Genomic DNA, 144179 nt, shown 5'->3' with positions numbered 1-144179 from the left:
AAGAGGGCGTTTCGAACGCTACTGAAGAGGGCGTTTAATAAGTGGTGGACTGGAACAAAACTAGCAACCAACCGGTTGCTCGCCAGGACTGATAATGTATAGGGAGACATACCGTACGCTTCCAGTGCTTGAGCCATTGGCAAGTGATCTGGCTTTCTTGGAAACCTTTAGAAGAAAGTCATTGTATTACATTGTATATATTTAAGGAGAAATGCCTGCTCTGTTCCCAATCACACATTGGCCTAATGCCATGCAAATAAAGTGGGATCTAAACTTTACCTACCTCAGCACCAGAGCTAACTTCCACAATATTGTGAAAGATCTGAGACAAGGCGGCAATGGCCTTCTACACCATCAAAAGGAACATACAATTCAACATCCCAATTACAAAAAGATACTTGAATCAGTTATAGAACCTATTGCCCTTTATGGTTGTAAGGTCTGGGATCCACTCACCAACAAATACAAATTGGACAAACACCAATTTGAGACTCTGCAAAAACATGGGTGAAAAACAAAATGCATGCAGAGCAGAATTAGGCCAATACCCATTACATTTTATAACTGCCTTAAAATAAGCAATTCACAAACCTTACATACAGCCATCACCTACAGAGAGATTAACCTAAAGAGTCCTTAAGAAAGCTGGTCCAGGGGCTCTGGTCATAAACAGACCCCAAAGAGCCTCAGGACAGCCACACGATTAGACCCAACCAAATCATGAGAAAACAAAAAAGATTACTTGACATATTGGAAAGACTACCAAAAAAAAAAACAGCGCAAACTGGAATGCTATTTGAACCTAACCAGGTAGTACACCGTGGTAGACTATTGCATCGTTATAACACTGTACATAGCCATGTGACATTTGAAATGTATTCATTTGAAAATTGTGAGTAATGCTTACTGTTCATTTTTGCTTGTTTATTTAACAGTTTATTATTCCTGTCACGTGCTTTGCCAATGTAAATATACTGTAACGACCCTGTGTTTATAAGCGCGGACATCGACTCTGAGGCAGTCGATTGCGCGCTGGACTTCGGTCTAGAAGGTCGAGGGTTCGAGACCTGCTCCCTGCTATTTCATTACAATACGTTTCCCATGATATTAAAGCCATTTAAATTGAATTGCTAGCTACCTTTGATGGTTCTTTTGTAGTCTTCCTTTTATGAGCTGATGCACCTTCACTTACTTTGACTACAGAAATACGAAGTGTATCGTTAATGGCAAGTTCACGCATTTAAGTTAACTAATGGAGGAAATAAACCATTACCTTTACTGACCTTCCTTGTGAGAGGCTGGTGAATCTCGGGTGATTCGGTCTGTAAAAAACGTTATGTTCTGACATTTCTGTAGTATGCCACAAGGAGGCAGCCAGTTACAGCCTGTCTGATAATAAGCAAGTCCTACCTTTATGGCGATGGTGACTTCACCTGCCGAATTGCCATCCGCTAGGAAAGAAAAGTGGGAAACGACCTAAATAAAGTCAACATGCATGCCTTCCAAATAGCATTGAAAATAGATTTAATAAATGGTGCGGTTTTCAAATGTATCACGTTTTTTTGAAGCGCAGGTGGCATTTTCATCAATTCCACTTTGAAAACCCGATCTACTGTTGCAAGAGTCTGCTCCAATTTTTCCTCCATCTCGTTTATACGTTATTGTGCAGTAAAGGGAGAACATAGTGAATTCATTTAATTTGAGGAACATGGAAAACTGACGGTAGAGATAGACCTACTTAAAATGAACAACCTTTCTCGAACTGTTGAATACAAAGCGTCCGTTGCTTTTGGCGTATCTCCTTGCTAATTTGACCATCTGCGTGTCCTTCTGTCTGATTGCTGCTGCTTCTCCTTCTCCTTCTCCTTCTCCTTCTCCTTCTCCTTCTCCTTCTCCTTCTCCTTCTCCTTCTCCTTCTCCTTCTCCTTCTCCTTCTCCGTGCTATGGTTTCAACCGTGTGCCTTCTTCCCCTGCCGCCACACCTCCTGAACGCTGATTTATAACCTTCAGGACGGACACCAGGTGTTCCTGACCAGTCAATTGACTTCAAATTGACCCTAGAATCCACCACTAATAACTCAAGTCACTAACCATTAGTGCTGGGCTAGGAGAAAACTGCACCCTTGTCCTGTGAGTCAATCTAATATTACTTTAAAAAACGGCCAAGTTTAAGATTTATGAACATTTCAGCACTCAGGTGGAAGTGTGATATGCAGTTATTCAATGACTGGTGGAGAGCAAATTGTCCTGTATTAGAGGATAGACCATTTATTGTTGAACTGTGTCATTGTAGTTTCTTATGTTTGGTTAAATGGCTAAATATTAGATTCAGTAGTTTCCCCAAGTACAATCATTCAGTTCATATTGCATGAAACTGAATCTGTGGATATTTCTTCAGAGACCATTTATGCGTTTACACAGGCAGCCCAATTCTGATCTTTTTTCCCCCACTAATTGGTATTTTGACCAATCACATTAGATCTTTTTCATAGCTGATCTGATCAGTGTCTTAACAGCACGATTTGCCAAAGGCAGGATACTCTGAGCACAGCCCAATCCAGAAATCTGGCAGTGACTTCTGATTCAATTCTATTTTCACAGAACCGCTTGTTGCAAATTCGATGTGACTCTCATTCAGATATCAGTAAGTGGACTGGAGGCAGGGCATGAAAGGGATAACAAATCCAATTGTTTGTGTCAATGAAACAAATATCAGTATTGAGCTGCCTGTGTAAATGCAGCCTTAGTTTGAGACAAAAAAAGATTTGAATCATCTCTCAAAATGGATCTCAAAAGTATTTATTGTACAAAACAACAGAAATAACAAAATAAGAAATCCAAATCTGGGAAAACATTTTTATTAATATCCAAAACATAAACATGACAAGATAAAACTAGGGTTAAGTCTTATTTCAGTTAGAAATTTGATATTTATAAGCACATCGATGTTGAACCCAAAACCTTTTCCAGTTAACTTTCAGCTCATGAAGAATGTTGAAAAGAAAGCAGGCACAAAAATTTAGCAGAAAATTTGCATTTTTAAAAATGTCATAGTATTAATAAAAAAATATTAATTTGTTGACATTCTCAAAAGTCACTCAATGTAAATTACAGCTCATTGCCATTGAAGGCACCCCATTGCAGTCAAATGGTTAAAAACAATTCATGTTGAGGTCAGTCAAGAGTTTCATACATTGAATGGCTCCCCAGGTTACATTAATGCGTCAACACTTCATTCAGCATTAAACTGCATACGAAAATAGAGATGAGATGATACGGTATCAGAGAACCACAGTTCATCGGCTGGCTCAATTCATTGGACTGAAGCTTTAAGACTGCCTTGTGTGGGTCACTATGCTCATCTCCAACCTAAAAAAAGGAAATTGTAAAGTGTTTCACTGTAAATGCTGTATAAATGCTGTGTTTCACTTTACATTTACCCCCGCTTGCAGTGTGCAGAAAGAGACACAGGCGGAAGGATTCCAAAAACATTTAACAAACAAAAACACTGAAGTGCATTCAACCCACCATCTCCATTGTCTGAGATGTCACCGTACTCCCTTTCTCATTCTCGGGTGTGATACAAATGTGAATGAAAGACATAAAGCCACTGTCAGTAAAAGAATGTGTAAACTATCTATGCAATAAATAGCCTAATAAGGGCACATGTCGATATACAGTATTATCAGAACCTACATTTCCCTTGGTTTGACCTTTAAGCTCATTTCAAAGTAGCACACAAACAACTGCATTTATTTCCATAACAAGCACATAATACTGCAACTAGGCAGAGAGTACGGGACACACAAACACACCTTGAAAAAAAAACTCTCCAAGTGCATCTGATACCTCAGATCAGTGTCATGCTAGACAGGTACTATATGGGTAAGCATGTGCCCAACAGGGAGCTATGCAGACTCAAAGCTGTATGACTTGGAGAGACAGGATGTTGTTATAAATGGTGAGGAGAATCCCTCCCTGCTGTTTTTCGGACCAGAAAGAGCTGATGTAGCAGTACTCATTGTCCGGAGTCCATGACCTACAGAAACAACCTCTGTTCCCCAGTTCCATTTGGCACATGGAAATGTACAGCTGGTTCTAAGATAATATTTGCACTTACAGTGCCCCACAGTGTAGAGCACTAACACAAAATGCCTCTAAGGAGACAGAAAAGCCTCAAGACAGGTAGAAAATACAAAAGTGTAAATAACTTCCCGGGCACAAAAACAACAAAATGGAGTGCTAGAAAATAATTCCCCAGTGCATCCTCTATAGTGGAGCACCTTTGCGTACATCACAATGTACATTGCTTTAGTGTTAAAGGGGCAATCAGCAGTAGTTACAATAAAACGTCCTCACTGCCAGTTTCAATAAAAATCTGAGGGATGGGACTGGAGAATTGTAACCAAATTCATAGCTAGAGCAATGGATGCAAAGACTGATCATCCATGAAATCAATATTACAGTTTTAACCATGTTAAGGCTATATAGTTTGTTTACATTTACAAAGCTTATATTTGTGTTCTGATGGGGTACGACAGCTTATGAAGCATTTATAAGTTGTATTCTTCAAGAATCAATTTGTACATTGAACTGCAATTTAATTGACAAGTCCTAAAATGTATGTAGCAACTGCAGATTGCCCCTTTAACATCTCTGTACAGACAGCATAGTTTCTCCCCACACTTTTACCTCGTCTGACAAAGGCACAAATGTCTCTCAAACAAGTACTGTTCCTAAAATCAGATAAAACTTCGACAAAAAGTCGACACAGCTGTAAATGCTGGTTTTGTTTGTGTGTTAAACATTCTCAAACTGGAACTATCTGAACTGTTTCAGTGCGTCCTGTCTGTCATCCTCTGTGCTCTCATCTCTTTGGTTCCTCCAACGACGCGTACTCCTTCAGAAACTTGATGTGGAAATCCCGGAGCTTCTCCAGGAGCACCTTCAGCTTCTCTGCCGTGGGCAGAATGGTCATTCTAGGGGGAAATCATATGTAAGACAACGAGGCAGGTCATCTCAGATACCCAGAAGTTAAATTCTCGCGAATGTTGTTACACGTAAATCTCTCCACGAGAGATTACTTAACGGGCAAAAGACAGACAGGGAGGAAGAGATCAATGCAAAGTAAACACAGCATCTGAAAGATATAAAAATAGAGCTGGAATGAAAGGAGGCCAGCTATTCAGTTAGCTCCTATCCGGCTAGTGTAATATTTGCCATTTCCAGCTCAGTTAAATCTTTTTAGTTTACTTATGCAAGCGAGATGTCAGTGCCTGACCAATTTGAGCCTGGTAAACGTGGCACTGTAATGATAAGGTTACAATGCGTCAATGTACAGTTTAAGTCGGAAGTTTACGTACACCTTAGCCAAATACATTTAAACTCAGTATTTCACCATTTTTTACATTTAATCCTAGTAAAAATTCCCTGTCTTAGGTCAGTTAGGATCACGACTTTATTTTAAGAATGTGACATGTCAGAATAATAGTTGACAGAATGATTTATTTCAGCTTTTATTTCTTTCATCACATTCCCAGTAGGTCAGAAGTTTACATGCTACAAAATACTAATTGAGTGTATTGCCCTTAAACTTGAGTCAAACGTGTCGGGTAGCCTTCCACAGGCTTCCCACAATAAGTTGGGTGAATTTTGGCCCATTCCTCCTAACAGAGCGGGCGTAACTGAGTCAGGTTTCTAGGCCTCCTTGCTCGCACACGCTTTTCTAGTTCTGCCCACAATTTTTTTTATAGGATTGAGGTCAGGGCTTTGCGATGGCCACTCCATTACCTTGACTTTGATGTCCTTAAGCCATTTTGCACAACTTTGGAAGTATGCTTGGGGTCATTGTCCATTTGGAAGACCCATTTGCGACCAAGCTTTTACTTCCTGACTGATGTCTTGAGATGTTGCTTCAATATATCCACATCATTTTCCCTCCTCATGACGCCATCTATTTTGTGAAGTGCACCAGTGGCGCCACCCTCATGCTTCACAGTTGGGTTGGTGTTCTTCAACTTGCAAGCCCCCCCCCCCCTCCCCCCCTTTTGTTCCTCTGAACATAATTATTGTCATTATGGCCAAACTGTTCTATTTTTGTTTCATCAGAACAGAGGACATTTCCCCAAAAAGTACAATATTTGTCCCCATGTGCAGTTGAAAACCGTAGTCTGGCTTTTTCATGGCGGTTTTGGAGCAGTGGCTTCTTCCTTGCTGAGCGGCCTTTCAGGTTATGTCGATATAGGACTCGTTTTACTGAGGATATAGATACTTTCGTACCTGTTTCCTCCAGCATCTTCACAAGGTCCTTTGCTGTTGTTCTGGGATTGATTTGCACTTTTCTCACCAAAGTACATTCATCTCTAGGAGAGAGAACGCATCTCCTTCCTGAGCGGTATGATGGCTGCGTGGTCCCATGGTGTTCATACTTGCGTGCTATTGTTTGTACAGATCAATGTGGTACCTTCAGGCGTTTGGAAATTGCTCCCAAGGATTAACCAGACTTGTGGAGGTCTACAATTTATTTTCTGAGGTCTTGACTGATTTCTTTTGATTTTCCCATGATATAAAGCAAAGAGGCACTGAGTTTGAAGGTAGGGCTTGAAATGCATCCACAGGCACACCTCCAATTGACTCAAATGATGTCAATTAGTCTATCAGAAGCTTCTAAAGCCATGACACCATTTTCTGGAATTTTCCAAGCTGTTTAAAGGCACAGTCAACTTAGTGTATGTAAACTTCTGGAATTGTGATACAGTGAATTATAAGTGAAATAATCCTAACCGACTTGCCAAAACTATAGTTTGTTAACAAGAAGTTTGTGGAGTGGTTGGAAAACAAGTTTTAATGACTCCAACCTAAGTGTATGTAAACTACCGACTACAACTATAGATCACTAGCTACTGTCACATTCTGATTTAAATCCAACTGGTGAATCAGGACAAACAAAACACTGTCGTCACAGACATCTTTCTGAAAGGCTTCTCTAAATGATTGTCTTTGTAAATGTATGACGCAATGTTTCCACTATTTGAACAGTTACCTGAAGTGATACGTCCCTTCCCTCTGGCCGAAGCCACTGCCTGGAACGAGGCAGATGCCAGTCTCCTCAAGCAGTCTCAGACAGTACATCATGTCAGGAGATATTCCCAGGGACTGCAGAAGAGAGACACACTTAAAAAACAGTTTTTCTAGTTTTGGGTGTGGAGGCATATAATTATATGCCAATTTTTTGTCAGCTGCACAGTACCTACACCATGCAAGTTTTATGCGTGAGTTGAGAAGTGACAAATTCACTAATGGGTGTAGAAAGGAATCACATTTCAGCGGTAGGTTTCTAGATGGGTGTTAGGTGAACAGACCATGGCCTCCTCCACAGCTCGTGGGGGGATGAAAATGCGTGGGAAGGCGTACATGGCTCCCTGCACAGGGTTACATTTTATCCCAGGCACCGTGTTGAGGATCTGCTCAGTCATCTGGGCCTTCTCAGCCAGAGCTCCAAGCACAGCACTTTTCTCCTGGAAGACAACACGCATACACAACACAGAGGTCAGACATCGGTCATGGATGGCAATCAAAACTGAATACTAACAAATGAATCCCCCACCACCACATTGAATGACAGACCTTGTGGAACTGGAGATAGGAGGGTTCGTGTGGCAGAGGAGGGTTGACGATGACATCCATGGCAGCCTGTCCAGAGACAGGGGGACACAGTCGAACAGAAAGCAGCTTCATCAGCTGGGCCTTGACCTCCAGGTCGAGGTTGAGAACCTCCATATAGCCCCCTCTAAACCCACACCTGTAGGGGAGGAGGACAGAGGAGAGGGGAGCGTTAGTGTTGGGTTCACAGTCACACGCAATAGAACCAAATTGGACTTTATCCCAGATCAAATCAACCATGGCAAGGATAATCCCATGAGCCAGTCAGTCTGCATTCCAAGGGCATAATTGTTTTTGGGGGAGGGGGGCCTGGTAGCCTTGTGATTTTAGCCAACCCGTCTGACATTTATACAAGCATGACAACGCAAATCAGAGTTGGCTAAAGCACAGCATGGACCCGTTTCCCAGGGCAACATGGCTTACTAACACAAAGGCTAACATTTTATAGTGTTCTTGTAGATCAAATACATGAGACTAAGGCGCTATACGAACTGGACAGCCTGTTACGGATACATAGGAGAGTGTAATGTACGTCAGTGACTACTTATGGGGGTCAGACAGAGAATTCAGAGTGAGCACAGACAACGTGTGGTGTTTTAAGGGTACTTTGGGGGAAATAGTGACCCCGTGCGAGGGGCACGTGGATGTGAATACTCACTCTCCTGAGTAGCCTTTGGAGGTGGAGTGAAATGAGGCCAGCTCGACAGTGTTGAAGTACTCAGGGCCCATCTCATAGAGCACCTTCTTAAAGGAGTGGAACTGACAGTCTGGGGAGTACACGTTGTCCTGATACACCTGGACACACACATAGGTGGATTACATCAATGGAGAATTGATACTTCTCATAGGACTGGAAAAGGAGAGAAATAGCCCGCGTCCATTCAGTTCAATACACCATGGTAGTTGGAAACAGCAAACAATCACCTCATCGGACATAACAAACAGATTCTCCTCATAGGCAAAGTGGAGGACTTCCTCGATGCACTTCTTACTCTGCACTTGACCTGGATATTGCCAGAGAGAAAGAAAGGAGAGGGGAGGGAGAGTGGTCACCACAGGTGCTGAAAATGAGAACATGGGAAACTCTACATGGGCCTTCCATCTGTACAGGGGACGCCATGACTACAAAGACCTGCATTATGGAGGCAGCTGGAAACCAGAGGACCACAGTATTGCTTCACGGGCGGTTACTAGCCTGCCGGATGCGATTCACGTGGTACACAGTGAGGGAGAACTGTGACACACTGGTCTGGACAGGAGCCCGTTCTTAGTGCACATAAGTTGGCTTGAGCTTTGATTGTGTGGCTGTTAATGTTGGTGTTTGAGTGAGAAAGAGGCGAACCAATCACACACACACAAAAAGCACAGCCCCCTTCATTATCAACACATCTGGCCTACAACCTTATGGAGCCTTTCCAGACTCTGAAGTCAGGAAGACTTAAAGTTAGGTGTCAGACAGACTATTAAGTTACAGCTATTGTAAAAGGGAGTCCAATTCCTTTACCCTAACGTCAACTTGTGAAGACAGATCCCGTTTCCTATTCAGGCTATCAACACCCATCAGCTACCCTACATGACACAGAAGAGTAGAGGGGGTTCCACATATAATATCTTACACAACCTGACATCATGACCCTTGGCCTGCTTGTTTCAATGGTGGTACAGTATTAACATAAGCTGCCTCTTAAAGTTAACCATCATGCTTATTAGCCTTATGGGACATGGTAAACATTTGCAACATATAGATTTGAGATGATCATGCTTGGATATGGTGGACACTGGTCTTTAGTGTGGTGGACACTGGTCTTTGGTGTGGTGGACACTGGTCTTTGGTGTGGTGGACACTGGTCTTTGGTGTGGTGGACACTGGTCTTTGGTGTGGTGGACACTGGTCTTTGGTGTGGTGGACACTGGTCTTTGGTGTGGTGGACACTGGACTTGGATGTGGTGGACACTGGACTTGAATGTGGTGGACACTGGACTTGAATGTGGTGGACACTGGACTTGAATGTGGTGGACACTGGACTTGAATGTGGTGGACACTGGACTTGAATGTGGTGGACACTGGACTTGAATGTGGTGGACACTGGACTTGAATGTGGTGGACACTGGACTTGAGTGTGGTGGACACTGGACTTGAGTGTGGTGGACACTGGACTTGAGTGTGGTGGACACTGGACTTGAGTGTGGTGGACACTGGTCTTGGGTGTGTGTGATACTGGTCTTGGGTGTGTGTGATACTGGTCTTGGGTGTGTGTGATACTGGTCTTTAATGTGTTGAACAGTCACATTACATAAGTAACCTAATCTCATTGTTCTGGCTGGCAAGACCCACCGGTAGGGTTGCCTGGATTGATGATGCAGATGACTCTGGGGTGACAGTGCTCCTTGGCAGCCTGGTAGGCTCTGTGTAGCTCGTTGATATCCATGGCCCAGCAGTTGTCCTCGTCCAGGTAGTAGTTGATCTGAACGGCCTCCAACTCAGAGATGGCTGCAGAGTACAGGGGGTACTGAGGGATGGGGATCATCACACCACTCCTGGACCGGCCCTGGCCCGACACCAGCATCTTCAAGATGCTCTACAGTCAGATGAGAATATCGTTGCACAACATCAACAACGAGTAGGAAAGCATCCCAAATGAAAACGATAATGATTATAAGAGGGGAAAAAAACATGAAAATACCTAATAAATCCAATTAACTTTCAGTGACAGCTCAGACTAAACAAAGACCAACCAACTCTCTTTTGTTTGTTAGAAGATTATTCGAAAGGGTCAAGAACTAAAGACTTACCACGATGCCATCACTAGCTCCGGTGGTGAGGTAAATATTGTCCCAGTCGGCAGGCACACTCTTATCCCGTTGCTCGATGTAGACAGCAATGTCCTGCCGAATACAGTCCACTCCCTGGCTGGCACTGTACGACCCTGGAGTTAAAACACACACAATATGGTATAAACTCTGGATTTGTTTTTTATGTTCCGTTTCAGGAAATAAATGAGAGCTTAGATAACTTCAACTTGCATACACTTTCTAGCTCCGCTGTACCATGCAGTTTTAAATGAACTATTAGGCATATCTTGCAGCAACAGTAGATCACAGAAATAATGTTTCAAATGCATATTGTTGTCACCAAAACAATGCTAAGGTTCTGCATTTTTCAGGCCACAATGTCATTTGAGCTTAACTTAGCATCCTGTTCTTTGTCAGTGAGACAATTCTGAACGCAACCATGCACAGGAGGCCAAAGCTCCTACTTGGTCAGCTTTTAAACCTATATTATTAGGCTATTTCAACACAGGAATGTGAGTACAGTGCACTCAGACAGACAGGCACACAGTACACACCCAAGCTCTGTCCCCCACAGCCCTGTAGAATGCGACGGGCACGTTGTTTGGCATCCTCCGGGAAACTAGAGCTGTCCAACAGCTCTGGGAATGAGCAGAGAGCCACCACCTGAACATAAAGACAGGAGGTGTTAATGTGAACGTCAAGACACACAGACACTTTCACAATTTAATATGCCAATTTATTTGACATATTATGTAAATAGCTTTACATAAGCATCCCAGGGGAACCAGCAGGAGGAAAGTGACGAAAGTTTATCCTTCCATACAATCATGTTGACAGTTCTAAAGGAATTTATGATTCCTGTATGTAGCCTTTGTTGCATGTAAGGACTGGTATGTGAGGAGGAGGAAAATACATGGTGTTACATACATGGTGTTACATACATGGTGTTACATACATGGTTTACACAATGACAGCCATAAAATAAGCGACTTAAAAATGGTCTTCTGGGGCCTCCCGGGTGGCGCAGTGGTTAAGGGCGCTGTACTGCTGCGCCAGCTGTGCCATCAGAGACTTCGCGCCCAGGCTCTGTCGTAACCAGCTGCGACCGGGGGGCGGTGCACAATTGGCCTAGCGTCGTTCGGGTTAGGGAGGGTCATCACGCACCAGCGACTCCTGTGGCCGGCCGGGCGCAGTGCACCGTGTTTCCTCCGACACATTGGTGCTTCCGGGTTGGATGCGCGCTGTGTGGCTTGGTTGGGTTGTGTATCGGAGGACGTGTGACTTTCAACCTTCGTCTCTCCTGAGCCCGTACGAGAGTTGTAGCGATGAGACAAGATAGTAGCTACTAAAACAATTGGATACCACGAAATTCAAATTCAGTTGGTTGTTTTGTAACAAAACCGATGCATATGCAACTATGGTGCAAAACAGACGGGGTTGACTTAGATTGTGGACAACATGTAAACTATATACTATATGTCTCCAATGTTTATTAAACTATATTTAGTCTCCAATGTTTATTGAAAACAAATGAATTTGCACAATGAGCACTTGTCCCAAATATATCGTTACAGTTGTTGGATAGCTAGCTAGCGAATTTTTGCCATATTAGCATCAACATGAAATAAGTCAAAACAAGATATCAAGAGCAAGATCAAATTTGCTGAAACATGCCTCCTACAATTCCCCACGTGGCAGCTTCTTGCCATCTGACTGTTCAGAATCATAACTCACAGCTTCCGGATCAATTAATGCGCGCGCATCATTTTCTTGACGTTGGCCAATCCGTCAATAGAAGGCAAGTGTAGCCTGGCCACAAGTAATTTACACAATCTGTTCTGTGTTTATTTGTTCTCAGTGTAGTTGCTAGGTGGTGTAGAGTATGTTTGCAGATGAGATTTAGACCAGAACCTTTGACCACAGTAAAATAGGCAGCATGACATTAGCACACAGGTTCTATGGTTCCAGAGGAGGAAATACTGGGGAGTGGGGCCAGGGACACAAGTCACCTTGGACAGTGACATAGCAGTGGCATTGACTGGCATCAACAAAGCTTGCTGCCTTCCAAGCTGTAACTGACAGTTAGACTTACAGGTTATGTCGTTGTCTTTTGTTTGAATTGTTTATGTGTCCGCTGTGGGGAAATGATAATACAAGCGGAACTACGTAGCTAATACTGTTGTAACGGGGATCCTTATTGTAGCAACACACCTTTGGAGGGAAGGCAATCCTGCGCTGCGTTAGCTAAGTTTTCATGTCATCGGGTGTAGTTCATAATGGTTGAAGAGTGTATGTTAGGATGAAGTGTGAATTCATGCCAGGAATAATAAGTGTGAAGTTTAATTTCCTCCCTTCTGTAATAAGCAGCCAATGAGGTATTTGTTCCTTTATTCATGTGTTAATCTGAACCTGTTATAACGCCGGTTAAACTGTTATGTATGTAAGCACTTCAGAGTTATACCAAGCTAATAAGTCACTCGTAAGATAAGGTCGTAAGAGTGTGCTTAACTGTATTTTTCATTTACTTTATAGTTCTCACGGAAGGTGATAATTCTGACTAAAACTACAGAATAAAGCCGCCAGTTAAAATCAAGGAACGGTTGTGCTCGTGGTTACTGAAGGGAGCTACAGTGAGAACTCAATGCTCTTCACGAGCAAGAGAGAAAGAAGAATCTCATCCAGCTGTAAAACATCTACAAGATTCCCAAATCCTGGTAGACCTTGTCATCTGCCAGATAAGAGTTTTGCACCTACCTGCAAACTAAGAAGAAAATCTCCACATAAGGAAGCATCGTGAGGCAACATAAGGTCAAGACTAACAGGAAAGTCAGACACGCAAGTACAAGTCAAGGTGTTTGAAGGTGGTCCTAGCCTTCTGAACAGCTAATAAGAGACTTTAAGATCACAATTGTAAGGACTGGAGATAGTTGTCTATTTCATAAAGACTCTGGTATTATGCATTTGCTCTTTCTATCTTAATGTATCGCTGGTATGTGTATTACTGAAAAATATTATTTGATACTTACTAAATATATATATATATAGTCACAAACATTAAGGGTCAGCGTACACCTATTAATTCTATTTTCACCTGTAAGTTAATAGTGTAATTGTTTGGTAAGGTGTTTGTTCAAGCCTTTGTTTCAAGCATTATACATGTTTATACCACGTACTGAGGTATAAATTACAGTGAATTAGAGTATAAATTACCTACTCACTTATCCAAACCTTAGCTAGAATTGATTTGACTTGATTTAGAATGTCAGAAAGAGGTAGTTTCACTAAAGGTGATAGAGATGGGGTGGGTCAAGTTGAGCAGCTGCAGCAACACCTCGCAAACTTCGAGCCTTCATCAGAACAAACAGAGCAGCAGGAAGAGGTAGCACAACAAGAGCCACGAAAAGGTGAGAGGGTCCGCAGGTTAACTGAAAAGGGCAGAGAACTGCGCGACGAAAGGTGGAGACAGCTCGAACAACGTTTCAGGGTCAGCTATGAGAAGTGGAAGGCTCTGGTAAAGGAAGCAAAACTGTCACTGACAGGTTGTTGCTCTGAAGACCTACTAGAAGACCTCTTAAACAAGATTAGCCATACCTCTACAGAGCTAAACCGTGTCTATGTAAATTTGCGTCAAATCGACATTCCCGACAACGATATACGACAGAGTTGATACTTGTGAAGCAGTTACAATGTCTATTATCAAGACTGTAAGGTGTCATTTAAAAGGCAGGGAAGAAGGTCAAAGTAACCAGATAGAGTTGCACTGGAAGGATAGCAATTCCTTGTGCATGTCCGAACTCTCACATAAGTCAAGTCCCAACTATCAGCCCTCAAGTGCTTCCTCCCAGTCTCAAAACAACTCAAAGGTCAACTCCAGATGCTCAAGCGTGTCATCTGTCAAGAGACAAGAGGCTGCGGCGGAAGTTGCTGCTAACCAAGCAGCTTTAGAAGTAATGGTTAAGCAAGAACGCCAACTAGAAGAGCTTCAGCGACTCGAAGATGAAGATAAGAAGAGGACAGCGGAGCAGAAGCTGAGGCTGTGAAACGCAGCTTAGAAGAAGCTAGGCTGCGAGTCAAGTTAGAGGTAGAAAATGCTGCCAGACGAAGGACACTAGAAGACAAGCGTAGAGAGTTAGAGCACCTAGAAGTGCTCAGGAAACTAAATGCTGCCAAGGCGCGAATGCAAGTGTATGAGCAAGATGAAAACTCAGAGGACGAGAAGAGAGAACTACTCTCTAACTGCAAGTATGTGAAAGAAGTCATGCACAGAAGTGGCTCATTTCACAGTCTCTCACCACAACATGTTGTGACAAGCACACAGCGAAGAAGATGGCACCAAGACCATGTTCAGGTTACTAGCGGAAGCAATCAGTGAAAGCCGCCTCCCCATACCAGAACCAGTAACATTCAATGGAGAGCCTCTCTCGTACACTGACTGGAAGGTCTCTTTTCAGACTCTGATAGACAGGAAGAACATACCAACAACTGAGAAGATATATTACTTAAGAAAATATGTCGGTGGGCCTGCCAAGAAAGCCATCGAAAGTTACTTTATGTTAGGAACAGAATCAGCCTACCATGCTGCTTGGACCATTCTTGAAGAAAGGTACGGAAACAAATTCTTCATCGCCAAGTCTTTCAGAGATAAGCTCAATGCATGGCCTACGATAGGATCCAAGGACAGTCTTGAACTTAGAGTCCTTGTAGACTTTCTTCGCAGCTGTGAAGCTGCTATGTCTCAGAATAAGGGCCTGGAGGTGCTTAATGACTGTAATGAAAACCAAAAGATCCTCGCTAAACTTCCAGATTGGCTAACTTCAAGATGGAATAGAAAGGTCACAGACATCTTAGAAGAAACTGAGATCTTTCCTAGCTTCAGTCAGTTTGTGAAGTTTCTCACGAGAGAAGCCAAGATTGCTTGCAATCCTGTAACATCCCTTCATGCTTTGAAACCAAGTGAAGATGGGAAACTTAAGACGCCAGGATTCAAAACCCCGGAGCAAGGGTATTAGCAACTAACTCTGATGAGAAAGATACTGTTACTAGTTGTGTCTTCTGTGAGAAGTCAGGTCACAGTCTCCACAAATGCTGGAAGTTCATGGATAAGCCCACCGCAGAGCGACAGAAGTTTGTTCAAGAGAATAAATTGTGCTTTGGCTGTTTAAGGCCTGGCCATCGATCGAAAGATTGTGATAACAGGAACACCTGCGACACGTGTCAGAGGAGGCATCCATCCTGCCTGCACGAAGATCGTACTAAAGAAAGGTTAAGGGATAGGAAGACCTCACAAGATAAGGGGACAAGAGCGTCAAGTGAGGCCATATCTAACAGAGTCGTAAGGGACATTAACACTCACACCTCCACAATCATTCCAGTATGGGTGTCAACCACAAGTGAGCCAGATCGTGAAGTTCTTGTGTATGCACTTCTTGACACCCAGAGCGACACCACTTTTATCCTTGAAGAGACAACAAAGGCTCTCAATACAAGGAAGGAGCCAGTCCAACTGAAACTCTCTACAATGGCTTCAAGAAATACCACTGTGCCCTGCCAGAAGCTGTCTGGTTTGCAGGTTAGAGGGTTTTACTTGGAGAAGAAAATCCCTCTGCCAACGACCTACTCGAGAGAGTTTATTCCTGCAAACAGAGATCATATTCCTACTCCAGAGACTGCAAGAGCATGGTCTCATCTTGAACACATTGCAGAGGAGATTGCTCCTCAACAGAGCTGTGATGTCGGTCTCTTAATTGGCTACAACTGCTCCCAGGCTCTCCTTCCAAGAGAAATTGTGTCTGGTAAGGGAAATCAGCCTTTTGCTCAGAGAACAGATCTTGGCTGGAGCATAGTCGGCTATGGAAATCCATGTATCGACTATGGCGACCCTATTGGAGTGAGTCATCGGGTTATCGTTAGACAGGTGATGCCAAGCCTTCAATCTTCTTCCAACCTCACAAATCAAGTACACTATGTTTGTAGAACACATGCAAGAGAGGTAATCACAACACTGGACATTATCAAGACGCTTGAATCTGACTTCAACGAGAGACCTGCAGAAGAGGACCTCATATCTCAAGAGGATATCCGGTTCCTGAAGAAAATGAAAGAGGGCATCAGACGTAAGGACAATGGACATTATGAGATGCCGCTGCCGTTTAAGGAAGAAAGACCCAATCTGCCGAACAATAAAACATGTGCAGTTCACCGACTCAAGTGCCTGGAAAGGAGCCTAAGGAGAGACAAGCAGTACTACAAGGACTACACAGCATTCATGGAAGAGACTATAGCTTGTGGAGATGCTGAGAAGGTCTCTAAAGAGGAAATTAACAAGCATCCAGCATGGTATATCCCGCACCATGGAGTTTATCACCCACAAAAGCCTGGGAAGATACGAGTCGTCTTTGACTGCTCAGCTAAGTTTCGAGAGACGTCCTTGAATGATCATCTCCTTACCGGTCCAGAGTTGACAAACACATTGCTGGGCATCCTTTGTCGTTTTCGTAAGGGTCCAGTTGCAATCATGTGTGACGTAGAGTGCATGTTCCACCAGTTTCATGTGAAAGCAGAAGACCAAGATTATCTACGGTTCCTTTGGTGGGAGAACGGAGATCTAGAGTCTCAACCCTCAGCGTATCGTATGAAGGTCCACTTGTTCGGCGCAGCTTCATCTCCTGGTTGCGCCAACTATGGTCTCAAACATCTTGCTGCCGAAGGACGAGGAAGCTTCAGCGAGAAGTCTATCCAGTTCATAGAAAGGAACTTTTATGTTGACGATGAGCGTATCATCTGAAGCTGAAGCGGCCCAGCTGGGGAAAGAAGCAAGAGAGCTTTGCAGCATCGGCAAACTTCGGTTGCACAAGTTTATCTCTAACAGCAAGGAAGTTATAGCCACAATTCCCAAGGAAGAACGTGCCAAGGGTGCCAAAGACCTGGATATGGCTCTGGGTGAACCACACATGGAGAGAGCGCTTGGTGTACTGTGGTGTGTCGCATCAGACGAGTTCCAGTTTAGAGTAGTTGTCAAGGAACGCCCACTCACAAGAAGAGGAGTGTTGTCTACAGTAGCCTCTGTATATGATCCGCTTGGGTTTGTGGCACCCTTGTCCTGGTGGGGAAGCAGATCTTGCAGCGGATGTGTCGTGACAGAATCGACTGGGATGACCCCCTTCCAGATGAACGTTCCCAGTGGGAATTCTGGCTCCAAGGTCTACAAAACTTGTCTGAAGTAAGGATCCAACGAAGCTACTTGCCATCAAGTTTCAAGGAGGTGCAGAGTTATGAGCTCCATCACTTCTCCGACGCTAGTACCTCAGGTTATGGAGAGTGCTCATACCTCAGAACAATCAGCACCGCAGGAGAAGTTCATTGCTCCCTAGTTATGGCAAAGTCGAGAGTCGCCCCTTCCAAGGTTACGACCATACCACGACTGGAACTTTCAGCAGCGGTGGTAGCTGTTCGAACAAGTGACATGCTCAAAAAGGAGTTAGAGATACAAGGTCTACAGGAATACTTCTGGACAGAGTCGAAGGTAGTTCTTGGCTACATCAACAATGAAGCCAGAAGATTCCACGTCTTTGTAGCTAACCGTATTCAACGCATTAAACCTCCAACACAGACAGAAATGGAGTAAAGACTGAAGGCAAGGATTAATGACATTGTCATTTTGCAAGATGATACTGCACCACGCAACCAGTGGAAATTGGCAAAGGTTACAGAAGTGTACCCGGGACAGGATGGCCGGGTGAGAAGATTCAAGTTACTGATCAGCGACTCAACCGAAGATGAGAGAGGTAAACGCATCACCAAACCCACCTGTCTGGAGAGGCCCATCCATAAGACAGTCACCCTCCTGGAAGCCGATCAAGAAACCTGCAGACCCCTTTCACAGAAATCACTGGTGATTGGTGGGAGTGTAACTGACAGTTAGACTTACAGGTTATGTCGTTGTCTTTTGTTTGAATTGTTTATGTGTCCGCTGTCGGGGGAAATGATAATACAAGCGGAACTACGTAGCTAATACTGTTGTAACGGGATCCTTATTGTAGCAACACACCTTTGGAGGGAAGGCAATCCTGCGCTGCGTTAGCTAAGTTTTCATGTCATCGGGTGTAGTTCATAATGGTTGAAGAGTGTATGTTAGGATGAAGTGTGAATTCATGCCAGGAATAATAAGTGTGAAGTTTAATTTCCTCCCTTCTGTAATAAGCAGCCAATGAGGTATTTGTTCCTTTATTCATGTGTTAATCTGAACCTGTTATAACGCCGGTTAAACTGTTATGTATGTAAGCACTTCAGAGTTATACCAAGCTAATAAGTCACTCGTAAGATAAGGTCGTAAGAGTGTGCTTAACTGTATTTTCATTTACTTTATAGTTCTCACGGAAGGTGATAATTCTGACTAAAACTACAGAATAAAGCCGCCAGTTAAAATGCGGTTGTGCTCGTGGTTACTGAAGGGAGCTACACAAGCTACTGAATCACATGGAAAGTTTTACGACAGTTCCATGGACACACTGGTCTGCACACAATGTCATTGGCAACTGACAGATTTACTTTCAAGCCACCTGACAACGCAAGTTTATTAGAGACAAAGTAAGATGGGCGGTGCAGAGTTAGGCTTTATAGAACTACTCAAATTAGGCAAAATAGACTTCACATAATGGTACTTCAACAATATAACATTTAAAAAACAGGCCTCCTGGTACAGCTAGCCGAATAGTTCAAGTTCAAGCACTGGGGCTATTATTTTAATAATAATGGAAGATCTGGAGTGAGCTGCCCTGAGGGCGAATGTAGCCCTGGGCGATATGGCCTAAACTTATGGACGATTCACGAGATATATACACAATGCATTCGGGAAAGTATTCAGACCCTGTGACTTTTACCACATTTTGTTACGTTACAGTCTTATTCTAAAACTGATATACCCCCCCCCCTCCCCCCAATCAATGTACCCACAATACCCCATAATGGAAAAGCAAAAACAAATGTAAAAATGCAAAAAGCAAATGTATTACAAATAAAAAACTGATATCACATTTACATAAGTATTCAGACACTTTACTCAGTACTTGGTTGAAGCACCTTTGGCAGCGATCACACCCTCGAGTCTTAATAGGTATGACGCTACAAGCTTGGCACACCTGTATTCCGGGAGTTTCTCCCATTATTCTCTGCAGATCCTCTCAGGCTTTGTCAAGTTGGATGGGGAGCGTCGCTGCACAGCTATTTTCAGGTCTCTCCGGAGATGTTGGATCAGGTTAAAGTTCTGGTTCTGACTGGGCCACTCAAGGACATTCAGAGACTTGTCCCGAAGCCACTCCGGCGTTGTCTTGGCTATGTGCTTAGGGTCGTTGTCCAGCTTGGAAGGTGAACCTTCGCCCCAGTCTAAGGTCCTGAGTGCACTGGAGCAGGTTTTCATCAAGGATCTCTCTGTACTTTGCTCCATCTTTCCCTTGATTCTGACTAGTTTCCCACTCCGTGCCGCTGAAAAACATCCCCACAGCATGACGCTGCCACCACTAAGCTTCACCGTAGGGATGGTGCCAGGTTTCCTCCAGACGTGACACTTGGCATTCAGGCCAAAGAGTTCAATCTTGGTTTCATCAGACCAGAGAATCGTGTTTCTCAATCTTTACATTTCAAGTTTAGCCAACTTCGATCTATTTGTTTGCTAACAAGGTAGAACAGTTGAAGCGTTATGAACACACCATTCTGTCTGTCTTCGACTGTTTTGAATTCTCAGAATGAGAATGAGTTGCCAATTCCATATATAATTAGTGTTTTATGCTGATTGCACAGTTATAAAAACACATACTAGACAGCTAGTATAACAGTCTTTGGCTAAAATACTTATAGCGGTACATGGTACTGCAATGTCGCGCGCAACAAATTGAGCATACATTTTCCAGAATCAATGTTCAGTGATACTCTTGTTTTAGTAGGGTCTGCTCTGCACACAATTTGAAGAGTTGAGACAGGTTATCGTTAGAAAGGTTAACTTCTCTAGTACAGTAAAATAATGTCTCAATGCGTTTCGGTGTCCATTTTTCCTTCAGTATCCTTACTTAAAAAAATACAAAATAAAAAAACTCTACATAGTTGAGAAACGGCGCCTAAGTAAGAATTTCACAGCAAGGTTCAATCCTGTTGTATTTGGCGGATGTGACAAATAAAAATTGTTTTGACCAATTCTGTTGAACCAAACCTCAAATAGCGAGTTGAATCTGCTTGTCAGAGAGGAAGAAGTGATCTCTCATCTTTGTTGACGTGAGTGGCGGGGGGGGCAGGGGGGGCTTGGTGTGTTTGTGTATATTGGAAGGTGCACAGCTTACAAGTCATTGCACACAGCAAAGAAGGAGCAAATGAGACGAGACCAAAAAGAAAACGTTAGAATAAGCAGACATAAACTCTCATTAAAAAAAATATATATAAACTTGATTCTTGAGATATAGGCATTTGGAAGATCATACATAAATTATAAATAATTCAATATAGCCCAGCCCTAGTCGATTGCTATAACAATGTGGAGCACAAGACTGGACATAGTGTAGCCCCTTCTCTGGAATGTGCACTTTCACGAGAAGAGACCATACTCTGTGCTCATACCGATAGCCTATCCAACACAAATTTGCTGGGTGGAATCCAACAGTAAGTCGAGTAAGAATATGCTTAATGTTTTTTTAGATGCTTTTCTTCTAGAACACCAGATAGAGATAGGTAACACATTTTGTGCTGCTGTTAAGAAATGACTGTATTATTAAGTAGTAATGTAGTAATTAAGTAGTAATGAATGTGATCCCATTTCCAACCGTTCCTCTAAATGTTTCAGAGTGCAAATAGTAGCCTAAACAAAACAGTAGATGTGCACCCTCATCAGCCAAACTGATGCCCAGCCAAGGATGACTGATTTAGTCATTTGGAATAAACAGATAGCCATACTGACAGAATATTTCCTTAGCAAGATCACCGAATCAACAGTCCAGTTAGAGAGGGTGATAATGGAATTAGAAGTCTATTTGACCTTATGGTGGTAGGACAGGTGATGTAAATATGACTTTTCAAGACAACACTTTTCCTGACCCATCCCTGCCCCTCACCTGACGGAGAAAGGTGATTGGCTTCTGCCCCATGGCATGCGAATCTCCAATGTTGGCTTTGATGACCTCAGTGAAGGGGTGTTTCTGACCCTGGAGAGAAAAAAAGTACAATTTAGATTCATTCACGTTGAGAGAAAATGAGAACTTTGTAAATACCTCTGCACATATGAATAAATAAATAAATAGTTCAATACAAATACATATGAAAAACTATACTCAACAAAAATATAAAATGCAACAATGTCAAAGATTTTGCTTAGTTGCAGTTCATATAAGGAAATCAACCTTAATCTATGGATTTCACATGACTGGGCATGGGCGCAGCCATGGGTGGGCATAGGCCCACCTACTTGGGAGCCAGGACGATCCACTAGGGAGCCAGGCCCAGACAATCAGACTGGTGTCTGGTCTCAGACAATCCCAAAGGTGAAGAAGCCGGATGTGGAGGTCCTGGGCTGGCATGGTTACACGTGATATGCGGTTGTGAGGCCGGTTTTACATACTGACAAATTCTCTAAAATGACATTGGAGGCGGCTTATGGTAGAGAAATTAACATTAAATGCTCTGGCAACAGCTCTGATGGTCATTCCTGCAGTCTGCATTCCAAATGCATGCTCCCTCAACTTGAGACATCTGTGGCATTGTGTTGTGTGACAAAACTGCATTTTAGAATGGCCTTTTATTGTCCCCATCACAAGGTGCAGCTGTGTAATGATCATGTTGTTTAATCAGCTTCTTGTCAGGTGGATGGATTATCTTGACGACGGATGAAATGCTCACTACCAGGGATTTAAACTAATTTGTGCACACGGTTTGAGAGAAATTAGCTTTTTGTGCAAATGGAACATTTCTGGTTTCATTATTTCAGCTCATGAAACATGGGACCAGCACTTTAAACATTGCGTTTATATTTTGTTCAGTGTGGTGCTGATCTAAGTAGGCTATTCTTTCTATCAGCGTAACTGTTGAGGCAGATTTAGGCCTACAAGACAGAAAAATATATTAGATGAGTTGTCACAGCAAGTGATGGATCAAATAATTACTCCTGTCAAGGTTGTGGTCTAAGAGCAAATACATTGCATGATTATGCAAACTGGGGGTATATTGACACTAGAGGTCGACGGATTAATCGGAATGGCCGATTAATTAGGGCCAATTTCAAGTTTTCATAACAATCAGAAATCTGTATTTTGGGGTGCCGATTTATTTTAATATATACCTTTATTTAACTAGGCAAGTCAGTTAAGAACACATTCTTATTTTCAATGACGGCCTAGGAACGGTGGGTTAACTGCCTCGTTCAGGGGCAGAACGACAGATTATCACCATGTCAGCTCGGGGGGATTTGATCTTGCAACCTTACAGTTAACTAGTCCAACGCAATAACAACCTGCCTCACTCTCGTTGCACTCCACAAGGAGACTGCCTGTTAGGCGAATGCAGTAAGCCAAGGTAAGTTGCTAGCTAGCATTACATTTATCTTATAAAAAACAATCAACCATAATCACTAGTTAACTACACATGGTTGATGATATTGCTAGATATTATCTAGCGTGTCCTGCGTTGCATATAATCTGACTGAGCATATGTGAAATGACTAGCTAGTTAGCGGTGGTCCGCGCTAGTGGCGTTTCAATCGCGCCCAGGTCGGGGCAAGGGGACGGACGTAAAGTCTATACTGTTACATTGGTGCCGTAACCCGGATCACTGGTTGCTGTGGAAAGAGGAGGTCAAAAGGGGGGTGAGTGTAGCCGATGTGAAATGGCTAGCTAGTTAGCGGTGGTGCGCGCTAGTGGTGTTTCAATCGGTGACGTCACTTGCTCTGAGACCTTGAAGTAGTGGTTCCCCTTGCTCTGCAATGGCCATGGCTTTTGTGGAGCGATGGGTAACGATGCTTCGAGGGTGACTGTTGATGTGTGCAGAGCGTCCCTGGTTCGCGCCCAGGTCGGGGCGAGGGGACGGACGTAAAGTCTATACTGTTACACATACAAGCATACAAGTATCTAAGTATCTGACTGAGCGGTGGTAGGCAGAAGCAGGCGCATAAACATTAATTCAAAACTATGCGTTTTGCCAGCAGCTCTTCATTGTGCGTCAAGCATTGCGCTGTTTATGACTTCAAGCCTATCAACTCCCGAGATTAGGCTGGTGTAACCGAAGTGAAATGGCTAGCTAGTTAGCACGGGCTAATAGTGTTTCAAACGTCACTTGCTCTGAGCCTTGCAGTGGTTGTTTCCCTTGCTCTGCATGGGTAACGCTGCTTCGAGGGTGGCTGTTGTCGATGTGTTCCTGGTTCGAGCCCAGGGAGGAGCGAGGAGAGGGACGGAAGCTATACTGTTACACTGGCTATACTAAAGTGCCTATAAGAACATCCAATAGTCAAAGGTTAATGAAATACAAATGATATAGAGAGAAATAGTCCTATAATTCCTATTATAACTACAACCTAAAACTTCTTACCTGGGAATATTGAAGACTCATGTTAAAAGGAACCACCAACTTTCATATGTTCTGAGCAAAGAACTGAAACGTTAGCTTTCTTACATAGCACATATTGCACTTTTACTCTCTTCTCCAACACTTTGTTTTTGCATTATTTAAACCAAATTGAACATGTTTAATTATTTACTTGAGGCTAAATTGATTGTATTGATGTATTATATTAACTTAAAATAAGTGTTCATTCAGTATTGTTGTAATTGTCATTATTACAAATAAATAAATAAAAAAATAAAACATTTGGCCGATTAATCGGTATCGGCTTTTTTGGTCCTCCAATAATCGGTATCGGCGTTGAAAAATCATAATTGGTCGACCTTGCACAGTTGAACTACACCATTCTTTACATGATGTATTAGCCTAACCTAAGTGCTGTAGTCCTAAAATGTCATTTTAATGGCCCTGCGGTGGCCCAGTATCTAAATCATATTTTGACAAGAGTATGCAGGGGACATAACAAAGCGACTCACCCTAGTGTGGTCTTGTATATGTCAGGGTGGTACACGGATCATGTGCTCCTACCAGCCCCTAGGAAGGCACCTGTTTCAGGGCTATTATTAGTTTAACTACCTTTGCCCAAGGCACACATCAATCAACTTTATACAACATGACAGAGAAACAAGCGAGTGTAAGACTCAAGTGAAAGAAGAGTAGTGGGAGTAGATTTTGAGTAGTGGGAGTAGACTTTGAAGACTGGCTTTCATTCAACTGGAGTGTGGGCTATAGGTCAGTCACAGCATCAGTCTGAATGAATGAATTCCAGTTCACTGATCTTGTAGGTCATATAATTACATGTAAATAAAAGGATCTCTGTGTTGTAGCTCATAGTCATCATTAAAGTAAACTAGCCTAAACAACCCCACACAACAGTCTGGATCACAAGTGGTCCTTGCCTGATATTATTGTAAAGGCATCACTAAACAGCACAACGTGTACATGAAAAACAGTTGAGCTAAAGGTTAGTTACTAGTGACTTTGGTTGAGCTTTCACTGGCAAAGTTCGTCATTGCCTGGGAATCAGATGGCGCCTTCTTGCATTTTTCTGTGTTTGATTCTGAATCCAAAAAGGTACTTGCACAGTTGAACTATCTCTGTTGCAGGTGCATGGTAACAATTAAATAACATGAAAGAAAATAGAAGCCACGATCACTGTTCTTTATTAAGCTTTACGTATCGGCCTCAAGGCATTTGTCAGAGCATTTTTTCCCAGAGTGTATGATTCTGGAAATGGACCTCTCAGGTCCTATTTAAGCCGAAATGTTGAATATAATAAAATGAGTTTACTCTACTGGTTGTCTGCGTCGTTGGTCCTTTTGCAGGTTGGAATTTGAGCCATATGAAAGTATTATTAGACCAACTTTTCAAAGCACCGAGTTGTGTTCACAATTATATCACTTGAAGCAGGTATAAAACCATGTAAACATGAGCACTGTACATGTTTGGCAAGTATGCATGCAAGTATTTACATAATGTGTTCATGCTTCAGGTGATAGTTATCTGAACGGACGACCAGTGCTTTGAAAAGTTGTGCTAAGACTTTCCTGTCGGTAGTCAAAGTCCTACCTGCAAAAGGACCAACTACGCAGATAAACGATAGAGTAACTTCAAATATAACTGTATTCAACATTCCGGTTTGCAGAGGACCGTTTCCAAATTCAAACAAAGAAAAATCCCGGACGGTAGATTGTCTAGTGGCCCCCAGTCAAAGCTCATCACTGCCACTGCCACGTCCACGAGGGGGTACCACAAAGGTTGAGCAAGGATTGCTGGCTCCTTATCACACACATACAAGCGGATGGATGCATCGCGACTCGAGGAGGATGATGCAACATTGTATCGGCACTGAGAGAAGACGCTACACACAATTCTATATAAACTAGCTAGTAAGCTAACGTTACTCCTCCATTTAACCAAATGTCGTCCACTATTCTAGTTGGTGATATAAAGCATGAGAGCACACATATCCATGACTAATCTTACCTAGTTTGTTTGCTGGGGGGTTGCCGACGTTACGGCTGTGTAAATAGCTAGTTGCCAGTAAATGCTGGTTGCATGAGCTCGTAGAAAGCTCAACTATTGTTTTTTTCCCCTCGGTAGTTAGAATGATAGGCAAATATGTTGTTGTCACCTGTTGCAAGCCTCTCTCGATGTCACCAGCCTTTGTGACAATGGGTCCTCTCACAGCGTACTCCACCGCTTTCACGTGCGGATTGAGGGTGTCCATGGTCAGACTCTTTTCTCGCATCTTGCCATTCTCTCTTAAAACCACGGTTGCCTCCGCTGTACTGAATCTCTTCTGTCCATACTGTTCAACGGGTCCTTGTGTTTTGAGTCGTATGGACTGCACTAAACATGAGGTTTCCCAAGCCTTTGTCCGCACAAGGGCTGGAGACTGGTTAAAAACACGTGCAATCAATGATCTATTCGCCAAGTGCTGAAGTCGATGCATGATCTCAGAAGGTTAGCTAGAAGAAGCACAGAAATTAATGACCGCTGAAAATGAAGAACGATGTGAGGAAGAGGCGGTGCTCGAGGGATAACCGAGGGATAACCGAGCGCGAAATCTGTATTCTCCAGCAGGAGAAAAAAAAACACTTTATACCAGAGTTGTTCCTGTTCTTCAGATACGTATCTTCCCTCTCATTGGTTAGAATGGTCTCACCTGATCTTGCCAGCGTTCCATTTTTTAAGACATGTATTTTCATTGTTAGAGACATGTATTTTCATTGTTAGAGTAGCCACTTGAGTATCTGGTAATATCACCCAATCAGGTTACATTTCTGTATGCGTAAAGTTATACCGTCCCCTCGCCCATACCCGGGCGCGAACCAGGGACCCTCTGCACACATCAACAACAGTCACGCTCGAAGCATTGTTACCCATCGCTCCACAAAAGCCGCGGCCCTTGCAGAGCAAGGGGAACTACTACTTCAAGGTCTCAGAGCAAGTGACGTAAACGATTGAAACGCTATTTAAGCGCACACCGCTAACTAAGCTAGCCGTTTCACATCCGTTACACAACGTTCTTGAAGGTTTGAATTTGCCCGAGTTAGGTTGAATTGCCATTTCCCACACCTTCAATACTGGACTGCTAAGACTGTACAGGACGGCAAATGGAACTAGACAACCACTGCAACACTGACTTTAAATGAATTGTTATGATCAAAAGTGAGGACTGCCTGCCAATATGATACCAAACCTGGGTCTGTGTCGTGTCAAAATGTGAATATATGTCAAAAAGTATTTGAGGTGGGTTTGTTTTTTATTTGGAGTTTGCACTTTTGGGACCATTCCATTGGTGCCAATTGTACCAGGCACACTACATCAAATGAAGCTAAAGTGTTTCTAAGTGGGGGTTTTTCTGACTGTTGATAATGGTGATAAATGATGCTGGCTCATCTAACCAGGCGGCGCTATCACCGGTCCTAGGTTGGTAACCGTTCTGTGAGCAAAATAGTTAGTTGAGTATTGGTCTTCATGAGTAAAGATTACATCCTGTAAAGTAAAGATTACATCCTGTGTCCTCCAATTATATGTTGGTCTATTCAAGATACTACACTGACCATACACACTTTTTCTCAAATAAAACGCACCACACTTATTCACTTGGCTCGTTACTCAATCAATCCAACCAAACTACACAGCGCATGGGATGAGAGGTTAGCTGATTGGTCAACAAGCAGATAGTGCCATCTACTGGATACATGGTTGCACTGTGTTCTTACTGTCCTAATAACCTCGGGCCCCATTCAATCAAATCTATTTTTACTTGTCACATGCGCCGAATACAGCAGCTGTAGACCTTACGGTGAAATGCTTACTTACAGGCCCTTAACCAACAATGCAGTTCAAGAAATAGAGTTAATAAAATATTTACCAAAGTCAAAAATAAAAAAAGGTACCACATACATTTACATAACAATAACGAGGCTATATACAGGGGGAACCGGTACAGAATCAATGTGCGGGTGGTACAGGTTCGTCGAGGTCATTTGTAAACGGGGGTCAATGTAAATAGTCCAGTTACTGGTATGGGGAAAAACAGTTACCTGTATGGGGATTCAGGGCTAAGTCAAAAACAGAATGGCTTTAGCTGGAAAATGCACAAGCAAATAATGTGAAGTAAAAGAGTGCCTCAATTAAAGGTAATTTTGCATCTCAATTAATTTCTTAAATTCTTCAAATAAAGGAAATACAATTCTCAAACTAAAGATACATGTTTTAGACAGCCATTATAATATAGTAATAATACTGTCAACTTTTCAGATACACTGCAGAAAAGGTTAAAGAATTCTTCTACATTTCTCATGAAATCAAATAAAATGTTTTTGGTCCCATACACGTGTTTAGCAGATGTTATTGCGGGTGTAGCGAAATGCTTGTGAATCATGAATCCATACTTTGCATATGAACCATGTACTGCAGTTTTCCTTGCCTAATAAATCTTACTTTGATACCAATTGTTGGTAAACAGTCTGAAACAAAGCACTGCAAAATCGTGGACATTTTCCTAACAAACCAGAATATTAAATAACATTTGAACTTAATCCACCGGTTGTCTGTGCCGTTGGTTCTTCAGCTGTTTGAAATTTGAGACAAAAAATATCCATAGGAACGTATTGTTTACCGAGCGCGGGTACTAAAGTTGAAATGTATATTACCTAGCACATGAGAAAAACCATGTAAACACCTGTTAGTATACTTCTGTCTTGTGGACGGGTCATGAGCAAACGCATCTTGATTCCCACACACATAGACCTGTGTTTTGGAGTCGGTTTAATAATACTTTCCTGCGGACAATTGGCAGAGTATGTTCAAGTATGATTTTATTCAACATTCGTGACAGACAAGGGACGTTTAGGCTTTTTTTTTATATGTAAATGTGTGTGGCGTTGCCTACGCAAATGAAGGCGTCGACCACGTTTAGTGACTACAGTTTCCTTTGCTATGCATGGAGGCCCATTGATCAGTCAGACTTCTTGGTTCTCATTGCCAGATTGCTGTCCTCAGTGTTTCTCAGGGCTGGATCAAATTGGAAGATTTTACTCTGAACGTTTACTCATAGGTGGTTCACCCTGGTGAGACATTTATGACGTGTTAAGTATACTGAACTCAAATCCAGGAAACATCAACTAGGCATTTTGTCAGAGAACATTTATACAACTTTAAGAATTTCAAGAATCTTAAAGACTGTATGTTGCTCTGTTATATATTCCTTTAGGCAGGGGCTGACTTAGTGATTTGGAGGCCCCAGGCAGAGGCCAATCTGAGCCCCCCCTGTGCACCCGCCAATTATCCTTCAATTTGCAATTGGTTGAAACCAAGTGCCGACACTTGTGGGGTTTGTAGTGCAAAGCAGAGAAAACCATCAGGTTCGTGAGAGTTTCATCTTTCCATAGAGGTGTGTAGCCCAAACTGTTCAGACGCTATAGATGTTTTCATGAGAAAGACTATTTTCAGGATGTCTTCTGTTCTGACAAACAGAGCTGTAGCTCTGCCACCTTCCACCGCAGATGGGAAGGCCGAAATTATTAAAATATTTGTTTTATTATTATTATGCCCAGCTCATGAGGCCCCTTGATGATGTGAGGCCTGAGGCATTTGCCTTTTCTTGCTAATGGTAAATCCGCCAGTGCTTTTATGGTAGCACTTTACAATAACTCATATTAAAGCATGTATAATGGTTTAGCCATTTTGCATGGCCTCATCTAAAGTGTGAACTATTTATAGTTAATAAATAGTTTATAAATGTTTTGAGTGACCTGTGTTATTTCTCACAAAAAAAGATGGACATGCCATTGGTAGACATTCCAGCAGTACCTGATGCGCCTTAAGGTCTCAAAATAGCCTAGAACATATCAATGGTAAAATAATAAGCACACAACAGAGGATGTTAAAGGACCTATATTAAACAGCTTATGAATGGTCGTATGAGTTGTTATAAGCTGTTTATAAATGTGTGAATAACTAAGTTACTAACATTTACAATTGTGGAAGTAATGATTAATAAATGACAAATAAACTATTTACTAATCCATTAGAAATGCTTTATTACGTGGAGTTATTATACATTTTCTCCATTTGGTACACAAATCACTATTTAACTCTGGTTTGGTTCCAAGTGTTTCAAGTTTGGTTTCAGCATCGGCACACTGGAAATTAAAGCACTGAGTGACATATTCGTCTTGCACTAATGATAGGGCTGTTCTTGTTGTAAAGGCCCTCTGAGTTGGCATTGGGTTGAACTGTGCAAGAATGAGCAATGTCAACAAAGGCATTACTGACTTCTCTATTTTAACACCACTTACAAAGCATTTTTAATCAACTAAATTTGACCAACTGTCCAATAATAGGTAGTTAACAATGAATGACTTTGTTATCAAACGTCTAGGGTGACGAGGTAACTTGTAAAATGACAACTGTTTCTTCACCTTTCCTGTCATGAATATTATTTGACAGGGCCTGATAAGGCAACAATAGCTGTGGGGTAGAGAACAGAGCCTGTTGCAGCACAAAGGATGTGAGAGTGAGGTCATCACCGGCCTACTAGCCGCCACCGATCCCTTTTTCATTTGTCTGTTTGTTTTGTCTTATTAGTTTCACCTGTGTCTTGTTGTATGTGCTTAATGAGCTTCCTTATTTAAAGTACGTGTACCCGCCCTTGTTTTGTGCGGGATTGTCTTTGTGTTACGTGTGTGCGTCTTTGTGTTACGTGTGTGCGTTTAGGTTGAGGCGTATAATATTTTCTGGACTTGGCACCCTGTGTTTTTGGGTAGTCACATTTACTGTGTTGTTGGGCTTGTCATTTTTTGTGCCATATTAAAAGAGCACTTTTTCCCAGTGGAACTCTCTGCGCCTGATTCCTTCCTCACCCACCTAGTCCCGCGTGACAGTCAGAGATGTGAGTACATGATACACAAATTCTAATCTGACACAAAACTCAAAAACTGTCAAAAAAGAGAGGAGAAATTCTCTCTCTCAGGCAGCAGTGGATCTAATGACTATTTCAAAGTCTATGTGAAGTTGAATTTGTATTTATTTCCTATGACATAAGAGCTTCCTGCAATATCTGAATATGATGAAGAGGAAATGGAAAGTGAAGAAAATTATATAGGAGACAGAATCTGGCATGCCTTCTTAGCTTGGTCACGCAAAAAAACTGTTGAGCTATAGCCTATCCCACAGGAATCTTACATTTGTTTCCAAGCAATATTAATGCTGTAATCGTACACCTTGTACACCATAACTCATCATGATCACTGTACACTGTGATACTTCAGTAGAATTGACTTCAAATCGAAAACATGTTTTGTCTTAGTCGCTATTATTACCACTGTATCTCACTGATCATAAAACAGAGCACACTTGATGGCAGCCTGTGGTACCTTGCATGGGGGATGGTAGCCACCATGTACACTAAGCCTCTTTGCTTTTCAGACAATGTTTTTATATTGCCATCTATCTTTAATGTACATCATACAGGCACATAGACATAATACATGCAATGTAGGCCTACCACAATAAGTACAACATTTTCTAAAACCTTGGATGTCTATTGTATCAATAAAATCACAGCCACTGAAAACAAATGGGTTTGATAGAATACAATGGGTGAGCATTTGTGCCCTAATCAAATACAAGTTGGCCTAGCATTCACAGTAATTTAATTTAAATTGGCTATAGTCATTTGATTTCTTTAATTAAACATGGTTTAACAAATAGTCCACGAACGTTCCAACCAACGATGTATATAAACCCTGGATTGCGCATGATATGTTTTGGCCGTTGAGAGTCATTGAAGCCACAGGTCGGCCATATTGGTACTCCCCAGTAGGAGCAGCCCTCCATAGGAATGAATGGAAATGTTTCAAGGACAAAATTAGATGTATTTAAGTATTCGTGTTGTTGTAGTGGGGAAAGTAACATTAGTCATCTAAATAATCTAACTGGAACATGCTTTTATATATTTGTTCATTTTTTAATGCTTAGCTCACATAATATAATTTAAAAGTATACATTAAGGTGTCTATAATAGAATAAATGTAGCAAAAACGAATGTAGGGATGAATAAATACATTTCTATAGCTCCCAATGTATTTGTACGGTGGGGGAGTGCCAAAATGGAGGCACAGTGGCTTCAACACAGCGCCCCCTTTCTGTCATCTAGTCACTTGTGTATATTTAAATAATTTGTTCCAGCTGAGCACTGTTTCCGACTTTGTGAGAGGTTAACGTATGCTCAGTGGATAGGATAAAAAATGCAAGCATTATGCAGAACATTTTCTAGTGTACTGTATGTAGCCAACTGTTTTTTAGGCTGAGTGGTGCGCATGCCCCATGTCATAGTAAAGGAAAAGCATAATGAATCCTCTCTCTCATTGACCACAGTGCGCATGGTCATTGCTTTTGTATCATTTATGTCCGTCTGAGCAAGATCAGCTGCACTTCATGTATTGCATAAATAAGTTTTACGGCGTTGAAGTAGGCTTTTTTCAAAGGAATCATCGGATAAGGAAACAGAATATGTCGGTAAACAAAGCTAAGAAAGTAAAAATGGCTACCAAATCATGCCCTGAGTGCGACCAACAGGTGAGAAAATGTATAGATATGGTTCATTTTGATATATTATGACTTAGTGATAATGTTGTTTTGCCTCCCAGGCATGGCATTTAAAGCCACTGTAGGCTGCTGAAATCCCATATGGTAACCTATGAATTCAAGATCTGGAGCAACATAGTCTAAACTAATGCAAATAATCAGGCTAATAATCTAAATTAGTATGTGCATTAGATCTCAAACACTATGTTACAATGTAGCTCAACTATAGTTAGTAAGTGCTTTCTTTCTATGACACGTTGATACGATTAGAGTCCGAATGTTATTGCTCGCCAAATGTGGCTCGACGTTTCCTTATTTTGATACACTCATACTGTAACCCAACTGAAACTGGTTAATCATCGTGATCTGACTTTGCAAATCATATGCTATATATAGCCTTAGAACAATCTCGCGCGTTGAAATGTCTTAAATGTAGCTGCATTGCTGACATTGACATATAGTAAAAATGAACATATCACACAAATCAATCGTAGTTTATACGGCGACATTTTGATTTAGCTTTTAGATCGTTTCTTGATATCATTTCTCTAAACTGCATCGATGAATTGATTTGTTTTCAAAAAAATAACGCGTCGACGAAATGTAGGCTACTAGTCTACATTCGATTTGAAAAGGCTTTATTCATTAGAACGTCTTAACGTCACCGCTGTTGTCGGCACGTGTCCAAAATATTTGGTGCGTTTCAGCTAGATTGCGCTAAGGACTTTATCATGAATTACAAAGGACAGTCCTCTAATATCTCAAAATTGTTGGGCAATATAGTTATCATGGGGGGTTAACACTGGCTACGCCCTTGTTTAACAAAAAATACTAAAGTTTATATAGCTTCTGGAATGTAGCCTATGCTTAATAGATGACTTCATCAACAAAGTTGCCTCAGTTTGGAGGAATATTTTTATATTAACCATGTTTTATCCTGTTTCGTTTTTAGATTCCAGTTGCTTGCAAGTCTTGTCCCTGTGGCTATGTATTCATTAGTCGCAAGCTTCTAAATGCCAAACTGAATGAGAGATCATCACCAGCAATAGGTAAATTAACATACTTCAGGAGCCTACAAATCATAGTTTCTTTGACATTCTCTTCACACACTCAATGCTTATTAACTTAGGTATTTTATTTTATTATGAGCCTGTAAAACATTCACCTGAGATCGAAGATAAAGTAGCCAGAATGTAATTGTATTAATACATGACTAAACTCAGCAAATGAGTTTTGTCAGTTGGATCAGAGTATAATTTTTGAGTGGTGCAGTGGTGGCTGGTTTAAATGGCTATTTGCTTGAGTGAGTAGCCTACTGCAAGAAGTGGGGGGATGGGATATTTTATTCCTGACTGAAAAGCTTGTTCCCTCAGTTCTCTCTTGTAGGCTTCTGCAGTAGCATAAGGCAGCCTATATCGCTGACTGTGAAAAGTTAGATCTTACATTTAGCTTGTAGAGTTGGATCATGTTGTCTTTCATGAAATTTGACATTTTCAGAATACAGATATCTAACCGGATTTGATTAAGCCATTTCCAAAAGGTGATTAGGAAAATAAATTAGAATACAGAATTGTTATATATGCCAGCTCATGCTGCTATGATCCTGTCAAATGTGGAAAGTGTAAGGATTAAATAGATATAGGGCACAGAAGCCTGCCTGTGTATCTGAGCATGTTTACAGAATACTAGTTCACTGTTTTATTCCAATGAGGGCTTTTCCCGTGTGCGTGTCATCAATGTGCTACTGTCTGCCCATAGCCTTGCATCTCCCTCCAAACAGACTGTTTAAAAATGCAGTAACATATAAGCAATTGTTTCAATCAGTTTTTTGAGGAATATGCCATAGAAATACCTTAAATGGCTTAGTACTACTTTATTACCTGATAATAAACACATTTCTGCAAATATATATATATACTTTCAACCTTAAAGGATGAGAACCAATACAATACTGCTGTTTAGATTTTAAAAGCTGGAGTGATTGGAATGCTAAATGTAGGCTAGTACTTAAAAAATAAATATCTGGGTAGGGGTGAAATCATTGTGTATAGGCTATCGCAGTGCCTGAAGTTATGAATGGAATGTTAACACATGCCTTTGAACTTTTCTGTATTAAACACTTAGTATTAGACAGTTTATGGAGTAGAATTACTCGCATCTTCTCTCGCTTTATGATACAATTACATTAGTTTCTTATGATACCGAATGAACTTTGAGGTATTGTAGTTAATAAGTATCTTGAAGGCAGAGAAGACTGGTTCCATTTGAAGAGGAAGGGGTCTTGAATTTTAGCTCTGTGATTTTTAATGATGGGTTTTGGCTTCCACCCCTCTCCTTAAATAGTTTATCATTTGCCTCTCCTCGCTGTCATTTCTGTAGACTGTCTCAGGTTTTCAGGTTAAAATTGTAGTACTTCCTTTGTAACTTTGAACAGACACTAATAAAACATTATTGTTGACTAGGAAGACGTAAGGTTGCTCTGAACCTTTTTTTCCTGGATAAAAGTGCTAGTAGTTGTATTTATTTTTTGCTCGCTCATGATTCCTTAGTGGAACATATTTATATAAGACCGTGTTATTTTCCGGTGGCCTTTTTAAAAATATCATCTGTTCCTGACTATGAGAATTTAGCCTTGGAAAAGGTGAAGTAGTAAGTTATGTATATGATGTTTATGTTATAGTATGGAGTGCAATAGTTTTCTCAGACTATTGATTATGTCACAATTTTATGACAATATTGTCAGTCTGAAGAGGAAGTGTGTTCTTGTTTGGGCAAGCTGTTGATAAGGCTAGAATTCCTGGGAGATTCTGAAGTTGTTTCTGCTATGCGAGAATACACACGTGGTTGATGTAGAAAATATATTTTCAGGCCTAGTCCAGACTTTGAAACAATCAATTGATCAATCAATCAATCAACAGAGTTACAAAAAAACGATGCAATAATATGTTAATACGATATTGTTAGTAGTGGGTTGCTACACAGTTATAAAGCATTACCCTTTTGGGCACCAAATATTTGTCCATTTGTATCACTATTTTATCTGGCCCTTTCAATCAGTCCTTGTTTTGAAACCTCAATACTCCCGGGTGCACACTCACTGCCTACACCACTCAGGAAGCAGCATATGTGGTAATTTAAATTTCTGAAGAGGAAGGCTTTTTAAAAGGCCACTAGACAGAAACTCCTAGTGAAATATAGGCCTACCTCCTGCTCTGGTAATAAGAACACTCCACTGATTCAATGACTTAAAGTGGTTTTGAGGCAACAGCACACCTAGGATGCTAGATATGCATTGGAATCACCGAAAAGGGAATGCAAGTGTCTTCCTTTTGTTGGAATCGTGTTAAATATGAGAGGAGCTATTCTGTTGTTATTTTAAGGCAGTATTGTTGGAAGAGGGGGGTTGGTAAGGAGAGAAAAATTGGAGGCTAAGATGTTTAATACCATATAGCCTTCCCACAAATTTTCCATAACATACATTTAAACTGGAGTCATTGGCATAAGACGATTTGTCCTTAGGATGTATGATGCATTTGATACTTTGACATATTTGAAGGCAATTCATTACTTTACATTAATCTTTCATTTCCATATGGCATATTTTTAGTGTTCATACAATTTTAAAACATTTTTTCTGGTCTATTTAGACAAGTTGGATGCAAAGAGGAGGAGAACTGAAAGAATTCGCAGAGAGAAGATCAACTCTCCATCAACCAATGACATGGAGAACAGAAGGCGATGCCGTTCCAACAGCCAATCGGATCAGATCCGGAGAGGGCGGGGCAGGCCAAAGACAGTTGGGCTGAAGAAGCAGGAGGAGGAGAAAGGTAAAACAATAATAAAAAGTGACACTCAATGACAATGGTGCAGTTATGATATACTAAGCGTTTCCAAGATACTTTCTAAGTTTTGTTATTTCTCATTGTTTTGTGTTGACTCTTTTAGTATTACTGTTTTAGTAATATTTCAGTATTTTCCAGTCACAGGAGATAAGGCTGGTGATTAGTGCAGTATTGGGACAGAGCTGGGGGATTTGTGTGGATGAATGATTTACAGAGAGGGTGGTGGTCCTTCTGTAGCTCAGTTGGTAGAGCATGGCGCTTGTAACGCCAGGGTAGTGGGTTCAATCCCCGGGACCACCCATACGTAGAATGTATGCACACATGACTGTAAGTCGCTTTGGATAAAAGCGTCTGCTAAATGGCATATATTATATTATATTATTATTATATTAGGGTTGCTCTCTCCTCTCACCCATGAATAAATCATGGTGTCCCTGACTCTGCCTGTGCTTTAGCGGCTGATCTATAAGGAGAAATATCATTATGCAGGTTCCTCCTGTGTGGAAGACAGAAATTATGTTAATATATTGCCCAAGGTTATTGTTGTCACATGCAAATTAAGTATGTTTCTCAATGGGTTTTCTCTATGAACCAGGGGATGTTGTTAATTCATTTTCTTTTGTGTTTTTTTTACCAGAAAAATTTGAGAAAGAAGTTGATATCTATGCCAACCTCTCAGATGAGAAAGCGTTTGTGTTTTCGGTGGCATTGGCCGAGATCAACCGAAAGATCCTGGGCCAAAGACTGATCTTATAGACAGACCAGATGGTTGCTTTGAGGGATTGACATGTGAAACCTAAGATTGTTACTGTGGAGAAACCCATGGATGACCACCACAGTGTGTCTAACAGGGTATGAACTCTGACCCATGAACTCCCTGCCGGATTGGTCAAAGCCTTGGGAAAATTGAGATGGTTGCTGGTTGGGAACATTGAGAAGCAGGCACCTGGTCTGCTCAAGAGGAAATGTTGGAACCAACTTTTATCTTTAGAGTAGCTTATGGAATTGGAGGGGGTAGGACATCTGAATATTTATCTTTTAATATATATATTAGATGATATGGTATAGGATTCATCACCTTGTCAACCAAGAAAGCTGTCGGAAGCAAAACATTTCTATTAAAAAAGGGCATAAATATGTTGAAGCATGGAGGGCCATCCTAGCATTGTAACTGGCTTCTATGTTGTTATTGGCTTGTAGTGCTAGTAAACATTGTTTAAGTCTAGATGCCATTGCAACATAATGTTCAATATATTTTGTATCATGCTTAAGACTTTGGGAGAAGGCCTCGCACATTTATATTTATAATGCTTGTGTACCATCTTAATTTAAATGCATATTGTTTTGTATTTTGTTTCATTATTGGTGACATTATATTAAATATGTCATATTTGCTTTGGGCACCTGTAATTTAAATGTCAACGGCAAATCCTCTTTAATGTGACTTATTTTGGTCATTAAAAGAGACGAATCACAACCACCACTGTCAGATGTTGGGCCTTAATGAGCAAATATACGTTTTTATTTAAGAATGTGTTGTACTTTGTTGATTTACTGCACAGACACAATTCACTGGTACTATAGTGTATTACCCACCCTCATGTCTATATGTTACCTTGCAGCAGGCAGAGGGATTGGCTTGGCCTCTGAGACCTGTTTGTAACCTGCCCACTTCTCCTGGAGACAGCTGCTGCTGCAGTTTCTCCAACTCTGCTCTACCTCCCTCCACAGAGGAAAGGCCCTGCCATTAAAGGCTCATCCGTCGGGAACACATCCCAGTTTCCATGGAACTCTCAACAGATCTCAACCTCACAGGATAATCCTATTGGAGACATTTTCAACTGCCTGGCCTCTTTGTTCACCAAACGGCATTGTACATGTATGAATGTACAGAAACATGCGTACATCATATCCTGGTTATTCATACAATGAGTGAAACCTAAAGAGTAAACACTGCTGGTATTTGAATATGCAAAGCAGGGCTCTTAATGATGAGACTTTTTCTTCTTTGTTAGGAAAAGGGTTCTGTGTGCTGTATTGACACCTCAGTCCTTGTGAGAAACTGTGGCCATTCTGTGAACCAGAAAGAGACCGTGTTCAGCATGCCCCTATGGGAAATACATGTGAGTAAAAACAAAAGACAGTGCTGTTCCTATAGGGGGGAAAGTAATGAATTATAATCTATGTGAAGTAATGAAAAGGTTATTTGAGAGTTGGATTAAAGAACTTTGACCCTTAAATTCACTGTGAAATTGATAGAACCCAGATGCAGTTTCATAAGAGTAGGGCATTGGCAGTATATGGCTATAAATTATCCTGGATTCATTTTGTTTTATGTCATGGGGATTATGTGGATTGGCTGCCCTAAGACATTGTATTAATTCCCCTCAAATAGTCAGAGGAGACTTGGACACAATGAAGAAGGGATTCAGGGTGAACCCAGGATTTTCCTTCTTCTCAAAGCCAACATTTACATAAGATACTTGAGGAAAGCCTGCCTGTTGCAATGCAAAATCACAGGAGACGGGTGTCAGCTTTCACATTGGGCCTCTGATTCGAATACATTCAAACATGAAATAATACACATCCATCCGCTATCTACAAGCACCATTTGAAAACGAAAGTCATGATATTAGTCAACCACTGCTCCAAATTCTGAAACTCACTCTTAATGACATTTTCTGAGAACATGACTATGTTCTGTGAAATGTAGAACATGGTTGAAATGAGAATCGGTTGTTAATGGAAATCACTCACGCAGTCAGACCTTATTTGGATTTCTTAAGGGTATAAGGATAAAGGACGCTACCTGATGAGCACATTTCAGAAATCATGTACTGTAATGTGAGAAAGTTCCATGATGACAATATCATTACTGCATATGGCTGGTAGTGGGGCTGAAATGAACACGCTGAAACCAGGCTGGGCAGGGCTGTTAATGATGAAATGCCTGGCCCCCCTGAATACCATTCCCTATTACCACATGCCCCCAGGAACACTGAGATCCCTGGCTTTCTATCTAACAGGAAATAGTGAAGTGAGAAATACTGAGCACCCATGCCCATAGACAGAAAGATGGAGAGAGAGAAGAGGGGTCTAGGGAGAGAGAGAGAGATACGTGTGCACACTAAAAGTCTATTGTTACTCAAACAAAATTGCCATTTGTTCCGTGTGGAGTGTTCCCCAAGTCACATGACTCACATATGCTCTCATTAACCAGCGAGAGAGTTCTTTGTTCAGATCTTGGCGCATGGAACCTGGCTACTTTCCAATGTAACATGAGATACTGTATATTATTCGCTTTATGGAATTTGAGGACAATTTTATTATTAAAAAAAAGATTAAACATACAGTAGCTAATACTCCTAACATTATTTTAAAATCTAATCTGTTCGGTTTATTATCTGCCCAATATGATAGTTTGCATATAATCTATGCTTGTAAGGAAGGTGTGCTTGAGGATGTTGCCTACTGGAAAACCAATGTCAAACTGTGAACCACCCTCATGTCCTAGAGACCAACATTTAAATGTTTTCACTTTCTCACCTATAGACCCTACTCCCTTTGTAACATGTGCAATTATTGCATGTAAATGTAAATAATTTAGTGCCTTGTCCTTTTCTTTGACATTGAAATGTTAATATGCTATGTAGTCTCTCTTTCAACCACTGGAGGGCAATCCAGTGACATAAGAATCCAGTGCTGAGTTCACATAATTAACAGTAAATGTTAATTTTTGTGAAATGGTGATCTCTCAGTCTGCTATGACATCATATGTGGCAGAAATAATTTAATTAAATGTCTTCAAATTAACAAACATCAAATGAAAAGTGGTTATTATAATTATAAGCCACTCTACTTCAAAGAACATTAGTCAGTCCAGCAATTTTTTATGAAATGGATTGATGGATGAGAGAATCTTTTGCCTTTGTTGCTTGTTTCCTCAGTGTTTTTCTCTGGCTCTGGATTTAGATGGAAAAGGTAAGGAAACCAGTGGAGGCTGCCGAGGGGAGGATGGCTCATAATAATGACTGGAACAGTGCGAATGGAATGGCATCAAACCATGTGTTTGATACCATTCCGCTCCAACCAGTATCACGAGCCCGTCCTCCCCAATTAGGTGCCACCAACCTCCTGTGGTAGAAACATCTCTTTCAATGAAATACTAGACAGTCATTCTGAGGTCTTAGCATCCAGGGGACCACTACAGAAAGAGATCAACAATGTGAACAACAAGTTGTTTCGGGAGATTTAAACGTCCCTATTAAGTCTTGTTCGGAAGCATCATCCAGCTTTTCATTTAACCAACAGTCATGTCAGTGTGCATGTGTATCTGTCTTGGAGGACCCAGTGGGCTGTTTTGACAAAAAAAATTGGTCGTAGAGAACAGGACATTGAGTACAATTTCCACGTTAAGTGAGTCAGAGACAAGTGCGACAGCATAGACAGACACACATGTCAGGCATCCAAGAAAGACAGATTGTGTAAAACTCTATACACACCAGCAATGACAACAGTTCGAATCATGCTGATTCCTTACCCACCAGCTGTCCTGTGATGTCTAAAGGCACAGTTAACTGAAGCATCATCCACATCAGAAGGAGGATTATGACATTGTGACAGTCCACCGGCACACCACCTACATGCTGTTCATAATAGATATGTCATATGTGTGGCTCAAGCACGTGTACATACACAGTGACACATTAACAGGTCAGCCCTAATGAAAATGTGCATCATCATCATCTCCTTAGGACCATTGGGACATCATCCCTCTGGCGTGCATACTTCTTCCTGCATCATAGAGCTGACACTTCCACTGCAGACACCAGAGCCTGTAGACAATATTCCAAAAATATCCTGCACTTCTAAACAAGGTGTTCTGAGGAGGAAAAAAACTGCAGTGGGATGCTTGCCAGGAGGTGAAGACTTTTCCATTCCACCTAAAACCTTGTTTGCTGCCAGGCTGAGAGGGGGCCTCTTTATCCCTGAGTGAAGACATGGGTGGTTTTGAGGTTAAGACCAGCAACACGATGCCACTGCATTTGAGTGTTGGTGACGCACCTTCTGTTGCCCCAAAGCAGAGTTGTGTGGGATCAGATCCCTAACAGGTTCACACACACACACGCACTCAAAAAACACACACACACACGGAGGGGTAAACAGGATGGAGTGCACTGGTATTAACCTCAGTGGGGTGCAGAGAGAGGGCATTCGTGAGAGATCTGAGAACGGGCTCTCTTCACCTCAGACTAGGAATCATCCTCTCAACATCACTGGGTGGGAGGAGGACCCCCACAGAGACCTTCCAAAACAAAAAGGCCAATCTGAACCCCTATTAATAAAGCAGGACACTCACATTTCGTGCATACCCTGCCTAATCTCAGGCAGCTGTTATCTCCCTGCAGGAAGTGCTCTTTGCTCTGGGCCGGCTGTGGTGCTGGAGCAGTGCTGATATCACTACGAGAGGGGACAGGATAGGGACCCTGCTACAGCACAGGACGAGGCACCGGACGATAAGATAGAGTTGTCTTTGTCAGTACCCATCTTTCTTTTCCACTATGTTTCAGTACCCAGAGGGCCCGGCTTCCCCATTCACCCTCTCCATAAGGCACAGAGACCCTGGTATGGAGAACCGTAGGTCCTAATCTTGGGCAGAGAGAAAGTGATGGGAACCTCCGTCTATAGAACTCTCCTTCTACGCACTGGAGGTTTCAGCGTATCTGACTACATTCAAAAGTTCACGGTAAGAGACTTGGCACTCATTGCTTTTGGGTTGAGGTTATACAAGCTAGTTTTAATTTTGTAATTTTATTTAATCAGGTTCATGGATGAAGTTAGATTCAAGACAGACCATTGGTCACACAAGGCTGCCTAATTTAATAATAGGCATCTAAAAAAGATGCTAGGCAAAATAAAATAAATTCCTTTCGAGACTCTAGAATATTTTTGTGTCATTCTAATATTCATAAGGGTTACATAATATTGAATCACAAATCATCATACACTCAAAGAAAACTGTGCATCAACATCATTGAACAGAAACAAACAAACAAACAGCCCTGTGTGCTCAAAATCACATTAGTGCTTGGTCAGTGAAGTGAGACCAAGTCACATTCACTGTACCATATCTAACTCCATTAGTTTTTTTTAATCATTGCCCATAACACAGCATGGGAGCATGGGGAATGTTATTTGGAGGTGGTCAGGTGGAAAATAACATTTGGGAGAAGAGTGAGTTATTACGGTGTTGTTTTTCTCAATTACCATTTAAGTCCTTGAATTAAGATTTTCTTATGAAGTAAAACTTATTTTATGTTATTAAATAATATATTAAGCATAGCCCTCAGGGTTAGATCATTTGTTCAACAAGCTTGCTGAAAACATGACTTCTTGCAGAAAAAAAGTTGTATTTTTGAAGGTCTGTATTTGTCTATCCATATCAAAAGACAGTTTGTATGTGTGTGTGTGTGTGTGTGTGTGTGTGTGTGTGTTCCTCTAAGGAGGAAGGGGAGGACCATCCTCCTAAGTGAATTTCATAAAATAAAAATAGTGAAACATTAAAAAAGTTGCCATTTTTAGATAAAACTAAACTAAATATATTCATGTCACCAAATAATTCAAATAAACTGTTTTGCAATGAAGGTCTACAGAAGCCTCAAAAGCACTCTGTAGAGTAGCACCATGGTGTAGCCGGAGGACAGCTAGTTTCCGTCCTCCTCTGGGTACATTGACTTCAATACAAAACCTAGGAGGCTTGAGGTTCTCACCCCCTTCCATAGACTTACACAGTAATTATGACAACTTCCGGAGGACTTCCTCCAACCTATAAGAGCTCTTGCAGCATGAACTGACATGTTGTCTGCCCAATCAAAGATCAGAGAATGAATCTTGTGGTGAACACGTAAGCTACAGCTAGCTATCACTTCAGTGCATACAATGTGGTGAGTCGTTGACTCAAAGAGAGAGAAAGACAATAGTTGAACAGTTGGCTATGCCTATCCAAAACTGGAACTCTCAAGTCAAGGTAAGATTTTGGTGTCATACATTTATTGCCATGGGGCCCGCCGGTGTAGCTGCTAAACTGCTTCCTGCTGACTGAACACTGCACTGCATGATTGTAGTGGATTTAATAATGTGTTAGTTTTAGTAGCTACAGTATGTTGACTATGACTTTAATATGGTGACAACGATGTAGGCTGTGTGGGATCATGGGGTGTATTCAATCTGCCAATTCTGTTGGAAAACGTTTCTTAAACGGAAGCAAACGGATCGAAACAAGGATAAAAATACCTGAATTTGTCTATTAGAAACTCTTGTTTTCAACTGTTGGACTAATGATTACACCCTAGATTAGCTAGATGCAGGAAAGAGTGTGCAAGGCGGTATTGAATGTGTCAATGTCTGTCACCTTGATTACTCAAATTTCTCTCAACCTGTGCACCTACAATGTAAATGTTAATTCATAGGCTAGGTTGTAGCAACCTCATCATTGGTATAGGGAAATTTGAGTAGCATGCACTATCCTAAGCCTATCGATGTTACAGTGAGCTAGGTGAATGGAATATTCATGACAGTCATTCAATATGCTGTAATAAAAATAAGGCCATGCTCATTAAAAAAAGATTGTCCTCTATCATCTTATTAAACGGTACAAACCACCACTGGTGTATTAGCATGCTATCTGTTTGTTATCCATAGATTTAACTCTGGCAGCTGGTTTAAGAACATACACAAATCCCTATTATCCTCCGGGAAGCTGTACTTAAGTGATTTTTTTAGCAACATTCCTGCAGTAGCCCTGAGACTGCCACGCAGCTCCCCTGGAATTCCACGCAGAAAACATATCAGCCAATGAAGAGAAGCACCACTCGAGATTGAATTTCAGTCAATTTTCAAGAGGAGTGGTCACCAACCTGTCCGATCTCCAAATAATTTCTAGTCGATAAAGGGCACTGCAGTCCCTGGTTCTAATCCAGGCTGCATCACATCCGGCCGTGATTGGGAGTCCCATAGGGCAGCGCACAATTGGCCCAGCGTCGTCTGGGTTTGGCCGTCATTGTAAATAAGATTTTTTTCTTAACTGACTTGCCTAGTTAAATAAAGTTTACATTTAACATTTTTAAAAATAAATTAATTGTAGGTGCAACCTATTCAGCTGCCTTGCACCCGGGTATGCGAACCGTTGCCATTTTTTTTTTACAAGTGAGTTCATGTTTAAATTCTTACTCAGCACTGTCAACACTTTGTAAACCATGAAATGGCTTTCTTCCTATTTCCATTTAGCACTAACGTAAACTCACCCCATTCCGTACAACCGCGACATTCAAACGAGGCTACAAAGAAAACTAATGGGACTGTAGCGACTGTGTTGACGTCAAAATCGGGGGTGTGAACTAGGTTTCTATTCAAGCGTTGATCGACATGGTAAATGGCTCTACAGTATTGGAGAAAAGTTGAAAAATCTGACCCTCCAGTTACATCTTGACGTGTCATGTCCTAACGTACAGCACACATTAAGCAACTATTTCTGTTTTACAATCTCTCTCCACCAGGTGTAACACTTCTATCATCCTCTAAAAACAAGAAATGGACAGTGACGGGGGTAAGGGGGGGATACCTAGTCATTTTTTTCATCATCATTGCATGCGATCATCATTCTCAAAGTCTCTGTTTTAAGATCACTTTAGCACCGCCCTAAAAAACCCATTCAAATTCGACACAAACCTTCAAATAGGTATGTAATGACACATTATATAAACTCTTTATAGTGTTTTATTTACATTTTAGAGGCGATAAGGTGATAAGTTGGACAGATCGAGTGAAAAAGGGAATTTTCCCACACAACATCCCTCCTTCTCACTATCACGCATTAGTTTCACTTCCCCATCCGCCATTTTTAAAAAGACCCGACGGGGCTCATTGCCTGCTTGAATTATGCAGAAACGGGCAGCGTTTAGGTCATGTAATTGATTCTGTTTGAAAGGGGAGAAATGGTGCTTTACAATGGTATTGACATTACAGTTGATCTGGAAGTATTACATTTTTGGGGTGCTAAAATAAGGGCAATTGTACAGACCAAGGCGATGTACGAGTTTACGTGAGTTTACGTTACAACAAGCATTACAGCAGTAATCAATGAGTAGGAAAGTGTATCGATAGGCATGCGTTGTTGTTATTATTAGCTGCTTGGGTCTTTTAATAGGAATTTTACACTTTTTCTGTTAATAGAAGTAACAACATGAGCCAGAAATAATGCGGTGCTACTCGAGTTTTGCCATCAACCGGAAGTGTGTCCCTTTTTGGTCAGTGTCAGTGGAGGAAAGAGAGAGCGGAGGGTGATGTTGAGAGGCGGATCATCAGTCTGCTGCTCTCTCTCTCTGCTGAGACTGACCATAGATGCAGGCACCGTCCAGCCCAGTAAAGTAAATATTACATCAACCTTTCACTAGGATATGCTGTGGTATTACTCCCACAGAACCACAGTGGTATTTTGAACTTGTGATTGACATGTATCATATTAAGACCTGCTTGTTTTTTCAAAAGTCTGTAGGCCTACATTGAACACTGCACATTTGCTGCTACTGCAGACTGTGTGAGAGAACAGCTATTTCCATGTTAAAATGTATGGGATGCATTTTCGTCATTGTTTTTGATGGTAGGCCACTCTGGTAGGCCTACATTATGATCAAATGCTTGGCCACTGTTAACTTTAACTGGGTACAGCCTCGGTGTTCACAGTAAACACTCGCTGGAAATTGCACAGAATTTTCACAATGTTCAAGTTTGTTTATGAGACGACCACCACTATGAGCATACAAACAAACAATGGGAACTTTGGGAAGTCTACAACCATTACTAGGCCTATTTCAACATTACTTTTGTTGAGATGTATTTTACATACGGTAAATATTACAAACTTTCTCTAAGATTTTACTCTACTGCTACTCTGTTCATCATATGTATAGTCACTTTAACCATATCTACATGTACAGTTGAAGTCTGAAGTTTACATACACCTTAGCCAAATACATTTAAACTCAGTTTCACAATTCCTGACATTAAATCCTAGTAAAAATTCCCTGTCTTAGGCCAGTTAGGATCACCACTTTATTTTAAGAATACATATCAGAATAAGAGTAGAGATAATGATTTATTTCAGCTTTTATTTCTTTCATCATGTTCCCAGTGGGTCAGAAGTTTACACACTCAATTAGTATTTGGTAGCATTGCCTTTAAGTTGTTTAATTTGGGTAAAATGTGTCATGCAGCCTTCCCGCAATAAGTTGGGTGAAATTTGGCCCGTTCCTCCTGACAGAGCTGGTGTAACGGAGTCAGGTTTGTAGGCCTCCTTGCTCGCACACGCTTTTTCAGTTCTGCCCACAAAATGTTCTATAGGATTGAGATCAGGGCTTTGTGATGGCCGCTCCAGTACCTTGACTTTGTGCCACAACTTAGGAAGTATGCTTGGGGACATTGTATATTTGGAAGACCCATTTGCAAACAAGCTTTCACTTCCTGACTGATGTCTTGTAATGTTGCTTCAAAATATCCACATAATTGTCCCTCCTCATGACGCCATCTATTTAGAAAGGTGCACAAGTCCCGGCTGCAGCAAAGCACCCCCACCTCACAATGCTGCCACCCTCGTGCTTCACAGTTGGGTTGGTGTTCTTCAGCTTGCAAACCTCCCCCTTTCCTCCAAACATAATGATGGTCATTATGGCCAAACAGTTCTATTTTTGTTTCATCAGACCAGAGGACATTTCTCCAAAAAGTACAATATTTGTCCCCATGTGCAGTTGCAAACCATAGTCTGGGTTTTTTATGGCGGTTTTGGAGCTGTGGCTTCTTCCTTGCTGAGCGGCCTTTCAGGTTATGTCGATATAGGACTCGTTTTACAGTGGATATAAATACTTTTGTACCTGTTTCCTCCAGCATCTTCACACGGTCCTTTGCTGTTGTTCTGGGATTGATTTTCACTTTTCGCACCAAAGTACATTCATCTCTAGGAGACAGAACGCATCTCCCTCCTGAGCAGTATGACGGCTGTGTGGTCCCATGGTGTTGGTAGTCCTTGAAATACAATCACATGCACACCTCCAATCGACTCAAATGATGTCAATTAGCCTATCAGAAGCTTCTAAAGCCATGACATAATTTTCTGGATTAAAGCTGATTAAAGGCACAGTCAACTTAGTGTATGTAAACTTCTGACCCACTGGAATTGTGATACAGTGAATTATAAGTGAAATAATCCGTCTGTAAACAATTGTTGGAAAAATGACTTGTGTCATGCACAAAGTAGATGTCCTGACCGACTTGCCAAAACTACACTAGTTTTAATGAATCCAACCTAAGTGTATGTAAACTTCCGACTTCAAATGTACATACTACCTCAATCAGCTCGACTAATCAGAGCCTGTATGTAGCCTCGCTACTGTATATAGCCTCACTACTGTTATTTTTCACTGTCTTTTTACTGTTATTTTGATTTCTTTACTTACCTATTGTTCACATAATACCTTTTTTTGCACTATTGGTTAGAGCCTGTAAGTAAGCATTTCACTGTAAGGTCCACACCTGTTGTATTTGGCGCACGTGACAAATAAACTTTGATTTGATGTGCTGTGTGGTATTACTCCCACAGAACCACAATGGTATTTTAAACTTGTGATTGACATTACATGTATCATATTAATGTCAGGGGTCGTAGAGAAAGAGGAGCATTAGGTACAGCAAAAGACTTTCCATCAGTAGCTCTCCAAACAGATCAAAATACTGACTCCTCTGGTCTGCCAAGAGCTCTAACTAGACCCACTAGGCTCAAACCTTGCCACGCACACTTAGATGCATCAAACACTTCATGAAAATGATGGACTTGTTTTAATAAATCAGTATACCAGTCAGATACAAATCCAGAGAATTTCCCATGCACACAATGCTGTCAGCCGAACATGCACCCCAGAATGTTCCATTCAGTGTAAAATTGGGAAAGATCACTTTTTTTTTTTTTTGTTGGTTCAAGGCAAACCTCCCACTGACCTCCACCCGCAATTCTTCTTCACCCCACCTCACAAAATTTGGTCACGTAACATGGAACTGCCCCTGTAAACGGGGGAATGGAAACTATGCAGAGGCGTTCAGTCAGACAGTTTTTATGTTTTCTCTTTTGGTAGACAATGGGCTGTAATGGTACAGGGTTTGATGGAGAGGACTGGACGAAACCCAGAATACCCTCTCCAGTGACCTCACAGGTCTGCAATGTTGTTGTGTCAGGGAGGTAGCTTTGGTGTCACGTTTCCATTTCAGAGGGAAAATAACCCAGGTTAACCCTCCAGTTAGTTGGGTTTCCTTTATTTCCTCTGTCTGATGTTCTTCTCCCACTCTGTGATTTTATTGGTGCCTGCCAGGAGCCATGTTTTTTTTACTGCTATTGTTACAGATACTTTTACAGACATTAAATACAAGTAAACGTGTTAAGTAGCTCTAGTGGTACCACAGCAGCTGTGCAAATGAGGGAAACTGTCCGTGTGTTTGATGTCTAATGGTCCCTCCCGGCAGGCATGTGCACAGATAGGGCTCTACCTTTGCCCTTCCTGTCTCCAAAGTGCCCTTTTGGGTGGAAGTATAATTTCCACCCCAATTTATTTTTTTTTTTTAATTGTAGATTTGTTGTTGTTGTTTTGAAGCCACTGCCCACAAATCATTGTTAAAGTAGTCGGAATGGTAGGTTTGGTCATTGATAAGCCCCTACATTGTAACGCAGTGGCTGTACAGTAACATTCTATACATGACGTCAGAGCTCAGGGTCTCTGCTTCACAACGCTATATGGGTTTTGACTGACGGTCGTTCTAAACTTGACTGTCGTTCGAAATCCCTCACGTGAATTGGGCAACTTTTGAGCATTTGTTGTTTGGATTCAGTCTTGTGTCAGGTGAACTATTGTGTCCTCACATTTGGTCTGATAACTTCCCCATAAGATCCTAAGTGTACTCTTTCAATTGCTACCATGGTCATGCATATGCTTTTTCTAGTTATTTTGTTACCCATTAAAATGTGTCCCCTATCCATATAGACCAGTTTTCACTAGTGTAAAGGGTTAAGCAATAAAGCAATACATGTAATAGATCTGTGCTAAATGATGACGGAGTTATTATAGGTGAAATATTACATTACTTTTCAGACTAAGGGTTATTTATTTGTGTGATTTAATTTGCCATTAAAATGTGACTGTCTATTGTTTTTATATACAGTAACTAAATAACCAAAGTAGCCTAATAATTGCTCAACGAGTCCATGACCTTGATTGTTTGGATTTTTCGGGGTTGACCTTTTTTTTTGTTTCAACACACACCCACCAAAAGGTCTTTGCACGGCCCTGCTTCCCGGCAACAGTCGGCCTATATTTGAAATGTTGTTGTGGTCTTGGTATTACGGGCCCACCCTCCATGACCCATGTGTATTGGGTCACATTATCATCGCTGGCCTGATCCCATGTCACCACACCTCTCATTATCTATTGTTTCCTGTTATTCATTGCAGCTGGCTGCCCCATTTTGGGGGAGTAGACATTCATTTATGAACAATGCTACTGCCAACGCTTACTTTCTGATATGCTAGGACGCTAGCTAACTAGCCTGCCCTGGGTTATGGGGTGGTAAATGGAGTTGTTATGATTGTTCAGAGCTGCTCTGTGACGTACCCCCCCCCCCCCCCCCAGCCAAACCCCCTTGTGGAAAACCACAGCGGAGCCACATTCCTTTGATGGGCCAGCATCCTACCAGAGATTTCCATTGCCACTCCATTGCATAATGTGAATACATTTTAGTGGGATGGTTCCTGGCATAGGCCCAAGGCAGAGAGCTAGCCTGTAGTCTCATTGGGAAGGACTTTATAAATAAAGCACCCAGCTTACATTCTGCCCATTTAGACTGGGCCTAAGGGACTCCGTCCACTACTTGGCGGTGTTACATTTGCGTATGGATGGTTCTATGGGCTATCTTCTGCTCTCCGGACCAGGAGTCAGGGACCCATCATTTCATCAAATCATTGCATCACTATTCACAGCACTGGGGTGAAGACATATCCCCAGAATGTGTGATAATTGAATTATTAGACAACACTTTTGTCTTCTCAGAAATGGCCTTAATGCATATTTACCAAGATAATTTTGCTTTTGAATTGTTTTCTAGAGCTCATTTGTCAACAGCTGGGTATGTTAGCCTAAACAAATGTAAGGTCTAGCTTGTTGAATCATTGAAAAGCAGAGATTTCATCATTGAGGTCCATTTGTCATTGAACTGTCTTTTCAATAGTAGGTTAAAGAACAAACACTCTTTACAATACCTGAATACTTTACCAATAACTGGAAAATGGGGAAAGACCCATGCAGTACAAAATGCCAGGATGTTCCAGGAAAACATTCCCATCCAATGGGACAGTAGGGGACACAGTAGGGGACACAGTAGGGGACACAGTAGGGGACACAGTAGGGGACACAGTAGGGGATACCGGGGTTGGATGTCACAGTTTTTACTCTCTCTTATATCTTACAAGACTCCTTTCAACATTAACAGAAATGTCTTGGGTGGAATAGGGACTATTTTTATTCTCATATCTTATTCCAACAAGCAATCAAACCCACCTTGCCCACTTGTGACAACCAGCTCCATCGCAGGGTTGGTTGTCGTATGGGGTGGGTTGTCACGTTTGCTAGTAGCTTATTCATTTTTAACAGGAAATTACGCAATATAGCACAGTCTTAGAAATGGCTTTGTTTTATAGAACGATATTCCTATTCAGCATTTTATACCTTAAGAACAACGTATGACATTTTGAGTATATTTGTGTGTGTATGCGCATGTTTGCACACGTGTGGGTGTGTAATAAAAAAAATGTGTTTGGTGTCTCCCGAGTGGCGCAGTGGTTTAAGGCACTAGGCTGTGCCACAAGAGATCCTGGTTTGAGTCCAGGCAACCGGGAGACCCATGGGGCGGCACACAATTGTCCCATCGTGCTCTTACGACTCCTGTGGCGGGCTGGGTACAATGCACGCTGACACAATTGCCAGATGTACAGTGTTTCCTCCGACACACTGGTGCAGCTGGCTTCCGGGTTAAGTGGGCATTGTGTCAAGAAGCTGTATGGCTTGGTTGGATCGTGTTTCGGAGGACGCACGGCTCTCAAACTTCGCCTCTCCTGAATCCGTACGGGAGTTATAGCGATGGGACAAGACTGTAACTACCAATTGTGTACCATGAAATTGGGGAGGGGGGAAAAAGAGCCAACACTCCCACTCCCCTGCCCAACAGATATTCATGATGCATTGGGAAGAAGCAGTTCAGACATTTTGCTAATTGGCAAGACGTCTCACATTCTACATTCTAGAGTTCTACATCGTTTATACGTTGGCCAGGCATCAACATTTTATTCTGATGTCTCGGTGACGTCTTCCCAATCTGCAAACGCTCTCCACACTACATATTCCCAACACATTTTGATATGTTGGCCAAAGGTGTTTGTGTTTACTGGGAAATGAGGTTTTTATAGCAACAGCACAAAATAGCTTGGGATATATTGTGTCACTGTCACGCCCTGGTCTAAGTATTTTGTGTTTTCTTTATTATTTTGGTCAGGCCAGGGTGTGACATGGGTTTATTATGTGGTGTGTATGGTCTTGTTTTTTTTGTAGGTATTGGGATTGTGGTATAGTGGGGTTTTCTAGAAAAGTCTATGGTTGCCTAAAGTGGTTCTCAATCAGAGGCAGGTGTTTATCGTTGTCTCTGATTGGGAACCATATTTAGGCAGCCATATTCTTTGAGTGTTTTGTGGGTGATTGTTCCCGTCTCTGTGTTAGTTTGCACCAGATTAGGCTGTTTAGGTTTTCGCGTTACGTTTTTTGTATTGTTTGTGTTCTTTCTTTATTAAACATGTATCAGAATTACCACGCTGCATTTTGGTCCGATCCTTGCTACACCTCCTCGTTAGAGGAGGAGATAGAAGAAAACCGTAACAGTCACTGCCAGTATAATGTCCCCGAACAGTATGGTTACAATGAGTTGATAGTGACTACCAACCCGACCAGTGCTTGTAACCACATGGCTTGACCTAGCAACTCAGAAAAAGGTTTGGAATAGCTCTCCTTTTTCTCTTTTCTATAAACATATTTTTTATGTATAATCCCAGAATTAAAACCTTTATAAAATAACAAGACATACTTTACATGTTTTTTATTTTACCAATGAAAAACACAAACTCAGTAAAAAAAGAAACGTCCCTTTTTCAGGACCCTGTCCTTAAAAGATAATTCGTAAAAATCATAGTAACTTCACAGAACTTTGTAAAGGGTTTAAAAGCTGTTTCCCATGCTTGTTCACTGAACCATGAACAATTAATGAACATGCACCTGTAGAACGGTCATTAAGACACTAACAGCTTACAGACGGTAGGCAATTAAGGTCACTGTTATGAAAACTTAGGACACTAAAGAGGCCTTTCTACTAACTCTGAAAAACATCAAAAGAAAGATGATCAGGGATTGCAGATGTGGCTAGGACAATAAATTACAACGTCCGTACTGCGAGACACCTAAGACAGTGCTACAGGGAGAAAGGACGGACAGCTGATCGTCCTCGCAGTGGCAGACCACATGTAACAATACCTGCACGGGATCAGTATATCCAAACATCACACCTGCGGGACAGGTACAGGACGGCAACAACAACTGCCTGAGGTACACCAGGAATGCACAATCCCTCCATCAGGGCTCAGACTGTCTGCAATAGGCTGAGAGAGGCTGGAATGAGGATTTGTAGGCCTGTTGTAAGGCAGCTCCTCACCAGACATCACCGGCAACAACGTCACCTATGGGCACAAACCCACCGTCTTTGGACCAGACAGACCTGGCAAAAAGTGCTCTTCACTGACAAGTCGCAGTTTTGTCTCACTAGGGGTGATGGTCGGATTCTTGTTTATCGTCGAAGGAATGAGCATTACACCGAGACCTGTACTCTGGAGCAGGATCGATATGGAGGTGGAGGATCCATCATAGTCTGGGGCGGTGTCTCACAGCATCATCAGACTGAGCTTGTTGTCATTGCAGACATGCTCCTCCCTCGTGGTACCCTTCCTGCAGGCACATCCTGACATGACCCTCCAGCATGACAATTCCACCAGCCACACGGCTCGTTCTGTGCGTGATTTCCTGCAAGACAGGAATGTCAGTGTTCTGCCATGGCCAGCGAAGAGCCCGAATCTCAATCCCATTGAGCACGTCTGGGACCTCTTGGACCCCCCCCAGAAATGTCCTGGAACTTGCAGGTGCCTTGTTGGAAGAGTGGGGTAACATCTCACAGCAAGAACAGGCACATCTGGTGCAGTCCATGCGGAGGAGATGCACTGCAGTACTTAATTCAGCTGGTGGCCACACCAGATACTGACTGTTACTTTGGATTTTGACCCCCCACCCCCTTTGTTCAGGGACACATTATTCCATTTCTGTTAGTCCCATGTCTGTTGACCTTGTTCAGTTGGTCTGTTATTGAATCCTGCTATGTTTACACATGTTATGTTTAGACAAATAATTAATATTTTGAATTTTTTATTATTACGCAGCACCCTCTAGATTCAGAGTGATATGCACTGTGACAACCAACCCATGAGGCAACCAACCCCAGTCTCCCTTACCATGGACCAGAGGGAGAGGGCGACTGCTTAGATTCCTGCTTGCACTTCATCATTCCTCTGTCTACAGAGGTTTATTTTTAAAGGGAAGTGTCAGCCAATGTCAAGTCACTTTCCTTTGAGCGATGATGGGGGACAGTCACCCAATCAGAGCAGCTGTGCTGGGCGGACCAGAACCTTTAGATCCACCAATGGTTCACTTCACTCTATCAGCACCAGTAAACAAACTAAAACATATACCAACCAGCAAACAAACAAACAACCAACCTGTACATACCAATAGGGAAGCAACATGACAATGGGTCAACATTTTAAAACAACAACCTTTCCAAAGTTCACAACATTACATTTACATTTACAACATCTCTCTCTTAATACTGGCGAAAGGCCATATTCAAAAGGTCATTCCTTGCATGCCCACCAGTCAACAGCATCTTCTGAGGTTGAATTTAAATGTTTTGGTGACGTCAAGCGACCATTGGAATTTTGGCAGTGGGGGGGCTACTATATAAAAAGGTTGGGACAGAGAGGTAGGTAGAGAGGGAGGGGGGGGGACAAGTGGAAAGATAAGATAGCGAAGAGTTGGTGTTTATTTAAGTAGTGTCATGTCTCTGGCACATACAGACAACAGGGTCCGGCAGAGCTGCCTGTATGGGAGCGGAACAACACCACCTCAGGAGCTTGAACTAAAATAGATCCAATTCAGCTTGGAGCAAGGTGGATTAGCACAGCTTCCTTTGTTTCGCTTGACACTTGTTCCCTTCTGTGTGGAATTTCTTGGAACTATGAGTAAACCAGAGACATTGGCCTCCTGCATTGCCAAGATGTACGAGGGGGGTAAATTGGACAATGCTGGGGCCCATTCTGGAGCAATGAAAAAGCCAACTAACAGCCTGCTGAACAGTCTGGGAGGCATGGAGGTCAAGCTGAATCAGCTTGAGGTGAAGGTGGAGCAGATAGCCTGTAGCCAGACAGAGGTCCTCAGGAGGCTGGATATGGTGTGTCAGGGCATGGGGATTCTGGAGAAGGACCTGGCCCAGCTCAGAAAAGACAGGGACCCCCAGGCAGGGGACAGGGGCTCTAGTGGAGGTGGAGGGGACCCAGCCTTGTTCTCGGAGGTCAGGGTAATGTGTGGGGAGACCGTGGCACTGCTGAAGAACCTGCAGCAGGAGGGTAAATGGCAACGGGAGAAAATTGAAGGAATAGAGAGCTCGGTTTCGGCCGTGGACAAGCTCTGGGGATACGTGGGGGAAGTTTTCCGAAGCTCTAAGATAGTGGAGTTCATCTTGAAAGGCATCGTACCCTGGAGGAAACAGGGCCTGCTGTACATCCAAGAGGAGGAGGAGGTCAGTGAGCTCATGCTAAAGCGGGCTGGCACATCTTTGCCATTTCAGAACTAAATGTGATGTCCTTAGGTGCTTGACAATGTTTGAGTTATGGTTTAAACATTTTATAATCAGTTATTTTTGTGAGCCATTACCCACTTAATTTAACCTTTGGAAAGTACGCAGTGCATTATGTACTTAGTGCACTGTCATTATGTGTAGTTCTCACACTTTTTAAATACTTTCTCATTCAAATGGGAACATGAGTTCAAATTAGTTCATTTGCAGCATTGGATATGCAATGTTCATCCTGTTTAATTCACCAAATGATGTGGTGTAAAATAAAGGGAACAATTTCTCTTTTGAAAATGACTAATTCATGCTTTGGGCTTGTGGGAAAGGATTTCAATATAGTCGTGATTTGACTACTGTAACAGCATCTTTTGTTAAATGTTAACTCTCAATAAGTGGTCTTTGCTATTTTCATAGGGCATGACCTAACATAATGAGGAAGTGTAAATTGAAGTTGGACGTTTTTTCCAGCAAAATGTCAGTTGAAATTCCCAGTGCAAAGTGTTGCTACTATAGTAGCATTGTGCAATGTCACTTAACCAGGCGACCTGTGTCACCGACTGTCTCTAGAATGTTTGTTCAGCTGTTGGGCAACAATGTGAGCTGTTTCAGTAATGTTACTGTCAAGATCAGGCTGTTGGCTAGCATTAAGTTCAAAGTGAAACTGAAGTGCGAGGGATTTTCTTCCCACTGACTGTATGCCCCCCCCCCAGCTCATGACAATTTAGGGTACAGAATCTGGATTACATATAATGTATGAAGAATCTATTTTCTGATTCATATCAAAATTAGGTTCTCATCACTGGCGTCTTGATAATCTTGACATGAAATACTAATGTTTGCTACCACATACAGTAGCCTACTAACAAACCATTAGAAGGCAGATGGAACCAAATGCTGGTCATCTATTCGTTTGAACATATAATTAGGAATTAGAATAGTCTTTCAACACGATCTCTTATTTATTCATTTATTTATTTCAACCTTTTTATTTGATCAGGGAGTCCCACTGAGACGACGGTCTCTTTTACAGATGAGCACTACCGAAATGACAGAAAATACACACTTCAAAAGGCAAGCAGAAAGGAAAAACATGGTCATAAAAAAACATTAATTCATATTCATTAATAAATAAGCCCTCAATCAGCTTTCTGAATTGGCCTAGAGGCACCAAAATATGAAATGTAAAGTACATTTTAATATTAAATGTAAAGTACATTTAGAAGATTGTTCCACTAGAAGCTGATTTACCTAAGTCAGTAGAGACCAAAGGAATTTCCAGAGTTAGCCATCCCGGAGACCGGATGTGGTAACTCGTATGTCTAAAGTTTAGTAATGATGTTAGCTGCAGTGGGAGTTTTTGTAAAAGGGCTTTATATATAAAAACATATCAATGTATCAACCTACATGACATCAAAGAGGCAACCAACTTTCTGGTTAGAGAATGCAGTGATGAGTACTAAAACTGTTGCCTGTAATGATAAACTGCATCTAGCGGCTTTAATGAAGTGGCAGCTGCGTTCATATAGGTGATGTCGCCATAGTCGAGGACCGATAGCAACGTCGACTGAATAATCTGCTTTCTACTATTTAACGAGAGCCAGGACCTATTTCTATAGAAGAAGTCAATTTTTATTCTCAGCTTCTTAACTAACTCATCACAGTTTTTTAAAAGACAACTTTTCCTCTATCCAGATGCCCAGATATTTGTAAGCAGGAACACGATCAATATGGACACCATCAAAAGTGCATATGCTTAAATCATCACTCAAGAAAACATCCATCCTCCTGTGTGGCTCAGTTGGTAGAGAAGCATACACAACAGTATCATCACCATACAAGTGCAGGTTGCAATTTTTTTTACAGACAAATCAATATTGTTAATGTAAACAATATAGTGCCCAGAACCCTGTGGGACACCTTTTTGTAATATCCAGGAAACTTGATTTAACACCATCAGTAGATGATACACATTGAGTTCTATCTGTCAAGTAATTTGTTAACCAGTTACATGCAGCCTGGTCTAGGCCAATTGAGGAAAGCCTTTGAATTAGCAGTGAGTGATCAACAGTATCAAACGCCTTTGACAGGTCAATGAAGAGGGCAGCACAATGTTGCCTTTTAACCATACAGTTAACCACATTTATAGCTAGGGTTGCAGCAGAGATAGTTTTTAGACCAGGTTATAGCACTGACTGATGTACATTTATAATGCATTTCAAAGATAAGAAAGATCTTAGCTGAGAATTAAGGATTCTAATTGTTTAGCTAGACAAGAAAGTTTAGAAATAGGGCGATTTTAATTATTTAGGTCACAAGCGTCTCCACCTTTGTGAAGGGGGTGTACATGGGCCGCCTTTTAAACCTTGGGGATAGTACCAGATATAATAGGCAGGTAAAAAATATGGGTTAATTATTCAGGAGGGCAGAGAGCTGCAGCAAAAATGGATCAAGCATATCAGCCTCAGTGGATTTGTTTTACATCAAACTTAAACAAGGCAGGTAGCACATCACAGATAGTAAATTGTTCAAATGAAAACAGAGATGCACTAGAATTTGACGGGTTAACTGTCCAGTCAGCTAGAGGCTGGCAAAGGGAAGCGCAGTTGATTGACTGACCAGGGTCAGTTAAACCACCAATTCTCTCAAATAAAACTAGAAAGCATCACTTATCCCATTCTTCTCAGATATGGTGCCAGAGTCAGACAGACCTTGTTTAGGCAGGGATGAAGAGGAAGTTGTATGCTTCAGTGCATTTACTGTTTTCCAAAATGTAGAAGGATCATCAGCAGGGTCACCGCTTAGGAAGTAGGTTGACTTAGCTTTCTTAATCGAGATAGTATCTGTTTCTTAATTGTCTGAAAGATTGCCAATCCACTTAACTTCCTTTGACCCAGGCCTGATTTCTCACCTGAATGAGCTTAGATAGATCTAACTCTTGGTTTTCTTCTGAGCTATCTGTGAATTGTTCAATAGGGGCGTGTTTATCTGCCAGAGGAATACATATTCTAGAGCCAACTCAGGGTTAGGAATACAGGACACAGTGGCTAAATCAGAGTAGAACATGTCATGTAAAAACCATTGAGGAGAAACATTTAAAAAAAGTTCTGTTCTTAGTTAAAGGAGAATTAGTATTTTGCTGTTTCGTATCTCTAATACATACTATGGGACAATGATCACTGATATCATATGTAAATAACCCGCTCGACAAACATTTATGCGGTTCAGTAAGAATTAAATCAATCAAGGAGGAGTTAACAGGGTTTTTCACATTTAGCCATGTGGGTTTTGAGGTCAATTGAGTGAGTTTAAAACCAATGCACTATATGTTCTTAAATTGATCTGCGGCCAGGGATAGCCAATCCAGATTCAAATCCCCCAAAATGACCAACTCCGAAGACAGAAAAGGTGTTAAACACTCAGATATAGCACCAATATACGCCTTGTAAAACAATATGGCCTTAATGGCCACACAAGTACTCTTAAAGCCCAACATTGGACTCCTTGGAGTCCTTAGTCCAAGGACTTTACACGTTCTGTTTAAAGGGTGAATTGGCTGTGGAAGCCAAAACAGACAAATACAGTACTCCATCTAAATGTTAATCGAGTGTCTACTTTGGTAAAGTTCTAGAAATATAACTCCTCTACTGTCACATCACTTCAACATACACACACTCACTGTTTTAACACCGTTGCAGCCAACGTTATTTTTCAGTGACAAGTGGCATCTGTCTTCTGGTTACACACAGCTGTTTGAAGATGCAGATAGCTAATTAGCACAGGTAGTCCACTCTCCCGTCTGTTTTCCGTAAAAACAAGCCCTGTAACATAATATGGATAAGTTGGAACCCTAACGCTATTGAAGGTGTGTACAAATTTGACTTCTGTTTTTTGAAAATTATTATATGAAAGATAAGGTTGCTGATAAAAAAAAATCCCCCCTACAGAAGACCCCTTCGTCCAATGACTCTTATGTGTAATGTAATGGAACTGAGAGTCAGGATCAAGGGCTATTAAGCACTGTGCTTCTGCCTCAGCATTGCTTGCTCTTAAGGGTTTGCGGCTCGATAGCTGTAAAAAATAAATAAATACATTTTTTTTGTGACTGCTGATGTATAAAGGGCTTTATAAAATACATTTGACTAATAGATTGAAATGTAGATATTTTTGGGGTGGAGACTAGAGGTCGACCGATTATGATTTTTCAACGCCGATACCGATTTCCGGAGGACCAAAAAAAGCCGCTGCCGATTAATCGGCCGATTCATTTTTTAAATTTGTAATAATGACAATTACAACAATACTGAATTAACACTTTTATTTTAACTTAACATAATACAAAAATAAAATCAATTTAGCCTCAAATAAATAATGAAACATGTTCAATTTGGTTAAAAAAATGCAAAAACAAAGTGTTGGAGAAGAAAGTAAAAGTGCAATATGTGCCATGTAAAAAAGCTAACGTTTAAGTTCCTTGCTCAGAACATGAGAACATATGAAAGCTGGTGGTTCCTTTTAACACGAGTCTTCCATATTCCCAGGTAAGAAGTTTTAGGTTATAGTTATTATATGAATTATAGGACTATTTCTCTCTCTACCATTTGTATTTCATTAACCTTTTGACTATTGGATGTTCTTATAAGCACCATAGTATTGCCAGTGTAACAGTATAGCGTCCGTCCCTCTCCTCGCCCCTACCTGGGCTCGAACCAGGAACACATCGACAACAGCCACCCTCGAAGCATCGTTACTCATCGCTCCACAAAAGCAGAGGCCCTTGCAGAGCAAGGGGAACAACTACTTCAAGGTCTCAGAGCGAGTGATGTCACCGATTGAAACGCTATTAGTGCGTACCCCGCTAACTAGCTAGCCATTTCATATTGGTTACACCAGCCTAATCTCGGGAGTTGATAGGCTTGAAGTCATAAACAGGTCAATGCTTGAAGCACAGAGAAGAGCTGCTGGCAAACTGCTATATCAAATCATAAACTTAATTATAACATAATAACACACAGAAATACGAGCCTTAGGTCATTAATATGGTCAAATCCGGAAACTATAATTTCGAAAACAAAACGTTTATTCTTTCAGTGAAATACGGAACCTTTCTGTATTTTATCTAACGGGTGGCATCCCTAAGTCTAAATATATATTATATATATTCAATGTTATGTCATAATCATGTACAATTCTGGCAAAATAATTACGGTCTTTGTTAGGAAGAAATGGTCTTCACACACTTCGCAACAAGCCAGGCAGCCCGAACTGCTGCATATACCCTGACTGCTTGCAGGGAACGCAAGAGAAGTGACACAATTTCCCTAGTTAAAATAAATTCATGTTAGCTGGCAATATTAACTAAATATGCAGGTTTAAAATATATAATTGCGTATTGATTTTAAAGAAAGGCATTGATGTTTATGATTAGGTACACATTGGTGCAACGACAGTGCTTTTTTCGCGAATGCGCTTGTTAAATCATCACCCGTTTGGCAAAGTAGGCTGTGATTCGATGAGAATTGAACAGGCACCGCCTCAATTATATGCAACGCAAGACAAGCTAGATAAACTAGTAATATCATCAAACATGTGTAGTTAATTAGTGATTGTGTTAAGATTGATTGTTTTTTATAAGATAAGTTTAATTCTAGCTAGCAACTTACCTTGGCTTCTTGCTGCACTCGCGTAACAGGTAGTCAGCCTGCCACGCAGGCTCCTCGCGGAGTACAATGTAATCGGCCACAATCGGTGTCCAAAAATGCTGATTACCGATTGTCATGAAAACTTGAACTCAGCCATAACTAATCGGCCATTCTGATTAATCTGTCGACCTCTAGTGGAGATAGTGCAGTTTCATTTAGTGTTAGGCAGACAGATGGACTCTATAATGAGAGCCAGTAAGGTATGCCGTGCGAACACAGATCACAACAACATTGCTTCTTGCCCTCCCATGCTATGACCCTGCGGTGTACTTCCAGGCCATATCCACTGCTGGCATCTCCCAGTTACTCATGGCTTAGTGTAAACTAATAACAGAGTCCAGCTGAGTCGGCCCAGTAGGCATCTGTTATCAGTTATGTGTTGTCATTTCAAATATGCCATACCAGTTCATCATTAATACTAAAAAAGACCATGCCTCAATCATACTCCATGCCTGATGTATTGGCAATGTGGTGATGAGTGAATGTGAACAAACATTTAGATAAGATATTTCAGTTTTTAACTTTTTTATTTATTATGTTTGCTATATGTGGTTTATCTTGTTCAAACGATACCACATTGGTGGGAGAATGATTGTTAAACCTGATTGTGATGAAGTAGTAAGCAACAATATATATGAAAGATGTTCTCTTCCCTCAGAAAACAAAATCAGAAGATAGCAGAGTAAAGCCTAAAGTCACTCTTTGCGACCAGGGAACTCAGGTCCAGGAAGAGGGCTTACAAATCACCACAGGTAAGCTGGACTTGTCTCTGTGTTATCTGTTGGCATTGATACATATTTTTCAGTTAATGTTTTCAATTTAATGTAATTTTTTCAAATGTAACCTTTATTTAACTACGCAAGTCAGTTAAGAACATATTCTTATTTACAATGACGGCCTACACCGGCCAAACCCGGACGACGCTGACCAATTGTGCGCCGCCCTCTGGGACTCCCAATCATGGCCAGTTGTAATACAGCCTGGATCAATTAATCAGTCAAACATTATTTGTACAGTGTGTGCAAAGTTGTCATCAAGGCTAAGGGTGGCTACTTTGAAGAATCTCAAGTATATTTTGATTTGTTTAACACTTTGTTTTTGGTTACTACATGATTCCACATGTGTTATTTCATACTGTTGATGTCTTCACTATTGTTCTACAATGGTAGTGGATGGGGATTCCATAAGCAAATGAGTGATTACTTGAGCTAATTCCTTTTGGTAAATATGCTGCTGTTCTCCCACAGGTGACCAGAAGGCGGTAGAGCTCCCTGTAAAGGAAGCGAAGGCCGCAGACCATGGAGTGGAAGTCCCAACTCCTCCTGAGCCCGATCCCTGCAGGTTATCAGAAGCTCTCACAGAGGGCCCTGCAGTCGAGGAGGCCATATTCCCATCTACCAATAGTGATTGGGGTAGTAAAGGCTCTCGCAAGCCAAAAGAGGTCACCTTAAAGAGCAGAGAGCCCACCAGAGTCCAGACCTTTGCCCCTGATGTGGTCGTAGCTCAGGTGGAGGTCACCATCGAAGTGCTCTCTGAGCTGAGGAGGTAGGCTGTCACTGATTCTTAACCAATAGAAAATGCCAGTTATCCAAAGTGCAATCTCTCTTGTTATTAAGTGCTTTTTTGTTGTTGCTGTCAACAAATAGCCGTACCATTACTCCCAACAGGGTTATGAAAAGCGTAACAGGTGGATCTGTTGAGTTGACATCAATTGTCATCAAAGAGATCTAACAAAGCACCTGCAATCACTGACGTACACTTTCAGCTAGAAATGTGAAATCACAGGGGGGATTTAATAAATGATCCTCAAGCTAAAACCCACTGCTGCCTTTTCATGTCTAATGAAAGGGTTTCAAGTGGCAGTGGGCTCTCACTCGGAGTAGGGTGAGCAACACGAGGTACATGCTAAAGGGGATAAAGAACATCAAAGGGTCCTTCTGCTGGTGCCAATTTTTACATGCCTACTCTAAGTGGCATTCCAAGAATGGGGGGTACTTGAATGGGGGGTACTGAGAATCAATATCTCACTACTCATAGTAACAATATGAGTGATAGGGGGGCAGGGTAACCTAGTGGTTGGAGCATTGGACTAGTAACCGCAAGGTTGCAAGTTCAAATCCCCGAGCTGACAAGGTACAAATCTGTCATTCTGCCCCTGAACAGGCAGTTAACCCACTGTTCCTAGGCCGTCATTGAAAATAAGAATTTGTTCTTAACTGACTTGCCTAGTTAAATAAAGGTAAAATAAAAAAATAGGCTATCTATATTTTGACCTGCATAATATTTTCACTGTACCCTGCAATTACATCTGTGTCCCTGTACATGTGACTGATAAACACACCCTAGTCTAAAATGCAATCTGGTTGGTTTCATTAGTTACATTAGTTACATGTATATTCTGTTTCATTAATGAAGAAAAAGTGCAGGTCTATGCATTGTTCAAACGTTGACTGTTTTGTAATGTTACTGTGTTGCTAGGACTCCTGATGTGACCAGGATTTCGGTGAGCAGTGAGTTAGACAGTCAGTACATCAAAGTCAAGGAGACCGAGGTTCCAAAAGGTCCAGGGCCCACTGTATCACAGCCACCTATCTCCACCACTGAGGAGCAACCGCTGGAGCAAGCCCCTGAAAGTGTTTCTCTTCCTTCCAAGGATGACCCTCTCCCTGAAGAGGACTTTACAAAGGCTGCAGTCAGTCCTCAGGAACCTGTTATCATTGTAACACCACCAACCCCGTGCAGCAGTGCGCTCACAAGCCCACTGGATGTGGTCACCAAACCAGAGTCCGCAACGATTGTCCCTCAGGTCCAGCCTGAGCCGGTGGTGGCCACAGAGCAGCACAAACCTGTTCCACCTCAACCAGAGTCTGAGACAGTGAAATACTCTGCAAAACCAGTTATCCCTCAGCCAACTCCCTCTTTAGTTGTTAAAAACCCCACAGCCGCTGCACAGGCGGCAGGCCTGAATGCACAACTATTGGTCATAGGTAAGAAGTGTAATATCAATGTCATTTTCATCACAATATGGATTTCACAGCGCTATGTTACTGGGTGAAATGCAGTATGAAATATGCTCCTCGTGGTCTGTCAATCTTCCAATAAGTCCACAGATCATTACCCATACCACCAAGCATATAATAAATCATGCTCCGGTGCTCTTCTCTTCCAGATGACTGCCCACCCTTGCCTGCTCCCTTTGAGCACCGCATTGTGAGTGCCAAGCAAGTCCCGATGGGCTCTTATTACGCTGTAAAGCCTAACGCGGTTCTTGGAGGGTGAGTCCTAATTCTTAAGGGCAACGAGAATGTGTTTACCATACACACAGACTGTGGTGTTGCATATATTATTCCCATTATTGTTACCCCCCAACACAACATACTTACTGTAAGTGAGGGTTACCTACTGTTATTCTACTGCTATAAATAGACTGTCAGGTTGGCATCTACCCAATGATGTTGACTGACAGCAACGATGTAGAAAACTCAAGAGGAGCAGCTTGCTGCAGCAGTGGAAACCAGGTGCAGCATTAGCAGATAAACAGGGCTAGCAGACTGACAGACTGTGCAGTATAGCATGATACAAGGCGATGGGCAAAGCAAGGAGAGATAGTATGTAGCAGCAGCAGAGCTGAACAACTGGCAACGCAGACATGGCTAATCCCCCACAGAGTCTGCAAATAAGCACGGGCTTATTTTATGCTTGTCATGGACAGGGTTTTATTTTGGGCAGGTGTTGAGTGGCCATTTGCATAGGAGCTTTTTAAAATCTCCATGGTCCATGTAGAGTAGAGGCGCTCTCTCGCTACATAAAAAAGTTGGCTTAGTAAACTCTCCATGTGTGGCGGATGATGATATACCTCCAATGAAACCAGAGGAGTAAAACAGGTCCTTGGAGAATGTCTGCAAAGCCCTGACTGAGGTCAACGCAAAGGATACCCCTCAAGATTGACTGCTTGTGGGTCTGTGCTGTGCTCTTTGGTGCCTTTGTCGGGGTGTATGTAGCCTTGACTTCTAGCATTTGAAAGGTTCTACATAACCTGAAGCACGGATTCTGAGAATACAACGTTGAGTCTGTGCTTGCGCGGCTAGGATGTATGTTCATAAATGTCTATTAACAAATAATCGCGTTCACACCTGTTTCTTTCACATGTACGCTACCGTTCAAAAGTTTGGGGTCACTTAGAAATGTCCTTGTTTTTGAAAGAAAAGCGCCCCCCTCCCCATGTTATCAAAATAACATCAAATTGATAAGAAATACATTGTAGACATAGTTAATTATGGAAATGACTATTGTAGCTGGAAACGGCAGATGCTTTTATGGAATATCTACGTAGGAGTACAGAGGCCCATTATCAGCAACTCCTGTGTTCCAATGGCACGTTGTGTTAGCTAATCTAAGTTTATCGTTTTATAAGGCTAATTGATAATTAGAAAACCCATTTGCAATTATGTTAGCACAGCTGAAAACTTTTGAGCTGATTAAAGAAGCAATAAAACTGGCCTTCTTTAGACAAGTTGAGTATCTGGATTTGTATCAGCATTTGTGGGTTCGATTACAGGCTCAAAATGTCCAGAAACAAAGAACTTTCTTCTGAAACTCGTCAGTCTATTCTTGTTCTGAGAAATGAAGGCTATTCCATGTGAGAAATTGCCAAGAAACTGAAGATCTCATACATCTCTTACATTTACATTTCATACAATGCCGTGTACTATTGCTTCTTTAATCAGAACAACAGTTTTCAGCTGTTCTAACATAATTGCAAAAGGGTTTTCTAATGATCAATTAGGCGTTTAAAATGTTAAACTTGGATTAGCTAACACAACGTGCCATTGGAACACAGGAGTGATGGTTGCTGATAATGGGCCTCTGTACGCCTATGTAGATATTCCATAAAAAATCTGCCATTTCCAGCTTCAATAGTCATTTACATCATTAACAATGTCTACACTGTATTTCTTATCAATTTGATGTTATTTTAATGGACAAAAAAACAAGAAAAAAGCTTTTGAACGGTAGTGTATGTAAAGTATCTATGCACTCATAAGTGTCCTTGTTTCCACAGGGGACGTTTTGGACAGGTCCATAAGTGCGCAGAACTGTCGTCAGGCCTAATCCTCGCTGCGAAGTTGATCAAAGTAAAGGGAATGAGGGAGAGAGTAAGTGGATATACAACAACAGACCTGTGGTCTTTGTACCCCTCCTCTCTCTGACTCCAACCTTACACACCCACCCTGACCTCTCTCTATGTTTATTTATGAGGTTCAATGTGAGTAATTCTCTAGCCGCAGATTAAAGAGCTAGTCACACACACACACACACACACACACACACACACACACACACACACACACACACACACACACACACACACACACACACACACACACACACACACACACACACACACACACACACACACACACACACAAGCTCTCTCTATCTCAAAATAATTAAAAAATACTATGCAATGAAATTAAAGTCACAATATCTAACTTTTGGGGTGAACTGACCATATTCACATAGAAATCTGAATTATTGATCTGTTATTTTCATTGACATCAAGTTTAAAGCCGGGTGTACAATACACAATTTTCACACCGATTTAGCTATCCCAGATAAGTTGTTGGAGATCAGAGACAAAATCCCAATGTCGTTGCCTACTCGGGGCATGCGGCCGTCACAGACTCTCATTTAATGCGAGCGGGTCAGAGAAACAATCTGAGGGCTACCGATCTCACCGTTGAGCAGTCCCAGACGTCCCAATATTTTCAAACGGGTTTGATTTTATCGGCGCCATGTCTGCAATGCTTTTGTCGTGTGAGAAGTGCAACAACATTTTTTTGTGAACGGTGATCAACAGTAGCCAATGAGCGCTCGCCAGAGAAGAAGCCAGTGAGATGACGTAGTATCACATCACCCAGAAAGTGTACTCTCCTGCAGGAGCCATGACTACTACTAGTGTTTTATTTATTATCCCATATTTTACCAGGTAAGTTGACTGAGAACACATTCTCATTTACAGCAAAAACCTCGAGAATAGTTACAGGGGAATGAATGAGCCAATTGGAAGATGGGGATGATTAGGTGGACATGATGGTATGAGGGCCAGATTGGGAATTTAGCCAGGACACCAGGGTTAACACCCCTACTCTTACAATAAGTGCAATGGGATGTTTAGGGACCACAGAGAGTCAGGACACCCATTTAACATCACATCCAAAAGATGGCACCCTACAAAGGGCAATGTCCCCAATCACTGCCCTGGGGATTTTTTTTTAGACCAGAGGAAAGACTGCCTCCTACTGGCCCTCCAACACCACTTCAGCAGCATCTGGTATTCCACCCAAGGACCGAACAGGACCGACCCTGCTTAGCTTCAGAGGCAAGCCAGCAGTGGGACGCAGGGTGGTATGCATTTGTACTTGCCTTTGACCAAAGCTAAAGTGTAAAATCGTTACAGCTATGAAGTTCAGAAGCAATGTTATTCATTTCAAAATGTTGGCTACAAATGTCAGCTCTGTATGGCAAGCGTGAATGTCTGCCTGAAAGCTTTTCGGAGGCTGCTTTGAGCCACAGCTCATTCTAGCTATGTTAACAATTGAATCACATCATCATGTCATTGTTTTCACGAGACAGCATGGTGGTATGGAGAATCATCATGACCAAGTGAAGAATCTTGTAGTGTGTGACACACCATATGTGCCAGATCGATTAGTGTGCGCAACCAAGACAAATAAACACAGGAAAGACAGTTGTTTAATGTGAGAGGTTCAGCGATGTTTGGATTTTGAAAGTCATGTAGTGTCCACATGGCATAAGAAGCGGTAGAACTGTTCTATGTGCGCTATTTCTATACTTCCCGTTCATAAGTTTCATTTTTGCGTCTTTTAATTTTGGCTCTAAAACAGCTTCAAACAGCTGAAAATACAATATTTTTGGTTATTGAAAATATAATTCACAGCAGTTTAGATGGTACAATGATTGTACACTATGCATTGCTTGTTTTGTCACATAAACTGAAAGTAGGCGAACTATTACAATTTTAGCAACCAGGAAATGGGGGATTGATTTCTGGTTATTGCACTTTTAAAGAGCACATATTTACATACAGCATGCACCTGTGTCTCTTCTCTTAACCAAAATCCACCACGGCTCCCGTCGAGATTAATTTCACATCCTTCGCCTTCAACATGTGACTCGAATTGCCCCTACTAATCACCACACTCTTTATAAGCACTGTTTTAATCTCCTAACTTTGGTTTTCTTTTGACCTTGCCTTTATTGACACACTGAATGAGTACCACAGAAAGCTGGTTTTGAATTTGTGATTAGTAATGTATTTTTAATCAATCAAAAACTCCGAGACACTCAACCATACACTGAGCAAAGTACGATGTTTCTTATGTCCAATATGTCATGTACTCATTTTGAGGCAATTACGGGATTTCCATGGCAAATTGCTCTTATGTACTCATACATATCAGAAATATCCCATTTTCATTTGTTTGTTAGTGGAATAATACCAGGGTTCAAGTACTTTTTTAGGGTATTTCAAATAGTATCAAATATATATTTTTTTACTGTAAGAGACAAGTATTTGAATATTGGAATGTATTTGGAAATAAGCTTGGAACGTATTGGCATGTATTTGAAAACAGTAAAATATACTGACACAATACACTCCCATGCATTTAACCCAGGTCGGTTAGGAATTTGAAATGATGTATTTGAAAATGCTTTTAAATAGTAGGCTATTCATAAGTAGTTGATTGGGGCCACATTATTTGATGACTGATAGGGGGTCACCATGCCTCCATTTTAGCACTCCCCCACCATTGTAAAAATATTTTGGAAGCTATAGACATGCATTTATTAACGTCTACGTTCGTTTTGCAACATTTATTTTATTACAGACACCTTCATGTTTACTTTAAAATTATAGTAAAAAAAATGTAGATTACTAATGTCACTGTTCCCACTACAACAACATAAATACTTAAATACATGTCATTTTGACCAATATGGCTGACCGGTGGCTTCAAAGCCTCTCACTGGCCAATACATAGCATCAGCAATCCAGGGTATATATTCATCATTGATTTGAACCCAGGTCTGCATAATACATTGTTAAATTAATGTGTTTAAGGTATAGTGCCATATACATACAATTGATATGGGCATAAGCACCCTCCAGAGTGGTTAGATTTATTTTCTTCTAAAATCATGTAATGTGATTGATTGTGATTTTCATTTTGCTGAGGTTGTGTGACTTCCTGCTCTCTCTTCTCTTATTTCCTTGTTCTCTCTCTCTCCTTCCTCCCACTGGTTAACACAGGATGAAGTGAAGAATGAAATAGGGGTGATGAACCAACTTAACCATGTGAACCTGATTCAGCTTTATGATGCCTTTGAGTCACGGACAAATCTTACGCTTATTATGGAGTAGTAAGTCATTATTCTCATGAAGTCAGTATTTAGAAATTGCAACTCTAATAGCACCACCTATCTGCATTTCATGTGGGTACGGCAAACACTGTTCCAGGCTACAAAGCATTGTTTTAGTGGAATTAAACTCTATGCCACTCAATTTCCTCTTTTGCTTCTTGCACAGTAGAACAATATCACTTTTACAGCACTGACCAGCTCCCTGTCTTTGCAGTGTGGACGGTGGCGAGTTGTTTGACCGGATCGTTGACGAGAACTACCTGCTGACAGAGCTGGATGCCATCGTGTTTATGAGACAGATCTGTGAGGGGGTACAGTACCTCCATCAGCAATACATTCTCCATTTAGACCTCAAGGTAGAAATCATATACTATACATAGAATATATTGCAATACTTGTTAGTTTGACATGGATTTTAATTATATTACGTTTCACCCTGGTGTGAGGATTCTTACATGCTCTCCTTATTTCCTCTCAGCCAGAGAACATTCTTTGTGTCAACTCCACAGGGAACCAGATCAAGATAATAGACTTTGGTCTGGCCAGAAAGTAAGTTTCTCAATATTTTCTCCATTAAGTGACGAGAGCTGTTTTAATCTACAAATCTCATCTATTGACATCTCCCTTTTTCCATCATCCTCAATTGAGTAGCCAATGAGGTAGTCATGGTAACAGTCACCCAGTAGACAGTTTGGTGAAAAGTAGGCCATCTCTGTAACTCCGAGCCTCCACCCATGACGCTCTGTTGTAATAGGTGAGATCTTTATGTTCCCATTGTTCAAATGTGCTTGTCTCCCCTCAGGTATAGACCCAGAGAGAAACTAAAGGTCAATTTTGGCACTCCAGAATTTCTGGCTCCTGAGGTGGTCAACTACGACTTTGTCTCATTCCCAACGGACATGTGGAGTGTAGGAGTCATTACTTATATGCTGTGAGTATTACCACACACACAGAGAGAGAAACACCTCCGCTTGACAAATACACTCACCACACACCTCTTGCTCAGCAGCAGCATCAGTCATACCTTGTAACACAGTGGAGGCTGGTGGGAGGAGCTATAGGAGGATGGGCTCATTGTAATGGCTGGAATGCAATAAATGGAACAATATCAAACATGTGGAAACCACATGCTTGACTCCATTCCATGAATTCCATTCCAGCCATTACAATGAGCCTGTCCTCCTATAGCTCCTCCCACCAGACTCCTCTGGTGTAACATGAGGATCTGATCTGTTGTAAAGGGTCAACCAATGGTATCCTAGCCACTGGAAACATGCTTGCCACCAATCTGTAAATGCACATTTGTCTCTTGTCACTCACACTAGGACTGTTCAGCTATTACTAAATTCATACCCACTGCTGCTCCATCGCAATGTTGCCTGTCAGCCTCAACCATGGCCCTGAATGAACCGTGTGCATCCCAATGGTCGCCTGTCTTTTCTCAGGAACCCGGACGATTCAATTAATGCTAATAACCGGACAGCTGTCCAAGGAGATTTAGGAGGGTTCGCTCAAAATAAGAAAGTGTGGCTGTCCTACTATGCCGCCAGCTTGCCTGAATACCTAGCACTACCCAGGGCTCCATGGTGCTAATTTAATTATTATATTCTATTTAGAGTAAGCATCAGCATGCGAGTGTGTTTTGTTTCTATTTCTCTGGAGCGTGGCATGTACATCTGCACCTTCATAGCCATTGCCCACAGTCTTTGTGTTGAAGTGTGGTACAGTCTGGGTCTAAGATTCATATTCTCAAACTTTGTATTTACATTACTGGCCCATACTCTCATTCCATGCAACAGGACACTGAGGCAGAGCTCTCTGTAGCATCATGACTTTGATGACTGCTTTGTCTTTCTAATGAGTCAGTGTATAGAAGGACTGTAGGAAAATGTGACTAACCAATAATATCTCCTTGTTTTAATAGTCTGAGTGGACTGTCTCCATTCCTGGGGGACAACGATGCAGAGACTATGAACAACATCCTTCACGCCAACTGGGATTTTGATTCAGAGGCATTTGAGAATGTCACAGAGGAAGCTAAGGACTTTGTTACCAGACTGCTGATTCCAACTAAATGGTATGTATACTACATCTTCGTTACAATTCATGTTCTATTCATCGAAACTCAGCAAAAAAATAAACGTCCTCTCACTGTCAACTGTGTTTATTTTCAGCAAACTTAACATGTGTAAATATTTGTATGAACATCAGATTCAACAACTGAGACATAAACTGATCAAGTTCCACAGACATGTGTACTAACAGAAATTGAATAATGTGTCCCTGAACAAAGGGGGGTCAAAAGTAACAGTCAGTATCTGGTGTGGCCACCAGCTGCATTAAGTACATCAGTGCATCTCCTCCTCGTGGACTGCACCAGATTTGCCAGTTCTTGCTGTGAGATGTTACCCCACTTCCACCAAGGCACCTGCAAGTTCCGGGACTTTTTCGGGGGGAGTGGCCCTCGCCCTCACCCTCCAATCCAACAGGTCCCAGATGTGCTCAATGGGATTGAGATCTGGGCTCTTCGCTGGCCATGGCAGAACACTGACATTCCTGTCAGAACGAGCAGTATGGCTGGTGGCATTGTAAAGGAGCTGGAGGGTCATGTCAGGATGAGCCTGCAGGAAGAGTACCACATGAGGGGGGAGGATGTCGTCCCTGTAATCCACAGCGTTAAGATTGCCTGCAATGACAACAAGCTCAGTCCGATGATGCTGTGACACACCGCCCCAGACCATGACGGATCCTCCTCCTACAAATCGATCCCGCTCCAGAGTACAGGCCTCGATGTAACGCTCATTCCTTTGACGACAAATGCAAATCCGAACATCAGCCCTTGTGAGACAAAAACTCAAAAATAAATAAATAATGAATGACCATTCCACAGGTGCATGTTCATTAATTGTTTATGGTTCATTGAACAAGCATGGGAAACAGTGTTTAAACCCTTTACAATGAAGATCTGTGAAGTTATTTGGATTTTTACGAATTATCTTTGAAAGACAGGGTCCTGAAAAAGGGATGTTTATTTTGTAATTTTATTTCACCTTTATTTAACCAGGTAGGCTAGTTGAGAACAAGTTCTCATTTACAACTGCGACCTGGCCAAGATAAAGCATAGCCGTGTGAACAGACAACAACACAGAATTACACATGGAGTAAACAATTAACAAGTCAATAACACAGTAGAAAAAAAAGAGTCTCTATACATTGTGTGCAAAAGGCATGAGGGGGTAGGCGAATAATTAATTAGCAGATTAACACTGGAGTGATAAATGATCAGATGGTCATGTACAGGTAGAGATACTGGTGTGCAAAAGAGCAGAAAAGTAAATAAATATAAACAATATGGGGATGAGGTAGGTAAATTGGGTGGGCTATTTACCGATAGAGTATGTACAGCTGCAGCGATCGGTTAGCTGCTCAGATAGCAGATGTTTGAAGTTGGTGCTAGTTTATATTGTTTTCCCCCACTCAATCATGGCTGTAGCACCATCTCATTTAGTAAAATGAAAAGGCCTATTGTTTATGTAAGGCAGGAATATTCCAACTGAATGCACCTCATTGCCACTGAATCACAATCGGACTGTTGATGGTTCATTTTGCCATTTGTCTAAATGGGTTATTTGAATATGTGCCATGAAATCCAAATGAGTTGAATAAACAGAAGGTCAATAGAAAGTAGCACATTTGAGTCACATTTAAATGCAAACCACACTGCCAGGGCCTGAGTGAGTTGTGTGTATGCTTCCACACTGGACTGTTCACTGAGTGATCAGCTGGCCGGAAACAACGACAGCCCGGATTGCAGATGGCAACAGCCTCCTTGTTGTTCTTTCTGTGCTGTGTCACCGTTAATGATCTGGTCATTGCTAAATCGGGGCACTTAGTCGTGTGTTATTCGCCCCAACACCCACTTTCAGCCATGGTGGGTTCATCATTAGCCTCCCTCTGTAGGCTACTTTTCTTTCCAGGGAATGGGTACATCCCTGCTGTTAGCAGCAGCTATTTCATGATAGGCTACCAGCATTAGATGAGGCATGGGTTAGAGAATGTTTCCACCCCATAATGGCAGCGGCATTGAAAACTCTTGTTTATAAACAGAAAGGATTAATGCGGTTTAGAAAGTTTTATCACATCGTGTGAAATTATAGTCAACCAATTCTCTTGATGAATGTCCATTTTGTACGTAGACCTATGTGTACTGATACTCCTATCCTGGGTCTGTATTGTAGCAGTCGACTCAGTGCAACTGGCTGCATGAAGCATGCCTGGCTGAACAATCTGGAGGATAAAGCCAAATTGCACCAGGTTCGGCTCAAGTCCCAAGTCAAGCTCCAGCGCTACCTGGCCGCTCACAAACAGTGGAAGGTGAGGACTGAAGCCTGTTACACATGTTGCCATCATAGGTCTACACCTTTCATCTGTGTTACGGTGAATTGTCTGAATAATATATATATTTTTGGGGGGGATCTAAATTTAATTCTACTTCCTTGCAGAAACACTTCTATGTGGTTGCTGCAGCCAACAGGCTGAAGAGGTTTCGCCAGAATCATCCCATAAACACTGTATAGCAGTGAGAAGACTGTCAAAGACTGAGTAGTTGTACCTCCATGGCAGGCATTCCTGCCATTTATGCTAGTTGGACTGAGGCAACAGAACGTGATCGGCAACAATGTCTGGCATTGGTATGCAAATTGCAATGGACATTGAAGTGTACTGTAGTATTCTAATCACTTTTTATACTGTACAGTGCACAACTTTGTGCGGTCTTCCTGTTTAGTGCCCACTAAATTACCTTGGGCTCAGTGCGCTTCAAGCAGGTAGCCTACTACTTACTTCGGTGTAATTGTTTATTTAATGACAACTCTTACTGACAGGTTTGAACTGCATTGCTGAATGTACATCATGTTGAAATCACAAATCACATTATTCACAAGGCTTTCATTTTTGGTTTATTTAATATGGTAAGTGAATCTTTACAAATCACACAGATGACCTTGTCTTGTCAATCTTTCCTTCTATGAAGGCTTTGAATGGGCTACTTGCTTGCATGCTACCCAACCTGACTGACAGTAGTGTTCCCATAAAGCATTATTTTGTGACAGTGTCCCCACCTCCACTTGAACTCACCAAGAATAATGACTATAAATGTTAATGACTATAACATGTTAATGTTAACTAGAATGACTATAAATGTTAATTCATTAAAATAAGTGAAGCTACAAATGGCCAGACTTATACTATTGTCGATAGTCTGGCACAGTGGAATTGCCATAACACCCATAAACACAAATGCTTCCAATGGTTTTTCCACCATTCATTTTTCACATTGTGAATTTTAAAAATGTAACTAGGCAAGTCAGTTAAGAACATATTCTTATTTACATTGACGGCCAAACCCTAACCCGGATGATGCCTTGCAAATTATGCACTGCCCTATGGGACTCCCAATCAAGGACAGTTGTGATACAGCCTGAAATCAAACCAGGGTCTGTAGTGACACCTCTAGCACTGAGATGCAGTGCTTTAGACCGCTGAGCCACTTGAATGACAACTCTAATTAAATTGTGTGTTAGATATAGGCTTTCCTTGGCGTGACGTTTTGATAGCTGTGTAATTCTCAGAGGGGAGTCATCAATATAGTCGCCACAATTTGCTCATTCGCAATGCTAATTATTGATGAGAGATGTGTGGTTATCAAAACGTAGGAAGTAGTTCTAAAATCCCTGATGGAAAAATTAATGGTGAAAAAAAAAAAACTATTAGAACCATTTCCAACTCACACTGTGGTCTGTCTAAATAAACAGTTGCTAATGCCAACTGGTAAGACTGTCTATCGTCCACCATAAATTGTGAACGCAAAACGCCACAGAACGTTAATCTTAACTGTACAAATCCAACACATTGACCAGCAACAGCACAGCAGAATTAAAAGAAGTAAGTAAGAAGAAGTAAGTCTCATACACTGCCACTGAGGGGCAGAAAAGGCAAAGTACTGTATGGAATACAAACACATCATGCTTGCTTACAAGGGTAAGGCTTATAGCATAAAACAAGCATGGTTGATACAATAAACAATGATAAAATAACTAATAAAAACACCTTTCAGGTAACTTTCTCCAAAAGCTGAAGTAAGCGCATATGTGCTTCATTACTAGACGTGTACCTGCTCATTAAGAGTTCACATGCAAAGAAAACAAGAGCTCCAGCCTCACTGCTCAGCACTGTAGACAGCATTTTCACTGTTCACAAGCCCGAGGTTGTGAAAACATTTCCACTTTATGGCTGAGCTGACAATCAAATTAACTTTTATGTATTGGCTTTAAGTGCATTTTCCAAGATTCTTCGGCTTCCACTCTTCGTAATCCTGTGTAGCGCACTCCTCAGAGTCCTCTTTCTGCTGCTTTTGAGACATCGGCCTTGATAGACAGCACAAAATATTCCCCCCCAACACCGTTTTAACATAACCATACCAAATTCCTGATTATTATTTGGTCACACTTACCTTCCTCTTCGTTCTATATTTTCTATGAGTGTTCGTCTTTTCTGTGCCATTTTAACTAGATTCTTCAGTGGAGTGGCTTCTTCTATTGGGGAAAAGAAAAAGCAAGAGATACTTAAAGATCATAGCTACGACATTCTGAGATTGATTGTAATAGGCATGTTGTATGCCGTGATCGGAACATCCCTGATTGGGAGACCAACTCACTGAAGTTTTCAGTCCTAAAATAGAAAATCCACTCTCTCCCACCAGGCGGTAACCACGACAACAATGAGAGAGAGGAATGACCTAGATTCTCTTTTCACCCAGGAAAGTAAAAACCTACACACCAAGGGCAAAAGTACAAATAGCCACTATGAAAAATGCCACAATATTTCAAACCCCAGCTTTTGGAAGCGTATGTCACAAAAAAAGAAGGTATTGTTAGTCAACAGAACATTATTGCTCAGAAGTACATTTTTAAATCCAAAGGCCCTCCCTGGGCTTTCACCATATTCCCACCATATGTTGGTCAAACCCCTTTATCATTTGACAGCAGACTTACTGCAGATGTCCTGTCCCAGTTTCTGGAACTAGGTGCACAGCCTGTCAAAGATTCCCTTTTTAGTACCAGATGATGCTAACAGCTTCCTATCCTCTTTGATCTTCAAGCATCTGGAGAGATGTTCATGGGGATAGTGATTAGGTTTCATTAACAATCAGGTTGAATGGTTTATGGATAAACAGTAACAGAAATCCTGTAACACTCACTCGCATGCAGCGTTCAAAGCAGCTGTAGTGAAGAGTAGTTTTGACAGGTCCACATATTTTTTACAGAGCAGCAGGAAGGCTTGCTTCATACCTGAAACACAAACATGGATTCATCTTATTAAATTAACATATTTACATTGACAAATGTATGATATTCAGGACGGTGCCTTGTTCAGGAGAGAAGACTTGCTGAAAATAGTAGTAGACAAAATATTTGAAGATGAGTTGTGTGTTGGCCAGAGTAGGCTACTCTTCAAGTTCTCACCGTTCTGAGACTTGGGTGGCTACTTCGATTGCATCCATGCACCCAAACTGAACAGTAAGGTCTCAGACTTCTAGGTGAGACTCGAGGCCAAGCATGCATTCAATCTCAGGCCTTCAGATTGCTTTGATACTGCTTCTTGTTCAACCCGGATAATTTGAAGTCATATTCCTGAGGAATAGCACAAAAATAGTATTCATAGGGCACGTTACCTGAGCAACACCAGGGCATTTGGTTATTTGATTAACAGGTGAGATGCCTTGTCATCAAAGCTAATGCAAAACAAAAATACGTACTTTGTCCAGAGGTAACTTCATTGATGTTGCTACCAGTTCTAGGCAAATTACCGCTTTACTCGTACCCGTCGTAATTCGGAGTCCTGTACATTTAACCAGGGATAACCGCATGTACTCATCTGCTTGGCTGTAATGTAGATGCAGAGTTTAGGAAACTATATCAAGAAGTTTATCAAGCAGCTGAATAATAACAACTGTTGGCAAGCAGGTTAGTTAGCTACCTAAAGTCAATGGTACATGTTGATTGAAATATGATCCTGTCTCAAGTATACTAGCTAGCTAATATGATCGTTTTACAGACTCACCGTGAAACTCTTGAGATAAATGAGGTTATACCCATTTTAGATGCAAGTTTAGTAAACATTTAACTTTCAATTTCCGGTAACTAACTAATGTTCGTGACTGCCAGCGAGAGAGTAAAAAGCAAACTTCTCCAGTCGAGTTATCGCACAAAAACATGCCTTTCGCGTCAAAATTGGCAGACGCCTACCAGCCATCGACGTCTGTTTGCGTACTAGTTGCTGAAAATAACAACAGTATATTTATTAACGAAAGGAATTCAGCATCAAATGTTCTACTCATAATATATTTGTCTATATCACATTATAGTAATTGGATCTCCGTCTAAATATTTGCGCTAACACTCCTGCAGACAGTAATTTAGCCAATGGGAGACGTATTCCCACACTTTGTTTTCGGCTCAGCCAATGCGGGCGATTCTGTGGAAAGGGAAGCGGGGTCTTCACTAGTTATTAAAGGCACAAAGTCATAACCCCGCCCATGTATACAATTTATCTTCTTAAAATCGGAGTATAAACCTAATCCTAACCTCAACCACAGTCTATGCCTAATCCTATCCTTAAATTAAGACATAAAATCAAAAAGTTGTTTTCATACATTTTTACGACATAGTCTATTTTGACTTTGTAGCTGTGGTAACTTGTGGAAACCGGGTAGCTGGTGGATTGGTAGCAGTCACATGACTGGGAGACGATTTCAGGGTTAGCTACCAGTTTGCTGATACAAACTTGATAATCATGGTAAGTGAAAAGGCACAAATAGCTACACTTTATACTTGTGATTATTATCCATCCAATCCTCCTATGTGAGTCATTACTTTTCGGTATTGTTTTTTTGTTATTGCTGTATGGCTGAGACTCGAAAACAGACTCAAATTGTGGGTGGTGCTAGTTAGCTACGGCCTAGTTAAAAGCCAGATAGCTACATGCTAGCTAGTAGCTGGCCAAGGCTGTAGACTAACTGTCAACATATTTCATTTTTGAAGAATCGACCCGATTCATTGATGTCTAGCATCTCTTATGGTCGATTAGTTTCATCTTAGCTAGTATTTTCATGAAATGTCTAGACGCGTTAGCCAGTTAGCTATCTAGCTAACTAACGTAGCTAGTACAGATCAATGAGAATATCGATTTAAGTTAGCATATGTAACTAACTAGCTAAACTCGATTGGTTATCCGTGACAGAGAGGTCCAAATATACAAACCTGGCCACCACAACTGACGCTAGTTATCTAGTTCAATAACAAAGGTTAGCCAACAGATGTCAGTCATTGATCATTCATTCTGGTGATGCTAGAAATGAACATGGTTCGTGTGAACACAGTGCATACGAATCAGTAGCGAACCATTTGATGATAGTCTGGTGACTCAGTGCTCGCTTGCAGTCTACACCTACTACACTCTTGATGAGGCATGTGCCTTTTTTTCACCATTTCTAATCTTAGGCCATCCAGAGGGCTGACATTAGAATACCTATGAATTAGCTAACTCGATGTTTATGTTGGCCAGTACAGTACCACCAATCATTGAATTATTTTCCTGTGGGCATAGCCAGTTTACTGAGCATCAATTTCATGTCTTGGCTCCCTGTAACTAAACCACTGTAGCTGTAATGGTGGATGGAGTATGTCAGAGTAACATGCATGGCATTCCTCTGAGCTTCTGTGTGCTGTCTTTCAGCCTACCACACAGCAGTCACCCCAGGACGAGCAGGAAAAGCTACTTGATGAAGCTGTGCAGGCTGTCAAGGTCCAGTCATTTCAGATGAAGCGTTGCCTGGTAAGATCTACCTATTTCCTCCTTTGTGGGTCCGTTTGATTTCCTTCTCTTTTCTGTTAACAATATAGCAAATATGTATTGTGTTCTCTGACCCTCATCAGTGTATGAGAGAGACAGTGTTTCCAAGCCGCAAGTTACATTACAGCATATTTTGGAGCAGTGTATCAGATATTAAATGAACTGTACTGTATACTCATTGACTTGTTACTTGACTTGTTTTATTGACACTTCCATCTGTAGGACAAGAACAAGCTGATGGATGCATTGAAACATGCATCTAACATGCTGGGCGAACTCAGGACATCCATGTTATCGCCAAAGAGCTACTACGAACTCTGTATCCTTTACCTGCTGCAACCTATGGATCTCTGGTCTAGACATAGAAACAAAATGCACTCCTCATTCTCAAGATCATTTGACTGTTCTAGGCAAGTCTATGTTTGGTGTTGTTTACAATTGTGCTATGAGTCCCTAATTCTGAGTGCAGACATGGCCATCTCTGACGAGCTCCACTACCTGGAGGTGTACCTGACAGATGAGTTTGCCAAAGGGAGGAAGGTGGCTGACCTCTATGAGCTGGTTCAATATGCAGGGAACATCATCCCCAGACTGTGAGTACTCAAGCATCCTTATGATAATTTCAGATAGTGAATAAGTGTAAGCTGCACATGTTCTCTTGGACTAGCCTACTTGTACATGTGACAACAATGCTCTCCTTTAGGCAGTGCGAATCAGATGAAGGAGCTTGTCCCTAGAGGAATAGGAAACAGAACAAGTAATGACCCCCCCCCCTCTCCTCTCTCCCAGTTACCTGCTGATCACTGTGGGGGTGGTGTATGTTCGCTCCTTCCCTCAGTCGCGCAAGGACATCCTGAAGGACCTGGTGGAGATGTGTCGTGGGGTGCAGCACCCGCTGAGAGGCCTGTTCCTCAGAAACTACCTGCTGCAGTGCACCCGCAACATCTTGCCTGACGACGGGGAGCAGTTAGAGTAAGAACAAAGGGAGAGTCTCAATTGCATACTCCTTGCATCCTCTTGCCTTGCCACCTCCATGAAACCCTTTGGAGGAGAAGGTCAGAGGGGAGGGACCTTTGGTTTTCTCATCCAATGGTTTTTGAGAAGGAGGTGAGGGAAAAAAAGAGTACGCAATTCAGATTTTCTCCTCACGGGGCTCCCCTCCTGAGCTGCCCCTCACTCATTCTCATCGACCGATTCCCACTCGCAATCCAGGCCTCACAGTGTATTTATCAGACCTTCTCATTACGTTGTGTCCGTCCTCTGATTGAAAGAGATTTGAGCTCGTTGTTTAGCAATCATCCCAGAAGGTTTAAATGTGACCTTAGAGTTATTGATTTAATGAAAAGGCTTATTTACTTCCTCTTGATATATCATGCTCCAGTTAACGAGGCTGAACTTTTGGTCCTCGTCTCTGTCTTTCCAGGGGGGAGGATGCGATGACGGGAGACATTAACGACTCCATTGACTTTGTGTTGCTGAATTTTGCTGAGATGAATAAGCTGTGGGTGCGCATGCAGCACCAGGGCCACAGCCGAGACAGGGAGAAGAGGGAGAAGGAGAGGCAAGAGTTGCGCATCCTGGTCGGGACCAACCTGGTTCGACTCAGCCAACTGGAGGGGGTCAACGTGGAAAAGTATAAACAGGTTTGTGTTTACGTCTGCCTATATATGTATCAATGTCTAGAGCTGCATATTTGCATGTACTAGAAGTAAAATGGAACACTTGACATTAAATCTGAATGCTAATGTGTGATTCATCTGAAACTGACTTGAAGACTGTGTAGTTAATATGAATCGGTATGCTTTATTTGTGCCACTTTTCAGATATTGGCTTTCAAATGAATTAATGTACTTGAATTGAGAGAATCCTGCCATGCAGGGGAGCATAGGAACACATCATGTACTGTTCTAGAATACAGAGCACCTATAGAATTATGTAGGGTTTAGCCTTTGTCGTTTGTCTATCTGAGGGCGTGGAGACAAGGGAAGATGATCCTTGTCAAGCTCCGAGAGAGGTTCTTAACCCTGAGCACCTCTTGATGTTTTATTTCTGCTATTATATCTACTTTACCTTAGAAATTATGATTGGCAAAGAGGGAAGCAGCATTGGATAAAATATTACATTGAATATGTATTACAACGTGCAGAAAATAAACAAATACTTAAGTCCCTTATATCTAGAGAGGATGTCCATTGTGTTACATTGTATTTGGGTTATTTCTCTCCCCAGATTGTGCTGTCCGGTGTCCTAGAACAGGTGGTAAACTGCAGAGATTCCCTGGCTCAAGAATATCTCATGGAGTGCATCATTCAGGTAACTACCGTTTCCAGTTTGTCATTGCGTCAAGGTCTGTAGTAGGAAATGCATACGCATGAACTATTACTGATTCATCACATAGACTGGTCAAATGGAGTCACCCTGCCCTGCTGTCTATGGCCTGGCTCTCCTCTTCTATAACAGGTTTTCCCTGATGAGTTCCACCTTCAGACACTGAACCTATTCCTTCGTTCCTGTGCCGACCTGCATCAGCACGTCAATGTCAAAAACATCATCATCGCTCTCATTGACAGGTGATGTAAACTCGGCTACATATGATTTCCGTTCAATCAGTACACAACACACAGGATTGCAATTTTCCCTGGTATTGTATTGAAAAACACTGACGTGATTTATCTTCTCTGTTTTAGACTGGCTTTGTTTGCTCACCGAGAAGATGGACCTGGAATCCCTGCTGAAATCAAACTGTTTGATATTTTCTCCCAACAAGTAGCCACAGTTATACAGGTAAGTGATGGAGAAAGGCTTTCTTCTTTTTTTCTTCTTTTTCTTTCTCCCCTGCAGATATCAATATCTCTCGCTCTAAAGACAAATTCAGGCACAAAATCGAGATCTAGTTTTCCTCTCATCGACTCAATCTCATGACCTTGATGGATGTTTAAGTAATTCAACTGAGGTAGACAACATTATATGTTATTACATATTTTGTATTTCATGTTTTCCCTCCAGTCCCGCCAGGACATGCCTTCGGAGGATGTGGTCTCACTACAGGTGTCCCTCATCAACCTGGCAATGAAGTGCTACCCTGACCGGGTGGACTATGTGGACAAGGTGTTGGAGAGCACAGTGGAGATCTTCAATAAGCTCAACCTGGAGCAGTAAGAGCACTACCATGTCCCTGTCTCAGTGTTACATAGTTGATCATCTGGATAGTTCTGCTTCTCCTTTGTTTGGTAGAGGAATTCATCGGGCCAAAGATATACATTAATGGAAATTAAAATGAAATTACATTAGCAGGGGTTGCGTAACACAGACAAAATAGATAAAACACATAAGAAATATCTTGCTGCGTTTTATAAACGCAGATCTAAAATACTTCTTATTGTAATTTCAGCTCTTCCTCAGACTCATTTTATAAGTTAGTTGTACTTTTCCACTGAGTATTCATGAATGGGCATTCTGCAGACAGGACTCTGACTGATGTGTAGCTACAGTTAAAATCGGAAGTTTACTTAAACTTAGGTTTGAGTCATTGAAACTCGTTTTTCAATCACCCCACAAATTTCTTGTTAACAAACTATAGTTTTGGCAAGTCGGTTGGGACATCTACTTTGTGCATGACACAAGTAATTTTTCCAACAATTGTTTACAGACAGATTATTTCACTTATAATTCACTGTATCACAATTCCAGTGGGTCAGAAGTTTACATACACTAATTTGACTGTGCCTTTAATCAGCTTGGAAAATTCCAGAAAATGGTGTCATGACTTTAGAAGCTTCTGATAGGCTAATTGACATCATTTCAGTCAATTGGAGGTGTACCTGTGGATGTATTTCAAGGCCTACCTTCAAACTCGGTGCCTCTTTGCTTGACAATCATGGGAACATTTTAAAAAATCAGCCAAGACCTCCGAAAGATAATTGTAGACCTCCAGTAGTCTGGCTCATCCTTGCGAGCAATTTCCAAACGCCTGAAGGTACCACGTTCATCTGTACAAACAATAGCACGCACGTATGAACACCATGGGACCACACAGCCGTCATACCGCTTAGGAAGGAGACGCGTTCTGTCTCGTAAAGATGAATGTACTTTGACTTGCACTTTTCGCACCAATCACAGAACAACAGCAAAGGACTTTGTGAAGATGTTGGAGTGAACAGGTACAAAAGTATCTATATCCACAGTAAAGCAAGGAAGGAGCCACTGCTCCAAAACCGCCATAATAAAGCCAGACTATGGTTTGCAACTGCACATGGGGACAAAGATTGTACCTTTAGGAGAAATGTCCTCTGGTCTGATGAAACAAAAATAGAACTGTTTGGCCATAATGTCCATGGTTATGTTTGGAGGGAAAAGGGGGAGGCCTGCAAGCCGAAGAACACCATCCCAACCGTGAAACACAAGGGTGGCAGCATCATGTTGTGGGGGTGCTTTGTTGCAGGATGGACTGGTGCACTTCACAAAATAGATGGCATCATGAGGAGGGAGAATTATGTGGATGTATTGAAGCAACATCTCAAGGCATCAGTCAGAAGTGAAAGCTTGGCCACTATAGGGTCGTCCAAATGGATAATGACCCCACGCATCCTTCCAAAATGGTAACAAAATGGTTTAAGGACAACAAAGTCAAGATATTGGTGTTGCCGTCACAAAGCCCTGACCTTAATCCTATAGAAAATGTGTGGGCAGAACTGAAAAAGCATGTGTGAGCAAGGAGGCCTACAAACCTGACTCAGTTACACCAGCTCTGTCAAGAGGAATGGGCCAAAATTCACCCAACTTATTGTGGGAAGCTTGTGGAAGGCTACCCGAAACGCTTGACTCAAGTTAAACAATTTAAAGGCAATGCTATCAAATACGAATTGACTGTATGTAAACTTCTGACCCACTTGGAATGTGATGAAAGAAATAAAATCTGGAAAAAATAATTGTCACACCTTTTTATATTTTGTATAAAAAAATTGCCCCTTTTTTCTCCCCAATTTCGTGGTATTCAATTGGTAGTTACAGTCTTGTCTCATCACTGCAACTCCCGTACGGACTCTGGAGAGGCGAAGGTCGAGAGCTGTGCGTCCTCCGAAACACAACCCAACCCCAAGCCGTACTGCTTCTTGACACAATGCCCACTTAACCCGGAAGCCAGCACACCTGGCAATCGTGTCAGCGTGCATGCGCCCAACCCGCCACAGGAGTCGCTAGAGCACGATGAGACATGAACATCCCTGCCGGCCAAACCCTTTCTAATGGCACAGCTGCACTGCAATACAGTACCTTGGACCACTGCACCACTTGGGAGGCCCCATATAACACTATTTGACGCGTTAAATACGATTTTAATTTGACATGTCAAATAACACAATTCTATTATAGAATGTTTGTGCTGAATTTGCACGTGCAAGCGAAGTGCCACCACTACTATCAGTAGCACTGTCAAATCTGTACAAAAAGGTTTGCAAACACTGGCCACAAACTGTGTTTACAATATGGCGTTGGTGAAAATATATATTTTTTTGTCATCAATGTCTGGAATTCTCTGGATTTATGGTGCGAACCAGGGGGGGAAAAAAACACACAGCCACACCATTGAATAGCAGGCTAGTGGTTGCTTTGCAATGCTTGCAGTTAGCCACTGATTCCTTACAAACCACTCATTGTTGAATTTGCAATTTCCAACTTCTGTAATCTTTATGGCCGAGCACTGATAAATTATAGATAAAATGTATCTGAATTATTTCTCTTCATATGACAAGGATAAAAAATGATTTGCCAGTAGATTGTCAACTTGATTCATAATGACTGCTAGCAAAGACTGAAGTAAGATGTTGACATGATCAGTCCAATCAAGGCTACAGTGCGTATAACGTCATTGACGTCATTTTATTTGTGGTCGATGACCTTGAGCCTTCTTGGAAGGGCACTTGTAATATAACTCTACGGCAGGACCCAAAGGTCTGAAATCTTGGATGTCTACCCTTACTAAGGACTTATGTAGTGTCCCCGTGAGTGACAGAACACAGAGCCAATCACGGTGCAATGCTCCTATTTTCTGCTGGCTTGCCCCACCACCACAGAAAGCACTGAGCTAAGCTGAAACACCTGCATTTTGGAGCTGCCTCACTCAAGAAAACAAAACAGGACCATGTTTGTATGTTCATTTATTAACTCAATGATATATATATATATATTTATTTATTATTATTTGCAAACTGATGTGACATGTATTAATGCCAAAATAACATGCGAAACAGGTAAGAAAATAAATATTTATATACCTGCCACCGATCTTGCATTAAGAGCTTGCTGAACAAACAACCGCTAGTAGAAAAATGGTACAAAAACCTAATTCTTCAGCGAAGTGCTAGAGTAGGCTACAGTGCTTTGTTCAGCCATACTTGAGACTGAAAGGTTTACAAATCTCAAAAGAAAGTCAGCTGCAGAGTACATCTTCCCATCAAACAGTAATGCATTTTTAAAAAGAAATAAAGTTTATCATCCCCGTCTATGATCTCAAATCTCTGTAAGAAGTTGTATGTAATTTCTTAATGTAATTCCCTTTTTTCTTTAGACTATATATATATATCAGCCATGTGATGTTTGGAAGTTATTATATTTCCCAATTTTCATAAATAGCTGACAAAGGAAACTGCTGTAGCTCCTTCAGTATTTTCATTCTCAACGCCATTGTCTCCCCCCTTTCGAAGCATTGCAACCAGTAGCGCGGTCTCGAAAGAGTTGACTAGGCTGCTGAAGATCCCAGTGGACACCTACAACAACATTCTGACCGTTCTGCAACTCAAGCACTTCCCACCACTCTTCGAGTACTTTGATTATGAGTCCCGCAAAAGCATGAGCTGTTACGTTCTGAGCAACACTCTGGACTACAACACCACCATTATATCCCAGGAGCAGGTCAGTACACACACACACACACACACACCAACGCACACATACAGTACCAGTCAAACGTTTGGACACACCTACTCATTCCAGGATTTTTCTTTACTTTTTACTATTTTTGTACATTGTAGAATAATCAAGACATCAACTATGAAATAACACGTGGAATCATGTAGTAATGAAAAAAGTGTAAAACAAATCAAAATATATTTTATATTTGAGATTCTTCAAAGTTGTCACCCTTTGCCTTGATGACAGCTTTGCACAATCTTGGCATTCTCTCAACCAGCTTCATGAGGAATGTTTTTCCAGCAGTCCAACAAGGAGTTCCCACTTATGCTGAGCACTTGATGGCTGCTTTTCCTTCTCTCTGCAGTCCAACTCATCCCAAACCATCTTAATTGGGTTGAGGTCAGGTGATTGTGGAGGCCGGGTCATCTGATGCGGCACCCCATCACTCTCCTTCTTGATCAAATAGTCCATACACCACCTGGAGGTGTGTGTTGGGTCATTGTCCTGTTGAAAAACAGATGATAGTCCCACTAAGTGCAAACCAGATGGGATGGCGTATCACTGCAGAATTCTGTGGTAGCCATGCTGGTGAAGTGTGCCTTGAATTCTAAATAAATCACTGACAGTATCACCAACAAAGCAGCATCACACCACCACCTCCATGCTTCATGGTGAGAGCCACACATGGGAAGATCATCCGTTCACCTACTCTGCGTCTCACAAAAACACGGCGGTTGGAACCAAAGATCTCAAATTTGGACTCATCAGACCAAAGACAGATTTCCACCGGTCTAATATCCATTACTTGTGTTTCTTGGCCCAAGTGTAAGTCTCTTCTTCTTAGCACTCAGCAGTTCGACCATGAGGCTTGTTTCACGCAGTCTCCTCTGAACGGTTGATGTTGAGATGTGTCTGTTACTTGAACCCTGTGAAGCATTTATTTGGGCTGCAAATTTTCATATTGACTGACCTTCATGTCTTAAAGAAGTGATGGACTGTAATTTCTCTTTGCTTATTTGAGCTGTTTTTGCCATAATATGGACTTGGTCTTTTACCAAATCGGGCTATCTGCTGTATACCACCCATACCTTGTCACAACACTACTGATTGGCTCAAATGCATTAAGAAGGAAAGAAATTCCACAAATTAACTTTTAACAAGGCACACCTGTTAATTGAAATGCAATCCAAGTAAGAACCTCAGGAAGCTGGTTGAGTGCCAAGAGTGTGCAAAGCTGTCATCAAGACAAAGGGGGGCTACTTTGAAGGATCTCATCTAAATATATTTTTAATTTGTTTAACACTTTCTTTGTCGCTACATGATTCCATATGTGTTATTTCATAGTTTTGATGTCTTCACTATTATTCTACAATGTAGGAAATAGTACAAATAAAGAAAAACCCTTGAATGAGTAGGTGTGTCCAAACTTTTGACGGGTATTGTACACACAAACACGTACTTATATTTTTGCACATTGAGCTGTGTTCTTTCTCATAAGTGTTTTCTTGTTGTTGGCCTCTGTTCACCTTACTTTGTTTAGGTAAGCATGAACAAAAGGCTCTTTGTATTGTATACTTCCATGCAGTCTGGCGACTTATTTTCATCAATTTTCTTCTTCAAGATGTTTGCTGTTAAAGTCATAATAACCTTTTCTAACTTTTCAATTTGGAAAAGGTCAATGTGAACAATGATTCAGAGCACCAGTCTTTTCTAAGAGCGCTCTTAGTGGGACTCCAGGAGATCATTGATTTCCCAGTAATGCCATAAGAGGCCTTTTTAAAAGCATCCCCCCCTAACTTATATAACTATCTTCACCCATACCTTTTTGGCCACGATATAACTTCAACTCCATTACAATATACTTGCAGTCTGTCTCATTTTTTTTTTTTTTTTTTTTTTTTGCCACTAATAGCCCTTTCCAGTCTGCTCAAGAAAACTTGTTGATGAAACAGTGCTTTCAGGAAGTATTTACACTCCTTTTTACACATTTTGGTATGTTACAAAGTAGGATTTTTATTTATTTAATGGTCCTTTTTGTCAACAGTCCATACAATACTCTGTAATATAATTTGTAAAATTCTATGATTTTGAAATGTATATAAAATTTTAAAAAGTACACATTTCTTTATTAGATAAGTATTCAACCCCCTGAGTCAATACATTTTAGAATCACCTTTGGCAACGATTACAGCTGTGAGTGTTTTTGGGTAAGTATCTAAGAGCTTTGCATACCTGGATTGAACAATATTTGCCCATTTTATAATTCTTCAAGCTCTGTCATGTTAGTTGTTGATCATTGCTAGACAGTCATTTTCAAGTCTTGCCATAGAGTTTCAAGCCAATTTGGCAAAACTGTAACTAGGCTACTCGGGAACATTAAATGTTTTCTTGGTAAGCAACTCCAGTGTAGATTTGGCCATGTATTTTACGTTATTTTCCTGCTTAAAGGTTAATTTTTCTTCCAGTGTCTGTTGGAAAGCAGACTGAAACAGATTTTCCTCTAGGATTTGCCTGTGCTTGGCTCTATTGTGTTTATTTTTGTCCTAAATAACTTCCTAGTCCTTCCTGATGACAAGCATGCCCATAACATGATGCAGCCTCCACCATGCTTGAACATGTGAAGAGAGGTACTCAGTGATGTGTTGTGTTGGATTTGCCCCCAAACATAACACTTTATATTCAGGACCAAAAGTGCATTTCTTTGCCACATTTTTAGCAGGATTATACTTTAGTGCCTTATTACAAACAGGATGCATGTTTTGGAATATTTGTATTCTGTACAGGCTTCCTTCTTTTCACTCTGTCAGTTAGGTTAGTATTCTGGATTAACTACAATGTTGTTGATCCATCCTCAGCTTTCTCTTATCACAGCCATTAAACTGTAACTGTTTTAAGGTCACCATTGGTCTCATTGTGAAATCCCTGAGAGGTTTCCTTCCTTTCCGGCAACTGAGTTTGGAAGGATGCCTGTATCCGTGTAGCGACAATCTAAATATAATTGATAACTTCACTATGCTCAAAAGGATATACAGTGTCTGCTTTTTAAAAAAACTTTCAGTCCATGGAACTTATGTCACTTGTTAAGCACAGTTTTCCTCCTGTACTAATTCAGTCTTGACATAACAAAGGAGTTGAATACTTTTCATTTTTTAGGATTATATTTTTATTTAAAGACAAAAGTACCCTTTTTTACATTGTGTGGTATTGTGTGTAGGCCAGTGACACAATCTCAATTTGATCCATTTTTATTTCAGTCTGTAACAACAATATGTGGAAAAAGTCCAGGTGTGTGAATACTTTCTGAAAGCACTGTAAATATCTCACTGCTGAAGCACTGCTTTCTCTCTCCCTCCAGGTGGATGCCATCCTGTCCCTGGTGTCGACACTGATCCAGGACCAGCCAGACCAGCCCGCTGAGGACCCAGACCCAGAGGACTTTGCTGAGGAGCAGAGCCTTGTGGGTCGCTTCATTCATCTGCTGCTTTCCGATGACCCCGACCAACAGTATCTGGTAAGCTTTGCTTCCCATACAGTTTAATTTTCGTCACAGTATCAATGTGTTTTCAGGAGATGTGTTTCATGGCATATGTTAATGGAGGGCTCCGTCATGTTCTTCAGATCCTGAATACAGCCAGGAAGCACTTTGGTGCTGGGGGGAACCAGAGGATTCGCTACACTCTTCCACCGCTGGTGTTTGCTGCCTATCAGCTGGCCTTCCGCTACAAAGAGAACTCTTCATCAGTACGTCACGTAACCCTTACCCTAACTTGTCTGAACAAAAATATAAACCCAACGTGTAAAGTGTTGGTCCCATTTTTCATGAGCGGAAATGGAAGATCCCAGAAATGTTCCATACACAGAAGTGTACAAGTCTCTCAAGGGTTGTGCACAAATTTGTTTACGTCCCTGTTAGTGAGCATTTCTCCTTTGCCAAAATAATCCATCCACCTGACAGGTGTGAGATGTAAAGAAGTTGATTAAACAGCATGAGCATTACACAGGAGCACCTTGTGCTGGGGAAATGAAAGGTCACTCTAAAATGTGCAGTTTTGTCACACAATGCCATAATGTTTAGAGGGAGTGTGCAATTGGCATGCTGACTGCAGGAATGTCCAACAGAGCTGTTGCCAGATAATTTAATGTTAATGTCTCTCCTATAAGATGCCTCCAACGTTGTTTTAGAGAATTTGGCAGTACATCCAACCGGCTTCACAACCGCAGACCACGTGTTACCATGCCAGCCCAGGACCTCCACACCTGGCTTCTTCACCTGTGGGATCGTCAGGGAGGGGAGATGCTGAGGAGTATTTCTGTCTGTAATAAAGCCTTTTTGTGTGGAAAAACTCATTCTGATTGGCTGGGCCTGACTCCCCAGTGGGTGGACCTGGCTCCCAAGTGGGTGGGCCTATGCCCTCCCAGGCCTACCAATGGATGTGCCCCCTGCCCAGTCACGTGAAATCCATCGATTAGGGCATCATTTATTTATTTAAGTTGACTGATTTCCTTCTATGAACTGTAACTCAGTAAAATCTTTGTAATTGTTGCATTTATATTTTTGTTCAGTATACATAGTTTTTTTTTTAACAAAGTTATGAAGAGGATGATTTATGATAAACAGGAAGGTGGATTTGAACCGTTTCCTCTTTGTTGAACACGTCCCACAGGATGATAAATGGGAGAAGAAGTGCCAGAAGATCTTCTCGTTTGCCCACCAAACCATCAGTGCTCTGATCAAGGCTGAGCTGGCTGAGCTGCCCCTCAGACTCTTCCTACAGGGGGCGCTGGCCGCAGGAGAGATTGGCTTTGAGAACCACGAGACTGTGGCCTACGAGTTTATGTCACAGGTACAAGGGACAAAATGTTGAGTGTTAAATATTGGAGGAAGGAGGTCACTGCCCCTCTTCGCCTTAGGTTTACTTGTGCCCTGTGTTGGCAGCATTGATCCATTGATTTCACAGTCAGGAATTTTTCTATATCTGTTTTCTCTGTGAATCATAACATACGACTGCCACCCACCCCCCCCAGGCCTTCTCCCTGTATGAGGATGAGATCAGCGACTCCAAGGCTCAACTAGCAGCCATCACGCTGATCATCGGCACGTTTGAGAGAACAAAATGCTTCAGCGAGGAGAACCACGAGCCTCTGAGGACACAGTGTGCGCTCGCTGCCTCCAAACTGCTCAAGAAGCCAGACCAGTGTCGTGCCGTCAGCATCTGTGCACACCTCTTCTGGTCCGGACGCAACACTGAAAAGAATGGAGAGGAGGTGGGGGTTGTGATCACAAAGAGGATAAATATATAATTATTGTGTAAAATACAGTGCCTTTCTAAAGATGATGGTGTCACCATAGTAACAGACATGCAGTAACAGTCTAGTAACCAAGTATTGAGATTGATTGCCTTGCTTTGTCTTCTGCTCTCATGAGATGTAAAAAATAAATCCCCATATGACAAGCAGGGTGGTAATTGTAAGGTTCCTTGTGCATAATGACACATAATCAGAGTATTGAAGCGTGGGAAATGCAGTAAGAGGTTCTCTTTGTTCTATATTTATATTAAGAGTTTCAACTTCCTCTTCATCACAGGTGGCGTGTGTGTGTGTGTGAGAATGCGTGGTAAAAGAGTTTTACACCACCGTCTTTGTCCTCAGATTCTTGACGGGAAGAGGGTGATGGAGTGCTTAAAGAAGGCCCTGAAAATCGCCAACCAGTGCATGGACCCGTCATTGCAAGTGCAGCTCTTCATTGAGATCCTGAACAGATACGTCTGTTTCTACGAAAGAGAGAATGATGCGGTATGTGCACATTTCTTCCCCCTCGTCCTCCTCGTCTATACTACCACTCATTCCTGACACGCTTTTTAAGAACCAGGCTTGCATTATGAAATCCTGACGTCTTTTCAACGCACTCCAAGTGCAGACGGTCACATTGAGCTGCCTGGAGTGTCGCCATCCAATCTCCCGTGTTCTCTGAGTTTATTGGAACAGTGTTGGGACTTGCTAGGACACCAAGGGGACGCCCACTCTTTGGTGGTTATTTACCAGCGCAGCAAGAAGGGAAGGACAGGAGGCTACAGCTCACCCACCCACTCTCCACAGACAGATACCCCATCTGCCTCAGTTGGGGTGTCTTACAGGGTGTTTTTCTTAACAGCTAGAGAGGGTACTAGGCCTCCAGGGACTGAGAACAGGGGCTCCATAGTCAGAACAATTTGAGACACTGATGACATTTTTTCCCCCCCTAAATCATTATATAACTTTTGTCTTATAACTGAGTATATTTCTGCATATCTACAGTAGGTAATACGTACTTTTTCTCTCGCTAATTTCAACTTATTTGAAATTCTTATTTGAAATCATGAGCTGTCTTGATCCCCTGTAGGTGACGGTCCAGGTTCTGAACCAGCTGATCCAGAAGATCCGAGAGGACCTGCCAAACCTGGAGGCCAGCGAGGAGACGGAGCAGATCAACAAACACTTCCACAACACACTGGAGCACCTGCGTCTGCAGAGAGAGTCGCCGGAGGCCGAGGGGCCTGCTTATGAGGGCCTGGTGCTGTAGGGCTCGCTACACTTATAAATATCTATATATATATTTACACACATGTACACTCACACCAGGGTATTCCATCCATTGGGAAAAATGCCAACCCCACCAACAACACCTGCCTTCCATATCTCTATTTCTTTCTCTTTCTATCCTTTTCTCCTCTCTCTATTTCCTTCTATCATCCTCCTTTATTACATGTTACCATTTTTAGCATAAGGTGTTGCTTTTGAGAATACATGGTGTACAGGCTGCAGTTTGCCTTGCGCTTCCTGTGTGCTGTCATTCCATCATATTTGACCATTTCTGTTGTCCGTCGTCACCCTCAGAAGGCGAAGATCTAGCCAGTGGAAGTTCATGTTTAAACTTTGTACCCTACTCATCTCCTCTGTCTGTACGTCATCATGATTTCATGGTCATGCAAAAGAATGAAATTGCCTGCTTTTATGTCTCGTCATTACTAGGTCGTACTGGGGGAGTTATCCCATTGACCTAACGCTGTGACCCAATAACCCCTTCTCCTCCATGGACTAACACCTGGGCAGTCGGCTGTAGATTTTCCTTTGCCCTCCTCTCTCTCTCTCCTCAACTGCTTCACTCATTTAGCTTGAGCTTTTTTTTTCTGGTTGCGGCCTTACTTCTGTGGTTGACAGCCATTTGTAGAGAGTTAGGCGGCGTGTGTTGGTGCATGCTTTTACATAGACCTGCTCTGGATATCTCAATGAGTGGTAGGAGGAACTGATGTGTATGATACCCCTTTGTCACTGGCGCTACTAAAGTGGCAGCTAACCTTAATTTCTTAGATGTCCACATTGATTAAAAGATCTCTGCTGGGGTTGGGTTCTATTCATCTCGTTGTATTCTGGATTCTGAACCCTATCTATTGTATGAGCTACTTGTAAATCAGCAAAAACAGAATAAATATCATGTCGTTTGCACAAATAAACAAATTGATATTAACCCTACATGCCTATAACTTGGCGTCCATCTTCTGTTATGCTGCAGGGAACTAGCCTCTGGTTTTGAATTAATACTGAGTCGGTGCACTGAAAGGGAGATTCACGTTAGTGAATGGATCGACATTTGTTTACAAAATGGTCACCCTTTCATGAAAGACAAGGTTATGAAAGTTATATTTTTAGAAACACTTTCGGTGTTTTCTACTATTTAGTTTGGATGGTAAAGGTTGTGTTGTGACTCATGCTTAGCTAATCGGTCCTCATTTGTTATCTCCTGACTACGGCTGTTATTCCGTTTTACTTCATCCGTTGCTAGGTGACTTCAATGGAGACAGTCTCTCGTTGATGGCCCACGGAATAACAATCACAGCTGAGAACATGTTTTTCTTTGTCATTTCGTGGCATTTTGGTGCCTATATAAAGGCTAACATACTGCAAAAAAAGGTGTTGAACACTGTTGCCTGAAGTCTAAGGTGGACGCCAGGGTAATAAACATATTGGAGATGAGCTGGTGCATGTATTTATTGTTCAACATGAAACAGACATTACATTTGTTGTAAAGGTAACCAATACACGTCGTAAGATCTGCAAACAAGCACGTGCTACACAGAAATACAAAACGATATTCATGGTGACCGTCTGTACCCAGTGTTGTGCAACACTCGTACGACCTGTCCGCCTACACTAACATCATGAGACGACGGATTATGTAAAACTGTCAGAACGAGGCCATTAGTTGACAGTGCAATTTGGTCATGCTTAATACATCTGTTCCATATACTGTGGCTGAATTTTAATCTTGGTGGTACAAAGCAGTTTTCTGAAAGCCTTTCTGAAGCTGGTATGACACAGTGGGTAAAGGACAGGGTTGATGGAGGAGTTGACCCACAGTAGCCAGAAGGAGATTTCATACAGGTAGTGCTGGACACACTGGGCATGACATGCTGCACGAATGATCATTAACAGTGTGTAGGGAGCCCAGCACAGGCCAAACACACACACAATCACTGCCAGGGACTTGGCAACCTTCTTGTCCTTTGAGAGACGAAAACGACTGGCAGCTACTTCAGAATGGCTGCGCTGTTTACTGAACGAGTGCTCCGCTGACTGGAACCGCGTCCTCCTGGAATGCTGGACCACATCATCCACTTGCAGTGGAGGAAGGTCCAGAATTGTGCTGTCCTTACTTGTCTCATGGTTGCTGTTCCCAGTTACTGCTGACACTTTAGCAGTAGATAGAATACCTCCTAACCTGGCAGCATTGTCTGGGATCCTTTGGGCTTCACCTTCCACTGGTCTGACGAAGAATACATGCTGAACTCCAGCTTTGAGGGCCTCCATCTCACAGTCCCCAGGCCCCTCGACAGGCTGCTCATCCCTCACCTGGTTCCGCCTCCTGATGTTGATGTAGATGCTGATGTTGAAGTACATGACAGTAACAAAGGGGGTGAAAAACTCAACAGTGGATGCAGTCATCAAGAAATACCAGTTGAAGTAAAACTCTGCGTGGCACTCTTTGTCGGGCACCACGCTACTACCAGCGATGTATTCCCAGATAATGATCGCTGGCCCATAGAGTAGGAAAGCAGCCAGCCACACACTCAGCATTTTCAGAACAGCCTCCCGGGTCACACCTTTCTGACACCTGTAGCTCACCTGATACAGAAAGAACGGAATGGTGGCATTATTGAAATGGGTTGTACACAGGTTCTTGGTGCACTAAAGAAAACCTTTCAATTATGATATTTTGATATGTCTTTACATTTCATTACTTCCATATCACTCGCAGACAGTTGAACATTAAACTTGCTGCAGGAAAGGATAATCATGCGTAAATGTTTTCTCACCGCTCGTGTGACAGATATAAATCTGTCGAAGCTGATCAGGACGATGTTGAACACTGATGCAGTGCATAAAGTATAGTCCACCACCAGCCATATCTTGCAAAGACCTCGTCCGAGTTTCCACTCGCCGGTAATGACATAGGGGATATACGCAGGAATACAAAAGCCTCCTGCAGGTGGGATGGAACACACATTTTACGCACGACTATTAAGCACGCATTTGAAACGCGTTCAGATATTTTGGCAATATAGAACAGTACAGAGAGAAAATATGTATGGGTAGCAGTGGCTTATGAATCATGCACAACAGTATGTATACCTTTACAACAATGGCACACAATGCATTTGCTCACACAATACATTTACGCACTCACCGACGAGTAAGTCGGCTATGGCCAAATTCAAAAAGAAAAAGTTCCCTTGAGTTCGCAAACTTTTCTCCACCGCAAAGGCTAATATTACAAGCGCGTTGCCGAGCACAGTGGCGAAGACAAGAAGCGTCATGAGCACGGCCAAGAACACGGAGGTAGACGGAGAGAATTGTCCATATTGCGAACGTGGGTTCCCAGGCATCTCCATATCACCAAGCGCCGTGGCGTTTCCCTGGGTAACCACAGACCAGTTGAGCATCTCATTCGATTTCCAATGCGAAGTGACGGCCATGGAAGTTCCAGCACCCAGTAATAAAGATTCGGGTTGCATTGTCCCTACTTTTATTTATTTTTATATTAGCTTAACCAGCCAACTTCAATAGCATGTTAAAGTTGTTAAAGCTGACATTCCATGGGGCTCGTGTGAAGACTGAAAACGAAGAGGAAGATGCCGTTTTTATAGGCTGCAGCCTACATAAAACGAGAGCTGCGTTTTTATTGGTTGTTTTGCAGTGCTTGTGAGAACTGAAAAAACAGGACATATGATTCCTATCTCTTATGTCTGTTTGAGCAGATACTATATAAAGAGAGTGAAATAAAGATTAGAATAGTTCATTCCTTAGAATACACAACATTTGAAGGCATATGGGTTTTCTGTATTTCTTTCTAAACATAATTTTTGCTGTTAGAAAATATGAAATTCCAAGGTAAAAATAAATGAAAATGTAATGTCTGGAAGGTATTCTCATCTAATTTCATATTAATATTAATATTGTGGCTGGCTTTGCAAAGTTGTGTCAAATACTAATTCCAAACTAAACAAAAATATAAACGCAACATTCAACAATTTCAAAGATTTTACTCCGTTACAGTTCAGAAGGAAATCATCTATGGATTTCACATGACTGGGAATAGAGACACGCATCTGTTGCTCACAGATACCTTAATAAAGGTAAATCAAATCAAATCTTATTTGTCACATGCTCGGAATACAACAGGTGTAGCACTGTGAAATGCTTACTTACAAGCCCTTAACCAACAAAGCAGTTTTAAGAAAATCCCTAAAAAAGTAAGAGATAAGAATAACAAATAATTAAAGAGCAGCAGTATATAACAATAGCGGGGCTATATACAGTCGGTACCAGTACAGAGTCAATGTGTCAATGTTCGAGAGGCACCCGTGTCAAGGTAATTGAGGTAATTATGTACATGTAGGTAGAGTTGGGGCGTGCTCGGTCCTACTTTTCCTGTAGTGCACAATCTTCTCCTTTGTCTTGATCACATTGAGGGAGAGGTTGATGTCCTTGCACCACATGGTCAGGTCTCTGACCTTCTCCCTATAGGCTGTCTCATCGTTGTCGGTGATCAGGCCGAACACTGTTATGTCATCAGCAAACTTAATGGTGTTGGAGTCGTGCCTGGCCGTGCAGTCATGACTGAACAGGGAGTACAGGAGGGGACTGAGTACGCACTCCTGAGGGGCACCCATGTTGAGGATCAGCATGGCGGATGTGTTGTTACCTACCCTTACCACCTGGGGGCAGCCCGTTAGGAAGTCCAGGATCCAGTTCCAGAGGGAGGTGTTTAGTCCCAGGGTCCTTAGCTTAGTGATGAGCTTTGAGGGCACTATGGTGTTGAACACTGAGCTGTAGTCAATGACTGGCATTCTCACATAGGTGTTTCTTTTGTCCAGGTGGGAAAGGGCAGTGTGGAGTGCAGTAGAGATTGCATCATCTGTGGATCTGTTGGTACAGTATGCAAATTGGAGTGGGTCAGGGTTTCTGTGGTAATGGTGTTGATGTGAGCCATGACCAGCCTTTCAAAGCATTTCATGGCTACAGACCTGAGTGCTACGGGTCGGTAGTCATTTAGGCAGATTACCTTAGTGTTCTTGGGAACAGGGACTATGGTGGTCTGCTTGAAACATGTTGGTATTACAGACTCAGACAGGGAGAGGTTGAAAATGTCAATGAAGACACTTGCCAGTTAATCAGCACAAGCTCAGAGTACATGTCCTTGTAATCCGTCTAGTCCTGTGAATGTTGACCTGTTTAAAAGTCTTACTCATATCGGCTGCAGATCGCGTGATCACACAGTCATCAGGAACAGCTGATGCTCTCATGCATGTTTCAGTGTTACTTGCCTTAAAGCGAGCATAGAAGTTATTTAGCTTGTCTGGTCGGCTCATGTCATTTGGCAGCTCTCGTGTCATTTTTCAGCTCTCGGCGCTGGTGTTTGATGGTTCGTCGGAGGGCATAGTGGGATTTCTTATAAGCTTCCGGGTTAGAGTCCCGCTTCTTGAAAGCGGCAGCTCTACCCTTTAGCTCAGTGCAAATGTTGCCTGTAATCCATGGCCTCTGGTTGGGGTATGTACGTACAGTCACTGTAGGGACGACCTCCTCAATGTACTTATTGATAAAGCCAGTGACTGATGTGGTGTACTCCTCAATGCCATCGGAAGAATCCCAGAAAATATTCCAGTCACTTTTTTAAGACAAGAGTCAATGGTGCTTCCTATGGTAAGAGCGTGGATCAGAAAACCAGTCAGCATCTGGCATGACCACTATTTGCCTCTTGCAGCATGACATTTCCTTTGCATAGAGTTGATCAGGCTGTTGATTGTGACCTGTGGAATGTTGTGCCAATCCTCTTCAATGGCTGTGCGAAGTTGCTGGATATGGGCAGGAACTGGAACTTGCTGTGGTACATGTCGATCCAGAGCATCCCAAACATGCTAAATGTGTGACATGCCTGGTGAGTATGCCATGGAATAACTGGGACATTTTCAGCTTCCAGGAATTGTGCACAGATCCTTACGACATGGGACCCTGTATTATCATGCTGAAACATGAGCTGATGAAGGAGGGTGAATGGCACGACAATGGGCCTCATGATCTTGTCACAGTATCTCTGTGCATTTAAATTGACATCGATAAAATGCAGTTGTGTTCGTTGTCCATAGCTTATGCCTGGCCATACCATAACCCCACTGCCACCATGGGGCACACTGTTTACAACGTTAACATCATCAAAATGCTCGCCCACTCGACACCATACACGTGATCTACCAAATTCTCTAAAACAACGTTGGAGGTAGCTTATGGTAGAGAAATTAACATTCAATCATCTGGCAATAGCTCTGGTGGAAGTTCCTGCAGTCAGCATGCTCCTTCAACTTGAGTCATTGTGTTGTGGCATTGTGTTGTGTGACAAAACTGCACATTTTAGGGTGGCCTTTTATTGTCCCCAGCACAATGTGCACCTGTGTAATGATCATGCTGTTTAATCAGTTACTTGATATGCCACACCTGTCAGGTGGATATATTATCTTGGCAAAGGAGACATGCTCACTAACAGGGATGTAAACATATTTGTGGACTTCATTTGAGAGACATAAGCTTTTTGTGTGTATGGGACATTTCTGGGATCTTGTATTTCAGCTCATGAATCTTGGGCCCAACACTTTTTGTTCAGTGTAGATTCATTTGTGTTCTCCACATACGGTGACACAAGTGCCTGGTAAATTACAGTATTTTATATACTTAGTGACATTGGAGACATTGATGTACAGAAACCTTGGCTTATGGACCAGCTTCAGTCTGGAACTCAGGAGGACCATTGCAGCGTTCATCTATGTACTACTGAGTGCACAGAGACAGGTTTACTTTTTTTTCCCGAAAGAGTATAAACAAGGGGGCTAGAGCGGACTGATTTGACCTGACATGGTAACCAGTGGTCTAGTGCTATTTTTTGAGGTACCGGAGCGAATCTTGTATTTTTTTTAATGTCATCATTTCTCAATTAACCGACATGTATAATTTCTGTATAATTTCATTTTAGAATATACATACTATGCATCATCCTAATTGCAGATTGTTTATGCTTACACATAGTGGCTCATATAGGCCTAATTTGGTGTTTCTATAACATTCAAAAACACCAAATTAGGCCTACCTTATTTATAAATCAGGCCAGTGGTAGGCAACTAGATTCAGCTGCGGGACGGATGGTCGGGTCGGAACATAATGATAATGACTTGTACACTGCAAATTGTATTTGAAAAGAATCATTTCATAACTTGATTATATTGCGACACAATCACATTGGTCTCTTTTGTTATTTGTGGGAATACTTTGGAAATGACACTACACAGCACTACACCACTGATGGTGACTGACATGAAACAACTTAAGAGCAAAATATATAAAATTGTCATATCGTTGACAGAACCGCAAGCAGCAATGAAAAGTACAATTTTGACAGATGACTCTGAGTACACTCTAAAAAATGTGTTTGGATGACCCAACTTCTGTGTTGCAGGCAATGGGCAACTTAGTGGGGTTGTTTTCTTGAGAAAATAGCAAAGTTGGGTTGTTGATGCTGTGTTATTATTGAGATATGATCCAGTGGGTCAGATCAGAAGGTAGGCATAGCTTAGTAGGGGCGTTGCTTTCAGATATTGTTATTTTTGGCTACCTGTGAGAGTAAATGTTGTTCCTGTTCCTCTGTTCTTGTCAGGTATGCGTAAATGGCTGTAAGAGAGTCAAGTGCAGGAGAGCAGATATTGGTTAGCCAACGGAGCCTTTTATTTAGGCGAACCAAAAGCACACGGCAAAATAAACACGAAATAACAACATAACCCAGCGCAACAGACTAACGTGCGCATAACATGAAACAGAATAAACAATAGCACACAAAGACATGGGGGAAAAAGAGGGTTAAATACACAACACATAATGAGGGAAATGAGAACCAGGTGTGTGGGAAAACAAGAAAAGACAAATGAAAAATGAAAAATGGATCGGCGATGGCTGGAAGACCGGTGACGTCGACCGCCGAGCACCGCCCGGACAAGGAGAGACATCGACTTCGGTAGAAGTCGTGACAGTTCTGTTGTATTGTTAGCACATGAAAAATTGTTAGCAGTAACTTCTGTCCCTCTACTTCTCTCTCGCTACCCCCCCGCCCTTCCTATTGCATAACTTCAAAGAAAATCACATTTCAGACCGTTTTGAAGCTTTTATGAGGCTTACAGAAGTGTATATGTTCCAATGTTGGGATAGTTACCACTTTATTACAATATGTAATAAATCATCTACATATTATTAATATTATATTATAACATGTAATATGCAAAAATATATTAGGAACATTTAAAATTGCGGTGTACTATCTTAACATCTGATACAATACAACAGAACAGATGAACAGGAATTACATTTACTCTCATGGGTGGCCCAAAATAACTGTCTGAAAGCCATGCCTCCTGAAAATAACGTAAGGATTACATTATAAAATACCCAGCTGCTGACTCAACCCAGCATGAAAGTGAATTTAACCCAACTGATGGTTAAATTAACCCAAGTTTGGGTAATCTGAACAACCCAGCCAGTTTAGTTATTCACACAACCCAACTGTCTGGGTAAAAATAACCCAGCTTGTGCTCTGTCCAGTATTTACCCTGCGCTGGGCTACCAAAAATAAATAAATAATTAGGTTGTTTCAAATCCAGATTCTTTTTGAGTGTTGGCTACGTGGGCATGCGGTCAGGAGGCTGAAGTGGCCTAAATGACAGTCCATCTGTGAACGCCCACAGAACATGTGTTCCTTACACATTAAGGTCTCAAAAAACAATAATTAACACTGAACATACTCAAATATTGTCACAAGGGTTTTACAATTCTCAACTCAAAAGGCTTCTATTTGCCTCCTTGCTGAGGATTTATTTTCTGCATCACCAGCAAGTTCACTTTACCCCTTTTGAAATAAAATCAATCTTTGATAATACTGTCATGTATTTGATAATAAATATGAACTGAACAATGAATCTGTCTCTTGAAAATGTATCTGCTGACCCCTACTGGACAAAAAGTATGAACTTCAGGGACTAGGACTGCATCTGACAAGGCTTTGCACTAAAGCACAGCAACATACGCCTTTCACTATATAAACACAACCCATGAAAATATCCCACAAACTCGTCATAAACAGGCGTAAACAGCTAGGTTTGTAGTTTGTAGGTCACCTTCAAATAAGGATGTATGACTGTCTGTGGTTGAGGGCTATAATACTGTCAATGAACAAAAACCTAGCTAGTGAGGTCGACAGTGCTGCTTACCTTCATGCTCAGATTCTATCCCAAATAATAACAATAGAGGACAGTATTTCCTTTTTCAACCCTGCTCTGACAGTGGTAGTTTAGCTAGATCGTGAAAAGGGGCTCATACACAGTCACTGGACTCAAATAGTCAAAAATTCAAGTCAGGTATTTTTTTTACCAACTATTTTTTGCATATTATATGTTTAACTTTATAACTTGACAGTTGTAGTATGCTATTTGTGAATGTGAATATTATTTAATTATAACTAATAGTTAGGTCTTCATATTTAATTTGTGTGAGCCATTATAATCAGGTCCAAAGGATGTTGCAATTTTGATAGTTCAGATTTTCCTTGGATGGGTACTTATACAATAACACAACATGCTACTTACACGTAACACATTTATGACTGAAATCATTGTTTCATTTCTGATGCAAATGCTTGCTGGCTTGACAAGTTCACAAGGTCATACAGAGTTGTCCATTTGTTATCCTGTGGTCCTCTGTGTGTTGTTACCCAGTCATCAGATTATATGTGCTCAGCCAACATGAAAAATAGCCTGTGACAAGCTACGTGTCAGAATAGCCACCATGTTTATCATGTAGATGCTGATTTATACCACAGTCAGCAACATGCTTGACAATAAAACAATCCTCTAATAATGCTCAGTGTAAACAGACATTTTCCAACAGTGAATTAATGTAAATCCACAGTTTGAAATGAATGTTCTTTATAGTGACCTGGCCAGTTTGATGTACCTGATTAGGTTGATGGATTAAGATGGAGATGCTGATGGACAGGTAGAATCAGGAGGTTGACACCAGATTGCTCTAACTAGGGTCAGGACGTCACCAGTCACCACTGTCCATCTCATTTTAACGACTTATTCTTGACATCCCCCACTCTTTCCCCCTTCTCATTATGCTCTTTCTTACTCATTCCTTCCCATCTGTGCACTGTCCCTCTGAAACGACATCATTGACTCACTATTAACTCAGTCAGGACTACTGCTTGGTGTGTAAAACACTGCCCAGAAACAATGACTGTATTCCCACTCTACCACTGAAAAGGATGCTGTCAGCAGTAAGCTACCACTTGAACCGTGAAAAATGTTAAAGGGATACTTTGGAATTTTGGTATTAAAGCCCTTTATCTACTTTCCCAGAATCAGATGAACTTGTGGATACAATTGTTATGTTATGTGCATTTTGAAGGAAGTTGCTAACTAGCATGCTAGTAGATACCCATAGACTTCCGGTTATTGTGCTAACGCTAGTTAGCATTGGCTCACGAAACTACCTCCAACTTCCTTCGTACTGGACACAGAGGCAATAAAATGGAATCCACGAGTTCATCTGACTTTGGGGAAGTAGATAAAGGGCCTCATTGCCAAAATCCCAAAGTATCCCTTTAAGGCTTTTATTTCGGTCAAGGATATCTCTCTTTCCCCTCTATCTTTGTATCTCTTTCTCCCCCTCTATCGTTTCCCTCTATCTCTCTCTGTTATGTTTGTTCTGCATCTAAAGAGTCAAAGTGCGTTCCTCACCTTCCTCCGGAGGCTCATATGCACTGATCTGAATAAACAATATAACAGGTCATTGGTATAGGGAAGACCAGGCATTTCCTTCATATATAAATGCCTCTGATTTAACATATTATCAAAGGTTCTTTACAATTTGTGATACATCTCCACTCATATGTAAAAAAATATATATATATATTTTTTTTAAGAAAAAAAGAACTGGTTTACTATTGGGACCGCACATCAACCGAACCATGCCAAACCTTTAGCCAACGGCAATGCTCAACGGTCGAGACTCCGTAAACCGGGGACATTTTGAAATGAGCAATGTGAAAGTGCATTTCTTAGCAACGGCACAGTCAGTTAGCTAACTCACCCGTCATTTTAGTGCTGGATTTTATTGTACATTCGAGCCCCTGCTGTGCCTAGTTTGAAAGTTGTACATTGGCTGAAGAAGATGGTTATTCATCTATGACGGAGCCTCAGCTTGAAGCAAGAGGAGACACGGCGGCCAGAGTGGTAGCAGAGTGGTAGCCATTAAAGTCAGAGTGGTAGCCATTAAACGCGCCAAAGAGCTGATGCAATTAAAGAACCTTAGAGAAAAGGAGATGATGAGCAAGCTTGACCGTTTTCTAAAGAAAGATAATCTATCTGAAGAAGAGGAGTCTGTGTTCAGGTCTTTACAACTAGAATTAGAACAGACGGATCTGGCAAAGGGCGCCTTTGTAAGGTCAAGAGCAAAATGGATTGAAGAGGGGGAAAGAAACGCTAGTTATTTTTTTGCACTTGAAAAGAGAAACTACAAAAGAAAATCTATAACTGCACTCAAAATTAACGATGTTTTATGCAAAGATCCCATTACAATATCATCATTTGTCAATTCCTTTTATGAAAACCTTTACAGCTCTCAATTTCAGGAAGATGGTTGTGAAAGCTACATTTGCCACATTCAGAATTATGTCCCTGTAATTGAGGATGATTTTCACTCAGTTTGCGATTCACCTGTGTCAATTGAAGAAATTAGAGAGGCTCTGAATTCAATGAAAAAAGGGAAATCACCTGGCCCTGATGGCCTGACAGTTGAAATCACCTGGCCCTGATGGCCTGACAGATGAAATCACCTGGCCCTGATGGCCTGTCAGTTGAAATCACCTGGCCCTGATGGCCTGACAGTTGAATTCTATAGACAGTTTTAGGAGTTGCTAGAAGACCAGATTTTCAATATGTTTCAAGATTGCATTAAAAAGGGGGAAATGGTCTCCACTATGAAACAGGGCCTTATTTCATTGATTCCGAAGCCTGATAAAGACCCTTCTCTCATTGACAATTACTTTATTAAATGTTTATTACAAATTGATTGCTCTGGTTGAAAGATTTAAAAAAAGGAATAGATACCATTATAAATTAGATTCAAACAGGATTTATGAAGGGCACATAAGCTCTAACATTCGTTTAGTCTTGGACCTTATAGATTATTCAGATGCAATTGACTCAGATGCGGTTGTCCCATTTCTGGACTTCTGTAAAGCCTTTGACACATGAATTTCTCTTTAGGTCTTAAACTTTTTGGATTTGGTGAAAATGTTATTGAAGTAATTTGCATGTTTTACAAAGATATAAATAGTTCTGTGCTACTAAACCTTAATACTTCCAAAATATTTAGTATCAACAGAAGTGTACAACAGGGATGCCCATTTTCGCCATTTTTATTCATTTTGGTTGTGGAACTTCTATCTCCAGATATTCTGAATAATGCAAATTTGTATGGCGTAACCATTTTTAACAAAGAAATCAAAATTTTCCAACTGGCTGATGATACTACTATTTTCTTAAGAAACAAAGACCAGGTCGCACATGCCCTTAATGCTATAACTGCATTTTCTATTCCATCAGGATTAATCCTGAATGTTTGTAAATGTGAAATCTTATGTTTATTTGACTCGGATGATAAAGAAATAGAAAACATTCCTGTAAAGGACTGTGTTAAATATTTAGGAATACATCTGTCAAAAAAACACTTAGTCAGACAACATTTAAATTTCTCTCCTAATATTAAGAGAACTAAAAATATATTTAATAATTGGCTACAAAGAGATCTTTCTATCCTTGGGAGAGTACTTCTGTCCAAGGCAGAAGGACTGTCTCGTTTTGTGTATCCCTCATTATCGTTATGTGTAAATCCAGCTACTTGTAAAGAGATCAATAAGACCTTTCTTGACTTCATCTGGACAAATAAGTCTCACAAACTAAAAAAATATGTCCTTTCTAACAAAAGAGCTGAAGGCGGTCTAGAATTGTTGGATTTTGCTGACATAAATAACACTTTCAAGATAAACTGGTTGAAAAAATGTTTGATCGATACTGATTCAATATGGTATTTCATTCCAAATAATGTGTTTAATAAATTGGGAGGTCTTCAATTTTTACTGAAATGTAATTATATTCCTAAAATATTACCTGCTAAATTGGCTAGGTTTCACCAACAAGCTTTAATGGCCTGGAAAATATGTTTCCTGCACAATTCTTCCCCACATAAAGCTCTTTTGTAGAATAATTCAGACATAACTGTAAGGAATAAGTCATTGTTCTACCCCAGCTGGCATGAGAGGAATATTGACTTTGTTCTTGATATTTTCGACAACAAGGGTAATATTCTCACATATGAACAATTTATAACATTGAAAGAGTTTCCAATACCTTTCAGAGAGTTTATTTCTGTGATCAAAGCTGTTCCCAGTGGTTTAACTACACTTATGACAACTCATCTTAATTTTGGGAATGATCACAAAATGTATCCAAAATTCAGATTGGAAGGTGTGGGCTTACTTGAAAGATCTTGTTGTAATAAATATATAAGACAAATTCTTCATTCACAAAACCAACTTACACCTAGAGGAAAGTTTTTCTGGAACATGCTTATTCCTGATATTGTCTGGAAAAATGCATGGTTAAGGCCTTACAAATACTGTATACCAAACAAAGTTAATTAAGGAAGTGCACTTCAAAATTTTACAAAAGATATATCCATGTAATTCTATGATTTCCACATTTGTGGCTATTGATGATATCTGCGTTTTCTGTGAAAACGAAGGTGAGAATCTGTCTCACTTGTTCTTTGAATGTAAATTTGTGTCAGATTTTTGGGAAAACCTTGCAAAGTACTTATTTGCCATTATGAACACTGCCTATATTTTTTTACATGAAAGATATAATATGTTACTATTGCAATGATAACAAAACCACTGAAATGATTGTTAATTTTTTAAATGACTGTTGCCAAATACTTTATACACAAACAAAAATTCCAAAATTCTATACCAACATTACAATTTTTTTCTGATTTGAATTGAATTATCTTACTAAAACATTAACCCTAGTGAATAACAACAAGAATAACATCTTCATGAATCATTATAATAAGATATTTTCAGAGTGAATATAATTGCACTTAAATAGTTTATTTTGAATGATTTTATTTATATTTTTTATATGTTTGAGTATTGTTAATACCTGCGTTTGGTTTGCTAGACATGTTTGATGTAGCAATGTAAGTTGATATTTGAAATATGACAACAACAAAAAAAGAACACGGCGGCTGATAGAATGATGACGACAGCAGATCCAATGACTTCAAGTGAAAGTGGACAGAACAAGACAGACAAAGTGGATTTGGAGTTGAATTAGAAGAGGACGCCAGAGATTTTAATTTGCGACAAGAAGATGTTGTCAGACATGGTTTTGTTTAGTAACTATTGTTGCACATCCCAACTGTGCAGCTAACCTAGCTAATAATGTTGGCATGCTAACGTTCACGTTTGTCAATTTACTTAGCTAGTTATCTAATGTTACTGTAACTAGCTAAACATGCAATGCCACCAACTGTTGACTCATAACAGCAAATAAGGCTAGGTATATCTAATTTCATCTCTATTTGCTGTATTTCAAAGAACTGTTATTAGAGAGAGAAAATGTATCAGTACCTATCCATGGAATTATTTCGTCTCCCCTTGATCAATACCCGCTGCTAGGCCATGCCAGATCAGTAATTGATCATGAAGGATAGGGCAAAAGGGAAGGAAACCACGTTGCACTATGCATCCAAGTAGTAAATGATATATCAATCTAACTGATACTTTATTTTCTAACATAGGACTTTATCAGAATGAGGATGACGGTGACAGTGGCACAGAGTACTTCAACCCTGATATGGCTGGTACTCAGTTGTAACGTGATGAATGCGTAGGAGATGCATCCCTTCCTGACACCTTTCAGACAAATGAACTGCTTTATTACGAGAGATTCAGAGCCTATCAAGACTACACGCTAGGTATGATAACCTTACATGGTCTTACATCAATTCAGTTGTCAGGTTTACTGGCTAAAGAGGATGAAAGATGATTACTGCAACCATATTGATCGATCTTTCAAGGCTCCCAGTGAAAAATCTAAACAAAGCTGACTCAAGGTGTTGTCCCAGATGCTGTCTGTGCTGTTTTGCACAGGTGATTGTAAAACATCAGAGGTGAAGGCCTTCACAGCTGACTACCTGGAGAAGGTTCTGGAGCCTTTTGACTGGCAGGCACAGTGGTGCACAGACGTGTTTGATGTGCCAGTGGAGGTAAGTCACTTCGACCTGAAAGATTTCCCAGCAAGAGACTTGTCTAATGGAGCTGTGCTTTGTACACTGCATGAAATGAATTGGAACACTTGCACTCTGGATACAGTTTTATAGGGAATCTGAATCCAGAGGTCTGGTTAAACAGTGAAACAGCTATATTTTCCAATGTTATACAGATGGTTGGATCTGATCAGTGGAGCAGAAGTAGTCAAACAAGGTAGCCTAACCATTTACCCTTGAAAAATGGTCATATGAAGGTCACAACCTCATACTTATGCCCCTTTCCTCAGGTGGTGGATGTGAACTATAAGGAGAGGCTGAGACTAGAGGCTGCGAGCTCACAGAGGCGGCCATGAATACCCTCTTAAGAGGCCACGCTGCACAAAGTGCCTCTGCAGGAGCTCCAAGTGGTGTTTGATGAGTCTGGGGACTTTGACCAGACTGCGCTGGCACTTGAGCACCTCCGGTAAGTCCCTATTGTTAATAAAACTGCTGAGTTATTTTTTTCAAAGGGCTGTCCAAGCCGCAGTTATTCTTTCCATGTCAGATTAGAAAGCACAAGAAAAATGTGATACATGCCTCTTGTTGTAGGACTTTGCATGGGGTGGAACTGCCATTCAATGTTGCTGTGCCTGACTTACCCCTGTGTGTGAAAATGTATCCCTCTTGTCTTTTTGTCCACTTGATAGAACTTTAGAAAAACACATTTTTTTGGAGTGGTTAAAAGCTGCAATATGTCAACTTTTTTTTTACAAAAGCACTCAGAATAATGTCAATGGACATGACATGTCACTTCACCCCTATCTGAATGTACATATTACCTCAACTAACCTGTACCTCCGCTAGAGATGAAACGGTATGAACATTTCGTATCACGCTTATAGTGACCACGGTTGTCAGTATTATCGCGGTATTGTTAAAATGTGCTGGAAATGTTCATAAAGTACTGACACGCACACTGAAATCATTTCACCAAATTTTATATTGAAAACCAACAAATAGAATTAGCAGCACTATGCACTTTTTTTGTGTGCATAAACATTAAAATAATAACATTAACGGTGGCGCCATGAGGTAAAAGTTTCCCTAGTGCAGGTTTAAATGAACACAACTTTAAGCAATCAAATAAACAAACAAAAACACCAAGAAATTAGCAGCACTCACTTTGTAGTGAGGCACGGCAACCTTCATCAGCCTCAGAAAGCCCGGCCTCTCAACTTAATGAAAGGGCTGCAGTGAGGTCTTGAGATTTTTTGTTGATGTGGGTGCATAAGCAGCCTGCCTCTTTAAAAATGCTTGCTCGAGTGTGTCACAACTGTAGATGAGGAGGGACCAGTAGCATCACTGGTGTTAGCCTGCTGCTCGACCACTCCGTAAACAAGGGAATAGAAAATGTATTATTAATATTGGTGTTACATTATAACTACTATTGTTCACACACACAGTCTATCTTCTGTGTTGCATTTGAGAATATGCAATGACCCCATGCACAATCTGCATGAATACAAATTAGTCTTAAGAAGACAGTGATAATTGCGATGAGCCCAACAATTGACATAAATACAGGAGTGTTGTATAGGAGTCTACTCTACAGAACCGACATCACCCGTCACATTACAGCCGCAAAAAATTAATATATGGACTAGTTCTTATGTGATACTAAATAACAGAGGGGTGTGTTCAAATTTCGTGGTGTCTTCTGGAGACAGTGGGACGACGAGGATGATGACTTTGACTACTTTGTCAGATGTGTGGAGCCCCGCCTCAGGCTGTACGTGTAGAAGGGTGATAGTGGGGGGTGATTAGTCAGTGTGTGTGGGCTAGATTGGTACATTCTCATTTAGGCTGTATTGGTTCAGATCTGCCAATGACACGGCTAGCTTGAACCCATTATTTTAATGCCGCTATCAGAATGGCCATATGGCATAGGGACCTGTAGAGCATTGTAAATGAGTGCAGTTCAGGAACACTTGAGCAAGCTTTGTGTCTAATGGTTAGAGCTGGATATGTTCAATGCTGTTTGTGAGAGGGTGCAGATTATTCCTTGGCCACTAGATGGCAGTATGTACCCGGGGATTGTGAGTGAACTGTGGCGTCTCCTATTTTTTTATGGGTGGAGAAGAGGGTTAAAAGATATCTTATTGGCTTCAGCAGAAATCCACAAGCTTGTTAATGTTAGACCAATCAGCTCCTAGTTTATACCACGGTTAGGGCAGGGTAGCAGGGTAGCCTAGTGGTTAGAGCGTTGGACTTACAAATCTGTCGTTCTGCCCCTTAACAGGCAGTTAACCCACTGTTCCTAGGCCGTCATTGAAAATAAGAATTTGTTCTTAACTGACTTGCCTAGTTAAATCAAGGTAAAAAAGCAGATTTTGCTTTTAATAGACAAAGAATGTCTTTAACCCATTCACGATCGGCTCCTTAGAAAGAATGGAGGGTCTCCATTCATTCTCCAAAAAATGGTTAAGAACATTTTCAAGTGCCGTACATGGCCATCAAACAAACAATGTTGTGCTCTGAGCATCTCCTCTAGAGTTATCCCACCTTAACCTCTCGTTGCCCTCCAATGTTGCTGAACAATTTGTTCCCAGCAGTCCTCATAATGCGATTGTGTTTTAAGGAAAACAAAATAAGTATTTCTTCCTCTGTGGCTGTCAACCCTGTAGGTTTTATGATATTCGGAGGAGGATCGGGTGCCTGCTGGACTTGTGACAGAGTATTACTCTCTTTTGGCACGATGCTCTCAGAAGTTCCAGGAGTTTTCTAGCCTGCGGAACGGCATCAGCAGCGACTCGGAGTCGGAGCTGGACAACGTGTCCATGGTGGAGGGCCTAAGGATGTACGAGCAGATGGAGGCTCTGAAGCGCAAACTCCGGATCATTGAGAACCCGCTGCTCAGGTAGCTGGCCAAGGGGACACGGGGTGGGAAGACTGAGAGGAGCTATCAGTGCTTCTGCAGTGTGTTGAGGGAGTAGTTGTGTGACTGATGAAGTTGGTCTCCTAACAGAGGGAAAAATAGGAAGACTGAGTAAAGGCCATTGGATTCACCTCTGTCCCTGAGCTAGCATGTTTGACCTATACTGCCCCAGTTGAGAGCAAAACTTCTCACAGAATGACAGTACACTACAGTCCAGTTCAATGCATCATATTCTGGTTAGAATACAAAAGAGGGACAGCAATTGAATGTATAGTCACTACTAACGCACACTTGGTGCCACCTTAATTGGGGAGAACGGGCTCGTGGTAATGACTGGAGCGGAATCAGTGGAATGGTATCAAACACATGGGTTTTCCAGGTGTTTGATGCCATTCCATTTGCTCCGTTCCGGCAATTATTCTCCCTTCAGCAGCCTCCCCTGGCCTACACTTTGAGACGCTATTGGAAAGTGGAGATGCAACCATTGTGCTTTGTCCAATGCTGTACCATTGTGTTTTTCTACATAAATGTATTCTCTCCTGGCACTGCAGGTATGTGCTGGGATACATGTTTAACTCAGGGCAGCAGGCTTGCAGGGCCAAGGGGCCTCGTGTCTCCGGTGGCTGGTTGGTCCATGTCGTGTCCGTCTCCACTACAGTCAGCCAGCTGCAGAGCCTGATGGCAGACAAGCTAGGGCCCAAATTCTCAGGGGAAGAGTTTGAAGTACATGTATGGCAAACAAATATAATCATTTTTAATATTTTTTTTATATATATATATATATTTGTTTTTACATCCATGACATTTATCCATTCTTAGGCATATTGTATTTTGTCAAATGTAAGTTTGCCCAGGTTTCCATTTCAAATGGCCTGTTTAATGAGATGACCAGAGATGAAACCCAATGGTTAAGTTCTCTAACTATGTGACACTTGTGTATTGGTCTAATACGCTGGGGTTTGCTAAGGTGTGTGGGCTTTTTAAAAATTTGACCTCCCTAGTTCCTGTACACTGGCATTCCACCAGGATTTGTAGAAGCTGTGTCTGTTCGCCTGAATGCCTCGGCTCTATCGTTGTATTCCACTGAGACGTTAGAAGCAGAAAACATGTGTTTTTGTGTCTTTCTTTGTTTAGTCATGAGCGCAGATCTGTGTTGTATAGACCGACTGTGTACTGGAACTGCTCTATGTTTAAATATTAGTTTCACAGTGAGCCCCTGCTGGCTGTGAGTGCCTGCTACGAGGGAGACGTGGTCATCATCCTTCAAGGACACTACACTGTCACCAGCTCCATCAGTATCCCAGACTCCATATCAGTGGAAGGTAATGTTTCATATTTCTGCAAGCAGCCTTTATAATGACAGGATGCACTACTGCTGTATGTATAGATAACTGCCAGAGTAATGGAGAAACAACTCAATGAGGGCTACAGAGGATATTGAATGCAGGTGCTTCCACACAGGCGTGGTTCCTGACTTAAAACGATGTCAACTATTTACCATGGCCGTCTGTCACCAGATCTCAACCCAATTGAACACGTATGGGAGATTCCACCACCATCAACATATTGAACACTTGTGTAAGTGTTTCAGATGAAATCAAGTGTTCACCTGCAGATGATACTGTTATGGTACTGGTTGTACTATGTGGCGTGTTAATGCGCGTCGAAGGTAAAACAACCACATCTACGGCACATGGAGTGAAATGAACGTGTAGCAGAGAGGATGTGGGATGTACAGAGGGAGCCCTCGGGAATAAAACAGAGCTTGCTGGCGCAGTAAGCATAAGAACAGGGATGATATTAATGCATAGAGAAGGCTAGCTCGGGCAAGGAGAGGTCAGAGCAGAGGCGCCACGTCAGTCTCTTTATGCAAATGGTGGGCCTGCCGAGTTGGATAGAGGGAGGGGAGATTGGAGGGGCTGTTTACATGCGTCTGTTTCTATGTGCGTGCCCTCCTGTGGTGCTAGGAAACCCCTGAAAGCTGCGATAAAGAGGGTGTGGAAATATGATGCAGCGCTGCCTGGCACTGCACCATGACAGGAAAAGAGCAACTCAATTAGACCACTGCCGGATTACCATAATAGAATTCTCCCTCCCACCAAAGAGCCTTTGATATTTAGAGGAGCAGAGCACACACATGCGTTTATTGCTTTTTGGATATTGCTGTATCAAAGATGGAGGGGGAAAAATGCATATGATCTATCTTCATAATAAGTATTGCGAGAATTTCCGAAAAGCGTGTTCCTAAGGAGACATTAGAATTCATTAGTGAGGAGGTTCAGTCAGTCAGCACTTGTTAAGAACAGACTGGATTCTTGATCTGCAATCAGTGCAACCGTTTTAGCATTTAAAAATATTTATTCTCTAAGCAGCAGCACGTTTTTGCCAGTCATGAAGCCCACTGGGAATAGGGTTTTCCTCTCCTGGATGTGTGCATGGGCCTATGACTTTACCAATCGATATTCAGCCTTTGGCCTTTCCAATGGCAGCGTGTGGAACCTAGCCAATGCTGTAGAATTGTTGGCCACATTGTGGAACACCTGTCTCCAGGCCATCTGTCAAGGAACAGAGAATAATGAACCCTAGCCGTCAGAACACTGTCTATCACATTCTGCCTGCCTGGGATTGTGCTGAATCGCTACTTGTCATGTACTCCACTGCGAGGTTGGAAGGAGAGTTCGGACCCAACACTGTGGCCATTGAGCCATGACCCAGTTGTCCCAGCCGTCAGCATGCAAAGATGGAGCAAATGCAATTTAATCTAAATGTATTATTTCTATGTACAGTTGGTGGGGGGAGGGGGGAAACAATACAGTAATAGAGTATTGCGCTATTGCTTTTACAGAGTTCCTATCGATACTGTGAATCCAAGTTTAGATTATTGCTCGGTAGTTAATGTTAGCTAGCGCTAGTCGGCTGTACCTACGCCAAAACCTGATAGTTCATCATTCTATTGCTTGTTCGCCATCTTTTTAAATATTGAGCCAACATGTTTTCAGCACTTATCTCCATGACAGATCAAAATGCCTTTTTCATGGCTCTCTTGTCCCTCTGCCGCAGACATACACTACCGGTCAAACGTTTTAGAACACCTACTCATTCAAGGGTTTATCTTTATTTGTATTTTTTTTTCTACATTATAGAATAATAATGAAGACATCAAACCTATGAAATAATACATATGGAATAATGTAGTAACCAAAAAAAGTGTTAAACAAATCAAAATATGTTTGAGATTCTTCAAATTGCCACCCTTTACATTGATGACAGCTTTGCACACTCTTAGCATACTCTCAACCAGCTTCACGAGGAATGCTTTTCCATCCGTCTTGAAGGAGTTCCCATATATATATATATATATATATATATATAGCTCTATATATATATATATATATAGAGAGCACTTGTTTGCTGCTTTTCCTTCACTCTGCAGTCCAACTCATCCCAAACCATCTCAATTGGGTTGAGGTCGGGTGATTGTTCAGGCCAGGTCATCTGATGCAGCACTCCATCACTCTCCTTGGTCAAATAGCCCTTATACAGCCTGGAGGTGTGTTTTGGGTCATTCTCCTGTTGAAAACAAATGTTAGTCCCACTAAGCACAAACCAAATACTCAGGCCAAATTTAATTATAAAATATACCACATTACTTCTTACTAGTAATGAATTTGTTTTAGAAAAACTACAAAGCATGCTCTTCTGTTTTTTCTGTGTGGGGTGGGTAGGAGAGCTGAGTGGCTGGTAGATTTTTAAATCTACCTGTTCTGGTGGCTGGTGGACCGAAAATAACATTTTAGGCTCTGATTTAGGCTACTAAATCTTCTTTCTTTTCAGGGTTCGGCATACCTGATGAGGTGGTGATTGAGAAGAAGAACAAAGGGGACTCGTTTGTGGCGTCAACAGGATCCGACGTGAAGGTCTCCAACGTCAAGTTCATCCAGCACGACGCTATCGAAGGCATCCTCTGTGAGTCCTCTTAGTCCTTTTCCCAATGTGATGCTGCCTCTACATCAACCCTGCCCCCCAACTCTACCCATTGTCCTGCGTTAGTAATTCTGCCTAAGCTGCTGGCATTGCTTAACATCTGGCAACAGCCATATATCAATGACTTTCCAGGAGGAGAACGGGGTTATGGTCATACACACATTCGGAATACTAGGATCTAGCTGGTCTCTTTATTTACCTCCTAGTGTCAATCTTCATCTTATTTCCCTCTTGTCTCCAGGTGTACGTCAGGGTAAGCTGGAGATGGAGAACTGTGTCCTTCAGTGCGAGACGACCGGTGTCATTGTGCGGACGTCAGCCCACTTGACTATGAACATGTGTGACCTCTACGGCTCTAAGGTGAGAAGTCATTGACGCTCATCACTCTTTCATGGTGGCTTTTTTTTTTTTACTAGTACAGATCTCGCTCTTGTGTTAATCATTGTGTGTGTCTGAGGCCGTGCAGTAGCCTAGCTGTGTCTCTACATGCTGATAACTGTTATAGGGAGCTGGTGTGGAGATCTATCCTGGCAGTGTCTGCAGTATGGTGGGAAATGGCATACATCACTGCAAAGAAGGGATCCTGATCAAGTTGAGAGATTTGAAGTTCTACTGGTCATTTACCTATCTGTATATTACTGTTCCCAGCACTAGCACATCCAACCTCCATCTCTTCCTAGGTTCAGTTCAATTCTAAGCCAGTGGCATTATCTTCCCTCAACCCGAAATTGAATTTAGTGGAGAAAGATGTTAAAATGCACACACACACCGCAAAAACAAATATGGACTTATTTCCCTTGTTACCTTCAGACGAGTTCTGGGGTCTTATCTCATATTCCCTGAGGCTAGAACGGTAGTGTGTTTTTTATCGCTCCCTCACACAGAGCTTTCCTTCCTGTTGTCTCTCTGCTCGGTGTGTTGGACTTGGCCAGGACAACTTAAGCAGGAAGACCGACGTGATGACTCTGTTTATGCCTGTCTTTCCACCCTCTCTCTGTTGCTCATCTGTCAACCTTCTCCATCCCTTCAACCCCACCAGGACTTTGCTGATGAGCTGGACACCATGCCCAAGATCACCATGGTGAACAATGTGACCCACAACAACGAGGGATACGGAGTGATCCTGGTCAAGCCTAGTGATGCTGTACCAGGCGAGGCTGCACAGGAAGACACCCGTACAAGTATGAACTAGTTCCAAAGCCTGGGGACGTTTTCCTCAGGAATATTATATAAAAAAAGGGGTGCCGTAAAACAGAGTCTAGATGGAAACTAGTGATGCATCGACACTTATCAAATCTTTCACATATTTTGCGTCGGTGGCGTTCCGAATCGAGTTTTGTCTTCATGAAAATTGAGATCTGCAACAAGCGAGCAAGCTTAAGATACAAAACGAACACCGCACAAGCTACTCAAACTTTCTTACATGGTATGAAAAGAGACATGGACAAAACCAGGAAAAAACAGTAATGCCTCTGAGGGGAAATATCATTTCTACTTAGAGAACATGTTGTTTGAGTGTTGAATATCAGCGCTCCCATTCAAGCACATAATCCAATACGGAGGTTCCAATAGACTTCCTTAGGTAGAATCAACAAGACAGGATTGCCACACGAGACTAGGTACTAACCAAGTCTTACTCAGTATTTCCCACATCAATGGGTTTACTGTCTCTGGAAGGCTGAGTTGGTTTCACTGGGAAGTTTCATGAGAAAATGTGCTTGACCTTCAGTCCAGGGCAGCTACAGAATAAAAGGTGCAGCTGAAGGTGGCATGGCTTAAAATACATCTGGAGTGCTCTCTTCATCTCCCTCACTCTCCGATGTCCTCTAATGGAATGTCCCTTATTGTTTAACCCCAGTACACAGGAATAAATACCTCTACCCCAGACAGGAGAATGAGCGAAAGTGGCAGAAATGTGACCTTCAAAAAAATAAACAAAGCTATCTCTTCTCTTCAGATTACCCTTTAAAAATGTCATCTGCAACATTCATGAATTTTTGCGGAGACACTACTAAGCCAACAACCGGGTAGTAATTGTCATTTGCGTTGTTTTTGAAAAGATGATGTCCATTATGGTCCTTTGTTTATTTCCCATCCGGAATTTGCAAAAAAAGCTGTTAATAAAACATTTTTCAACACTCCATTCCCCGCTTTAAACGTTGAAAAGAGGCTGCGTGCATTTGGATTTGAAAAGGTAAGAGCAAGGCAATTATCTACCATTGATCCCAAAGGGCAGTCTTTGTTAGAATACACTGACAGTCTGATTTGAACAGAATATAGTAACATTTCACAGGAAGACGTGGTGTTTTCATACATGACAAATCCGAATGTCATGATGGAGAAGGAAGTGGAAGTGGTGGTTTTTAGGTCTGAATGTCATGATGGAGAAGGAAGTGGAAGTGGTGGTTTTTAGGTCTGAATGTCACAGCGAGGTGTTAACAAGCCTGTCATGAACGGATTCACGTTCTTTTCCAGATGAGCAACTGGATATAGAAGAAGGGAACGAGGACATGAAGGGTAAGGGGAAGATGCGGGTGGATGTGGACGTGCAGCTCATCGTGGTGGACGACTGCTCTGTGAAGGAACCAGTCTCCTATTCGTCTTGTTACGCCGTTCCTCCGGAGTTCACGGAGGGCAACGATGCCATCAAGAGGGAGCTGGTGGCCACGTCAGCCAAGAAGCAGCGACGCCAGATGAGCATGCTGAAGGAGCTAGGAGTGACCCAGGCAGATGACAACCTGCTCTCCCAGGAGATGTTTGTCTCCATACAGGACAACCAGTTCAGGAGAAACTGCATGGGCAACTTCAGCACCTTGTACTGAGACGAACTGACCCATCTTCCTGCTCTGTTTTCCATACATGCACAATCACACTTTTACTTGATTTATTCCAACCTCTTTGATACATTTTGCTGCACTGACTAGTGAGTGGGTATGTGTACTTTTATACGCTTTTTATCGTGGCTTTTTAATACAATTCTCATTTTAGTATGCTGATATCGCGGAGACCCGAGTCTAATAAACACAATTATTTTCACTATGACTAATGATGAGACTCAAATGTCCTTCAAATGTTTTTTCACTTTTTTTGGGGTGGATATTGTATGATTTCTTGTAATGGATATTGTTAAGATGCCACTGTTTGAAATGCTTTTGTTGTTGGGAGAAATCACGTTGCCTTATTTTGAGTTAGTGTCTCACCCTCACCTGTAGTTCTGGTCATTTGTTTATCAAATGTTGCTGAAAACACTCTGTAAACATTCTAAATCATGGGCCAATTAAAATGAGTACTTATATAAGTTTTGATCTGTTTTTTTTTTTATTTTTTTTTTTTTACAATTGGATACAGGTCATATGAGAGGGGTGCAATCTGGAAGGGTGCTCATTGGTTTTCTGGGCTTAAGGCTTCACCTTTTATAAGATGCTCACAATTGTTGAATTCCAGTTGATTAATTTTCTGGGGATTAAAGGGCTGGTAAAACCTCATTACACCACAGACAGTTTGATTAATTACCTAATCCAGCATGCCCCTGTGAAATACAACACATTGTACTGCCTCTTATGAGGTGTCCCAGGCTGACCTCAATAGACCAATTTATTCCACAAATTCAAAACTGAATTAAATGGTGCCGGTAATCATTATGTCAGTGAAAGCATCTGCCCAATGATGGAGAACAAAAATGTATCTGGTGATGAGTACAAACTGACAAAAGTCCATAATTAGGTCAGCACTTGACTGGGAGAATGGACTAATTGGATGTGAAATGGTTTTTCATGTTTTTACATACACATTTAATGGACCCACTAACAACCTAGGGATCGATCATTTCATAGTGTTTTGTGTATGGGGGGGCTTTAAAGGGATGTGTCGTGTCAAGGCGTTACTCCCCCCCTCTGCTTATTCCCGGTAGGACTTGTTGCTAGTGAATGACTTGACCCTATCATAGCACATTTGTAATTTCTGCATTAAGCGAAAGTTCCCTGGTTCAAATACCCGAGCCGACAAGGGGAACAATCTGTCTCTACCTGTGAGCATGGCACATAACCCTCATTTGCTCCTGTGTATGTGACAATAAAACTGATATTTTTTGTTAAAAAAAATGTAAGCTATAAGGAATAACAAATAAATATAACTTATAGGTCTGAACACTGTCCGGGTATTGGAAAGAATCTATGAACAGGATCGAGGTGGGTTTTCATTCTGTCATCTGAGGAACCAATTATTGCTAGGACCGCTCAGGAAACGTGTGGTTTTGTGTTGAGAAACTACAGGCGATTATTATAGATTTTCCTCAACGTTTCAGTGACGTGCCATAGATGTCAAATAGAACGGGTGGAGAAAGAAACTGCAGGACTTTTTGGCAAACGTTTTATCTTCAATAGAAGAATTCTAGGATGACAAAAACAAGAGCTCTGGGTGATGGAGGACAGTAGAAAGTGCTGTTTGAAGTGGTGTCCTTTTTATAAATAGTGAGTGTCTACAGGAAGGAGCAGTGGCCGTCGTTCTGGGGGAGAGGGAAAGGCCTGTCTGTTGTCCTCTAACTACTTTGTCATATGAGGGGAGATAGCTGACAGGCTGGCTTTTAGACTATTTCTCTCAACTTTTGTAGCTCCCCTCCCTCTTAGCTTTTAAGCTAAAATTACATTTTATGCCATGACACTTTCTGACAACAGACCATTATGAATTATTTGATAGGCCTAAATAGCTGATCTGATTGATCAAAAAAACAATTAGTGACAAAAATATCTGAATTTGTTTGAGTTAATGAATACTCTTCTAGTCTTTTAAAAAAAAAAGAAGGTCGACGACATCCGATCCTCGTTTGCTAAGTCAAACGACACCGCTGGTTCTGCTCACACTGCCCTACCCTGTGCTCTGACCTCTTTCTCCCCTCTCTCTCCAGATGAAATCTCGCGTCTTGTGACGGCCGGCCGCCCAACAACCTGCCCGCTTGACCCTATCCCCTCCTCTCTTCTCCAGACCATTTCCGGAGACCTTCTCCCTTACCTCACCTCGCTCATCAACTCATCCCTGACCGCTGGCTACGTCCCTTCCGTCTTCAAGAGAGCGAGAGTTGCACCCCTTCTGAAAAAACCTACACTCGATCCCTCCGATGTCAACAACTACAGACCAGTATCCCTTCTTTCTTTTCTCTCCAAAACTCTTGAACGTGCCGTCCTTGGCCAGCTCTCCCGCTATCTCTCTCAGAATGACCTTCTTGATCCAAATCAGTCAGGTTTCAAGACTAGTCATTCAACTGAGACTGCTCTTCTCTGTATCACAGAGGCGCTCCGCACTGCTAAAGCTAACTCTCTCTCCTCTGCTCTCATCCTTCTAGACCTATCGGCTGCCTTCGATACTGTGAACCATCAGATCCTCCTCTCCACCCTCTCCGAGTTGGGCATCTCCGGCGCGGCCCACGCTTGGATTGCGTCCTACCTGACAGGTCGCTCCTACCAGGTGGCGTGGCGAGAATCTGTCTCCTCACCACGCGCTCTCACCACTGGTGTCCCCCAGGGCTCTGTTCTAGGCCCTCTCCTATTCTCGCTATACACCAAGTCACTTGGCTCTGTCATAACCTCACATGGTCTCTCCTATCATTGCTATGCAGACGACACACAATTAATCTTCTCCTTTCCCCCTTCTGATGACCAGGTGGCGAATCGCATCTCTGCATGTCTGGCAGACATATCAGTGTGGATGACGGATCACCACCTCAAGCTGAACCTCGGCAAGACGGAGCTGCTCTTCCTCCCGGGGAAGGACTGCCCGTTCCATGATCTCGCCATCACGGTTGACAACTCCATTGTGTCCTCCTCCCAGAGCGCTAAGAACCTTGGCGTGATCCTGGACAACACCCTGTCGTTCTCAACTAACATCAAGGCGGTGGCCCGTTCCTGTAGGTTCATGCTCTACAACATCCGCAGAGTACGACCCTGCCTCACACAGGAAGCGGCGCAGGTCCTAATCCAGGCACTTGTCATCTCCCGTCTGGATTACTGCAACTCGCTGTTGGCTGGGCTCCCTGCCTGTGCCATTAAACCCCTACAACTCATCCAGAACGCCGCAGCCCGTCTGGTGTTCAACCTTCCCAAGTTCGCTCACATCACCCCGCTCCTCCGCTCTCTCCACTGGCTTCCAGTTGAAGCTCGCATCCGCTACAAGACCATGGTGCTTGCCTAATGGTGCTTGCTAAATGACTTAAATGTAAATGTAAACGTTTAAATGAGAAGTTTGAGACTCCCTTGTCTTCCTATTATTATAATTTTTTAAATTTGCTATGAGAATTCATATTATTTTAAAGTAAGAATTACCGCAGGTTGGCTGTTAATTAGCTGTGTCAGGCAATTTCCAACTCTCCCCATTACTTTGTCAAGCCTGCAATTCTCCTGGTGTCCCTCACATTGCCATTTCTATGGAATATATTGTAAGGAAGGGAAACGTTAATCATACACTGTTATACACTATCATACACTAAATGACTACCGCCCCGTAGCACTCACTTCTGTCATCATGAAGTGCTTTGAGAGACTAGTCAAGGACCATATCACTTCCACCCTACCTGACACCCTAGACCCACTCCAATTTGCTTACCTCCCCAATAGGTCCACAGACGACGCAATCGCAACCACACTGCCCTAACCCATCTAGACAAGAGGAATCCCTATGTGAGAATGCTGTTCATCGACTACAGCTCAGCATTTAACACCATAGTACCCTCCAAACTCGTCATCAAGCTCTGGGTCATCGACCCCGCCCTGTGCAACTGGGTACTGAACTTCCTGAAGGGCTGCCCCCATGTGGTGATGATAGGTAACAACATCTCCACCCCGCTGATCCTCAACACTGGGGCTCCACAAGGGTGCGTTCTGAGCCCTCTCCTGTACTCCCTGTTCACCCACGACTGCGTGGCCATGCACGCCTCCAACTCAATCATCAAGTTTGCGGACGACACTACAGTGGTAGGCTTGATCTTGATTACCAACAACGACGAGACGGCCTACAGGGAGGAGGTGAGGGTGTGGTGTCAGGAACCTCGCACTCAACATCAACAAAACAAAGGAGATGATTGTGGACTTCAGGAAACAGCAGAGGGAGCACCCTCCTATCCACATCGATGGGACAGTAGTGGAGAGGATAGTAAGTTTTAAGTTCCTCGGTGTACACATCACGGACAAACTGAATTGGTCCACCCACACAGACAGCGTTGTGAAGAAGGCGCAGCAGTGCCTCTTCAACCTCAGGAGGCTGAAGAAATTCGACTTGTAACCAAAAGCACTCACAAACTTCCACAGATGCACAATCGAGAGCATCCTGTCGGGCTGTATCACCGCCTGGTACGGCAACTGCTCCGCCCACAACCGTAAGGCTCTCTAGAGGGTAGTGAGGTCTGCACAATGCATCACCGGGGGCAAACTACCTGCCCTCCAGGACACCTACACCACCCGATGTCACAGGAAGGCCATAAAGATCATCAAGGACAACAACCACCCGCCGAGCCACTGCCTGTTCAGTAGGCCCGCTCAAAGCAGGGACCGAGAGACTCATCCAGTAGGCCACCACTAACATTGAGTGGGTCATCTCATATGTATATGTATATACTGTACTCTATATCATCTACTGCATCTTTCCATTTTTATGTAATACATGTATCACTAGCCACTTTAAACTATGCCACTTTTATGTTTACATACCCTACATTACTCATCTCATCTGTATATACTGTACTCAATACCATCTACTACATCTTGCCTATGCCATTCTGTACCATCACTCATTCATATATCTTTATGTACTTATTCTTTACCCCTTTACACTTGTGTGTATAAGTTAGTAGCTGTGGGATTGTTAGGTTAGATCACTCGTTGGTTATTACTGCATTGTCGGAACTAGAAGCACAAGCATATCGCTACACTCGCATTAACATCTGCTAACCAGGTGTATGTGACAAATAAAATTGGATTTGATTTGTGTGTGCATGCATGTGTGAGATATTCTGTAGCTAAAGGTAATGCCAACCAATTAATTATGAGGAAAAAAAGTAAGCTATTCAAAATCAAATACAAATTCAATATAATTGTAGGCTAACACTGTAAGCTGCTCTGCACAATCAATGAACCAACAGTATAGCCTTGGCCTATATGGTGTGCTTGGGCTCATATATAGGCCTATGCAAATGCATAAGCTCTAATATGCTTATGGGTGTTTTGAATGAATCGTCACCTTAAAAAGCGCTGTTCATTTCGTTGTGTTAGGCTATGAAACAACATCCACAACTACCATGTTTTCCACTCAGTTGCAAACTGCTGAACTTCTTTTCAAATTGATTAAATACATTTAGGTGAGATTTAAAAGCACATACTGTTTTGATGGGTTTGAAGGGTTTGATGTGATTCTTGATTTCATTTGCATTGATGTCAGAGTGGTTTGAAGGACAATAGAGCCCTGAGTACCAGGCCATTAGCCAACTGATGGTTGTTAGCGAGTCGGGTACTACCAACGCATGTCCAGAGTGCATAAGAGGAGATTACTGTGACTCACTGGTCACGTGGAATTTTACTGAGAAGGAAACGGGACCTCAAATGGATTTGTGACAGAAAATGGAAATATTTGCTCACAACCCATGGCGCCTAAATCTGTTCTGAACATTGAGGCTGGCCAGGGGTATTGAAGGGCACAGAAAGTAATCTGAGGGAAGGCAGTTTTAAAAAATGAGGCTGTTCAGATAAAGCAAAGGGAAAAGAAAGGGGAAAACGTATTTCTGTGGGGAGAGTCTGACTTCTGATATAGAATACTGTAGAACAAATAATTGTGTCTGCTCTCTTGGCTTTTGTCTCTTGTCCTTGCATGACTTGAAGATGGCAGACAAACATATGTGGTGAATCTGAATGCACTCTTGTGCTTGGGTGTGTGTTCAAATATGTGATGCATTGTGGGTAAATTGTAGCTGACTGACTGATTTACAAATAATAATGAGTAGCTATACGATGCAAGGTTTGATAGATCAGTCAGTCCGCAGTCGCCTACAATGTCAGCTGCAATGTCGAACAAGCCCTGTGTGTACACGCATATGTGATTGCTTGTTTACATTCACACGCATGTTAAATTTGGTAATCATCTTGGCCAAACAGCTTTAGTGCTGTTTTAGACAGTTTTGATCAGTTGGGAATGTGCCTCCTTAGGGCAACCAGTGGGTCGAACATTAAATCCTTTGGAGCTGCTAATTGCAACTGTATGAGTGAAGATTGTTTAAAATACCCTGCCATCAGCACAATGGATATATGGGGTTTTAGCTGAGGTCCCTGTGAAGTAAATAAAACGGAGTTGAGGAGGCATGTAGGAGGACTGATTTTCGTCTATTTCCATTATTTTTCTCCAGTGTCAGCAGACTATAACCAGACTATTTCCGATCAATACATAGTGACATTGAATTTTTGGGAATTGATACATCAGTGACTGTATGCTGACAGCCTGGCAATGATAATCATGAGGTACTCTGTTGGGAGTGAGAGTGTGCTCTTATGTGGTTGTTGTGCTACAGGGCAGCTACAACATGGAAAGTAAATGTCTGTGCTGCAGACAAATATCTGTAGTACCATTTCATCTCTTATGTTTCACATGTTGCTGACTGACAAAGTCTAGCCTAGCGCCCATAGCTAAAGCTACAAACGAAATCACAACTGACAAGGACTCAAAATATGTTTCCGTTCTCTGCAAGTCAAGCTCTTGGCATACAATTACCACTATGTGCTCAGAACACAATCAATGGACAAACTAGGACCAAAAGCTTTGTTTTACCGAATAAAGTTTGTCCTCAACTGATCTACCAGCCACCATCTGTGGAGCGATTGGCTTCAGCTAAACCTCACATTTGGCATGGCACAACAGCTAGCATGAAATGGGGCCAATGGCTTTGACGTACGTGAGAGGTAGATTTTACTGAGAACAAAAATGCGTGTAAGCTATTCATGTAAGCTTATTCATTTGCCATCACACATGCCTTTCTTTACCTGATCAGTAAAAAAACGAGAGCCAATGTGTTTGGAGACAGCTCCGTTTGAGGAGAGAGAAGTACGTTAGATCTGTCACAGATGGCAGACAATTATCCGTAGGCCAAAATGGATGGATTGAGCCCTTTAAAAGTTCTGTGTAGAAAGCTTTATTTGAAATCCTTTATCGGAAACAGGCTATTATTGTCACTCTCAAGAATAGACCACCTCCAATCGCAGAGAGCTAATGAATTGTTTTAAAACATGAAGTCGACAGGATCTTTACAGAAAATCCATGACCGTGTAACTAAGTTAGATATTTAGCTGGTTAGATGCAGCAGTTAATTGTGATCCATAAAGTCCCTCACCTCAGACAGGCGTAAGGCTACAGAGAATTACTGCTAACACCAAAAGCTTTCATCCATATACGTTCACTTGCTTCATCTCATTTTGTTGTCCCCTTTTTCTACTTTTGTTGGGAGTCAGGGGGGCAGAATCAGTGTGTCGAACCCAGACCCTGCTGCGGAGCCAGATCGATGGAGTCTTGGTGGGTCATCTGCCACAGTTTTCTTGCTTTAATGACTGCAATATCTCATACCATCTGTCATCCTCAACAGGCCCAGGTGGGGGGTCCCACTCAATTGGGCTGGATTAAAGACGGGTAATTGTCAGCTCTTGCTACGGTGCCCCTTGCCAGTCTATTTCTGATACCACTGATAGGGCAGGCATCATCTCTTTTCTTGCACCGATGGCTTAAAGCTAATATCAAGAGACTGTTTGAAAGTTTAAGTTCTCTTTAACAAAACCGAAGGAGTGAACTTCCTCATACTCCCCCAGCTATTGTTTTTACCAAGAAATGTTGATGGTCTCTATTGGCTTATCTTTCAGGTTCTTTGTCAGTTTCATTATCATTGTGAGAATTTTACTTGGGCCTACAGTACATGGAATAACAGTCAACATTGAATTTTTCATATTTGGTGTTGGAGTAAAATAGTGGACAAAGTTATAATCCCCAACCCAAACATTAGTATTGTATATGCTACTTGTCTTTATGGAGATGCAATTACACCTGGTATCTTAGCAACACCCAAACACAGATGGAATCCCTCATACAAGAGATTCCAGCAGAGGCTTTTGTATTTTTTTGGTCTAAAAGAGTAACAGTGAACAAATTGAAGAGAAAACAAAGACTGTGTGTGTGTAACCCATTTACGGAAACCAGGTCAAGACACATCAGTGGATATCAAGAGTAATGATTCCCTTGCTCCTGCGGTGCTGAATGTTTCTCACGCTGTACGCAGGAGAGGAATGCTGCAGAAAACCGGCTCATACATCAACTTAGAGATGCACCATAGCTCCATGGTGTAGAGGAAAGAAATGGGTTAGTCCATCTACAGAGAAAACATACACAGATATGCCACAAAAAAAAAACATGGACAAAAAAATAACCAGATATGTATAGATACTGATGTATATGCAACAGAAAAAATAGACACTGTTGTAGATAGTACTCCAACACGGCATTTCTCTCCATCTCTGATTGTTACAGATTGTTGCTCTGCATGAAAATCTCTTCCTACTGTTATATCTCCCTTTTTTTTCCCTCACCAGGCTGTGATGAGTACAAGCCAATCTGCTGTTTTCAAGTGTCAGGCAGCCCTACAGTGGGTATTGGTTAGGTCTCCTACCACTTCCTTATTTAAGGGTCATAAAACCACCACGATCTTGTAAGCTGACGTGGCTCTCTCCGTTCAACTCTACTGCCCAGCAGTACTGCCAAAAGCAATGCCAATTGTCGTCACAAGTGAGGGATAAACTGGCCGTATTATTGCCATAGTAAGGACGTGAGGGCAGCTTTTCTATAAAAGGACTCTGTTCTCCATCATAGCATTGATTGCTGTACATCTATAAACGCGCCTTGAGCTGAATGCAAATACTCTCCCCGACAACGCTAATACTCATCCCTATTCAGCCCCATGTCAGGTCCCTCATTGTCACATTAGAATACATTTTGTACTTATTATCCTTCAGTATGTAAATCCGGTTGAGGCAATTACGGGCTTCAGATGGATCATTTGACAAATAGTGCGTAGGTTTTTTTGTTTGCTAATTGCTTGCATGAGTGTGCTGACTTCTTCTTGCAGAGGGGATTTGAATGACTCCGTGCGTGTTCTCCCCTCGGAGTCTTATTACTGTTGACGGAGGATGGGTTTATGCATCCCGTGGACGGCAGGAGGAGACTTATATACAGCAGGCTCACTACAAAACGAGCTGGGAAACTGTCTAGTCAGAGTACCCAGAAAACCTGCCATTCAACCACCTCACTCCCTTATGCAGTCTGTGATATTGGTTGTGTATCAAATAAATGTACCACGAGGAAAACAAATAATGAACAAATAGGATAACCCTCATAAGCATCCTTGTGTGAAAGGCCCCTCTCTTTCTGCTGATGTCCCTAGTTCAACAGTGCCGGCTCTGGAAATCTTAAGGGCTCCAAGCACACACACACACACACACGCACACACTAAAATCACCTTTATCCCCTATTTTCTGAACAAGTCAAGGTGGACCCATGCCTGACACCTACTTAACCATTCCACCTGTCTCTCCTGGCCTCCAGTTAAGCTGTGCGTGGTGCCTCTTGTCCCGCAGAGTTTATTATAGGGTCAGTGATGATCGGCTCCCTGTGTGACTGTTTGTGTGTGTCTGACTCTGAACATTTACATTCATTACCCTCAAAGCATGCATGTCCACCTTGATACAGACTTTTGTCTGACCCTCTGTCGCCGCTGGTTACCACCCTATCCCCTTAACACTGCCCCCATCATGACCTCTGCACAATCTGGCCTTTCCAGGAAAAATATATCCTGAATATATGGCTTCGTTTTTTTTTCTTTCTCTCTGTGCAAAGTACGCGTTAAGACATCAAACACTTGGGTTTCAACCTCATCCTCGACCTCAACCTCAACATGTCAACAGCTATAGGAAAATGTAACAGCCACTCAAGTCCCCTCTCTCTTCTCGATCTCTCAAAGGGCAATGGTCTCCTGTAAATGTCATAATAACAGGGTTACCTTTGAATACGTCTCTATCCGCGTCTGCTGAATATGGCTTAGCAAAGCAGAGGTGGCAGGATAATTGGGAAACAGGCTGGTGCCGGTGGTGAGGAGAGAGGTTGAGTCGTGCAGTTCCTCCACGTCCTCTTCCATCTTCTCACAGCCCGTGGCTTTCTGCTGTTTGATGTGCATCTCCTCCACTGGTGTAAAGCAGAGGGCTGGTGGAACAGCAGGCTCCCTACGCAAGCTAGAGAACCCCAACAGAGCTGCTAGATTTCCTCCGTGAACACTGCGAGGAGAGGAGGGGAAAGATAAACAGCGAGAATATTAGACCAAGAAAATGTAGAATGGAAGGGAAGAAAAAGAGAACAGGGGATACTGTGTGAGACTGAGGATGAGAAGTAGTGGTTAAACCAGTAAGGATAAGAAAAAGACAGCAGAGGGGTTGGATACTTTATAAAGGCTGACATCTAGATGCCCTAACTGGTCCATACAGATGGTAACCCCAGTCAAGTTAACAACTCATTTTTATTAGGGAGGTTTTTATTAATCGGGCAAAGCGCTGACTTCATGATCAAGAGCCTTGGTTTATGGAACATTTTTGTGAGGGCAATTTTCTCCCTCTCCAACTTTATCTTCTTCTTCTCTCTCCTTTCTCCATCAAATAAAAATAATTTTAGGCTTCTTAACAGCAGGGGCAATGTCACATTGAATTTAACTTTGTAGGCTATTTAATCACAGCCAAATCTAAATTGACAGTGCCGGCTTTCTTGGCACAAACAATATTGGAACAGATTTGCCCTTAGGACAAGAAGAAAGGGGAAAAAAATATGAATGCGTAATAAAATAGAGCAATTGTTTTTGCTGTCCTCGAAGTTTAAAGTCTTTAGATCTCACTGAATATAGTATTTCATTTACAAAGGACTATGTTGTTAATTAATTCATTAAATACCGCAGGCATTGAACAACTCCTCTGAGGACTTTGTGAAACTTCACTGTCAGCCCCTCCCAGAACCCCTTCACCATCCTTCATCTAGCTTAGGATTTAGACTTGGAAGACTTGTGGGAATGATCCCATCTGTGTGGTGTGTGTGTGTGTGTGTGTGTGTGTGTGTGTGTGTGTGTGTGTGTGTGTGTGTGTGTGTGTGTGTGTGTGTGTGTGTGTGTGTGTGTGTGTGTGTGTGTGTGTGTGTGTGTGTGTGTGTGTGTGTGTGTGTGTGTGTGTGTGTGTGTGTGTGTGTGTGTGTGTGTGTGTGTGTGTGTGTGTGTGTGTGTGTGTGTGTGTGTGTGCGCGCGGGTATGTGCATGTCCGTGTGTGTGCATGTTAGTAGTGATTGTTTTCTCATCCCTCCTGAAGATAGCATATCCCTCTCTGGCTTAGATACTCAGTGTGTGAGAGGGATAAAGATGTTTAATCAGCTAAGACTCATTACTCACTGGGATGTTAATGGGAATTACAGGAGAGAGAGAGACTCACCAGGTTGTGTTTAAATCTCGATTGAGAAGAAAGTGTGTTGTTTCCTGATGGTCTACAGAAGTGGGATCTTAATTTGGTCACCCTGTTGCAGGAGAATTTGTCAAAGGATTCTTCTGTTGAAGGAAAGGCGGACCAAAACGCGGCGTGGTTTGTGTTCATCTTGTTATTTCATTACAGAAAGTACTGAACACTGAATACAAAAACAATAAACAAATGACGACGTGAAGCTAAATGAGAACTGTGATGACACAAGCAATCAACATAGACAATCACCCACAAACAAACAGTGCAACCCAGGCTACCTAAGTATGATTCTCAGAGACAACTAATGACACCTGCCTCTGATTGAGAACCATACTAGGCCGAAACATACAAATCCCCAAATATATATATATATATTATATGGTCCTTCTGTAGCTCAGTTGGTAGAGCATGGCGCTTGTAACGCCAGGGTAGTGGGTTCGATTCCCGGGACCACCCATACGTAGAATGTATGCACACATGACTGTAAGTCGCTTTGGATAAAAGCGTCTGCTAAATGGCATATATATACAAATCCCCAAATCATAGAAAAACAAACAGACTGCCCACCCAACTCACGCCCTGACCATACTAAATAAATACAAAACAAAGGAAATAAAGGTCAGACCCCCCCAAAGGTGCGGACTACGGCCGCAAAACCTTAACCAATAGGGGAGGGTCTGGGTGGGCGTCTGTCCGCGGTGGCGGCTCTGGCGCGGGACGTGGACCCCACTTCACCATAGTCTTGGTCCGCCTCATTGTCCACCTCCGTGGCTTCCTAACCACGGCGACCCTTCTAAATGACCCCACTGGACAGAGGGGCAGCTCGGAACAGAGGGGCGGAAGCTCTGGACAGAGGGGCGGAAGCTCTGGACAGAGGGTCGGAAGCTCTGGACAGAGGGGAGGAAGCTCTAGACAGAGGGGCTCTGGCGCCACTGGGCTGACTGTTGGCTCTGGCAGACCCTGGCTGACTGGCGGCTCCTGGCTGACTGGCGGCTCCTTGCTGACTGGCGACACTGGTGGCTCCTGGCTGACTGGTGGCACTGGCGGCACCTTGCAGACTGGCGGCACTGGCGGCTCCTTGCAGACTGGCGGCACTGGCGGCTCCTTGCAGACTGGCGGTGCTGGGCAAACTGGCGGCACTGGCGGCGCTGGGCAGACTGGCGGCACTGGGCAGACGGGTGGCTCAGGCGGCGCTGGGCAGACTGGCGACTCTGATGGCGCTGGGCAGACGGGTAGCTCAGATGGCGCTGGGCAGACGGGAAGTTCCGGCAACGCTGGAGAGGAAGGCTCTGGCAGCGCTGGACTGAGGAGCTCTGACGCCTCTGGAATGGGGCCACAGTGTCTCCTGAACCCGCCTGTCTCAGCCTCCAGTATTTATGCTGCAGTAGTTTGTGTCGGGGGGCTAGGGTCAGTTTGTTATATCTGGAGTACTTCTCCTGTCCTATTCGGTGTCCTGTGTGAATCTAAGTGTGCGTTCTCTAATTCTCTCCTTCTTTCTTTCTCTCTCTCGGAGGACCTGAGCCCTAGGACCATGCCCCAGGACTACCTGACATGATGGCTCCTCGCTGTCCCCAGTCCACCTGGCCATGCTGCTGCTCCAGTTTCAACTGACCTGAGCCCTAGGACCATGCCCCAGGACTACCTGACATGATGACTCCTTGCTGTCCCCAGTCCACCTGGCCATGCTGCTGCTCCAGTTTCAACTGTTCTGCCTTACTATTATTTGACCATGCTGGTCATTTATGAACATTTGAATATCTTGGCCATGTTCTGTTATAATCTCCACCCAGCACAGCCAGAAGAGGACTGGCCACCCCACATATGCTCTCTCTAATTCTCTCTTTCTTTCTCTCTCTCTCTCTCTCGGAGGACCTGAGCCCAAGGACCGTGCCCCAGGACGACCTGACATGATGACTCCTTGCTGTCCCCAGTCCACCTGACTGTGCTGCTGCTCCAGTTTCAACTGTTCTGCCTTGTTATTATTCAACCATGCTGGTCATTTATGAACATTTTAACATCTTGGCCATGTTCTGTTATAATCTCCACCCGGCACAGCCAGAAGAGGACTGGCCACCCCACATAGCCTGGTTCCTCTCTAGGTTTCTTCCTAGGTTTTGGCCTTTCTCGGGAGTTTTTCCTCGCCACCGTGTTTCTACACCTGCATTGCTTGCTGTTTGGGGTTTTAGGCTGGGTTTCTGTACAGCACTTTGAGATATCAGCTGATGTAAGGGCTATATAAATAAATACATTTGAATTTGAATTTTGGAATGAGGGGCTCTGGCGCCTCTGGACTGAGGGGCGGGAGCTCTGGCAGCGCCGAACAGGCGGGAGACTCCGGCTGCGCTGGAGAGGAGGAAGGCTCTAGCAGCGCTGGACCGGCGGGACGCACTATAGGCCTGATGCGTGGTGCTGGCACTGGTGGTACTGGGCCGAGGACACGCACAGGAAGCCTGGTGCGGGGAGCTGCCACCGGAGGGCTGGTGTGTGGAGGTGGCACAGGATGGACCGGACCGTGAAGGCGTACTGGAGATCTTGAGAGCAGGGCTGGCACCAACCGCCCTGGCTGGATCTTCACCCTAGCCCGGCAGATGTGAGGAGCTGAGATGTGATTGAGAACCATACTAGGCCGAAACATACAAATCCCCAAATCATAGAAAAACAAACATAGACTGCCCACCCAACTCACTCCCTGACCATACTAAATAAATACAAAACAAAGGAAATAAAGGTCAGAACGTGACAGAGTTTTACTGCAAAGCAGGAAATTTTAAACTTGCAGTGTATTTCAGGTTTGAAAAGGCTTCTGAAGTTTGTAATTTCCACTTTGAAATTTGAGGCTTGATTTTCCCTTATGAAAAATGTAGCAACCCTTACAAAAATGTAAATTCAATAATAATCCACATAATAATTCACATTTAACGTTGCTGCAGGAATCTTGTTGTTGTGGCTTTAGCAATCTGGCTCAATTTAAGATCCTACATCTGTAGGTGAACGTGGGCATGTAGCCTACTCTTTATAATGCAGTCAACTCCTCTACACACCCACAGTGTTTGTTGATCATCGAAGCCATTGCACATGGCATATTTATTCTTATTTCAGGGGCATATGACCTGTATCAGTCATATGCTAAATCAAAGTGTTTCATTTGAACCTTCTGATGTTATTCCCATCGTCCAAAAAGCCTTGTTATTCATAGAAATCAGAAGTGGATGTGTCATCCTGCATATATCAATAGAAAATAACCAATCTAAGGGTTTTCTATCCCCAGAACAAACTTCCATATGTCCCATTTACAATGGACAGTTAAGTAATGAAATATCTTTCAGAGTCAGCATGAACAGTACCCAGCCATTCACAATGCATTCAAGTGAGACAAATAGGTACTGTGAATAGACAGTGACTGGGGTGGCTTTTGGTTTGCTCTGCTTCAAATTCTTATTTCTCCAGAAGTCTATTTTCAGCAAAGTCAGTTATTCAAGCCCCATGGTGAGGGGGATGAGCTAAGATGTATGAGTTCAAAGCACTGCCTATAAATCAGTCTGTCCTTCATTATTTCATTTGATAAATAAAAAATAAAAAATGTAACCTTTATTTAACTAGGCAAGTCGGTTAAGAACAAATTCTTATTCACAATGACGGCCTACCCCGACCAAACCCGGATGACGCTGGGCCAATTGTGTGCTGCCATATGGGACTCGGGAGCCCCCATTACGAGCCAAGTATGTTAGAATTAAAAGCCCACTCTAATTGTCTCTGCCACAGTTATTTTGTTTCCAAAAAAGATTTGGTCTCAGGGAGTCTATTCAGTTTTATTTAAGGAAGTTAAACTTATTGTGTGAATTCTGTTTCATCCAAGTGTTGCCACAGCCACATGATACAATGATATATATGTGAGAGAATAATGATCTAACAAGGCGGCTTTAACTGATGAATGTTTAGTGTTAGGTAGAGACGTGCAAATAGGTAGAGACGTGCAAATAGACATCTTTCTGGTAAGAAGAGGGGCGGGGGCGTATGCCTCATGACTAACGAGACATGGTGTGATGAAGGAAACATACAGGAACTCAAATCCTTCTGTTCACCTGATTCAGAATTCCTCACAATCAAATGTAGACCGCATTATCTTCCAAGAGAATTCTCTTCGATTATAATCACAGCCGTATATATCCCCCCCCAAGCAGACACATCGATGGCTCTGAACGAACTTTATTTAACTCTTTGCAAACTGGAAACCATTTATCCGGAGGCTGCATTCATTGTAGCTGGGGATTTTAACAAAGCTAATCTGAAAACAAGACTTCCTAAATTTTATCAGCATATCGATTGCGCAACCAGGGGTGGTAAAACCTTGGATCATTGTTACTCTAACTTCCGCTACGCATATAAGGCCCTGCCCCGCCCCCCTTTCGGAAAAGCTGACCACGACTCAATTTTGCTGATCCCTGCCTACAGGCAGAAGCTAAAACAAGAGGCTCCCACGCTGAGGTCTGTCCAACGCTGGTCAGACCAAGCTGACTCCACACTCCAAGACTGCTTCCATCACGTGGACTGGGACATGTTTCGTATTGCGTCAGATGGAAATATTGACGAATACGCTGATTCAGTGTGCGAGTTCATTAGAACGTTCGTCGCATAGCAACGATAAAAACATTCCCAAACCAGAAACCGTGGATTGATGGCAGCATTCGCGTGAAACTGAAAGCGCGAACCACTGCTTTTAATCAGGGCAAGGTGTCTGGTAACATGTCCGAATATAAACAATGCAGCTATTCCCTCCGCAAGGCTATTAAACAAGCTAAGCGTCAGTACAGAGACAAAGTAGAATCTCAATTCAATGGCTCAGACACAAGAGGCATGTGGCAGGGTCTACAGTCAATCACGGACTACAAGAAGAAACCCAGCCCAGTCACGGACCAGGATGTCTTGCTCCCAGGCAGACTAAATAACTTTTTTGCCCGCTTTGAGGACAATACAGTGCCACTGACACGGCCTGCAACGAAAACATGCGGTCTCTCCTTCACTGCAGCCGAGGTGAGTAAGACATTTAAACGTGTTAACCCTCGCAAGGCTGCAGGCCCAGACGGCATCCCCAGCCGCGCCCTCAGAGCATGCGCAGACCAGCTGGCCGGTGTGTTTACGGACATATTCAATCAATCCCTATACCAGTCTGCTGTTCCCACATGCTTCAAGAGGGCCACCATTGTTCCTGTTCCCAAGAAAGCTAAGGTAACTGAGCTAAACGACTACCGCCCGTAGCACTCACTTCCGTCATCATGAAGTGCTTTGAGAGACTAGTCAAGAACCATATCACCTCCACCCTACCTGACACCCTAGACCCACTCCAATTTGCTTACCGCCCAAATAGGTCCACAGACGATGCAATCTCACCACACCACACTGCACACTGCCCTAACCCACCTGGACAAGAGGAATACCTATGTGAGAATGCTGTTCATCGACTACAGCTCGGCATTCAACACCATAGTACCCTCCAAGCTCGTCATCAAGCTCGAGACCCTGGGTCTTGACCCCGCCCTGTGCAACTGGGTACTGGACTTCCTGACGGGCCGCCCCCAGGTGGTGAGGGTAGGCAACAACATCTCCTCCCGCTGATCCTCAACACGGGGCCCCACAAGGGTGCGTTCTGAGCCCTCTCCTGTACTCCCTGTTCACCCACGACTGCGTGGCCACGCACGCTCCAACTCAATCATCAAGTTTGCGGACGACACAACAGTGGTAGGCTTGATTACCAACAACAACGAGACGGCCTACACAGGAGGAGGTGAGGGCCCTCAGAGTGTGGTGTCAGGAAAATAACCTCACACTCAACGTCAACAAAACTAAGGAGATGATTGTGGACTTCAGGAAACAGCAGAGGGAACACCCCCCTATCCACATCGATGGAACAGTAGTGGAGAGGGTAGCAAGTTTTAAGTTCCTCGGCATACACATCACAGACAAACTGAATTGGTCCACTCACACTGACAGCGTCGTGAAGAAGGCGCAGCAGCGCCTCTTCAACCTCAGGAGGCTGAAGAAATTTGGCTTGTCACCAAAAGCACTCACAAACTTCTACAGATGCACAATCGAGAGCATCCTGGCGGGCTGTATCACCGCCTGGTACGGAAACTGCTCCGCCCTCAACCGTAAGGCTCTCCAGAGGGTAGTGAGGTCTGCACAACGCATCACCGGGGGCAAACTACCTGCCCTCCAGGACACCTACACCACCCGATGTTACAGGAAGGCCATAAAGATCATCAAGGACATCAACCACCCGAACCACTGCCTGTTTACCCCGCTATCATCCAGAAGGCGAGGTCAGTACAGGTGCATCAAAGCTGGGACCGAGAGACTGAAAAACAGCTTCTATCTCAAGGCCATCAGACTGTTAAACAGCCACCACTAACATTGAGTGGCTGCTGCCAACACACTGTCATTGACACTGAACCAACTCCAGCCACTTTAATAATGGGAATTGATGGGAAATGATGTAAATATATCACTAGCCACTTTAAACAATGCTACCTTATATAATGTTACTTGCCCTACATTATTCATCTCATATGCATACGTATATACTGTACTCTACATCATCGACTGCATCCTTATGTAATACATGTATCACTAGCCACTTTAACTATGCCACTTTGTTTACTTTGTCTACATACTCATCTCATATGTATATACTGTACTCTATATCTTCTACTGCATCCTTATGTAATACATGTATCACTAGCCACTTTAACTATGCCACTTTGTTTCCTTTGTCTACAGACTCATCTCATATGTATATACTGTACTCGATACCATCTACTGTATGCTGCTCTGTACCATCACTCATTCATATATCCTTATGTACATATTCCTTATCCCCTTACCCTGTGTATACGACAGTAGTTTTGGAATTGTTAGTTAGATTACTTGTTGGTTATCACTGCATTGTCGGAACTAGAAGCACAAGCATTTCGCTACACTCGCATTAACATCTGCTAACCATGTGTATGTGACAAATAACATTTGATTTGATTTGATTTGATAATACCGTAAGAAACTCTACTTCGAGGCATCTCAATTTGGGCAATCTACAGTAGTTGTTAGACATGCATTTTTAGAAAGTTCAAAAGTAAAGAAATAAGCCACATAAAGATGAAAAATCCAGTTAAGAAGTGAACAGGTGTTGCTTTTCATGGACTGACTCCCAATTTTCAGTCTGATTTACACATTCAAATCCAGACAGGGACCAGGTTGTCCAGCTCCTTCCGTGGCCAGGGGAGTTCAGAATTTATGTAGCTATCCTGGCCCCTACACTCGCCCATCCCAGCCCTCTCTTCTCAGCCACTAAACTCTCGTAGTGAAAGATGGCATCTCTACACGCCTCCATCTGTTCTTCCACTCGTTCTCCTCTGGGAATGTGCTCAGGACACCAGAGGCTCCGTGTGCTCTTGCTCATCCAGCCGTCTCCAACACAACATGGCTCCTTTGCAGCTACGCTGAGGAGGACACACGCTCCCTGTGGAGGTTTCCTCCATTCATGATGCTGTTCCTAATGGAGGGGTTGGACAAGGCTTTACACCTGTTGAACAGGCTCTGTCCATTTGACGGGGGTCCGTCAGGGCCCCTCGGTCCTATCCTAATGATTATGCAATACGGACAGTTAGCCTGTAAATCAGACCCTCAGTGACTCCTGGTTGCAGTGGCGCTAGTGGCTCTTTAAAGAGCCTCAAATTAATTCAACCTAGTCATGTAGCATATTGGGTTTGTTTTCTCCCAACGCTCTTTGTTTTCTTTTCTGATTCCGCTCATTCATAACAATTACAGTGCATTCATCCCTTTTGTCACGAGAGGCGGCCCCTCACAAATTACAGATGGATGGTTAGGCTACTGCTGCTGCAGTGTTGAGCAACAAACCTGATAAAGAGGGAATAACTCCCTAAGTTCCCTCCTCAACGTGGAACATAAACAGGCGGGGAGAGGGGAGGCTGCTCTTCTGTGCTAGGGTTTGGCAACACAACCTTTTACAGAATATCTCAGAGGCACAGAGTGCAGAGCACTCTGAATGCTCAGAAAAGTGCACTCTGAATTACCCAAAATAGAAGCTGCAGACCCAGAGCGTGAAGATGCATAAACAAGCTGCCATCTGTGGGCCTCGGTGACCCATTCCGCTCTGCCAGATGCACCGAAACAGCTGGCTTGAGTTGTTGTTACACAGATGAAGTTCCCCAGCCATAACATTTTCATCTCCAAGAATTATACATAGGAATAAGGCTGCCACATGAATGGTCCCCCGTGATGGGCGGAGAAAGCTGGAAGTGTTACAGGGAGGATCTTTTTTTTCTTTCTATTGCCACATCAGTAGGAGATGGAAGAGAAGAGTCAAACATCTTTCAACAGAGTAGTCTGTGGATAAAGACATGCACTGCTGGCAGTGCAATTACACTGGTAGGGATATACCTGAGGGCTTACACACTGTAATTCTAATGACTAACAACTCTGGTCTGTTGATGGAACAGCGTTAAGCACAAAAACAAAAAACAGGCTGGGTTACAAAACAATTCCCGCAAGGACCTTCTCCGAGTTGTAGCCCCTACCGTTTCAGTTTTTGCAGACCTGGGGGAACGCAGTAGTTCTAGGCAATATGGTGAAAGGTCCTCCTAAGTGGCGCAAACTCTAAGTTCTTAAAAAACGGACGGAAAAGCTTCTCTGCTTATGAATCAGCAGACATTTGAGAATGGAGTGTTTATCACACAACCAGATCCTACAAGAGGGCACAAAGCCGGCAGCAACCTCTCTGACCTGGCTGGTTCTATTAACCAGCATGGCTACCACAGAATTCTAACAACCTAACAGAGAAAAGAGGTCATAGTTACGGTGACGATAAAAATGCATCAACTGAATGTATTCACTTTTCTTTGCAGAAAACTGAGATTGCTGGTTGCCACATGGATAAATTACATGTATGACTGCTGCTCTGTATTGAGGTGTGTGTCGAATATTGATGAGTTGTGTGTTGCAACTAATGGCGACCAGAACGATGAAGCTCAACAGAACAGTGGGTGTGGCTAGCGGCTGGAGTGGATTGATTTACGGGTTCTCGCAGAGAAGTAGACCAGAGCACAAACACACTCAAATCAATATTACAGAGGCTTAGTTACACTAAACTCTGGGTAATCCCCATTGAGACCTAGATGAGTCAACTCAGCGCCCACACACTATACGGGCCAATAAGGGCCCTTTCAATACTCAACACGGAGTGGTGTTGGCTTTGTCATGCCCTTAACCCTCACTTTTTGCCCCCTTGGTTTGAGCAGTAGTGGAAAAAGTACCCAATTGTCATACTTGAGTAAAAGTGTAGATACATTAATAGGAATTAGAGGTCGACCGATTGATTTTTCAACGCCGATACTGATACCGATTATTGGAGGACCAAAAAAAGGCCGATACCGATTAATCGGACGATTTTTTAAATGATTTGTATTAATGGCAATTACAACAATACTGAATTAACACTTATTTTAACTTAATATAATACATCAATAAAATCAATTTAGCCTCAAATAAATAATGAAACATTTTCAATTTGGTTTAAATAATGCAAAAACAAAGTGTTGGAAAAGAAAATATCATTCTATGTCAGTCTCTCGATGTGCAAAACTGATAGAGACATACCCCAAGCGACTTACAGCTGTAATCGCAGCAAAAGGTGGCGCTACAAAGTATTAACTTAAGGGGGCTGAATAATTTTGCACGCCCAATTTTTCAGTTTTTGATTTGTTAAAAAAGTTTGAAATATCCAATAAATGTCGTTCCACTTCAAGATTGTGTCCCACTTGTTGTTGATTCTTCACAAAAAAATACAGTTTTATATCTTTATGTTTGATGCCTGAAATGTGGCAAAAGGCTGCAAAGTTCAAGGGGGCCGAATACTTTCGCAAGGCACTGTATACAGTACCAGTCAAAAGTTTGGACACACCTACTAATTTAAGGGTTTTTCTTTATTTTCACTATTTTCTACATTGTAGAATAATAGTGAAGAAATCAAAACTATGAAATAACATATGGAATCAAGTAGTAACCAAAAAAGTGTTAAACAAATCGACATTTATTTTATATTTGAGATTCTTCAAAGTAGCCACGTTTTGCCTTGATGACAGCTTTGCACGGTCTGCAATGAGTATGTTTGTCCAAAACTCTTGCCTGGTACTGTACATTTGTCTGCACTGAAAGAGAACCACCACTGTTATGTGCAATGAAACCTAGCCATCTGTCCTAACCGATAATGTCCTACAATTCTCAGTTTATAGACAGACTCTCTGACAGATATTGTCGTATCCTACTGCCTCTTACACATAACAAAACCACATTTGGATAGCTCTATGGGTTGTGGGGTTCGTACATTATGCAAATCTAAGACAGAATATTCAATGTGGATTTGAGGATTGATGGTTTCTGCTAAAACACTCAGTCATAGATACATGTCTAGGGGTTTGCTCCACTTGGCAAATGTGGCAATCCAGCTGCGTTCCCACTGGGCACACACTGGTTGAATCAACGTCATTTCAATTATATTATGCTGAACCAACGTGGAATAGATGTTGAATTGATGTCTGTGCCCAGTGGTTTCCTTTCACCAGCCTGGGTTTGCTCCATAATTGAACATTGACTTCAATTCAAAACACAAAAAAATCCAGTTCTGTTTCAAGACTCTGTGGTAACAATAAGCATTCTTTCATATTCTAGGAAGAAAGGGTACATAATTGTAGTACTGCATCAACAAAATAAATTATTCCATTTTGTAGTATATGACATTGCAGTGTGAGCATGGTGGATGAATAATGTAGGAGGGGGAACAGAACTCATTCCTGTGAATTCTGGGTTCTGCTGAGTGTCTCAGGCAAAACCCTGCAGTTTGGACTGAGGAGGTTTGGAGGCCGGCTGGCTGTCAAGACAATTACCCACCACAGATAACATACATGGCCTAGCCTGAAACTCTTTAAGGGTTGTGCAAATAGAACAGGAAGTGCAATAATATTCAGTTTTAATAAATTGAGTGGTATTTCAGGTGAACATACCACTTAACTGAGCTTTTTGAACTTCATAACACTAGATCACGAGATCTCATCAGACTAGATGTCTTCCTTCTGTTCCTGTCATTCAATGATCAGAGTCTACTCTCACAGCCTGATGTCGTTTTTTGTAGTAACATTTATTCTGATATCAGAACAGAGTCAGCTTTGAGTGTCTTTGAGCATTGAAGAGCCTTCAAAGTCCACCTTCATGCGGTATCCTAACTGCAGGTATCTTCATTTGCTTCCCTCTTGTATATCAATGACGGGAGTATATGGCGGATTCATTGTTTTCAATAACTACAAGGACACTTTCCCTTGAAGAGTTGTAAATTCATTTGAATGGGTCCTTTCCCCAAGAGAGGATAGGGTCATGTTGCCATGTTCCTCCTAAAATCGTTCAGCCCCACGTCCATTCCATTGATCCCATAATGATGGATAAGATTTGAACACACAATTATTCTTCCAGTGCCTTCAGAAAGTATTCACACCCCTTGACTTTTTCCACATTTTGTTGTGTTATAGCCAGAATGGATTTATTAATTAGAGAATTTTTCTCACAATACTCCATAATGTCAACGTGGATTATTATATATACACTACTGTTGAAAAGTTTGGGGTCACTTAGAAATGTCCTTGTTTTTGAAAGAAAAACACATTTTTTGTCCATTAAAATAACATAAAATTGATCAAAAATACAGTGTAGACATTGTTAATGTTGTAAATGACTATTGTAGCTGGAAATGGCAGATTTTCTATGGAATATCTACAGTACATAGGTATACAGAGGCAACCATCACTCCTGTGTTCCAATGGCACGTTGTGGTAGCTAATCCAAGTTTATCATTTTAAAATGGATAATTAGACATCCCTTTTGCAATTATGTTAGCACAGCTGAAAACTGTGGTGCTGATTAAAGAATAAATAAAACTGGCCTTTAGACTAGTTGAGTATCTGGAGCATCAGCATTTGTGGGTTCGATTACAGGCTCAAAATGTCCAGAAACAAATAACTTTCTCCTGAAACTCATCAGTCTATTATTGTTGTGATAACTGAAGGCTATTCCATGCGAGAAACTGCCAAGAAACTGAAGATCTCGCACAACGCTGTGTACTACTCCCTTCACAGAACAGCGCAAACTGGCTTTAACCAGAATAGAAAGAGGAGTGGGAACCCCGGTGCACAACTGAGCAAGGGGACAAGTACATTAGTGTCTAGTTTGAGAAACATACGCCTCACAAGTTCTCAACTGGCAGCTTCATTAAATAGTACCCGCAAAACACCAGTTTCAGCGTCAACAGTGAAGAGGCGACTCTGGGATGCTGGCCTTCTAGACAGAGTTCCTCTGTCCAGTGTCTGTGTTCTTTTGCCCATCTTAATCTTATATTTTTATTGGCTAGTCTGAGATATGGCTTTTTCTTTGCAACTCTCATCCCGGAGTCACCTCTTACATTTACATTTACATTTAAGTCATTTAGCAGACGCTCTTATCCAGAGCGACTTACAAATTGGTGCATTCACCTTATGACATCCAGTGGAACAGCCACTTTACAATAGTGCATCTAAATCTTTTAAGGGGGGGGGGTGAGAAGGATTACTTTATCCTATCCTAGGTATTCCTTAAAGAGGTGGGGTTTCAGGTGTCTCCGGAAGGTGGTGATTGACTCTGCTGTCCTGGCGTCGTGAGGGAGTTTGTTCCACCATTGGGGGGCCAGAGCAGCGAACAGTTTTGACTGGGCTGAGCGGGAACTGTACTTCATCAGTGGTAGGGAGGCGAGCAGGCCAGAGGTGGATGAACGCAGTGCCCTTGTTTGGGTGTAGGGCCTGATCAGAGCTTGGAGGTACTGAGGTGCCGTTCCCCTCACAGCTCCGTGAGCTCTCTAACTCTTCACTGTCGACGTTGAGACTGATGTTTTGCAAGTACTGTTTAGTTACACTGTGGCTAGTTTATCAATACACCCAGTCACTACAGGCATCCTTTCTAACTCAGTTGCCGGAGAGGAAGGAAACCACTCAGGGATTTCACCATGAGACCAATGGTGAATTTAAAACAGTTACAGTAAAACAGTTTAATGGTTGTGAATGGAGAAAACTGAGGATAGATCAACAATATTGTAGTTACTCCGCAATACTAACCTAATTGACAGAGTAAAAAGAAGTAAGCTTGAACAGAATACAAATATTACAAAACATGTATCCTGTTTGCAACAAGGCACTAAAGTAATACTGCAAATAATGTGGCAAATCAATTAACGTTTTTTCTGAATACAAAGTGTTATGTCTGGGGGAACACATTACTGAGTACCTCTCTCCATGTTTTTAAGCATTTGTGGTGGCTGTTATGTTATGTTATGGGTATGTTTGTAATCATCAAGGACCAGCGAGCTTTTCCGGATAAAAAATAAATGAATGAAGCTAAGCACAGGCAAAATCCTAGAGGAAAATCTGGTTCAAGCTGCTTTCCACCAGACACTGGGAGATTAATTAACCTTTTAGCAGGGCGATACCCGAAAAAAAACATGGCCAAATCTACACTGGAGTTGCCTACCAAGAAGACAGTGAATGTTCCTGAGTGGCCGAGTTATAGTTTTAACTTATATCTATGTCACGCCTTGGTCTTAGTATTTTGTGTTTTCTTTAATTATTTGTTCAGGCCAGGGTGTGACATGGGGTTACTGTATTGTCGTATTGGGGTTTTTGTAGGCATTGGGATTGTGGTTGATTAGGGGTGTGTCTAGTATAGGCTTGGCTGCCTGAGGCGGTTCTCAATCAGAGTCAGGTGATTCTTGTTGTCTCTGATGGGGAACCGTATTTAGGTAGCCTGGGTTTCACTTTGTATTTCGTGGTTGATTGTTCCTGTCTCTGTGTAGTGTTCACCAGATAGGCTGTAATTAGGTTTCACGTTCCGTTTGTTGTTTTGTATTTGTTAGTTATTTCAGGTATCGCTTTTTATTCATTAAAGACATGAGTAACCACCACGCTGCATTTCGGTCCGACTTTCTTTCGACAAACGAAGAACGCCGTTACAGAATCACCCACTACACATGGACCGAGTGGCGTGGTAACAGGCAGCGACTGCATGAGCAGCGAAAGGAGGATGAATTATTCGGAGAATGGACATGGGAAGACGTGTTGGATGGCAAAGGTTGTTACACTTGGGAGGAGGTACT

General features: G+C 42.1%; 7 protein-coding genes, 1 long non-coding RNA gene and 1 pseudogene across 15 annotated transcripts in view; 5 read left to right on the top strand and 4 right to left on the bottom strand.

Annotated features, from left to right (window-relative positions):
- The window catches only part of LOC127907326 (borealin-2-like), a 10981-nt gene extending 9052 nt beyond the window's left edge, over window positions 1–1929 (bottom strand). For 3 of the 4 annotated variants that reach the window (XR_008064160.1, XR_008064161.1, XR_008064162.1), the window contains exons 1-2: window positions 1739–1929; window positions 1–1451 (exon numbers count right to left, since the gene is read on the bottom strand). The exon at window positions 1–1451 is cut by the window's left edge. Coding sequence is in view for 1 of the 4 variants with exons in the window: in XM_052462086.1 (XP_052318046.1) it covers window positions 1–137 (137 nt within the window). In the remaining 3 variants the exon portion in view is untranslated. Of the gene's footprint in view, window positions 1543–1738 lie in introns of those variants that run through there. The other variant, XM_052462086.1, reaches the window with a different exon arrangement.
- Window positions 1930–2783: 854 nt separating this feature from the next.
- On the bottom strand, window positions 2784–26676 carry LOC118393747 (alanine aminotransferase 2-like). 2 transcript variants are annotated; one of them, XM_035786786.2, is made up of 11 exons: window positions 26177–26676; window positions 21549–21638; window positions 11010–11118; window positions 10456–10589; window positions 9998–10241; window positions 8587–8666; window positions 8321–8457; window positions 7627–7801; window positions 7362–7517; window positions 7043–7155; window positions 2784–4979 (listed from the first exon to the last, which is right to left on the bottom strand). In XM_035786786.2, exons 1-11 carry the CDS (start codon window positions 26495–26497, stop codon window positions 4868–4870), a joined length of 1671 nt encoding a protein of 556 aa, XP_035642679.1. In that variant the 5' UTR covers window positions 26498–26676; the 3' UTR covers window positions 2784–4867. The 2 variants fall into 2 exon arrangements, with proteins under 2 accessions (XP_035642679.1, XP_052318044.1); XM_052462084.1 differs by lacking the exon at window positions 26177–26676 and adding an exon at window positions 26029–26100.
- Window positions 12592–13048, top strand: LOC127907324 (uncharacterized). The gene is made up of 2 exons (XR_008064158.1): window positions 12592–12830; window positions 12988–13048. It is a non-coding gene; the product is annotated as an uncharacterized LOC127907324 (long non-coding RNA).
- Window positions 26677–32260: 5584 nt separating the features above from the next.
- Window positions 32261–38020, top strand: LOC118393746 (UPF0547 protein C16orf87 homolog). The gene is made up of 4 exons (XM_035786784.2): window positions 32261–32637; window positions 33599–33695; window positions 36294–36473; window positions 37126–38020. Exons 1-4 carry the CDS (start codon window positions 32497–32499, stop codon window positions 37242–37244), a joined length of 537 nt encoding a protein of 178 aa, XP_035642677.1. The 5' UTR covers window positions 32261–32496; the 3' UTR covers window positions 37245–38020.
- Window positions 36324–74714, top strand: LOC118393742 (myosin light chain kinase 3-like). 2 transcript variants are annotated; one of them, XM_035786779.2, is made up of 15 exons: window positions 36324–36473; window positions 38111–38611; window positions 42059–42234; window positions 61932–62025; window positions 62521–62818; window positions 63752–64260; window positions 64443–64548; window positions 66336–66429; window positions 69609–69718; window positions 69933–70074; window positions 70197–70267; window positions 70521–70649; window positions 71643–71795; window positions 73957–74092; window positions 74221–74714. In XM_035786779.2, the coding sequence occupies exons 3-15, from the start codon at window positions 42157–42159 to the stop codon at window positions 74293–74295; spliced, it is 1995 nt and encodes a 664-aa protein (XP_035642672.1). In that variant the 5' UTR covers window positions 36324–36473; window positions 38111–38611; window positions 42059–42156; the 3' UTR covers window positions 74296–74714. The 2 variants fall into 2 exon arrangements, with proteins under 2 accessions (XP_035642672.1, XP_035642671.1); XM_035786778.2 differs by lacking the exons at window positions 36324–36473; window positions 38111–38611; window positions 42059–42234 and adding an exon at window positions 54724–55520.
- An 804-nt stretch (window positions 74715–75518) lies between these two features.
- LOC118394142 (origin recognition complex subunit 6-like) lies at window positions 75519–78031 on the bottom strand (annotated as a pseudogene).
- Window positions 78032–78331: 300 nt separating this feature from the next.
- LOC118393743 (vacuolar protein sorting-associated protein 35) lies at window positions 78332–94048 on the top strand. Of its 3 annotated transcripts, none has more exons than XM_035786782.2 (17): window positions 78332–78574; window positions 79529–79612; window positions 79853–79949; window positions 80100–80223; window positions 80420–80602; window positions 81054–81273; window positions 81860–81943; window positions 82091–82200; window positions 82318–82414; window positions 82637–82785; window positions 86332–86539; window positions 89895–90050; window positions 90158–90280; window positions 91204–91383; window positions 91565–91804; window positions 92189–92332; window positions 92919–94048. In XM_035786782.2, the coding sequence occupies exons 1-17, from the start codon at window positions 78572–78574 to the stop codon at window positions 93096–93098; spliced, it is 2382 nt and encodes a 793-aa protein (XP_035642675.2). In that variant the 5' UTR covers window positions 78332–78571; the 3' UTR covers window positions 93099–94048. The 3 variants fall into 3 exon arrangements, with proteins under 3 accessions (XP_035642675.2, XP_035642674.2, XP_035642673.2); XM_035786781.2 differs by having other exon boundaries at window positions 79526–79612; XM_035786780.2 differs by having other exon boundaries at window positions 79514–79612.
- A 501-nt stretch (window positions 94049–94549) lies between these two features.
- Window positions 94550–96684, bottom strand: LOC118393745 (histamine H3 receptor-like). Its single transcript, XM_035786783.2, has 3 exons — window positions 96261–96684; window positions 95890–96056; window positions 94550–95698 (listed from the first exon to the last, which is right to left on the bottom strand). The coding sequence occupies exons 1-3, from the start codon at window positions 96586–96588 to the stop codon at window positions 94802–94804; spliced, it is 1392 nt and encodes a 463-aa protein (XP_035642676.1). The 5' UTR covers window positions 96589–96684; the 3' UTR covers window positions 94550–94801.
- An 11365-nt stretch (window positions 96685–108049) lies between these two features.
- Window positions 108050–118678, top strand: LOC118394141 (SHC SH2 domain-binding protein 1-like). The gene is made up of 14 exons (XM_052460767.1): window positions 108050–108071; window positions 108125–108208; window positions 108384–108499; window positions 108790–108831; window positions 108871–108965; window positions 110205–110274; window positions 111184–111398; window positions 111968–112145; window positions 112618–112738; window positions 115251–115382; window positions 115642–115760; window positions 115906–115990; window positions 116438–116581; window positions 117876–118678. The coding sequence occupies exons 1-14, from the start codon at window positions 108050–108052 to the stop codon at window positions 118220–118222; spliced, it is 1770 nt and encodes a 589-aa protein (XP_052316727.1). The 3' UTR covers window positions 118223–118678.
- The last annotated feature ends 25501 nt before the right edge of the window (window positions 118679–144179 follow it).

The sequence above is a fragment of the Oncorhynchus keta genome, chromosome 14, assembly GCF_023373465.1.
Source record: "Oncorhynchus keta strain PuntledgeMale-10-30-2019 chromosome 14, Oket_V2, whole genome shotgun sequence".
Taxonomy (NCBI): domain Eukaryota; kingdom Metazoa; phylum Chordata; class Actinopteri; order Salmoniformes; family Salmonidae; genus Oncorhynchus; species Oncorhynchus keta.
The sequence above is the reverse complement of the archived record's forward strand: the minus strand, read 5'-3'. Positions and strand labels throughout refer to the sequence as shown.

Excerpts from the sequence above, each read along its gene's own strand:
- LOC118393747 (XM_035786786.2), bottom strand. The coding sequence starts at position 26,497 with ATGCATCGACTTCAGCACTTGGCGAATAGATCATTGATTGCACGTGTT. Across the intron at positions 10,590-11,009 it reads CTGTGGGGGACAGAGCTTGG|GGTCGTACAGTGCCAGCCAG; the intron begins GTGTGTACTGTG and ends TTTTAACTCCAG. Across the intron at positions 7,802-8,320 it reads TCCAAAGGCTACTCAGGAGA|GTGTGGGTTTAGAGGGGGCT; the intron begins GTGAGTATTCAC and ends CCTCCCCTACAG.
- LOC118393746 (XM_035786784.2), top strand. The coding sequence starts at position 32,497 with ATGTATTGCATAAATAAGTTTTACGGCGTTGAAGTAGGCTTTTTTCAA. Across the intron at positions 32,638-33,598 it reads GCCCTGAGTGCGACCAACAG|ATTCCAGTTGCTTGCAAGTC; the intron begins GTGAGAAAATGT and ends TTTCGTTTTTAG. Across the intron at positions 33,696-36,293 it reads GAGATCATCACCAGCAATAG|ACAAGTTGGATGCAAAGAGG; the intron begins GTAAATTAACAT and ends TGGTCTATTTAG.
- LOC118393742 (XM_035786778.2), top strand. The coding sequence starts at position 54,960 with ATGAGTAAACCAGAGACATTGGCCTCCTGCATTGCCAAGATGTACGAG. Across the intron at positions 64,261-64,442 it reads TGCACAACTATTGGTCATAG|ATGACTGCCCACCCTTGCCT; the intron begins GTAAGAAGTGTA and ends CTTCTCTTCCAG. Across the intron at positions 69,719-69,932 it reads CTTACGCTTATTATGGAGTA|TGTGGACGGTGGCGAGTTGT; the intron begins GTAAGTCATTAT and ends CTGTCTTTGCAG.
- LOC118393743 (XM_035786780.2), top strand. Across the intron at positions 81,944-82,090 it reads TCATGGAGTGCATCATTCAG|GTTTTCCCTGATGAGTTCCA; the intron begins GTAACTACCGTT and ends CTTCTATAACAG. Across the intron at positions 91,805-92,188 it reads CTGAAAAGAATGGAGAGGAG|ATTCTTGACGGGAAGAGGGT; the intron begins GTGGGGGTTGTG and ends CTTTGTCCTCAG.
- LOC118393745 (XM_035786783.2), bottom strand. The coding sequence starts at position 96,588 with ATGCAACCCGAATCTTTATTACTGGGTGCTGGAACTTCCATGGCCGTC. Across the intron at positions 96,057-96,260 it reads CATAGCCGACTTACTCGTCG|GAGGCTTTTGTATTCCTGCG; the intron begins GTGAGTGCGTAA and ends TCCCACCTGCAG. Across the intron at positions 95,699-95,889 it reads TTATATCTGTCACACGAGCG|GTGAGCTACAGGTGTCAGAA; the intron begins GTGAGAAAACAT and ends TTTCTGTATCAG.
- LOC118394141 (XM_052460767.1), top strand. The coding sequence starts at position 108,050 with ATGACGGTGACAGTGGCACAGA. Across the intron at positions 108,500-108,789 it reads TGTTTGATGTGCCAGTGGAG|GTGGTGGATGTGAACTATAA; the intron begins GTAAGTCACTTC and ends CCCTTTCCTCAG. Across the intron at positions 115,991-116,437 it reads CAAAGAAGGGATCCTGATCA|AGGACTTTGCTGATGAGCTG; the intron begins AGTTGAGAGATT and ends TTCAACCCCACC.